Raw genomic sequence first — 144,179 nt, forward strand, 5'->3', positions numbered from 1 at the left:
GCTGTTCAGTTTAGTCTTTCCAGCCTTACCTCTTTGTCCTCCTAGAGTTGGTAGCTGTTTCCTGCAGTTTCTACCTCAGTGATAATTGTGTTTGCTTTTTCTTGTCTCTAAATATACCTTGTGAACAGTTTTAAACTTGTTTAACAGTTTTTCATATTGCATTCTTTAAAAATTACATATGATTCTTACCTCCTAACTGAACCCTAATTGACTCAGAAACTGAAACTGATTGTCCCCAGAAACAATCGCTCAAAGATAGAATTTTGAGATTGGTTTGGTCATGTCTTTGGGCTTGAACTCAGTGTTGAGCTTCTGACCATGATAAATGGAACGCTAGTGATTTATGGAATGCAATGATATCACACTTAAATTATTGCCTGTGATTGATTGGATTGATGCACCTACTGAGGCAAGTGCCTCAGGATACCAGATGTCTGCTACACATCTGAAAAGTCCCATGTAAAGCTACAGGTTCACAGGGAGTTGGGGTATGGACATCTTTGAGGGTACATTATTCAGACTACCACAAGAGCACAGCATTAATTCTATGGTTTTCCATAGCATTGACCATGTGAAAATATCAGATAGACTAAGTTTGAAAGGCATCTTATAGAATGAAAGAGCTGAACTCTTTAAGATTGTCAAATACATGAGAAGAGGAAAAGAGGAACTGTTGCAGATTAAAGGAAATCAATAAGACATGATTCAATTTGACACAAAGGATTCTGTAACAAAAAGAAAAAAGACATTGTTTAGATAATAAGTAAAATTTGAATAGGGTGTGTGGATTGGTTAATGGTGTTATGTTAAAATTGATTTCCTGATTAGGAGGGTGATGAAGTCGGTAAGTGTCCTTATTTTGGTTGGTCTCATACTGAAGTATTTATTTACATTGATGGGAAATCATTGCAGAGAAAAGTTGTGTGTGTGTGTGTGTGTGTGTGTGTGTGTGTGTGTGTGTGTGTAGAGGGAGAGAATGGAGGGCAAATGTGAAAAAAAATAACAATTAGGGAATCTGGATTAAGGAATATGGGAATTCTTTTATTATTATTGTAACTTTGTAGGCTTGAAACTGTTTTGAAATAAAACTATTTTAAGGTAAAAAAATTAACAATAACAGTAATAAAAAATGCAGTATTCCCATAGATCCTATGAACATCAAAAAGTTGAAAAGAGGATACTGTGAAGAACTTTATACAAATACATGTGAAAATTTTGATAAAATAACTTCCACAAAAAGGCAATTTATTAAAACAGACAAATAAAGAAGTAGAGGGGCTTCCCTGGTGGCGCAGTTGTTGAGAGTCCGCCTGCCAATTCAGGGGACGCGGGTTCGTGCCCCGGTCCAGGAGGATCCCACGTGCTGCGGAGCGGTTGGGCCCGTGGGCCATGGCCACTGGGCCTGCGCGTCCGGAGCCTGTGCTCCGCAATGGGAGAGGCCACAACAGTGAGAGGCCCGCATATCGCAAAAAAAAAAAAAAAATTGGACTGTTTGTTTTTTTGCTATTGAGTTGTATGAGTTCTTTATATATTTGGATATTAGCCCCTTATCAGATGTATGATTTGCAAATATTTTCAGATATTTTGTGATTTTCTTTATAGCAGGATCTTATTTTATTTTATTTATTTATTTTTAATTTTTTCTTTACTTTTTTGGCTGTGTCAGGTCTTTGTTGCACCACACGGGATCTTTCATTGCAGCACTTGGGCTTTTCTCTATTGTGGCACGTGAGGTTTCTCTCTCTAGTTGTGGTGCGCGGGCTCCAGGGCACGTGGGCTCTGTAGTTGTGGTGCGCAGGTTCCAGATCATGTGGGCTCTGTAGTTTGCGGCACATGGGCTCTCAATAATTATAGCACGTAGGTTTAGTTGCCCCACGGCATGGGGGATCTTAGATCCCTGACCAGGAATGGAACCCACGTGCCCTGCATTGGAAGGCAGATTGTTTACCACTGAACCACCAGAGAAGTCCCTATAGCAGGATTTTAAATGACAGATTTAATGTTTTAGTAGATATCAGTCTTCAGATTCTACTTCTTTTTTTTTTTTTTTGTGGTACGTGGGCCTCCCACTGTGACTCTCAACCAGTGGTGACTCTCAACCACTGTGCCACCAGGGAAGCCCCAAACAGTCCAATTTTTTTAAAAATGGGCAGAAGATCTGAATAGACATTTTTCCGAGAAAGACATACAGTTGGCCAACAGGTATATGAAAATGCACTCAACATCATTAATCATCTAGGAAATGCAAATCAAAATCACAATGAGATATTACCTCACACCTGTTAGAATGGCTATCATCAAAAAGACAAGATATAACAAGTGTTGGCCAGGACATGACGAAAAGGGTACCCTTGTGCCTGTTGGTGGAAATTTAAATTAGTATAGCCACTATGGGAAACAGTATAGAGATTCCTCAAAAAAATTAAAAATAAAACTAACATATGATCCAGCAATTCCATCCCCTGTATTTATCTGAAGAAAACAAAAATGCTAATTAGAAAAGATATATGCACCCCTATGTTCATTGCAGCATTATTTACAATAGCCAAGATATGGAAGCAACCTAAGTAGCTTAGGTTAGATGAATGGATAAAGAAAATGTGGTATATATATATATATACCACATATATATATATATATATGATGGAATATTATTCAGTCATAAAAAGAAGGAAATCCTGCCATTTTGGACAACATGGACGGACCCTGAAGGTATTATGCTAAGTGAAATAAGTCAGATAAAGAAAGAAAAATACTGTATACTCTCACTTATATGTGGAATCTAAAAACAGTGAACTCATAAAACAGAGAACAGATTGATGGTTGCCACAGGTGGTGATGGGTGAAGGTGGTCAAAGGGGACAAACTTCCAATTATATGATAAATAACTTCTGGGGAATGTAAAGTGCAACATAGTGATTGTAGTGAATAATACTGTATTGTATATTTGAAAGTTGCTAAGAGAGTAAATCTTAAAAGTTCTCATCACAAGGAAAAAAGATTGCAACTATGTGAGGTGATGGATGTTAACTAAACTTATTGTGGTGATCATTTCTATATATAATATACATATATATTCATTATACTGTACTTCTGAAACTAATAAAATGTTAACTTGTCAATTATATCTCAATAAAACTGGAGGGGGAGAGGAAAACCCCAAACCTGGATGATTTAATGGGTTAATTCTTTCTGATGTTTAAGGAAGAAATAACACCAATGTTGCACAACATTTTCCTGAGAATAAGAAAAGAAGGAACATTTTACAATCATTTTTAGAATCCAACCTAACCTTATTGAAAAGGACATTTCAAAACTGGAAAATTGTAGATGAAATTCTCTCATGAACATAGATGCAAAAGCCTTTTGAAAAATTAGCATATCAAATCCAGCAATATACAGAAATAGACATACATCATAACCAAGTAGAATTCACCCAATTTTTCAAGGGTAGTTTAATTTTAAAAAATTAATAAGTGTAATGTACATTGACAAAAAAAAAAAGGGACAGAGGAACATATGATTATTTCAATAGGTACAGAAAAAACATTTAAAATGTTAAGAATTCCTACAAATCAATAAGAAAAGACACACAACCCAGTAGCATAATTGAACAATTTACAAAACAATATTTAAATAGTCAACATACATATAAAGGTGCCTGACTTCATTTGTCATCAGAGAAATGCATGTTAAAACCTTGATATACTACCACCACATGACCAACAGAATAATTTAAATGATAAAGATAAACAGTACTTACTGCTGGTGAGAATATAGAATTGAAACTCATAAACTGGTGGTGGGAGTGGATATAGACATTCTGGAAAACTGATGGTATCTACTAGAAACTAAATATATACTCTATGTTCCAGCAATCCTACTCCCAGATATATATATCCAACAGAAATGAGTCCATATATTCACCAAAAGTCATGTTCATAGAAGCAATATTCATAACAGCTAAAAACAGGAAACAACCCAAATGCTCATCAACACTGAATGAAAAAATAAATTATGGTATAATCTCACAATTACAGTCATGGTTCTCAAGCTTTTTGGTCTCAGAACCTCTTTAAATTCTTAAAAATTACTGCAAAACCCAAGGAGTTTTTGTTTATGTGGGTTATATCTATCAGTCTTTACATTATTGGAAATTAAGACTGAGAAATTTTAAAAGATGGGAGTACGTAAGTACCTTTACATGTCATGTAGCCTCTAGGAAACTCCACAGTACACTCCTGAGAGAATGTGAGTGAAAAGGCAAATGATATTTTAGTTTTACTAAAAAAGTGATTGAGACTTTGTGGATGAAACTGAGCAGGACGCTGTGGGGCTCCTGAGCAAGGAAGCCTTTCTGTTCAGCCTCCAAGACCTTCCCTGAGTTCCAAAGGACAGGTTCAAATAGTTGCTAATCAAGGAAGGGAGGGAATGCACAGACAAGGGAGGAGCAGTCAAGAAACAATAGTGCAACCTTGGGGCAGGGTCCTGTTCCATCTCAAGGGATACACATAACAGTACCTTTGAGCTCTTTATGGAACTGAAATCTCCCAAATAGAAGATGTAGCATTCTTCATTCCAGAGAAGACCACCTGAGGCCAGATTAAAGTAACCAGATAAGCTCATCAAGACATTACCTGAGGCCAGATTAAAGGAATGCAGGCCCTGCATAACCCTAATCTTATCAGCAACCCCACCCTTGAACTATTGCTATAAAACTCCTCACCAAATCCTTCCAGGCTGGGACACACAGTTTTCGAGGGCAGGAGCCTGCTGTGTCCCCTTTTGCCTGGCAAAGCAATAAAGCTATTCTTTTCTACTTCACCCAAAATTCTGTCTCCGAGTTTTGATTCTGCACCGGTGCACAGAGGCTGAGCTTTTGGCATTATGGGAACCCTGAAGAGGTCCCAGAAACCCCCGGAATCCCTAGAAAACACTTTGAAAATCTCTGCTTACGCAACAATGCAATTTAACAAACATGCAAAAATGTGGATTAATTTCCCAAACTTAATGAAGAAGACTGACACAAGAGTACATACTGTATGATCCCATTTATATAGAAAGTACAGGAGCAGGCAAACTAAACTATGCTATTAAAAGTGACAATAGGAGAGTATGACTGGAAGGGAACTGAAGGGGGCACTGCTGGGGTGCTCTTAGCGCTTTGTTTCCTAATCTGGACGCTGGTTATATAGGTGTGTTCAGTTTGAAAATTTATAGATCTGTAGCCTTGTAACACTTTTCTTTATACTTATTACACTTCAATAAAGAACAAAACAAATAATCAAAAATATTATAAAAACTTATTAAGCTGCAAGTCTATTTACCACTCAGAGTCATAAAGTCTGTCCAGATAGAGTCTGAGAATTCCAGGCTCCCGGCAACAAGCTTTTGACTTCAGCCCATGACCTCTGGCCTTCGCATGAATGACCTCAGTCTGAGGGATTATAAACAATACTTTTGGGTGTGGAAGCACCGCCATAATCCACTTCTTGGTCCCCAGCTCTTTCCCAGATGCATCTTCACAATAAATACCTTTGTCCCTTTTGTAGGGTGGAGAACATTTATTAGGGAGTAGCCTGAGGCAATGTTTGTCTTTTACCACAATCCCATTCCTAAATTTCCTATTTCCCCATCTCCTCTCTCACTAATTTTACTGTGGGTAATTGTTCTTAACCTTTTTTATGCCACTAACTCCTTTGGAACTTCGGTGACACTTACAGACATGGAATAATGTGTTTGTGTTTAAGTTCATAAAATAAAATGCATAGGGTTACAAGAAAAATGAGATTGAAATATAGACATGAAAATATTAAAAACATATTTCTGATAAATATTTGTTTACTAATTCATGAAATTTAATACTTAGGATACTCAAAATTAATTTAATATCTAGCAGTGAGTCTACTGAAATTTCAAAGTAATTAACTAAATAATATTTTGAGACATCTGTAATAACTATAATATGATATGAAAGTATCTGTGAATTCTATGGATAACAAATGAAATCACACAGACCCACCTGTGAGTTGGTTTGTTTGTTTGGTCTACATTTATAATTAAAGGAAATGCTAAATTTCATTTAGAGGTTAGTGAAAAGAAAGATGTAATTTCTTTTCTCCATCCAAATACATATATGCTCTGAATTTTGTTAACAGAGCCTCAAAGCACCTAAGATATATGGAGATCAGATTAAGAACTAATGGGTCAGATTCAATTTTTCTAACCAGTTTTGCATAGCTCCAAATTACCAGACTTTAAGTCCACCTGGTCTGCAGACTATAGTTAAGTCACGTTTCCCACCTCACTCTTTAGATTGGACACTTTTAGAGTCAGCTTTTCTTAATCTTGTGCAGATCTACAATAAATGGTCAACACAAACCACCATTATAAATAGTGTGTTCCTCATTGCCCCATGTCCAACCTCTTACACTCGATTCTGCATTTTAGGATTTGTTATTCATAGCACCGTACTCTGAGTACCAATTTTTGTACCCGTTGATTTGCATTACAAATAACATAAGCCCTGATTCAAGCAGTTTTAAGCAATAAGAATTAATTAATCACACATGAGAAGTCTCAAACAATGGTAGAATTCAGGTTCAGAATTATTTCCATCAGTGGCTCCATGATGTCATCAAGGTTCCAGGTTCTCTGCACCTCTCGCACCTCTCCCAGCATTATTTCCCAAAGTGAATTGTATGGGGTGATATTAATCCGGGGAAGGAGATGTCTAGTAAAGCAAACATAGGAAAAAAAAAAAAAAAATCCCAGTAAACAAGAATGCTCAGGAAACATTTCATAGAGGATTCTCATTTTATAGATTCACAATGCTAATCAGCATATATATATATATGAATATTAGTCTTAAATAATGATTTTGTTTAATATTATAATTTATAGGAGAGAACATGTAGAAAGATATTGATTGTGCTCTTATCTAGGCCCCAAATTTCTTCCCTCTGCAGTGAAATAAGTGCCAAGTGATGATATCTTCCAGGGGACATCCTATAGCAACTGTGTTTCTTCATCCAAAAAAGGCATAAGTGTAAAGTCATGAGTGGTTTTGTTCTGTTCCACAGGGAAGATGGATTGAATAGTTGAGTCTTATCATGTGAAAGAGGCAGCAACTTGTCAATGTTACAAAAAATGGTGCATACAGATTTTTTTACAAAAAAGCTGTGTAGTAAAGATAACTGGCAAAACATTTTAAAAATACCATCCAAAAAATTAATTCCAGATGAACTAAAGATATAAATCTGTAAGAGTAAACTATATAAGGAACCAAAAGAAAATAGAGCATTACATCAAGACAGAAACTTTAATCAAAATACTGAAAACTGTCACTCATGTAATTATTCGTAGAAAAAAAAATACCATAAACAAGTTGAAAATCAAATAATAAAGGTAGAAATATAACTGAAATCCATGACAAAATGTTGAGTCATCATATTAAAGAATATCTAAAAGTCATTATAAATATGAATAACTAGACATAGTTTAAATTAACAAATGACAAATATAAGCTTGGTTTAATCAATGTTCTTTAGGCTTCACCTTGTACACTTGATAATTTATGAAGATTAATGGTGGTGTCAATAGAATAGGATCCAGCTGTTCAATTTATTCTTTAAATTTAAAACAAAGTATCACTAAGTTTTCTTTTTAAGGTAGGATTATCCGAGTGAACTTGATTCCCAAAGTGTAAGGATTATATTTGTTTTAATTAAAGTTTTACCTAGCAGGGTACCTTACACAGATGAGTGGTTTTTTGTGGGTTTTTTTTTAATCACCATATTTTTGTCTAATAATCTTACCTGGTATACCTATCCCAGATGAATGTTTAACGGATGAAGTGGTCTATGATAATGTTCACACAATATGTGAAATATTTTGTTATCACGTAGACTTCTTTATGACAGCAAACATGACATTTGATTTTTAAAAAATACCATTTTTTAAAAGCTGTATATATATTTTTAAAATTAATAGACTTTAGTTTATAGAGAAGTTTTAGGTTGGGAGCAAAAAGCAGAGTTTCCACATTTCTCCAGTGTGATACATTTGTTACAATCAATGTACCAACACTGAAACATTATCAACCAAAGTCCATAGTTTACATTAGGTTTATTTTTTGTGTTGTACATTCTATATGTCTTGACAAATGTATAATGACTGATATATATATACCAAATAGTTTCACTGCCCTAAAAGTCTTGTGTGCGCTGCCTATTAACCCCTCTCTTCCCAACCCTCTGGCAACCACCAATCCTTTTACTGTCTCTATAGTTCTGCATTTTCCCTTATGTCCTATAGTTGGAATCATACATTATGTAGTCTTTTCAGATTGGCTTCTTTTATTTAGTATTATGCATTTAAGATTTCTTCATGCCTTTTTTCTGGTTTGATAGCTCATTTCTTTTTAGCACTGAATAATATTTCACTGCCTGGATGTTTACCACAGTTTATGTATTTATCCATTCACCTACTGAAGGACATCTTGGTTCCTCCAAGTTTTGGCAATTATGAATAAAGTTGTATAAATATAAATATGCAGGTTTTTATGTGGAGAGATATTTTCAACTTAATTGGATAAATATTTAGGAGCATGATGGCTATATCATATGGTAAGAGTAGGTCTAGTTCTATAAGAAACTACCAAATTGTCTTCCAAAGTGGTTTTACCTTTGTGCATCTCCACCAACAATGAAATAGAGTTCTTGTTGCTCTGCACCTTCACCAGCATTGGTATTGTCAGTGTTTTGAATTTTGGCCATTTTAATAGGTGTGCAGTGATATCTCACTGTTTTGTATAATGTGGATTATCTTTTCTTATGCTTATTTCCCATCTATATATCCTCTTTGGTGAGGTGCCTGCTCATATCTTTTGCCCATTTTTAAATTGGGTTGTTTGTCTTCTTGTTGAGTTTTAAGCGTTTTTTGTTTGCATAGATTTTTGCGACTAAAAAAAAAATAATAAAAGGCCAGATGTGATGAGCTCCATTTTCTGTCTGTTCTGTTTTTATTCTGCAAGGAGTTTGTCTTTGATGTGGAACTCAAACACCTGTTGGTCAAGCAAGTAATGTCCATGTAGTTGGTAATGGATGCAGTGGCCAAAGCAGTTGCAAGAAATGGCATGCAAGCACTGAGCAATGTTTTCATCTGAAGACATTGTCTCTAGCTCTGGCATCTGATCTAGCTAGCCCATCTATCCCCATGTGAACTTGTGGACCCATCCCTGACTCCTACTCTAGCACAACTAAAGCTCTAAGATGTCTTGGTGAAAAGAATTGGTCAATTTAGTTTTAAACTTTGTTCCTAAAGTTATTTGATAAGAAGCCCACTGACATCCTACAAAACCAGTGCTCCACTGAACACACTTGGGAAACACTGGTGGAAAGCAGACAAACTCCACCTTCTGTTTGTTTTGCCAGTATTTTCTACCTTAGGTAGAAATCTTTAATTAACCTAACAGTGGCCTTTCCTCAGTAAACTGGGAGATTACATCCCCAAACCAAAACCTAACATTTAAAGTTCCACGTTTTTTTGTTTGTTTGTTTGCGGTACGCGGGCCTCTCACTGTTGTGGCCTCTCCCGTTGCGGAGCACGGGCTCCGGACGCGCAGGCTCAGCGGCCATGGCTCACGGGCCCAGCCGCTCCGCGGCATATGGGACCTTCCCGGACCAGGGCACGAACCCGTGTGCCCTGCATCGGCAGGCGTACTCTCAACTACTGCGCCACCAGGGAAGCCCCAAGTTCCACGTTTTTTTAAGGATTCCACCTGCGCAGAAATCATGCCATCCAGGTGACAGTTCCCTAATTTCCCAGCAACTCAAATGTTTTCCCTTTTTCCTGCTTGTTTTTCATCTTTCTCTTCCTTGTTCATTTACCCTAAAAACTTGCTGTTTTCTCTCCTGACTCACAGTTCTCTGGACTCTTGAGAACATAGACGGCCTGCTTCATGAAGTGTTAAGTAAAGTTTGTTTTGTCACGTAAATTTTTTCAACTTTTTTTACCACTTGTAAAACTTTAAGCAATTTGGGGAAGGGATAGGCATGCAGTAAGGACTCATTAAATCTTTACTGAATCTGAGAAAAAGAAAAGATCACCTGACCTTTGTATTCTTGGTCTTTTCAGAAAGAGAAAAGGAGCCAATGTCTTCTTTATTGTTAGCCAGTCCTGTCATAAATGCTGATTTCCTTTCATCTCCATGACAAGCCTGGCATTTACTGGATCATAAATTGTTTGTGACTGTTTTTTTCTCCAAAATGTGTAAGAAATATAAATAAATCTTCTTTGAAATTTTTTCAGAAAACCTAGAGAACCAAGTTCAATTAGCAGAAATCTGGAGTAAGAGATTTGGCAGTGGAAAAAGTAAGTGGGAAAAGAAAAAAGATGAACAGTCAAGCAGAAAAGGTAAACAGCTTGGCATTTCTGTCCTAATGATTCTTTCATTTTCTTAAATTTGTTTGTTGAATGAGACAGAGGTAAATAAAGAGCCAAATGCTTGTAAGGGTCCAACACTTTGGATATTTCCAAATTTTAGTGTATATATAAATGTGTGTAGATGCCTCTAAAATATTAAAACAAAGTGTTTTATGATATTTGGGTTTGATTAGAGACTACTGTAATTCCTTCTGTTTTTGTACAAAGTGAATAACAATGACTAACATTTAATGAGTCATTATTCTGTGCCTGGCATTATGTTATATTTAATATGCATTATTGTATTTAAGCCTCACAAGAACCCTGTGAAGTGGGAACTGTAAGTATCCTATTCTTACAGTTTTGGAGCCAGCAGTAGAACCTGTACTCCTTAGCCAACTGTGATATCCAGTCTCCTATGAAGAACACAGTTATTTCAGGAACTGCCCTGAATTAGATCTAAGCTTCCTGCCTTTCTGAGAATGAAGCTTCCTATACGGCTTGAATTATGTCATTTCTTACCTGAATTATGTGTGGCCATTGGAAGAATTGATTAGCTGCATGGAGATCTCTGGACAGGGTTCCACCTGGCATGATTTCAAGGACATATGATGAGAGCACAGTGTTTCCAACTGACTTACGAGAACTAAACCAGGTAAAATTATATTTATGATTTATTCCACCCACATTTAGTTTAGACTTTGAAATGCTCCTATGTTATAGTAAAACCAACTTGTTTCCTCAAAACAGCTGTGTCTTCTGAGCACAGTGGATTGCATAGGAGGCAGTGATATTGCTGAAGAACTGGGGGTGGAATCAAGGTCAAATCCACTGGTTTTTGTTAGAGAAATATTTTCCCTTCTGTTTTACTCCAGGTAGTGATAGTGAAGAATTTGCCTGACATCCATCAGTGATGAAATAGGTGACCCTACCTCATTTTCGTTTAATATCATCATCATAAATCTTCCTGTTTGTTCATTAATTCATGAATTATTTAGCAAAAAAAATTAATCCTTCACAAAGTAATTAGAGAGTGGTATTTATTCATGTTGAAAATTGTGTGGGGTTAGAATGGGGATTTAGGACTATTATGGACAGAAGACCCAGGATTGTCCAAAAAATACTCTGGCAAATACTTCTACCTTGGCCAGCCTTTTCAAAATCATTAGCAAAAAGGAAACCAGAAGTATTATTTTGCTAATAACTTTGCAAGCTCTTGGTTCCTCAATGAAAACTTTGTTAAAGAGCTGGTTAAGAACATTTTAAATATTGAATTTTACCAGTTTTTGGCTGGCCATACAGAGAATAAGTTAAGAAGAAAGAGTTGGATTTTTAAAACTCTTATCCACACAGATATATAGCAGAGAGGAAAGAACAGGAAGAGAAGCAGCTAGCAAGGTGTCCTGTGGACTTGATGTATAAGGGTAACACCACCTATCTTGAGGTCAGATAGAGATGGAGAGAGGAAGGGGAGGGGTGAGAGTGAAGAATGTAGGAGAGGAAGGAGTTTTCCTTGACACTCAGAGTCCTAGGCTGGATCTGAAAATTAAACTGACAAAAACAGATTAAGAGGAGAAAAACATACAAATTTATTTAATATAAGTTTTATGTAACATGGGATCTTTCATAAGGAAATGAAGATCTGGAGAAACAGTTAAACTGAGTGTTTTTATGCTAGATTCGATGAAAAGTAGAAAGTCATGGAGAAATATGATAGGGCAAAGAGTATGAGCTAAGTGTAGTAAACGGAGGGAAACTTTGCAAGGTCTCTTGCTTTGGGTTCTTCTTGGTGTCCCTCCATCTTGGATATAAGGATGCTCCATTCTTCCTGGTACAGGGAGGGCACTTCTCATACGAGGGTCTTATGACCAGCTTCAGGGGAGAAGGGCAGAGGGAAGGTCAAAGAGACTATCCTACTTCTGCAGGTTTCTCAAACTCCTTCAGATTAAAATAGTCAATATGCCAAGGGGCCGTATTTTGAAGTAGCATGTCCTGCATCCCATCAAGAGAAGGAGATATGAGAAAGACTATGAAGAGAAGAGGAGAAAAGCAGAGAGAAAAGAGACCAGAAAGAAGAGAACAAAACGAAGGATAGTGAAGGGAAAAACCTCAGCCCCACGAGAGGCCCTAATTCAGTAAACCCTGCATACAAGCCTGAGGTCAGAATGAGAGACGAGGGTTGAAGGCTGTCATTCACTGCAAAATCATGTCTTTCTTAAGTCAGCTTACCACATGGAGGCAGGGACCACATATGAGATCTCATGACCACTAGTACCCATACTAATCCATGGTTTGGAATCTAGCCAATCAGATTTATATCTGCTCCTCCATTGATGGAGGAGTGAAAGGAAAGAAGTGAAAGGAAAGTGAAAGGAAAGAAGAGGAAAAAGATGGACCTCCATGTGGGAAGAAGGGACCTTAAGACCTGTTCAAAGATTATTTATGCTTTCTTCAGTCTGATGATGCAACTTGTATAATCTATCAGGTTTTTTGTTTTTTTTTAAATTTGCCTACAAAGAATTTACAGTTGAAATGAATATAGGGGGTAAAGATGGCATTTTTGAGTATGCACTTTGAAGTATACTATCTTCTCCAAACACAGAGTGAAAATATCCAACTTGTCAAAGGCAGAGGCCAATGTTGATGCCCTGATATGGTCATTACCATAACTGTAGAAGGGAGAGAAGGCAACGCTTGGCCTCACAGAGATAGACCCATATTGTGGGTATGGGCTTACCTTTACTGCCTGCAGCATTTCTGCCAGCATTATCATTTAAAGTTTTACAAAGTGCCTGATTTATCACCTTAGAGTGCTGCTCCTCCATCAGAGATTACATTGTATGACAAATTAGTATGTGATAATGGCTCATACTCGTGCAATTCACTGGTTTTTACTGTAGGTCACAAGGCCCAGAAGTAGCTGGCTTGATAAAACAGCTAAATGGCATGGTGAGGGCATAGTTACAACATCAGCTGGAGGTTGATTACCTGAATATTGGGGTTCTGTGCTAATAGATACAATGCATACTTCAAACCAGCAGCCCATTTGTAAGCCAGCTTCACCACAAATAGAACGCATGAGTTCAGAAGCCAAGAAGTGAAGGTAGAAATGACCCCACCCACTGCTGTAGCTAACATCTCAGCTTATAATTTTGGTCTTATGTACTTTGACCTTAGGCTTGTTAGGTTTGGAAATCCTGGTACCAAAGAGTAGATTGCTTCTACTAGGAAATATCTCCATGCCTCCAAGAAATTGGAAGCTGAGACTGCCTGCTGGTCATTTGGGGCTTCTTATGATGCTAAACCAATTGGCAGAGCGGGAGTCACTTTACTGGACTTAGTGATTGGTCCTAATGATCAGGGGGAAAATGAATTGTTACAAAGGGGGAAGAAATGACTATAATTGGAATGCAGGGCACCAAAAAGATGGTCAGAGTATGAATAAATCGACCTCTCCCCATGATGGTATGGTAGCTGATAGGACTTTGTATCCTATGTTCAGCTCACAAACTTTTCTCCTAGATAAAGGATGAGAGTGAATGCAGACTTGAGGGGTGGACTTAAGACCTAAGATGGGTGGACAGTGCTTGATATCTTACATTCTCCCCTCCACACCCACTTTCCACCCTTCTCAAAAAGTACTGGATGTTGACTGGGAATGTCACATCAATATTGAGGCCATAATGAATGATGAAAAGAACCAGTTACAGAGTTCTTGAGGAAATTGTGAGGCAGGAGTTGAAAGGCTTCAGATTAAGAAGGAGATACCAGGTGGGTGAGGGTAAGGGTAGTTATTCCACTTAATTTCAAACAGTAACTTAAATAAATTAAGGGTTTTGTTTTTCTTAAATAACAGGAAGTTTGGGAGTAGGCTCTCCGGGCTGATACAAGGGCCATGTGATGCCAACAGTGACACAGACGCTTTTCCCTTCCACTAAACAATTTTTAGCTTGTGGCTTTTGTTCTCATGTTGGTTGCTTCAGGGTTGCAGGATGGCTGCTCTACTTCCAGTATCAGGTTGGCATTACAAACAGGAGGACAGGAAGAAAGGACAAATACAGTAAAAGCCATTTGCTTACTCTACTCACTTTCCAAAAGCAATCTGCCCTAGGAGATTAGCCCTTAAGAAGAGACTCCCTTGTACATATAGAAATACTTAAGGATGTTGGGGGTGCATAATTGCCCCTGGTTTAATGGGTATTGGGGCTGGATGACTGAAACATGAGGGCTCACTATACTATTTTATTTACTTTTGTATATATCCAAATATTTTGTAATAAAAAGTTAAAAAAAAAAAAAAAGAGATTCCCTTGCCCTCTGGTTTCTGGTTGCGTTTGGCCAATAGAGAACCCTGGAAAGAGATGGATGGAAAAGAAAAGAAAGAGGTCAGGGTATATAGTTCCCTCCCTTTGAAGGCATCCCAAGCTGTGTCCTTCACTGAAAGGACCCTGCTCCTCTTAAAGAAGACCTCTATTACACAACTCTACCCTAGGTTCTTGTAACTTCTTTCTTTGAAGAGGTTTAGGTATCTGCATCTGTGTGTATATAAAAGTTTAAAAATATAGTTTGGATACAAACCAGATGCCTATTAGCAGTTCCCTTGGAAAAGGGAAAGGAAAAAGACTGAGAAAGGGAGCAGAGCCAGATTCAATTCATTTGTAATGATTTATTTGTGTCTTAATGATGTATTTGTTTTTGTTCTGGCCTAGGAGTACTAACAGCTCGCTCTCTTTCCTGCTGCCATGGGTTACTAACCTGTTCCTTGTGGCATCCCTACTCTCTGCCTACACTTTTGTAATTAGTCCTTGTATAAGTAAGCCTTTGTCAAATTATCCAAATTTGAGTGTGCCATCGGTTTTCCTACTGTCACACCAGTATTGCATGCTTATTATAGGTCATGAAAGAACTAGGTGCTTCATGTAGGTTACTCATTTAATCCTCATTTGATCCAAAAAGGCAGCTACATGTACTGACTACATTTTATAGATGAAGTGACTGATGTCAGAGAGTTAAAATAACTTGCCTAAAGTCACACAGTTAGTATGGGATAGGTGCTTGGATTAAACCGAAGCAGCCTAGTTCCAGAGCCCCTGCTCTTAATCACCATACAATGCAGCCTCTCAAATAAATGATGTTGAACACACATGATGGAATACAATATTTACAGTGAATGATATAGATAAATATGAATCATCATGAGAGACCTCAAAGCCTAAACTTCAGGAAAAAAAGAAAGTTTCAGAATCATTCAATTTTATGTATGTTTTAAAATAAATACACAAAACTAGATTTAGATTATTTATGGTTATATATATATATATACATAAATATAGATAGATATTTCTTTTTATATAGTAAAGTATATAAAATAAAAATTAAAAGATATATATTTATATGTAGTAAAGTATAAAAAATGATTTGGATGTGAGCTAAATGTATCATAATAATTTTCTAGGTAACAAAAAGAATGTGCATAGGGAAGAGAGCAAAGGGGATTTCAACTTTACCTGTGATGATTTATTTATTTAAAACAACAAAACATGGAAGAATCTGAAAAAAAAAAAGGCAAAAATGTTAGCAATTTTTGATTCTAGGTCATGAGTATATGAGTGTTTGCTATATTATCTGCCGCACTAAAAAAAAAAATCCGATTTTCAAAAAACAAACGGCAAGAAAAAATATTTAAAGAAATACACATGCAAATAGAAAATAGGAGGTGAAGGTATGGAGATTGGATGTGAAGAAAATTCTTTAAAGAACTTTGACCCAAAAGGAGAGGAGAGAGATAGAGGTAGCTGTGGGCAGGGGTTGAGATCAGGGGTAGGTTTGTGAAGATGAGAGAGGTAGAGCATGGTTGTATGATAATGGAGAGTGAGCCAGGAGGGAGGAAGAGATTGTCAGTGAGGAGGACAGAGGGGAATTATTCGAAGGAGGTAGGCCCCTGGGAGCTGCCAGTGAGGAGGAAGTATTTGCTGATGGATATATGAAGGAGTTAGTTTTTGGAGGTTTGAAGTTCTTTTATTTTTCCCCCAGTGAAATAAGATCCAAGACCCTGAGGAGAAGATGTGAGACAGTTCTTCAGTTATTTCAAAAAATGGGAACTTAAACTTCTTACAACCTACTGGAATTTTGGGAGAGAGTTGAGTACACATTTGACGTTGTTGATCACAAAATTAACATGAAACCTATCTCTCCTGTGTGAAAACTTGTGAATTCTCATCTAGAATATTCAATTGCTTACTGAAGCTAGACATAGGTTTTTGCCTTGTGAATAAATTGGAGGGAGCAGGAGTGAATAGTGTTGAGAGTGTTTGAGGGATCACACTTCAGTTTCATGGAGTCTTGCCTGGGAAAGTAGGGAAGTAAATAGAGGAGGGATTTTAAGGCTAGTGATACAGTAGCAAGTTCAATAGCCTGGTGGTCCGACAAGATCAAAAGATTATTTTAATGGGATTACTTGATCAACTAACCTTGTAGAACAAGAAATGCTCTACAAGAAGTTTTGGATTTTAGATTTTGGAGGTGGTGCAGTTTCGGGTTATGACAAAATCCTGTGTGAGTCCTTGGTGGAGTGAGACAATGCTAATCAGAAATGAGTTTAAAAAAAAATCTTTAGGTGTAAATGTTGATTGGACACCCCCCCCCCCCCCCGCCAACTTGGATACTGATACCACAATGAATGATGGCAAGAATCAAGGAGCAGGGGACTTCTCTGGCGGTCCAGTGGTTAAGACTTTACCTTCCAGTGCAGGGGGTGCAGTTCGATCCCTGGTTGGGAAGCTAAGATCCCACATGCCTCATGGCCAAAAAACCAAAACACAAAACAGAAACAATATTGTAACAAATTCAATAAAGACTTTAAAAAATTGTCCATGTCCAAAAAAAAGAATCAAGGAATGGAGTGCTAAAGAAAAACTGTGATCTCGTGGTCAAAGTCCTCAGAGAGTAGGAGTAGCCAGAGAAGTTAGATGCTTATTTAGCTTCAAACTTGGGTCAAATAAATGAGAAGTTCTATTTCTGTTTCATAACAAGAAGTCTGGATATAGGCTCTCTAGGCTGATACCAACAGGCTTTTTTTATCTCTTTCCTTTAAACCATCGTTAGCTTGTGGCTTTTGCCCTCATGCTTGCTCCCCCATGCTTGCCAGGATGAAATGCCAACTTAATGCTACATACAGCATGAAGTTGTCACTACAGTCAGCAAGAAGGGAAAGGCGAGGGACAAAATTAGAGATCCAGCTGAGTCTACTTTATCAAGTGAGTTTCTGCAAATCCTATCCAGTGATTTCTCTTTCCACTACATTAGATAAAACCGTGTGACTTGGCTAATCTCAGCTGCAAGGAAAATCTTAATTAAAAAAAAAATCTCAGCATATTGCTATTCCATACAAAATCAGTTTTCTGTTTTGGAAAAAAAAGAGAATGTGTAGTGTATAGGCAATTAGTAGTATCGGCCATATGTTATATGCAGGGGATGTGAGTCTTAGAGGATAAGCTGATTTTGTGAGAGCATGGAGGCATGTGAATCTTGAAGGGACAATGTATAGAAAGGAAGAAAATGAAGATACCTCCGGATCCTGCAGTCAGGAACAGGAAATGAAACACGATATGAGGAAACAAAACAAAACAATAGCAAAAATAAAAATCCTCTTATTTGAGGACAAGTTCAATTTCAGTTAATGGTAAGAGAAAAGGCTTAAGTTAAGGAAAATAAGCCAATTTATAAAGACAGAGTTACAAAGCGTCCAGTGATAGGGCTGTAAGAGAAAAAGGGATTGGGTCAGACTAGTATGAGGTTAATAGTGATGAACGGCAAGGCTTTACTTCTGGAGGTGCCTGAGGTAAAGAGAGATAGGAGGCCTCATGATGTCGAGCCCTAATAGTAACTCTGAGGAGGGTGTGTATTTCTTTGTGGCTGCGGATTAGACGCCTAGGTTAGTAGCAAGATGGTTCTCAGGACAGCTGTCCCCTAAGGTTATATGCAGACCTACGAGGGAGCTATGAAGAAGCCAGCTCCTCTGGCTTCATGAGAGGTAGAATGATGTAAGGCAGTAGCAGGGCCATAGAGCCCTGTACAGTCATAGAGGTTATATTCTGACCAAGAAAGGAGGCTGGGGATGAGTCTCAGCCTATGGTCCACCAATTAAGCCATGCAGTTAGGTGTTTGGTCCACCCAGAATTGCCTCTTTTTTCTAATTCTCATGAAGATGATATCCCTGGGCAATGCTGTGCCATTTAGAGGTATTGTCATTTATTTAATTAACTCATTTATATTTTCAGTAACAGATTTACTGATACAAGCACTCCACCCTATGTGTTTTGGGGGACCCAAAGACAAAGTGTGTTCCCTATTTAGCCTCAAGAAACTTAGACTATAGTATGGATGTAAGACACAAATCGTTGTAATCACCCAGATTTAAAGAGCTCTAGCATGTTAGAAATGGAAGGGAACTTAGAGGTCATCTATCTAAATCCCTCATTCAGATGTGTGAACCAAAAACAAAAAACACTTGTGTGGAAGATGGATATCAAGGATTGAAAGATTAATCCTCCATCTAAAAGATGCTGCTTATTTTGTGGAAAGAGAATTAAGAATTAAGTCCAAGACATTTGGTTCAGAAAGATCAAAAAAGACTTTGTTTTTTAAATGTCCTCCAGTGCTAAGTTGGATATTTGTAATGAGAACATGGACTTACAGAATGTTCTTCCAGCAGAAATTATTTGTCAGGGGAGGATGCAGTTCTCCAGGGAAAGGGACAACCTTTTTAACAGTCACTACTGACCTTGAAGATAAATACTACCTAAGGGTAATTATACCAGAAAATCAGCTCTCACAGAACTATGCTGACTGTCTGTTCCCTTTATTAACAAAGTAGGACTCCTTGTTTTTAATGTCTTCTAAATGCGAAAAAACATGTAGTCTGGACCCGACTCCATTCTACTTCTAATTTAACTTATGTAGTGAGAGCCTCCTAGAATTTCCACAGGAATCATCTAGTGTTTAGATACATTGAAGCCATCCTTAAAAGACAATTCCATTTACCAAAATATATAATAATTTAACAAAACATGAACCTAATGGAAAGAGTGAGTGAGAATCTTTCCAAAGATTCTATGCTTTCACTTCATCCTAAATGGATAGACTGGGGCTATCAAAGAAGCCTCCGTATCTTCTGTTCCCTTGGCCATAAATATCCTTAGAAATATCATCATTTTATTTTCTTTCTACTTAGTCTCAGATGGATCTACATTCTTTCCAAACCTCAGCTGGCCCACTAGTCACCTTGTAGACATGCTTACATCTCATTCATGCTTTTAAAAGTAATTCTTACTTACTTATTGCTGCTCAAGTTACCATGTCATTTCTCTCCTTCCAAACACCCTCAAACGTCTTGAAAGAATAGTGTTTACTAATTGCTTCAATGTCTTCAACTCCCATTCACTAGCAAATTTCTTAAAATTCTGAACCCACAACTTCTCAGAAATGGTGAACTTCAAGTTATTCTCTCAGTCAGCTAGCTGGACTAAAACCTGAAACAAGCAAAGTATACGGCTTTCACTCCTGCTTCCTCCTGACTCATTCAGGAACACTACCGTTTGTTTCAGTGTGGGTCTTCCATACACATGATCCAGATTGAAACTGTTCTTGTCCCCAGCCCATCCTCCAGGTTTACCAATATAATAAGACAAGACCTGGTTCAAAACCAGTCCATCCAGCACAGCCTGGCAGACAATGTAGAAACCTGACCATAATGCGGTATCTAAACCCCAGGAAACTCTTGGGAGAAAACTCCCACAGGAGGTAATTTTACAAAAGGTAAAATCCCAGACAGGAATTAAAAACCATGAGGAGATTCAATGTCATGGAAAACAAATTAAAAACACAAGAGACAATTTTAATAGTGAGTACAGCACTATTATAAGTACTTAATAGGCACAGTCTCCTTTAAGTTTCACTTTATAGAAAACATCAAGCTGCCCAAATTTTACGTGATTAGTCCAGTGACACAGTAGGGGTAGAGCTATAGTTTGAACTGAGGCTCTCTCTCTCTCCAGTCTGTGCTTATCCATTATGTTATACTGCTCCCCTGAAAGGCCATTGAAATACTTTACAATAAGTGGTTTTTAAAATTGCAAGGCAATAAAACAGGACATTATATCCATAAAACTAGAACAAAGTTATTCAAATGGATCAAATAGAAATCTTAGAAATTAAATTTATTACCATTATAATTTTAAGGAAAAAAACACCTGATTTTAAGAGTAAATAGTAGAATCGTCATAGCTGAATTCAGATAACATTGATAAAGTACTTCAGAATGCCACTCAGAAATTTAAAGTGATGGAGAATATAAAAATGAAGTTAAAAAAAGGATAATAGGGACTTCCCTGGCGGCGCAGTGGTTGAGAATCCGCCCGTCAATGCAGGGGACACAGGTTCGAGCCCTGGTCCGGGAAGATCCCACATGCTGCAGAGCAACTAAGCCTGTGTGCCACAGCTACTGAGCCTGCGCTTTAGAGCCCACGAGCCACAACTACTGAGCCTGTGTGCTGCAACTACTGAAGCCCGTGTGCCTAGAGTTCATGCTCCACAAGAGAAGCCACCACACCGCAGCGAAGAGTAGCCCCTGGCCGCCGCAACTAGAGAAAGCCTGCACACAGCAACGAAGACCCAATGCAGCCAAAACTAAATAAATTTTTTTTTTTAAAAAAGGGATGATAGAATGTGATGCTCAGCATTGTTTACTGGAAGCTTCAAGACTTTAATAGAGACTATTGAAAAAAGAAGCAATGTGCAGAGAATGGCTGAGAATTTCTAAAATTGAAGAAAGACATGGAATTTCATTTTGAAAAGTCCTTGATATCAAGCAGAATTAAAAACAAAGACACAGTATTCCCTTTGTACTGAAAAATGGAGGAAAATCCTAAAGGCTCCTAGAGAGATTGCTCACAACAGAGCAAGCACATTGACAGGAGAGCTTGCATCAGCACGAAATAGGTTCCAGAAAACAGTAAATATCTTCAAAGTGCTCAGTGCAAAAGATTGTGAACTAAAATTCTACAACCAGCGTAACATTTTTTTCTAGAAATACAAGGATTCTTAAAGTATACTCCCACAGATCCTTGCTGAAAGAACTACGAAAAGAAGACGAATGAGAAAGAAAAAATGGGAGATGAAAAGCCACAGTAGAAAAAAAATCAGTATGACATGAGAATAAACTTATAGTATATAGTGACTATAAAATACTTTGAAAGAAACAATAGCTTACTGTTTTGTGTGTGTGTGTTTTCTTTTTCTTTTAGCAGGAAAATAATAACATGAGAGAAAGGTATTTTATGGAAGCTAAGGTTTTTATTTTTTTTCGGGGGAAGAGGGGAATACTAAGTAATGTTTACACTGTTAAAATGCATTTAATATGCATATGAAAAATCTGTTGGTGGCCATTAAAATAATAGAGTCTATAACTGCTAAGCAAGTAAAGCATAATAGAAAGAAAAAATGAAAAAAAAAACTTACTGTCTCAAAGTGAAGATTAACAAAGGGGGGAAATGTTAACACAAAATAGGATTGTAAAAATACATCCAAATATATTATTGATCACAATAAATGGAAAAAAACTATACTTACCAATTATTAAGAGGCATAAACTATTGTACTTGAAACACAGAGATATGTTTTTTAATTTAAAAGAAAGACCCAGAAATGATGGACATAAGCAATTACTAACCAAAACAAAGGTCAGATAGAAATGTTAGTATCAGATAATGTAGATTTTGGAGCAAAATTTATTGAGAGACAGTGACAGATATTACACACAGGTTTTTTTAAAAGCCATTCAATTAAAAGATATAACGATCATGACTTTGCAGGCATCTAAAAATATAGTTTCATAATATGCAAAGTAAATACTGTCTCAGTTACTAGAAGAAACTGAAAAATCCTTGCCATATTGAAAAGTATTAAAATATCTCCATGAGGAACTGATAAACAGAAATAATAAATAAGCATAGGAAAGATTTGAATACGATGAATAATTACAATAAAGAGATGTATAGAACCTTGCCTATAACCAACAAAAAGAAAATATACATTTTTGCAAGCAGATAAGGAATTTATCTTGACTGCAATACAATTAAATTACAAGTCCACAATAGAAAATTTTTCTTTAAAAATTATACATTTAGAAGGTAAAATACAGAAACTAAAACCCACATTTCTTAGTAATCATGGATTAAAAGAATACTATAATGAAAATTATAGGGAATTCCCTGGCAGTCCAGTGGTTAGGACTGCATGCTCTCACTGCAGAGGGCCCGGGTTCAATCCCTGGTGGGGGAACTAAAATCCCATGAGCTGAGTGGTGTGACTGGGAAAAAAAAAAAAAGAAAATTATAAACATTTAGACTAAATAACATATCAACACTTGTATAATGAAGATAATACAGGTATTTAGAAGGTAATTTATGGCTTCAAATGAAAGGAAAACTGAATATAAATTAGCCAAGTGTTTAAACTATAAACTAATTTTAAAAATACACACTATAGAATAAACATTAAAAAGTTGAAAATAGGAAACAATACAGATAAAAACACACAAAGTAATAAAATAGGAAACAAAAGAGATGGTCAACACTAATATAAATTAATTCTTTGTAAAGGCTAACAAGGGAGAGTAAGCTTCTTGTGAACAGCAAATATCAAATTATTAAGCAAAAATATAGGAGAATATCTTTGTGGGTTTGTTGTACTGAAAAGCTCTTTTGCATAAGACCAAAACCCTCACATGGTAAAGAAAAAACTAGGTAAACTTGACAAAATCAAAATGTACCATAGACAAGGTAAAATGATAAGCTACAAAATGGGAGAATATATTTACAAAACACTGAATTAAGATTAGAATATATAAATAATAATTTAATTTTTTTTAAATTTTGAAATACTCTCAGTCTTATGAAAAAATTGCAAAACTGTGGCATTCCTATATACTTTTGACCCAACTTTTCTTAATGTTAAAACTTACATAACCCAAGTACAGTGTTCAAAACCAGGGTTTTAACATTGATAAAATTCTATTAGCTAATCTACAGACTATTTGAATTTTGCCAGTTGTCCCACTAATGCCTTTTTCCTTATCTAGAAACTAAGCCAGGACCCCACATGGCCTGTCTCCTCCAGTCTGTGACAGTATCTCAGTTTTCTTTGCTTTTCATGACTTTAATGCTTTTGAAAAGCAAAGGCCAGTATGTCTTTTCCTCAATTTTTCTGTTTGATTTTGATCTTTTTGTCTTCAATTTTTTTAAGTTCATTATGGGGATTAGGGATATCAGCCTTTTGTCTGGGATTTGTGCTACAAGTTTTCTCTCAGTTTGCCAGTTTTCTTTTGATTTCAGTTTTGGGATTTTTGTTATGACTTTATTTTTAATATATCAAATTTACCAATTTTTTTCTTTATTGTCTTTGAATTTTGAGTGCTAGTTAGAAAGCCTTTCCCTACACTTAGGTTAAAGAGAAACCCACCCATGTTTTCTACTAGTGTTCAGGGTTTCATTTTGTACTTTTAGATCTTTAATCCATATGAAGTATATTCTTGAATATGAGGTATGGATCTAATTTTATCTTTTTCCGAATGGCAAACCAACTGTCTGGCACCATTTATTATGTCTATTTTGGTCCCAGTGTTTTGAGATATCTTTTTTATATACTAAATTTTCATACATAGTTGGGTCTATTTCTGAGCTATTTTGTTTTCCCCATATATTTATCTACTCATACTACATTGTTTTAATTATACAATATTTAATGTTCTGATATTCATGTATGTTTATTTTTCCAAGTTAAACTTTATTATCAAGTTAGCTAACTCCATAAAAAAGCTTGCTGGAATTCTTATGAGGATTGTGTTAATCTTAGAAGTTAATATAGCTAATATAGGTAGAACTGACATCTTTATAATGTTGAGTCATCCTAGTCAAAGAGAAGGATATCTTTTCACATGATTGACTCAAATTTTGTGTCTGCTAGAGTGTTTTAAAATTTTCCTTGTGTTAGTTTTATACATTTCTTAAGTTTGTTCCGAAGTATTTAATCTTCTGCCCATTTTTGGATTGGGTTGTTTGTTTTTTTTGTTATTGAGCTGCATGAGCTGCTTATAAATTTTGGAGATTAATCCTTTCTCAGTTGCTTCATTGGCGAATATTTTCTCCCATTCTGAGGGTTGTCTTTTGGTCTTGTTTATGGTTTCCTCTGCTGTGTAAAAGCTTTGAAGTTTCATTAGGTCCCATTTGTTTATTTTTGTTTTTATTTTCATTACTCTAGGAGGTGGGTCAAAAAGGATCTTGCTGTGATTTATGTCACAGAGTGTTCTGCCTCTCTTTTCCTCTAAGAGTTTGATAGTTTCTGGCCTTACATTTAGGTCTTTAATCCATTTTGAGCTTATTTTTGTGTATGGTGTTAGAGAGTGATCTAATCTCATACTTTTACATGTACCTGTCCAGTTTTCCCAGCACCACTTATCGAAGAAGCTGTCCTTTCTCCACTGTACATTCCTGCCACCTTTATCAAGATAAGGTGTCCATATGTGCGTGGGTTTATCTCTGGGCTTTCTAACCTCTTCCATTGATCTATCTTTCTGTTTTTGTGCCAGTACCATACTGTCTTGATTACTGTAGCTTTATAGTATACTCTGAAGTCAGGGAGCCTGATTCCTCCAGCTCCTTTTTTCGTTCTCAAGATTGCTTTGGCTATTCGGGGTCTTTTGTGTTTCCATACAAATTGCGAAATTTTTTGTTCTAGTTCTGTGAAAACTGCCAGTGGTAGTTGGATAGGGATTGCATTGAATCTGTAGATTGCTTTGGGTAGTAGAGTCATTTTCACAATGTTGATTCTTCCAATCCAAGAACATGGTATATCTCTCCATCTATTTGTATCATCTTTAATTTCCTTCATCAGTGTCCTATAATTTTCTGCATACAGGTCTTTTGTCTCCTTAGGTAGGTTTATTCCTAGATATTTTATTCTTTTTGTTGCAATGGTAAATGGGAGTGTTTTCTTGATTTCACTTTCAGATTTTTCATCATTAGTATATAGGAATGCCAGAGATTTCTGTGCATTAATTTTATATCCTGCTACTTTACCAAATTCATTGATTAGCTCTAGTAGTTTTCTGGTAGCATCTTTAGGATTCTCTATGTATAGTATCATGTCATCTGCAAACAGTGACAGCTTTACTTCTTTCTTCTTTTCTGATTTGGATTCCTTTTATTTCCTTTTCTTCTCTGATTGCTGTGGCTAAAACTTCCAAAACTATGTTGAATACGAGTGGTGAGAGTGGGCAAACTTGTCTTGTTCCTGATCTTAGTGGAAATGCTTTCAGTTTTTCACCATTGAGGATGATGTTGGCTGTGGGCTTGTCATATATGGCCTTTATTATGTTGAGGAAAGTTCCCTCTATGCCTACTTTCTGCAGGGTTTTTATCATAAATCGGTGTTGAATTTTGTCAAAAGCTTTTTCTGCATCTATTGAGATGATCATATGGTTTTTCTCCTTCAATTTGTTAATATGGTTTATCACATTGATTGATTTGCATATATTGAAGATGCCTTGCATTCCTCGGATAAACCCCACTTGATCATAGTGTATGATCCTTTTAAGGGGCTGTTGGATTCTGTTTGCCAGTAATTTGTTGAGGATTTTTGCATCTATGTTCATCAGTGATATTGGTCTGTAGTTTTCTTTTTTTGTAACATCTTTCTCTGGTTTAGGTATCAGGGCGATGGTGGCCTTGTAGAATGAGTTTGGGAATGTTCCTCCCTCTGCTATATTTTAGAAGAGTTTGAGAAGGATAGGTCTTAGCTCTTCTCTAAATGTTTGATAGACTTCGCCTGTGAAGCCATCTGGTCCTGGGTTTTTGTTTGTTGGAAGATTTTAAATCACAGTTTCAATTTCACTGCTTGTGGTTGGTCTGTCTATATGTTCTATTTCTTCCTGGTTCAGTTTCGGAAGGTTGTGCTTTTCTAAGAATTTGTCCATTTCTTCCAGGTTGTCTGTTTTACTGACATATAGTTGCTTGTAGTAATCTCTCGCAATTTTTGTATTTCTGCAGTGTCAGTTGTTACTTCTCCTTTTTCGTTTCTAATTCTGTTGATCTGAGTCTTCTCCCTTTTTTTCTTGATGAGTCTGGCTAATGGTTTGTCAATTTTGTTTGTCTTCTCAAAGAACCAGCTTCTAGTTTTATTGATCTTTGTTATTGTTTTCTTCATTTCTTTTTCATTTATTTCTGATCTGATTTTAATGATTTATTTCCTTGTGCTAACTTTGGGGATTTTTTGTTCTTCTTTCTCTACTTCTTTTAGGTGTAAGTTTAAATTGTTTATTTGAGATATTTCTTGTTTCTTAAGGTAGGATTTTATTGCTATAAACTTCCCTCTTAGAACTGCTTTTGCTGCATCCCATAGGTTTTGGGTCATCGTGTTTTCATTGTCATTTGTTTCTAGGTATTTTTTGATTTCCTCTTTGATTTCTTCAAAGTGATCCCTTGATTATTTAGTAGTATATTATTGAGCCTCCATGGGTTTGTATTTTTTACAGTTTTTTTCCTGTAATTGATATCTAGTCTCATAGCATTGTGGTCAGAAACGATACTTGATATGATTTCAATTTTCTTAAATTTACCAAGGCTTGATTTGTGACCCAAGATATGATCTATCCTGGAGAATGTTCCATGAGCACTTGAGAAGAAAGTGTATTTGTTATTTTTGGATGGAATATCCTATAAATATCAATTAAGTCCATCTTGTTTAATGTGTTATTTAAAGCTTGTGTTTCCTTATTTATTTTCATTTTGGATGATCTGTCCATTGGTGAAAGTGGGGTGTTAATGTCCCCTACTATGAATGTGTTACTGTTGATGTCCCCTTTTATGGTTGTTAGCATATTCCTTATGTATTGAGGTGATGCTTTGTTAGGTGCATAAATATTTACAATTGTTATATCTTCTTCTTGGATTGCTCTCTTGATCAGTATGTAGTGTCCTTCTTTGTCTCTTATAATTGTCTTTATTTTAAAGTCTATTCTGTCTGATTTGAGAATTGCTACTCCAGCTTTCCTTTGATTTATATTTGCATAGAATATCTTTTTCTATCCCCTCACTTTCAGTCAGTATGTGTCCCTTGGTCTGAAGTTGGTCTCTTGTAGACAGCATATATATGGGTCTTGTTTTTGTATCCAATTAGCCAGTCTGTGTTTTTTGGTTGGAGCATTTAATCCATTACATTTAAGGAAATTATCAATATGTATATTCCTATTAACATTTTCTTAATTGTTTTGAGTTTGTTATTGTGGGTCTTTTCCTTCTCTTTTGTTTCCTGCCTAGAGAAGTTCCTTTAGCATTTGTTGTAATACTGGTTTGGTGGTGCTGAATTCTCTTAACTTTTGCTTGTCTGTAAAGATTTTAATTTCTTCATCAAATCTGAATGAGATCCTTGCTGGTAGAGTAATCTTGGTTATGTTTTTCCCTTTCATCACTTTAAATATGTCCTGCCACTCCCTTGTGGCTTGCAGAGTTTCTGCTGAGAAATCAGCTTTAACCTTATGGGAATTTCCTTGTATGCTATTTGTTGCTTTTCCCTTGATGCTCTTAATATTTTTTCATTTTATTTAATTTTTGATAGTTTGATTAATATGTGTCTTGGCGAGTTTATTCTTGGATTTATCCTCTATGGGACTCTCTGCTTCCTGGACTTGATTGACTATTTCTTTTCCCATGTTAGGGAAGTTTTCAACTCTAATCTCTTCAAATATTTTCTCAGTCCCTTTCTTTTTCTCTTCTTCTTCTGGGACCCCTATAACTTGAATGTTGGTGCATTCAATATTGTCCCAGAGGTCTCTGAGACTGTCCTCAATTCTTTTCATTCTTTTTACTTTATTCTGCTCAGCAGTAGTTATTTCCACTATTTTATCTTCCAGGTCACTTACCCCTTATTCTGTCTCAGTTGTTCTGCTATTGATTCCTTCTAGAGAATTTTTAATTTCATTTATTGTGTTGTTCATCATTGTTTGTTTGCTCTTTAGTTCTTCTAGTTTCTTGTTAAATGTTTCTTGTGTTTTCTCCATTCTTTTTCCAAGATTTTGGATCATCTTTACTATCATTACTCTGAATTCTTTTTCAGGTAGACTGCCTATTTCCTCTTCATTTGTTTGGTCTTGGGTTTTTTACTTTGCTCCAACATCTGCTGTGTATCTGTCTGTCTTCTCATTTTGCTTAACTTACTGCATTTGGGGTCTCCTTTTTGCACACTGCAGGTTCATAGTTCCTGTTGTTTTTGATGTCTCCTCCAGTGGGTAAGGTTTGTTCAGTGGGTTGTGTAGGCTTCCTGGTAGAGGGGACAGGTGCCTGTGTTCTGGTGACTAGGGCTGGATCTTGTCTTTCTGGTGGGCAGGTCCACCTCCGGTGGTGTGTTTTGGGATGTCTGTGACCTTATTATGATTTTAGGCAGCCTCTCTGCTAATGGGTGGGGTTGTGTTCCTGTACTGCTAGTTGTTTGACATGGGGTGTCCAGCACTGGAGCTTGCTGGTCGTTGAGTGAAGCTGGGTCTTAGTGTTGAGATGAGATCTCTGGGAGAGCTTTTGCCATTTGATATTACATGGAGCCAGGAGGTCTCTGGTGGACCAATGTCCTGAACTCGGCTCTCCCACCTCAAGGGGTCAGGCCTGACACCCGGCTGGAGTACAAATTCCCTGTCAGCCACACAGCTCAGAAGAAAAGGGAGGAAAAAAGGAGAAAAAGAAAGAAAAGTAAAATAAAATAAAATAAAGTTATTAAAATAAATTTTTTAAAATATTATTTAAAAAATTAAAAAGTAATTTTAAAAAAGAAAGAAAGAAGAGATCAATGAAACCAAAAGGAAATCTACCAATGATAACAAGTGCTAAAAACTATATTAAAAAAAAATTGACAGACAGAACCCTAGGACAAATGGTGAAAGCAAAGCTATACAGACAAAATCACACAAAGAAGCATACACATACAAACTCACAAAAAGAGAAAAAGGAAAAAACAATATATATATGTATATAAAAGGAAGAGAGCAACCAAATCAATAAACAAATCTACCAGTGATAATAAGCTCTAAATACTAAACTAATATAAACCTAAAACCAGAAACAAATTAAATATAGAAAGCAAACCCAAAGTCTACAGGTGCTCTCAAAGTCCACCGCCTCAATTTAGGGATGATTTATTGTCTATTCAGGTATTTTAGAGATGCAGGGTACATCAAGTTGACTGTGGAGATTTAATCCACTGCTCCTGAGGCTGCTGGGAGAAATTTCCCTTTCTCTTCTTTGTTTGCACAGCTCCTGGGGTTCAGCTTTGGATTTGGCCCCACTCTGTGGGTCAGTTACCCTCTGCCTTCTGTTCCTTGCCCAGACAAGAGGGGATTAAAGGAGTCACTGATTAGGGGGTTTTGGATCACTCAGACCGGGGGGAGGGAGGGGCACAGAAAGCAGGGTGAGCCTGCAGTGGCAGAGGCCAGTGTAATGTTGCATCAGCCTGAAACATGTCATGTGTTCTCCCTGAGAAGTTGTCCCTGGATCACGGGACCCTGTCAGTGGCAGGCTGCACAGGTTCCTAGGAGGGGAGGTGTGGATAGTGACCTGTGCTTGTACACAGGATTCTTGGTGGCTGCAGCAGAAGCCTCAGCATTTCATGCCCGTCCCTGGGGTCCATGCTTATAGCCGTGGCTTGCGCCAGTCTCTGGAGCTCGTTTAGGTGGTGCTCTGAACCCCCTCTCCTCGTGCACCTCAAAACAATGGTTTCTTGCCTCTCAGGCAGTTCCAGACTTTTTTCCCAGACTCCCTCTCAGCTAGCTGTGGTGCACTAGCCCCCTTCAGGCTGTGTTCTCACAGCCAACCCCGGTCCTCTCACTGGGGTCTGACCTCCGAAGCCTGAGCCTCAGGTCCCAGACCCCGCCCGCCCCGGCGGGTGAGCAGACAAGCCTCTCGGGCTGGTGAGTGCTGGTCAGCACTGATCCTCTGTGCAGGAATCTCTCTGCTTTGCCCTCTGCACCCCTGTTGCTGCGCTCTCCTCTGTGGCTCTGAAGCTTCCCCACTGCCACCCCCATCTCTGTCAGTGAAGGGGCTTCCTCATGTGTGGAAACTTTTCCTCCTTCACACTCCCTCCCAGAGGTGCAGGTCCCATCCCTATTCTTTTGTCTCTGTTTTTTCTTTTGCCCTACCCAGGTACGTGGGGATTTTCTTGCCTTTTGGGAAGTCTGAGGTCTTCTTCCAGCATTCAGTAGGTGTTCTGTAGGAGTTGTTCCACATGTAGATGTATTTCTGATGTATTTGTGGGGAGGAAGGTGATCTCCACGTCTTACTCCTCTGTCATCTTGAAGGTCCCCCCCTCCTGTTTCTTATTTAACGTGTTGTTATCTGGCTTATCAGATTTTATTGGTCTCCTTTAACTCTAACCTATTGCCTATACAACAATCAATAATCTAATTCTACCTTTTTTCTTCCCCCTTATCCCATTTTTAGTTTTATTTTTTATATAAAGAATTATTGCACATCAATACTGAAAAGCCAAACAGCAAAATAGTAAGATTGTTTAATAAATGAGAATATACAACAAATGGAAGAAAAGAACAGCTATGGCCAATACAAATATGAACAGAAGCTCGAATTCATCAGTGATCAGAAAGTCAAAAATCAAAATGATATTTTTTTTGCCTGGCAGTGGCAAAAATTAAAGCCTGGAAAATGTTGTATATTGGTGAAAATGAGAAGAAAATGATGTAGTCATACATTTCTGTTGGGGGGACCTAAATTGGTCTAACTATTTTATAATTTTGTAGTATTATATCTCATGATCTAGCAATTGTGCTTTATGAAATACTTTGTAGATAAACTGCTCCAGAAGACATAAACAGTGACATTAATTGAAGTACTTTTGTGAGAAGTAAAAAATTGGGAATGACCTAAATGTTCAACAGCTGGTCTGTAGACAAATGCAATTATACATGTGTATGATAAATTCTCTCCATCAATTAAAAAAGATACACCAGAGGTAGAGTGTAGGCTCCATACTTGCAGTGTTAATATCAATGCTTTTTAACTCTCAACAAGTTCATCTTTATTTAAAAGATCAAAGTGCTCCCTCATTTTTAAAATGATGATAACTACACCACTTATTTCATGGTTTTATTGTGAATATTAAATATACAAATGTATGAAAAGTGTTTTTAAAAGTTCCTGGTTCATAGAAAATGTTCCATAAGTGTTAACTAACACTGCATGCTAAAAACAAAAACCAAGAATGCATAATTTTAAATAAAAAATTAAGATGGAGATTATATTACCATATATATAAATCAAAACATAAATTATTACTATATACTTTTTATGAATCCAATGTATGTGAAGGCATTAAAAAATGATCTGAAAGACAAACACACACCAAAGTATTAATAGGGATTATGTGTGTGAAAATGGGGAATAAATGGAAATAGGAATGGTCTTTTAAAAGTTTAGTTCTATCGCTGCTTAATTTAAAGAAAAAAAAAAAAAAGCCTGGAAGCAAATATCACAACTTGTTGACAGTGTTGACTTCTGGGTGGTGGAACTGAAAATTGACCTTGTATATAATTTTTAAAATTTATCAGAAAGAAAGAAAGAAATCAAGCAACATGTAAGGTGTGCTCCTAGCTTGCCTGAGGGTGGAACTCAGCAGCAATAAGGGAGATGAATCAGTGGGTGGGTGATGCCTCTTCATCGTCCACCACACATCCCGGAGGTCACCAGATTGGACGTTCTCCTTGTGGTGCCATCACTGGCTGTAAAATGTGTCTCCATAAACGTGTTGCTAATAATAGCTAAATAAATCAATACATGATTTAGCTAAGAAAATGAATTAGAAATGAATCAGAGCAGTTGTGTGTGGGGAGAGAGGTGTGTGGGCAGGAGACCCTTTCATCTGATGAAAACTTTCCATTACTTCCACCATTTCCATCTCCTCAGCTAATTACTGTCCCCTGTAGTATCTAGCATTTGGGTCTGAACCCCTGTGAGGTTATTCCTGCAAGGCAAATGGATACCTTTTTGGGGGGTGTTCTCTGAATTCTTTCCCTTGTTTCCTTAGTTACCACTCCTAACCATCTTTCCTCCTCTGATAAAGAGATTGAAACCACTCAGAATGTGATGGCCTGTTTCCCTTTCTCTATGTTATTATAGCTTTATACCTTTTTCATACATTTACTATCATTTTGAGAGGTGTTCAGGAGGGAAGAGGAGAAAAAAATGTTTGTTTTAAAAAGAACTACAAAGTTATTTTAGAGTGTGATGATTAATTTTTTTAACATCTTTATTGGAGTATAATTGCTTTACATTGTTTTGTTAGTTTCTGCTGTATAACAAAGTGAACAGCTATAAGTATACATATATCCCCATATCCCCTCCTTCTAGCGTCTCCCTCCTACTCTCTCTATCCCACCCCTCTAGGTGGTCACAAAGCACTGAGCTGATCTCCCTGGGCTATGCAGCTGCGTCCCACTAGCTCTCTATTTTACATTTGGTAGTATATATATGTCATTGTCACTCTCTCACTTCTTCCCAGCTTACCCTTCCCACTCTCTGTGTCCTCAAGTCCATTTTCTACATCTGCATCTTTATTGCTGTCCTGCCCCTAGGTTCCTCAGAACCATTTTTTTTTTTTGATTCCATATATATGTGTTAGGATACGGTATTTGTTTTTCTCTTTCTGACTTACTTCACTCTGTATGACAGACTCTAGGTCCATCCACTTCACTACAAATAACTCGACTTTGTTTTTTTATATGGCTGAGTAATATTCCATTGTATATATGTGACACTTTAACTTTTATTGGAGTATAGTTGATTTACAATATTGTTTTAGTTTCTACTATACAGAAAAGTGAATCAGTTATACATATACATATATCTACTCTTTTTTAGATTCTTTTCCCATATAGGTCCTTATAGGGTATTGAGTAGAGTTCCCTGTGATATACAATAGGTCCTTATTAGTTATCTATTTTATATGTAGTAGTGTATATATATCAATCCCAGTCTCCGAATTTATCCCTCCCCTCCCCTTTCTCCCCTGGTAGCCATAACTTTGTTTTCTACATCTGTGACTCTATTTCTGTTTTGTAAGTAAGTTCAGTTGTATGTGGTGGTTAATTTTATGTGTCAAGTTGATTGGACCACCAGGCACCCAGATATTTGGTCAAGCATTATTCTGGGTGTGTCTTTGAGGGTGTTTCTGGATGAGATTAACATTTGAATCAGAAGACTAAGTAAACCTGATTGCCCTCCCTAACATGGGCGAGCCTCATCCAATCCATTGAAGGTCTGAGTACAATATAAAGGCAGAGGAAGGGACAATTCATCCTTTCTTCCTGATTGTCTTTGCTGGGACATGGATCTTCTCCTGTCTTCCGACTGGAACTTATACCATCGGTTCCGCTTCTCAGGCCTTTGGACTAGGACCACAGACCATTGGCTCTCCTGAGTCTTCAGCTTGCTGACTGCATATCTTGGGACTTCTCAGCCTCCACAATCATGTGAGCCAGTTCCTTATAATAAATGTCTGCCAATTTCTCTGTAGAACCCTAATACAATGAGCAAGCTCTTTTATATCCCCTCTGGTTACCTCATCCTTATGATGTTTTTAAAACAAATATATGCTGGATTAATATTTATTTCTATTGAAGTTTGCTTTTTTTTTTCTTTTTCATTTTGGGTTCTAGCCCATCCTAGTCCATCATTTACTATGATTGATAGAATCTTGATTTTTGAATAGTCCACCCATCACATGAACTCTTCTGGGATAGTCAGAAACCTGCTTTGATCCCCAGCCTTGGGCAAGGCATCACTCTCCAATGTTTTACATTATTTTTTTTTTCCATATTATTCTCTCCTCAAGGCCCCTTGGGTATCAAACAGTAATTTAGGCTCTAGCTCCAAGGAGTCTCCTCTGCTTGTTTTACACATATTCCCACTATGAGACTCAATAGTCAACAACAGGGTTTACATCTCTATGAAAACTGAGTGTTCCATCACTCAGATTCATTGATTTTCTGGTTTTAAGTAGCCAGTAACAGCAGAACTTGGACCGCTGCATTTAGTTCAAGCAATCTTTATAAATGTCTATGTGCCTGATGTTGTATGAAGTGCTTGGGGTACAGAGGTGAATACAACAGGGTTCCTTACTTTAAAAAATGTATAGTATAGGGGGACCTTGAAGATGGTGGAAGAGTAAGACGCGGAGATCACCTTCCTCCCCACAGATACACCAGAAATACATCTACACGTGGAACAACTCCTACAGAACACCTACTGAATGCTGGAAGAAGAACTCAGACTTCCCAAAAGGCAAGAAAATCCCCACGTACGTGGGTAGGACAAAAGAAAAAACAGAGACAAAACAATAGGGAGGGCACCTGCACCAGTGGGAGGGAGCTGTGAAGGAGGAAAAGTTTCCACACACTAGGAAGCCCCTTCCCGGGCGGAGACTGCGAGAGGCGGAGGGGGGAGCTTCGAAACCGCGGAGGAGTGCACAGCAACAGGGGTGCGGAGGGCAAAGCGGGGAGATTCCCGCACAGAGGATCGGTGCCGACCGGCACTCACCAGACCGAGAGACTTGTCTGCTCACCTGCCGGGGCGGGCGGGGCTGCGAGCTGAGGCTCGGGTTTCGGGTTTCCGTCGGAGCAGCGCAGGGAGAGGACTGGGGTTGGCGGCTTGAACATAGCCTGAAGGGGTTAGTGCACCACGGCTAGCCGGGAGGGAGTCCGGAGAAAAGTCTGCACCTGCCGAAGAGGCAAGAGACTTTTTCTTCCCTCTTTGTTTCCTGGTGCGCGAGGAGAGGGGTTTAAGAGCGCTGCTTAAAGGAACTCCAGAGACGGGCGCGAGCCGCGGCTAAAAGCGCAGACCCCAGAGACGGGCATGAGATGCTAAGGCTGCTGCTGCAGCCACCAAGGGGCCTGTGTGCGAGCACAGGTCACTATCCACACCCCTCTTCCGCGGAGACTGTGCAGCCCGCCACTGCCAGGTTCCCAGGATCCAGGGACAACTTCCCCGGGAGAACGCAAGGCGGGCCTCAGGCTGGTGCAACGTCATGCCGGCCTCTGCCGCTGCAGGCCCGCCCCGCACGCAGTGCCTCTCCCTCCCCCCGGACTGAGTGCGCCAGAGCCCCCGAATCAGCGGCTCCTTTAACCCCGTCCTGTCTGAGCAAAAAACAGACGCCCTCCAACGACCTACACGCAGAGGCGGGGCCAAATCCAAAGCTGAGCCCCTGGGAGCTGTGAGAACAAAGAGGAGAAAGGAAAATCTCTCCCAGCAGCCTCAGGAGCAGCGGATTAAAGCTCCACAATCAACTTGATGTATCCTGCATCTGTGGACTACATGAATAGACAACGAGTCATCCCAAATTGAGGAGGTGGGCTTCGAGAGGAAGATCTATGATTTTTTCCCCTTTTCCTCTTTTTGTGAATGTGTATGTGTATGCTTCTGTGTGAGATCTTGTCTGTATAGTTTTGCTTCCACCATTTGTCCTAGGGTTCTATCCGTCCATGGTTTTTTTTTTTAATTTTTTTCTTAATAATTAATTTTAATTTTAATAACTTTATTATACTTTACCTTCTTTCTTTCTTTCTTTGTTTCTTTGTTTCTTTCTTTGTTTCTTTCTTTCTTTCCTTCCTTCCCTCCCTCCTTTAGACAACGAATCATCCCAAATTGAGGAGGTGGTCTCTGAGAGCAAGATTTATGATTTTTTCCCCTTTACCTCTTTTTGTGAGGGTGTATGTGTATGCTTCTGTGTAAGATTTTGTCTGTAAAGCTTTGCTTCCAACATGTGTCCTAAGGTTCTATCCGTCCCTTTTTTTTTCTAAATAATTATTTAATTCAATAACTTTATGATATTTTATTTTACTGTATCTTCTTTCTTTCTGTCCTTTTTCCTTCCTTCCCTCCTTCCTTCCTTCCTCCCTCCCTCCCTCCCTCCTTTCTTTCCTTCTTGCCTTCTTTCCTTTGCTTCTTTCTTTCTTTCTTCCTTCCTTCCTTCCTTCCTTCCTTCCTTCCTTCCTTCCCTCCTTTCTTCCTTTCTTTCTTCCTACTTCTACTAATTCTCTCTACTTTTTCTCCCTTTTATTCTGAGCTGTGTGGATGAAAGGCTCTTGGTTCTCCATCCAGGAGTCAGGGCTCTGACTCTGAGGTGGGAGAGCCAACTTCAGGACACTGGTCAACAAGAGACCTCCCAGCTCCACATAATATCAAATGGCGAAAATCTCCCAGAGACCTCCATCTTAACACCAGCACCCAGCTTCACTCAACGACCAGCAAGCTACAGTGCTGGACAACCTATGCCAAACAACTAGCAAAACAGGAACACAACCCCACCCATTAGCAGAGAGGCTGCCTAAAATCATAAGAAGGCCACAGACACCCCAAAACACACCACCAGATGTGGACCTGCCCACTAGAGAGACAAGATCTAGCCTCATCCACCACAGCACAGGCACTAGTCCCCTCCACCAGGAAGCCTACACAACCCACTGAACCAACCTTAGCCACTGGAGACAGACATCAAAAACAACGGGACTATGAACCTGCAGTTTGCAAAAAGGAGACCCCAAACACAGTAAGATAAGCAAAATGAGAAGACAGAAAAAAACACAGCAGATGAAAGAGCAAGATAAAAATGCACCAGACCTAACAAATGAAGAGGAAATAGGCAGTCTACCTGAAAAAATATTCAGAATAATGATAGTAAGGATGATCCAAAATCTTGGAAACAGAATGGACAAAATGCAAGAAACAGTTAACAAGGACCTAGAAGAAATAAAGATGAAACAAGCAACGATGAACAACACAATAAATGAAATTAAAAGTACTCTAGATGGAATCAATAGCAGAATAACTGAGGCAGAAGAACGGATAAGTAACCTGGAAGATAAAATAGTGGAAATAACTACTGCAGAGCAGAATAAAGAAAAAAGAATGAAAAGAACTGAGGACAGTCTCAGAGACCTCTGGGACAACATTAAACGCACCAACATTCAAATTATAGGGGTTCCAGAAGAAGAAGAGAAAAAGAAAGGGACTGAGAAAATATTTGAAGAGATTATATTTGAAAACTTCCCTAATATGGGAAAGGAAATATTTAATCAAGTCCAGGAAGCACAGAGAGTCCCATACAGGATAAATACAAGGAGAAATATGCCAAGACACATATTAATCAAACTGTCAAAAATTAAATACAAAGAAAGCATATTAAAAGCAGCAAGGGAAAAACAACAAATAACACACAAGGGAATCCCCATAAAGTTAACAGCTGATCTCTCAGCAGAAACCCTACAAGCCAGAAGGGAGTGGCAGGACATACTGAAAGTGATGAAGGAGAAAAACCTGCAGCCAAGACTACTCTACCCAGCAAGGATCTCATTCAGATTTGATGGAGAAATTAAAACCTTTACAGACAAGCAAAAGCTGAGAGAGTTCAGCACCACCAAACCAGCTTTACAACAAATGCTAAAGGAACTTCTGTAGGTAAGAAACACAAGAGAAGGAAAAGACCTATAATAACGAACCCAAAACAATTTAGAAAATGGGAATAGGAACATACATATCGATAATTACCTTAAATGTAAATGGACTAAATGCTCCCACCAAAAGACACAGATTGGCTGAATGGATACAAAAACAAGACCCTTATATATGCTGTCTACAAGAGACCCACTTCAGACCTAGAGACACATACAGACTGAAAGTAAGGGGATGGAAAAAGATATTCCATGCAAATGGAGACCAAAAGAAAGCTGGAGTAGCAATTCTCATATCAGACAAAATAGACTTTAAAATAAGGACTATTAGAAGAGACAAAGAAGGACACTACATAATGATCAAGGGATCGATCCAAGAAGAAGATATAACAATTGTAAATATTTATGCACCCAACATAGGAGCACCTCAATACATAAGGCAAAAACTAACAGCCATAAAAGGGGACATCGATAGTAACACATTCATAGTAGGGACTTTAACACCCCACTTTCACCAATGGACAGATCATCCAAAATGAAAATAAATAAGGAAACACAAGCTTTAAATGATACCTTAAACAAGATGGGCTTAATTGATATTTATAGGACACTCCATCCAAAAACAACAGAATACACATTTTTCTCAAGTGCTCATGGAACATTCTCCAGGATAGATCATATCTTGGGTCACAAATCAAGCCTTGGTAAATTTAAGAAAATTGAAATTGTATCAAGTATCTTTTCCGACCACAATGCCATGAGACTAGATATCAATTACAGGAAAAGATCTGTAAAAAATACAAACACATGGAGGCTAAACAATACACTACTTAATAATGAAGTGATCACTGAAGAAATCAAAGAGGAAATTAAAAAAATACCTAGAAACAAATGACAATGGAGACACAGCGACCCAAAACCTATGGGATGCAGCAAAAGCAGTTCTAAGGGGGAAGTTCATAGCAATACAAGCCCACCTTAAGAAGCAGGAAACATCTCGAATAAACAACCTAACCTTGCACCTCAAGCAATTAGAGAAAGAAGAACAAAAAAACCCCAAAGCTAGCAGAAGGAAAGAAATCATAAAAATCAGATCAGAAATAAATGAAAAAGAAATGAAGGAAACAATAGCAAAGAGCAATAAAACTAAAAGCTGGTTCTTTGAGAAGATAAACAAAATAGATAAACCACTAGCCAGACTCATCAAGAAAAAAGGGAGAAGACTCAAATCAATAGAATTAGAAATGAAAAAGGAGAAGTAACAACTGATACTGCAGAAATAAAAAAGATCATGAGAGATTACTACAAGCAACTCTATGCCAATAAAATGGACAATCTGGAAGAAATGGACAAATTCTTAGAAATGCACAACCTGCCAAGACTGAATCAGGAAGAAATAGAAAATATGAACAGACCAATCACAAGCACTGAAATTGAAACTGTGATTAAAAATCTTCCAACAAAGAAAAGCCCAGGACCAGATGGCTTCACAGGAGAATTCTATCAAACATTTAGAGAAGAGCTAACACCTATCCTTCTCAAACTCTTCCAAAATATAGCAGAGGGAGGAACACTCCCAAATTCCTCCTAAGAGGCCACCATCAGCTTGATACCAAAACCAGACACAGATGTCACAAAGAAAGAAAACTACAGACCAATATCACTGATGAACATAGATGCAAAAATCCTCAACAAAATACTAGCAAACAGAATCCAACAGCACATTAAAAGGATCATACACCATGATCAAGTGGGGTTTATTCCAGGAATGCAAGGATTCTTCAATATACGCAAACCTATCAATGTGATAAACCATATTAACAAATTGAAGGAGAAAAACCATATGATCATCTCAATAGATGCAGAGAAAGCTTTTGACAAAATTCAACACCGATTTATGATAAAAACCCTGCAGAAAGTAGGCATAGAGGGAACTTTCCTCAACATAATAAAGGCCATATGTGACAAGCCCACAGCCAACATCATCCTCAATGGTGAAAAACTGAAATCATTACCACTAAGATCAGGAACAAGACAAGGTTGCCCACTCTCACCACTCTTATTCAACATAGTTTTGGAAGTTTTAGCCACAGCAATCAGAGAAGAAAAGGAAATAAATGGAATCCAAATCGGAAAAGAAGAAGTAAAGCTGTCACTGTTTGCAGATGACATGATACTATACATAGAGAATCCTAAAGATGCTACCAGAAAACTACTAGAGCTAATCAATGAATTTGGTAAAGTAGCAGGATACAAAATTAATGCACAGAAATCTCTGGCATTCCTATATACTAATGATGAAAAATTGAAATCAAGAAAACACTCCCATTTACCATTGCAACAAAAAAAATAAAATATCTAGGAATAAACCTACCTAAGGAGAAAAAAGACCTGTATGCAGAAAATTATAAGACACTGATGAAGGAAATTAAAGATGATAGAAACAGATGGAAAGATATACCATGTTCTTGGATTGGAAGAATCAACATTGTGAAAATGACTCTACTACCCAAAGCAATCTATAGATTCAATGCAATCCCTATCAAACTACCATTGGCATTTTTCACAGAACTAGAACAAAAAATTTCACAATTTGTATGGAAACACAAAAGATCCTGAATAGCCAAAGCAATCTTGAGAACGAAAAAAGGAGCTGGAGGAATCAGGCTCCCTGACTTCAGAGTATACTATAAAGCTACAGTAATCAAGACAGTATGGTACTGGCACAAAAACAGAAAGATAGATCAATGGAACAGGTTAGAAAGCCCAGAGATAAACCCACGCACATATGGACACCTTATCTTTGATAAAGGTGGCAGGAATGTACAGTGGAGAAAGGACAGCCTCTTCAATAAGTGGTGCTGGGAAAACTGGACAGGTACATATAAAAGTATGAGATTAGATCACTCCCTAACACCATACACAAAAATAAGCTCAAAATGGATTAAAGACCTAAATGTAAGGCCAGAAACTATCAAACTCTTAGAGGAAAAGAGAGGCAGAACACTCTGTGACATAAATCACAGCAAGATCCTTTTTGACCCACCTCCTAGAGAAATGGAAATAAAAACAAAAATAAACAAATGGGACCTAATGAAACTTCAAAGCTTTTGCACAGCAAAGGAAACCATAAACAAGACCAAAAGACAACCCTCAGAATGGGAGAAAATATTTGCCAATGAAGCAACTGAGAAAGGATTAATTTCCAAAATTTACAAGCAGCTCATGCAGCTCAATAACAAAAAAACAAACAACCCAATCCAAAAATGGGCAGAAGACCTAAATAGACATTTCTCCAAAGAAGATATACAGACTTCCAACAAACACATGAAAGAATGCTCAACATCATTAATCATTAGAGAAATGCAAATCAAAACTACAATGAGGTATCACCTCACACCAGTCAGAATGACCATCATTAAAAAATCTAGAAACAATAAATGCTGGAGAGGGTGTGGAGAAAAGGGAACACTCTTGCACTGCTGGTGGGAATGTGAATTGGTTCAGCTGCTATGGAGAACAGTATGGAGGTTCCTTAAAAAACTACAAATAGAACTACCATATGACCCAGCAATCCCACTACTGGGCATATACCCTGAGAAAACCAAAATTCAAAAAGAGTCATGTACCAAAATGTTCATTGCAGCTCTATATACAATAGCCCGGAAATAGAAACAACCTAAGTGCCCATCATCGGATGAATGAATAAAGAAGATGTGGCACATGTATACAATGGAATATTACTCAGCCATAAAAAGAAACGAAATTGAGCTATTTGTAATGAGGTGGATAGACCTAGAGTCTTTCATACAGAGTGAAGTAAGTCAGAAAGAAAAAGACAAATACCGTATGCTAACACATATATATGGAATTTAAGAAAAAAAATGTCATGAAGAACCTAGGGGTAAGACAGGAATAAAGACACAGACCTACTGGAGAACAGACTTGAGGATATGGGGAGGGGGAAGGGTGAGCTGTGACAGGGCGAGAGAGAGTCATGGACATATACACACTAACAAACATAAGGTAGATAGCTAGTGGGAAGCAGCCGCATGGCACAGGGATATCGGCTTGGTGCTTTGTGACCGCCTGGAGGGGTGGGATAGGGAGGGTGGGAGGGAGGGAGACGCAATAGGGAAGAGATATGGGAACATATATATATGTATAACTGATTCACTTTGTTATAAAGCAGAAACTAACACACCATTGTAAAGCAATTATACCCCAATAAAGATGTTAAAAAAATGTATAGTATAGAGCTATAGCTTTCAAGTCTTTTTGATTATGATTTATAGTTAGAAATACAGTTTATCTAATGACCATGTTCACACACATATATATGGATAATTAAAGCAAAAATTTCGGAAAACAATGTCTAACTTTCTTCATGCAATGTAATTGGATATTTGCCTATTATCCAATATTTATTTAATTTAAAGCACGAGGTCATAATACACTATATTGACTTTACAGTTCCTGATCAACAGTTAAAACAGTTTAAAACAAATAATTTCAAATAACAAGGAACCTTATGAGCATCATATTTAATTCCAAATTTAGAGCTTTTCTTACAGCTTATGTGATGTTCTTTATTTTTAGCTAGGATTCATGCCTACCCCTTAGGCATTTGCATTTACATATTAATTTATCAGCCCCTTGGGTCCTGAGAGGATGAAACACAAATAAAATAAATTTTGGTGAAAATAATCCTTGAATGGTGGGACGCAGGAAAATGTTGAAGGAGAAAGCATGACAAATCTAGCCAAGGATGAGTGACTTGGTGGGGGTGGTGCTCTGAAGAATTACCTAACCTAGTCATCAAATAAAGATCAATCAGAATACCACTTATAGAATTAGGGGAACTTGGGGGCTAAAATCTAGTAGATAGAATCATGTAAGGTATTTTGTCTCTTTCATCACTCAGCTCAGGGGTTATTGCCTCCAAAAAACATCTTCCCTTGTGGTGCTTGAAAACACAATATCCTGGACCTGCCTCTATTGCTCACTTATATCGTACTGATATGATGTTTGGGGATCTTGAGAGCAGAGAGTACCTTCTTCTTTGAATTCCTAGCATCCACCTGAGTGCCTGGCACATCATAGGGACTCATGTACATGTCCCCTGAACTTCTCTAACACTGTTTCCTCCACTGTGAAACAACATTGGGCTATATGATCTGCAAAGGCCCTTACAGTCCTAACAATCTACGACTTTGACATATCTGAACTAGCCCAAGGCCCTCTGCCTCATAACAAAGCCCACATCTTTGCTGTGGTTGGTTCAAAATTATGAGCTAAAACGTGAATGATTTGTGCACAGTTTAGGGACTCTCCTTGCCCTGGCAGAGTAAGTGTTCTGATAAGAGCAGTTGGAAGCCTAATGCAGCAGCGCCTGCAGCAGAGAAAAGATTCCAGCCTCCAACTCCCACACAATTGCTGCTGTTCTCCAGCCTGCAATTTCCTCTTAGGCTCTGGATTGGTCCACAGAGTGACAGAGGGCTGGGAAAGAGCCTCTATATATTCCTCAGAGAAAAAGGCAGTCCCAGACGGATTTAAAGTTTTCAAAGACTTACTCTGCTGATAAGGACTTGTGCTCAAAGCTGAGGACCTAAGCCATTTGCCAAAATGTGTAAAGGACTTGCAGCCTTGCCCCACTCATGCCTGGAAAGGTGAGTTATTTTGACTTAAGAGGTGGAGATAAGGAGAATCTTCTCTCAGGGGAGGATACTCAGAGGCAATAGAGGGCCACTGTAGTTTGTGGCAAAACAGGTGGTTGATTATAGACTGGGAATTGCCTCCTCTCTGTTAATGGCAAGGTTTTGAAAGATCTGAGCTAGCAGACTGATGTAATATGAGATATATCATACACCATTTATATCCAGAACATCATTTCCTCTGAGGAGATGCCTAGTTTATAAGCACTTGTTCAGACTCAGAAGTGTATGGTTAAGAGCATGGATTCCAACATCAAACTGCCTGGGTTTGAATCCTGGCTACATTACTTACTATTTGTGTGGTGTTGGACATTTTATTTAAACTCTGTATCTCAGTTTCCTTACTGGTAAAAATGGATCTACTAAGTATCTTCCTCACTAGCTGGTTATGAGGATTGAATTACTGTATGTGAAATGCTCAGAACACTGTCTGGCACATATGAGAAATGTGTAAATGTTAACCTTTATTAATGTACATGGAATAAGAAAGGAAGACCGAGATTTGCAATGAGGCAGAGAGGACTTCTCATTGTTCTTTGTATCTGGATACCATCAGATGGAAGGGGCTGGATTGCTGGACGGAAGACAGCCCTTGGGACATAGAGATTATTTATTAGCTATCATTGTTCTTTAGATACAGAGGAGCATCTTTGAGGCTCTGTGGTTGTCTTCAGACTGGACAATGTTCTGGAGGGAATCCTAAGTATCTAGACTAAGTAAACAGGAGGAGAACAAATATCTGACTTGTTAGAAAATGTAACCCAGAAATCCTACCTGATGCAGAGAATTAGGGATATTTCTCCTCTTCTTAGTTCTTAAGAATGAATTTGATTAAATTTTGTTTGATCCTACGTTATTTAAAGGAAATAAAGGTGATCCTCGTACAGCCTAATTTCATCCCTAAAGGCACTGTCAATGTTTGCCTAAGAAGGTTGTGTTGTTCAATGGATCTGTACTTCTGTCTCTTACAAGTTCAGGTTTTCTTTTTGATGACTTCGACCCTAGAAATAATCTCAAAATAATTTTTAAAGAGATAACATCCTAGCAAAGGAATTTGTCTCCAACAATACTGTCTAGTGACCGGAAATAAAGACCTCTCTCACTTTGTGCTGTCAAAAGCACAGATTAAAAAAAAAAAAAAAAAAAGCACAGATTATTTTTGAAAGATGTGTATATTTTTTAAAAAAGTAAAGTAGGACTTAAGTAACTAGACTAGGACTAGATTGTAACTAGGTGGGCAATATTGGCCATTGGACCATCCTCAGGGGGGAAGACAGGTTTCAGTGCCGGGTACTGTTTATCAGCCTATCTTTCCCCCTAGAGAAAGCCTGAGAAACAGGGGGAATACAGGGGTGAAAGGCAATTCCTTGAACATGACGATGCATAATTTTTTCCATTTCCATTTTTACAACTCTGAGAATTGCAGATTTGACTTTTACAACAATTTTAACACATGTCTTTAGCCCACTTATTGTTTGAAATCATGTACTTTCATGTAATGGGTAAATCTTAACCTTGTTAATTAGTGAACTATTGCCTCAGAATGATTGTTAACGTCGGTCTGCCAGTCATTTTGTGATCCTATGACCCACTGCTTGGCATTTAGTGAAAAAGCAATAAATATTTGTTGAAAGTTTGGCATTGTTACTAATATTGCCCGATTTGTTTTTGTAAATATGCATAATGTTTACTGAGGCACATGGAGTGCACATTTCTTTCATTGATTCCTATAACTGTTTCATATCTGATTCACTAATTCACTACCAACATTGCTATTGATTCACTTTACAAATCTTTTAATTCACAGTAAATTCTTCTGCTCCAGGATATAACTAATGTTCACACAGTATATTATAGACTGACCAAGGAGCAAGCTTTTTTGCATAGATTGCCTGAAACTTTTAAGGCATATGGTAGAATCCTGTGATTATTGTGTCCTATTACATTTTTTTTCATGATCTGTTACCATTGCAAATATAGTCATATTTCCAATAACTGTAATGAGTGATTTGGAGAAGTGGAATTGTAGAGCTAGGGAGCTGTTAGCACACTCTCATGGAAAGAACCTAAAACTGTCCACTCTAAGGGAAAAATGATACTTGAATAAATCCTTCCAAACCTGCCTTCCTTGGCTCTATTCATAGTGGAAAGAATACTGGTTACAGAGTAAAGAACAGACTTAGTTTTCTCATTAACTAATTTGTGTCCATGAGCAAGTGATTTCACTGTCCTGGCATTTTATTTTCTTATTTAGTAAATGAATGTTGGATTAGCTGTTCTCTAACATCCTTTCTAATCACAACATAGTTTAAATAAAGTGAAATACACCTGGTTTCAGTGACTAGCGAGAGATGCAAGTAAAGGAAAATTTTTCCTAATTTATTTCTCTCTAAAAGTTTGGGAGCCAATTAATGAAAATCGTCAAGAATTCAACCCTGTGTTGAAATCATGGCTGTGGCAGAAGCAATCTACTCAGTGAGAATCTGACTTCCAAGAAAGCAACATTTACTTCATGTAAGAGGAGCTTTGGAAAATAGTCCTTTCTCAATGTTTACGGAAGCATTAAGCCAGAGTCAACTTTGACGTATTTGTAGAAACTATTGTTTTACTATTTATTTATATTTTTAAGACTATTTCTCATTAAAACTCAAAGTTGACCTCACATTTTTTATATATTTAAAGAGACCAATAATCCAAATATTTGGGCAATAAATGGCCCCCACCCCACAATTTTTACCTTCTAACCTATTGAAACCTGTGCTGTATGGGTGGGAATCTTAGAGTCAATGGAAAAGGAAAGAGTTGAGTCAATTGAAAGTCTTATTTTTACCAGTGATTTTCCGCTATGAATTTTAGGCTTCTTTTAAAAAATTCATTTTATTTTAAGTGTCTTGAATTTCTCTGAACAAGTTTAATTTTTAAAGTAAATATTGCTCTTTGGAAAAAGATGGAAGTCTTCTGAAACAAAGAGTGTTATCATTGTGATTCCCCTAAAGCTGTCACCATTATATAAAGCAACCAGTGTAATTTTTATTGTTTTTGTCCATCGGGGTTGACCACTCCTGATACCAAATTTACAGTCTCTAATAAACTAAAAAAGGGGAGTAAAGGAGTAATGAAGACAGCTACGGACAAAGAATTTTCCCTGGGCTGTTAATAAAGTGTCACAAACTCTTCTATAGATATCTGACCTACATCTGATTTCTGTTTAAGATTATAAAGGCTGATAGTTGTGGAATGCGTTTAATCCATAGTTCACACAGGGGCTTCTGGCCACCTCAAGTGTGTGGCAATGCTGGGAATTTCAGGAGCTACAGAAAGTAAATGGGGAAAGTGATGTTTTGTTTTGTTGTTTATTATCATTTTACTAAACATTCAATTTTTCCCCATCTTCTTCAATTTATGTGGGTCTAAGTATGGATAATTTAGAGTAGAAAAGTACATAATCAACTAATCTTGTAAGGTTGTCAAGCCACACAGAAGCAACAAACAGAGTGGGTCAAGGCTCCTGAGTCCACAGGATTAAGTAAATACAGCTTTTTCCAAAGGCATGAGCACAACCTTGGACCAATTATAGAGAAAAGATAAGCACCTAGTGAATTAAAGACTGTAGCAATGAACGTGAATAAGTGATAAATGAATCAGAACGGACACAGGATCATCAAAGAAGCCTAAAGAGATAGTAGAGTTTGGGATCATGCTTTCTGGGAACAAGTATGAATTTGAAGCTTGCTATTGCTGATAGAGAGTCTTGTGACATAATTGCAAATATTTCAGTGAAACCCTGCAATCTTAAGGAAGTGAATAAACTGTTTAATAAAATAGCAAGGGGATGTTCCTAAGAAAAACTTTGTTTCAATTCTTACTGACGAAACAATTTCTATTGTTCCTCTGGATTGCCTTTCCAACCTCCATACTTGCCTTAAGCATAAGGGTGAAAGAACTCTCAGGGAAATTTCAGTCCACGTAAGGAGATAAATAAGAAGAAAGTAGCCCTCTGTGTTGAGATCCACTGTAGAGGAATAAATGCACCAAGTGCCAAGAAGCACAAAAGTGGGGGGAATGGGTGGGGAGCTCATAGAGCTTTGGGTAGCTATGGAAAACTAAGAAGTCACAGGGGATGATGCCTAAGGTTTATGAACTAAGCCTGAAAGGACTGAGGAGTTGGTCAGGTCCAGAGAGGAAGAGGAAAGAGAAGGAAGTCATCCCAGGCCAAGGGGCACGTCTGCATGTGCAAAGGCTGGGAGGTGAGAGGGGATTGATGTTATGACATCTTTGTGCAGTCTGTATTGTCTCTCTCATGCAAGCAAGGAGGGAACTTTGGATTTCCAGCTACAGTTAACCTCCCATGCACCTCGTCCTGCATACTGTTTCCTTGGAACTTGTCCAGTGCCCATCCACACCAACTGTGAGGATTGAAAAGACCTGTTCATGAAGAAGATTTTCCCCCCTTTTGTCTAAAGACTTCAATTACTAAAAAGACAATCTGTACTTGACACGTAGTAGGCACTCAAATACTTTGTCAAAAGAATGCACAAATATTTATTATAGCAAGTGGAGACAGACCTGCTTCCAGGTTGTCCTGGTGCTTTCTCTGCTTCCAAAGGGATTGAGAAGGACAAGAGCAATGACTTTTTTATGCTACAATAGGATAAAGAGTGTATGTTGTAAAATAAAGAGGGCTTCCTGTTTGCGGGGGGGCAGAGTGGAAGAGACTGGGAGAGGAAGAAAGCTTTTCTATAATTTCATCAGGAAAACCTAGTTAAAGAGGTGAGTCTTTTTTTGCTTCTAATGCAAGATGAACCTCATGACATTATATCACTTTGGCTATTTCTCACGCAGTACTGTCCCAGCTTCTTTAATGAATTACATTCTGTATTCTGTTGCCTCTTCCTATTTTTTCTTTCATCTACTCTGAGCTACGTTGAAACACCAGATATCAATTCAAAACGCTTTTAGATCCCAGAATCTTAAGTTTGGAAAGCTAACCTGAAAGGTTATCTAATTTGTTTCTCCTTCTTTAACAAGGACTACACACTATTATGGGATAGATGCTATCTAGGGAGGGAGTTTATATTTCTGGGGTTGTGTGTTAATGGCTTTTGTCTGTCCTGCTGGCCAGAAAGCAAAGGAACTAAACTTTAATTAGTTCAGTCAGGATCAATCATTAGTAACAGGAACCAGAATATGGCTGGAGGCCAGAAGATAACAGGTTCCTATCTCTTTCTTCCTTTAAAGTTCATTCGAATGGAGTCTCAGATAACATTAAACCTGCCCCCTATTTTAAAGGCTGAGTCACCCAGAGGATAAAGACAGTGAAAGCCTGATTGTTTTTCACTGAGAAAGTAACTCCTAAGGTTACACATTTTAGGGATATTAAAGAAAACCCAGAGTAAGGAAGGATGTAAGTTCACAGTCTATCCCCTACCTTAACATCAGCAATGTGGTGGAGTGAAAAAAACATGGAGGTGGTAACTGCACCTCTATTACTTCCTTAGTTGTATAAACTCCAGAAACTAAACCTCTCTGGCTTTCCTTCCTTATCCATAAATGAGGATATTTATCTTGTTGGGGAGAGATGCTATAAAAAATAAATGAAATAATGTATATAAGGTAACTAGTTTTTAGTAGGCAGACCCTTATAAATACTTAATTTCCTTCCATCCTCCTTTCCATCTTTATAGGTAGTCAGAAAAACAACATTTAAATTTCAGTTATGTGCCACGGCTTTTTTTTTTTCCCAGAGTATCAAATGATTTAATTACAAAACTTAAGCCACTTACTAATTATTCACCTTCTAAAAAACACAAACATGAGAATAAAATAAACACACCCAAGACTCACTAGCCCTTGTAGGATAGGAAGAAGCCTTGGACAGAGAGCCTGCAAATGTTTTTTCCGTACACCTAAGTCTACATTTTCTCATGCATTCTAAGGTCCCATGTTTTGACACCTTATAGGGGAGAGGAAATGGAAGATACGAAGAGTCATGCACAAGAGGGTCACAAAGATCTTAAAGCTATTTGCTGCTAATGACTTGTACAACTCTGAGAAAGAGTATCAAATAAGCATTGTCCAGTGCTTACTCCTGGCGAACCTTTAGTGTCATTCTTTGAAATTGCATCTTTGGGACTGGTTATGTTCCTTGATTATAGCTTTTGCTTATCCCCACGCACAAACCCTAAAATTCACACACAGTTTCTAAGTTCAAGTACAAAGGTTCGTTTCAGGACAACCCCGAGTTGAGGCAGTGTTTCTTAATATATCTGTAGTGTCTACTGGGGGTCATCCCCTTGGACAGGCTGGCCAGATGGGAGCACAATATGAGGGCCCACATGGTCAACTTTCCTACTGGCCCACTTGCTCCCTAATTTATCTGGACACCGCCTCACAGTCAACGTTGCATCTTGAAGTCAGTGATGACCTTGGCCTGTCTTCGTTCTGAAGTTGTACTCTTATGTAACTGAATCCAATTCTTCACCATTAATTCAATGGAGCTTCCAAAATGTGTCAGGTCTATTCTTAGGAAGCATCCTGGGATGGGGCTGGAGGGTCCTGGCTTTCAGGCTCTGCAGGGGGTGCTGGCACAGCTTCTCTTCTCTGGGCTGCCAGGAACTCATGAATTGCTCGTTCTGTCTGTGGCCTGAAGATGTGGTTTCGCTTGGGATCCACCATCTGGTAAATAATTCTGTCCACTCCAGCTTCCAGCATCCCTGACTATACCACACTCTGCCTCAGACCATTTCGCAACTGGTTTTTGTTCATCGTAGGATTCCATTCCTGCTTCTCCAGATGTGTTGACACAAAATTATCCACATTCTGCCTCAGGTTTTGGTAAGCTGGCTTGGTGTCCACGTCGGCCAGGCAGTCCCGGCGAAATCTGTCAATCAGGCCCCGGCTCTTGAGCTGCTCCAGGATGAGCGCTATGAGCTGCGGGTCTCCAGGAGGCAGTGAGGCCGGGTGGGTGGGGCCGCCACCCACCATGCCGGTGCCTCCACCTCCCCCGCTGTCTGTCATGGCTGCGCCCCCGGGCCCGCGAGGGAGACCGAATACGGCTTCCTCTCAAGGACAGAGGGCCTGGGTCCTGTGGAGGTGGCGGAGAGGCCAGAGAAGGAGGCGGCGGCAGCAGCTGCAGCGGCGGCAGGTTCTGAGGCAGCAGAGGTGGTGGGAGAGGCGGTGGAAACCCTGAGCCACGGCTTTTCATAAAGCTTATTTCTTTTCCTCCTTCCTCATCATAGCCTCATTAAAAAAATAATAATGATGATGAGTTTGTATAATAATACAGTATTTTTACGATTTTGCCCATAATTCTTTCAGCAAGTATCCCGTTTAAAAGCTCTTTACAAAACATTAAAAGACATTAAAAACCACGATTATACTGAAAGATTAACAATTCTTTAATATCCTTAAATAGTCAGTAAGCATCCGAATATCCTCAATGACCTTTTTGCAGTTGGATTGTTTGACCCCTCAGGGTCCAAATGAGGGTCACACAGTTTTTTGTTTTTTTTTTTTGGACTACTGTTAAATTTTATTATTAGACTGATAAGAACATAACCAGTCCCAAAGATGCAATTTCTACTTCTTTCTACAATTAATTGGGCTCTAGTTATGGAAAAGCACTTATTGCAAAAGCATTTTAAGGTCCCAGAAAGACTGAGAGACCAGTGCCTTCTATCTGGTGGGGGCACTTTAGCCGTCTTAATTTGGAGCTGCTTGGTAGAGTGCGGTGAGGCATCCACGGTTCATAAACAAGATGACCTGAGGGGTTTGTCTCCAGTGCCCTTTCACCCACCTTTCACATCCCTTAAGTGATTGCAGAACCACCGGCTCCTCCACATCAAATCATGTTTAGTAAGATCCTACTGTGTGCAGCGCACACCATGCCTGGAGCTGGAAGCCGCTGGGGCACAGATCCTTTTTCTGCTTTTTTACTTCACAACAGTGAGGAGACTAAGCCGTCTTCCCTGAGGCACTGTTGAACAGATTCACATGCAACCACCCTACTCTTTTAAAACTGAAAGAGTAGGGCTTCCCTGGTGGCGCAGTGGTTGAGAGTCCGCCTGCCAATGCAGGGGACACGGGTTCGTGCCCTGGTCCGGGAAGATCCCACATGCCGCGGAGCGGCTGGGCCCGTGAGCCATGGCCGCTGAGCCTGCGCGTCCGGAGGCTGTGCTCCGCAACGGAAGAGGCCACAACAGTGAGAGGCCCGCGTATCGCAAAAAAAAAAAAAAACACAAAAAAACTGAAAGAGTAACCCCAACTCACCACCCCAGGCACCAATACCACATAAACCCCAGGGTCACACACTGCAATTGGTCCAGAGCCTCTTATATCTTTCCTAATCAATGGGCTTCCGGTCTTTTATATCTTTTTTCCTTGCAATTTATTTGTAGAACACAGAATTTTTAGATTTAAGTATAAAAGGCTATGTAACATGTGGGTGGGGAATCCAGGGTCCTGAGCTGTAAACTTGGCTTCCACTAAATAGCAGAGGGTGAGTTATGAGTCAGTTCCCTCCCCAGGCCTCATTACTGTATTTGTAAAAGGTGAGAAATCAATTATATGATCCTCTTCACTCCTTTTAGCTCCACTACTTCATTGTTCTCGATTTGGACACCATGTACTCTGAAGAAAGATTGTATTTTTATTTTAATTTTCCAGCTCTTCCCAAGTCCTACAGGAAGGCCCAGAAACTAACTTCTGGATGTAGCTTGTAAGCAGTGATTAAAAGTGTGAAATATTCTTCCAGTCACTTAGGATCTCAATGGACTAAATTCAGTACCCTATATGTCTTAAAAATGCTTGTATGAAATTCAGAATAAACTCCCAGTTTGTGAAAAACATATATTTATAAGTAGTGGAAGGTGACTCTTTTTATTTTGGCAAATTCCATGAAAGGAACAGATGGTTTCAGTTTCTTGTAAAATTCGAGGGTGAATTAGGTTCAAAGATCATGGATTATAACAGTCTATGATTCTTGTGCAATTGACCCTTGAACAACTCGGGGCGTTGGGGGACCAACCCTCCTTGGAATGGAAAATCCACTGGCTCCTTCGTATCCATGGTTCTGCATCTGCTGAATGGTGTAGTACTGTAGTATTTACTATTGAAAAAATCCACATAAAAGTGGACCTGTGCCGGTCAAACCCCTGTTGTTCAAGGGTCACTGTATTTTGTTTACAGTTAATTTAGTTCTCTCTTATCTCAAGAGTATAACTTCCTTGAGGGCAGGGAGGAAAAGTGAAATAAGGACACAGACACGCCTCACCTTGGGTGTGCAGTGCCCACCTTGACTGCTTTCACACTAGGTCCCGTGTTTCTTCAGTCAGTGGAAACTGTGGTCCGCTCATGCCCTTCTGAATGCTGCCCAGAAGGAGACTCATCCATCAACTTAACAGTGAAAGAGTTTCCATCCTTGAGGCTGGAATAAGAAGGGTGAATTGGGGTTTCTAGGCTTTTACATAATTAGCCAATTTTCATCTACCAGTTGAGTAGATACTGGAGTATAGACAATTCTTCAAGTGGCATGAAGACTGCCTCTGACTACATGAATCCATGTCAGACACAAATATGCACAGTGACTGCAATTTCCGACTAGAATGAGGACATATAGCTTGCCTCTAGACCAGGCATTAGAAATTGGGTCTTTCCTAGAAAATCTGTAGATGTGGCCAGCTTAAATCATAGGATAGATGCACCACCAACCCAACTAATGCACACGCGACTTCGAGCTTACTCACCCTGACCATCGTTCTCCTGGAAAGTCCAGGCAAGGTATTTCTTTGCAAAGCATTCTATTCAGTTGCCATGCTGAGATAAAATACCTTGCCCTGACATTTTTTTTCTCCTTCAAAAAGGAAATATTTCAGGGTTGAAAAGATTCAGCTAAGCAGTCTTTGAACACTTTGGACAGTAGGTACTTGATAATCAGCTGGCTTCACAAATAGCAAATAAGGCTAAGACCATTATTCTGTATTCTACATGCTTTCCTTTCTCTTTTCCAACTGCTTCCCCAGACACTTCTCAAGACAATTCCTAACCCATCTGGACAAAATGTCACTCAGATTCCTAAATTTTACATTCTAGAAAGTTGTGGGAACTATCATATTAGAGTCTGAGGAAGATATGAAGTAAAATACCTGAAAAACATGTGAAGTGCTCTTCTGTGTAAGTGCTCATTATTGGTACTGACGTGCATGGAGCTGTTTTTGTCAAGCTACTACTTTTTGATATTTTTTTGTGCAAACCATCTGTTTCTTGATGAGGCACTTGTCTGTGGGGATTCAGGAAGTTTAGAAAGAATCAAGATGTCTCATTAACAAGGTAGTTTGTTGTATTTTGGTAACATTTTAAGTAATAGTTTACAAGAGATACCTGGGTCTACAGGAACATGGGACTGAATGACCTGTGCACTTTAGGATAAGGTCAACAGTGCAGGTCACACTGAAGACTTTCCCAGGAGAGCCCCCTATCTAAGGTCTGGTGCTTTCTGAATAACAAGCCTTCAGAGTATTGGACTTTGTTTCTGAATCCCCCAAGTCTAAAACAGTATGTCACTTGAACACACACACACGCATGCATGTGCACATGTACACACACACACACACCTGACATTTTTTATGACTTGGAAAAAAGATGGACTGTTTGTTGAAATCAGAGATTCACACAGACAGCTTGAAAGTGTCTGAGCTGGCTAGGAGGAAGCAATTTTTTTTCATATAGATGAATGTAGGTCAGTGGGGATTTTTTTCCTCCCTTCACAGGTTGAATTTTACACTTTTCCTTTAGCAGGCAACAGTGAAGAAAATAACTTTCTGTAAGTTGAGATTTTCTCAAAATTGTAATTTGATAGTTCAAAAAGCCTTTAAAAAATTTTTAATTGCCCTCTAACATTTATCTTCCAGATCCTCTAAGAATAACTTAACCTTTGTCTCCCTTCCTGGTTCAGACAGGGCCTTGATGTTTGCAATTATGCGGAAATGTGAGTGCAGATGGCTGGACTGCAGCTGAGGGAAAGGAATATGTAACTCTCATTAGCTACTTATTTTAATATTTTATTAAATGGATACCAGTTTAAGAGCATGAAAAAGACAAGATTAGCAAAGACAATTGACAATTGTGACAGTGTAGAATTGAGTACCTATAGCACAATTCTGATCACACACATACACACGATAAAGGTCTGGTGACTCGAAATCATAGATTCTGCCCCTTGAGATGGGATGTGATTTTTTTTTCCCCTTCTCTAAGGTGACCAGCTTAGAATCACAGAATGAGAACAGGATCAGTGTCACAGACAAATTCCTTCTCTTATAGATGAGAAAATATGTCCAAACTGTTTGGTGACTTGTCCAAGACCACATAGCTGGTTAGAGTTGGAGATAATTCAAGGTCTCTGGATTTCCATATCACCTTCATTTTATTTTATCTGATGAACATTAATTTATGAATTTTGTGTCTTCACTTTTAAGATATTTATTCTTCCATAGACACCATCTTTCAAAAGGTTTTGATTAGGAAACAAACAGTAGTCTTTAAGAAAAAAAATGATTTGGAACAAAATTTCTATTTACCAGATGCCTACAACTGCCAATTACAACATCTGAACACATGAGAGAGGTGTTGCCTAGTAATTAAGAGCTCAGGAGCTGAAGTGAGATTGGGTGTGACTCCTACCACTGTCATTTACTGGATGATTTTTGGGCAAATCACCTAATTTCTCTGTGACTCAGTTTTCCCATCTGCAAGATGGGAATAACATTTATACCTCCCTCAGGGTTGTTATAAACACTAAATAGGGTTATGCATTATATGGGTTGAGTAAACCATTTAGTTAGCTGGGGAACATGTACTTTTTCTAAGTGTGTGATGTTTCTTAGTTATTTTCATGTTGGGATACCCTTGCAGCCACGTCTCAGAATCGGGCCAGAGCAGGGAACTGGAAAGCATCCTAAACTACCTTCATCTCCCTACAGAGCTAAACAGGACATATAGAAGTGGGACTCAAATGGAAGGGCCCATTGCGTGGAACATTAGAAAGCAAATGAGAAAAATAGGTGACAGGAAGCAGGAGAGAAGGGGGATCACAGATAACCCCTCTGAGCCTGGGTGTTGATGGAATAAATGGACTATTGACAGAATTTGGTAGCCTAGAGGGGATATTCTTTTTGGAGTAGGTAATGAGTTTTTCCCTCTGAACTCAGGTCTTCTCCTTTAGGAATTCTTAGATAATGTCAAGTCAGAACACCTTATCCTGACTTTCCTGATAGTTTTATAGTCACTAAATTAATTTGATTTCAAAAAAAAAAACCCAACTGGAACTGCAAAATGCAGGACTCTAGGGAATAACTCCTAGCTAGCTATACCATGAAACCGAAGCCTATAGAATGCTGTGTCTGGTTTGAGCTCCTGGGGCTAGGAGAGAAGGAGAAAGATTAGAAAAGAATAGCTGGTCTAGGGAGGAAATTCAGAAAGCTAAAGCTGAAATATAGACCATTCAGTAAAGGTGAAAAGAATTGAGATTAGCTGTTAACTGAAAATAGAAAAGTAGAATGGGGATGAGAAGACAGTCTGACTGCCTTAAGTCTATTTTCTGTAGTGAATCAAGTCTGAAAAACAGAAGCTAAGAGAGGATATATTTGGTTCCTGTTGCTGCTGTAACAACTGCCAGAAGCTTAATGGCTTAAAACAATGCATATTTATTCTCGTATAGTTCCGGAAAGTAGAAGTCTAAAATGGGTCCTAGGGCTACATTCTTTCTGGTGGGTCTAGGGAAGGAGTCATTTTCTTGCTTGGTCTGACATCTGGAAGACAGCTACATTCCTTGTCTCATGGTTCCATCCTTGACCTTCAAAGCCGGCAGTGTAGCTTCTTCCAATCTCTCTCAGTCTGCTTCCATGGACACATTGCTTTCAGACTCTGACCCTCTTGCCTTCCCCTTACAAGGACCCTTGTGATTACACTGGGCCCACCCAGATAATCCAGAATAATCTCTCTACCTAAAGATCCTTAACTTTATCACATCTGCAACATTCCTTTTGCCACATAAGGCAACATATCCACATGTCCCAGGGATTAGAATGCGGACATCTTGGGGAGTTATTATTTAGCCTACCACCGAGGGAGACATGAGAATGAAACTTCTGTCATGTGACTCGCTCCCCCTCTCCTTCTATGCCTGTTTCTATGCTCTGCAGACCATTCTTCTGTCATCTTAATTGAAAATTTCTCAGGTGCAGGCTACACCTCAAAGGGTTAACTAGATACTTGCCCTATAGAAGCCATTATTCTTTCCTTCTTTTTTCTGTGGGATGTCCCTAGCACACTCTCTGGGCCTGCTTCCCCAAACTCTCAGGTCTTTTTTCTCTTGTTCCATTTTATAGCTGACGGTCTCCTATCAGCTGTGATTTGCATCTGCAATACATAAAGTTACATTTGCATTTGTCTAAGATTGCTATGTGTTCAATCTAGAGGAGAGAGCTCAGTTCAAAGACAGCTGCTTTGCATCTTTCTTGCAGCACAGCAGCTAGGTGACCATCTGCTTGGTTCTTGGACCCTGTCCCACCCAGAACCCAGACTTCTAACTTAGTAACTCCTATCCCAATAAGCACACAATTGGAAGAATCCCTGTTCACCAAGCCTTGATGTGTGAGTGCCACAGGTCAGAATTCATTGCTCATTGGGAGAAACATGAGAGAATGCTATAAGAATGCTGGAGAGAAGTTTCCAGCATTGCATGGAATGCAATGACATATGCATTGACCTGTGACATATGCATGGACCTTGAAAGCATCTTTGGAATTTTTAGAAAACATATTAGGAAGATGGGGACTTCCATATTAAACTTTTGGAAGGATCCCTGGGGAGCTGGGAGAAAGACAGGAAGAGAGCAGCTGCTTTGGGATCCAACCAATACCCTCTCCTCCCTGCGCACACAGGATTCCAACCAAATCATACATCCCCAAATCTCAACCCTTCCGAGAAGCCTTCTCTTTTCTCCTTCATGGAGAAGCTAACAATGCATCCCTTGAACTCTCACAGAATTTTTTCATCGTCCCTGTATTTCTTATCACTTCTTAACCAACTTCCCTCAGATTCAACTTTGGTTAGGTATTTGACATTATCTAATTTAATTCTTAGTCTAACTCTGCAAGGTAGATGTTTTCAACATTACTATTTTACCGATAAAGAAGCACAGATAAGTTAAATATCCAGCCCAAGGTCAGACAATACACTCCACATGCCTGAGTTCTGGGGTGCCAATTTCAAACTTGGGACTCATTCTATCTGTCATAGCCGCATCCAAAGAAAACTATGTATGTAGTTGGCCCGTCATCCCTGGGGGTTCTGCAGATTCAACCAACCAGGGATCAAAGGCATGCGAAAAAAAATCAAGAAAGCTCCAAAATGCAAAACTTGGATCTGCTAAGCGCTGGCAACAATTTTGATAGCATTTACATTGTATTTACAACTATTTACATGGCATGCATATTGTATTAGGTAGTATACGTAATCTAGAGATGATTTAAAGTACATAGGAGGATGTGTGCAGGTTATATGCAAGTACTACACCATTTTATATGAAAATAAAATGTTTGAGCATTTGCAGATTTTTATATCTGTGGGGAGTAGGGGTCCCGGAACCAATCTTCTGAGTATACTGAGTGACAACTGTATATATATCTTCTTTATAAAATGGGAACTACTTGAGGTCTGGAACAATCTCTTATTAATTTTGTAAAGCACGCCCCATACTATCTGGTACAGTGCCTGACAAACAGTGGTTGCACTATTAGAGTCTGATAAGTGAATGGATAAGTGAATTTATGAAGCAATAAACAGATAATTATTGCAAATAGAAATCTTGAGAATAATAAGGTATTGTTACATTATGTTAAGGGAGGGAGAGAAGAAATGGTTTGAAATATTCTGTACTTCAGACAAGTAAAGGTCCTCTTATTCTTCATCGTTATGTCGTTATTTTGCTCAACACATAATAATTTGGCAAAGATAAATGTTGACCAAGTGTTCTGATTATTCAAGGCAACGAACTTGTATCTATTATATAAATTCATTGCCAGCGGACACGTTAAGTTTTGGGAACTGTAGTTTTATTAAGTGATGTAATATATGTTCACGTTGATTAAGGTTTAGGTAAATTTTACTTTACTACTCTTTCTTTCCCTCTTTTCCGATACCCTTTATTACCACCTTTATTTCCTGCTTTTATAAGATATAAAACAACTAGAGTCCATGTACAACTAGAAACTTCATTCTAGAAGGTCCTTCTTTATAATTTAACACAAATGAGATGGAGATGTTCAAAGGCTATGGGTCACACCAGTGTTCAGAGAGGCTCTCATGGGAATGCCTTCTGACCTCTCCACCTTTGGAGCTCAAAATAAACCACAAATTTCTGTCTTCCTCAACTTGAAGACCAGTTTCCCACTGTTCATTATCTGGCTTCCAAACTGAATTACAGAAAGTCCAGAAATCCTGCCAACAATATTTTGAATAAGACACAGAATTTAAGGTCAAAGGGAAAAAAAGACTTCTACCCTGTCTGTCTTGTTCCTCCACTGTCTCTTTCCTTACTCCTAATAACCTACTCTGAGTGATGACTGTGTAAGAGACAGGCCATAAAAGCATGGGAATTATCTCAATTTCCATGGGAATCCTTGAGTAGGGAGTAGCCAGTGCTTGGGAAAAACAATACTTTTTTTTTTTCATTTTAAAATAGCAGCACAAGGCTGGTGATATTATAATGTGACTCTGAGCTGAGCTAGGCAGCAGCAGAGGTCTCCAAATTTGCTTTCTTTGTCTCTCTGTAGGAGTGCTGTCCAGAAATGTATATCCTCTATGCTTTCAGAGTTAGTTGCATTATTTTAAAGTGGAGACTTTCTGAAAGGAGCTTATCTCGCATGTCAGTCAAAAAGATCTTTGTTGAGTTCTATTCTATTCTATTTATTCAATAAACATTACCCAACACCCATATGCAAGATGCTGTGATAGGATAGTAGGACAAATACAGTAGAACAGTAATAATAATAGGTAACTTTTAGGGAATATTTACTGTGTGCTAATTGCTCTTCTAAACACTTTAATGCCTTAACGTATTTAGCTCCATAATATATATGTGAGGTAGGAACTATATTGTCACTATTTTACATAGACAATTGGAAGCTTAGAATTTAAGTAACTTGCCCAAAGTCACTCCACTAGTAAGTAAGAGTTGGAATATAAACGAAAGCAGTATAGAACTGTACTTTTATCCTCTATACCATCCTAGGAGTTAAAGCAACTTTAAAGTTATTTTCTAGATTCTCTGGGAGATCAAAGAAGTAAAATATGGCACCCACCCTCAATGGGCTTGTTATCTCACTGGGAGTACATACACGTGGAACTCTTAGACACGCATTCACGAGAAAGTAGAGTAATTGGGTGAAAATGTGCTGTCCATAACTTCAGCAGAAGGAAAGCATTCTATCCCTTGCTCTGCAACTTACTAGAAATCTAAGAATAACATCGTATGAGATCTTCGAAAAATATTCTAATTTACACAAACCTCAATTTTTCTACTTTTAAAATAAGGGTAGGGCAAATTAAAAGCTCTGTAAGGTCCATTAAATATGATCACAAAACAGAGGATCTTATGTTAGAGGAGAGAGAAAGCACTCTAGGTTTTTGCAGTTACAGAGGTTTCAGGAAAAAAGTGAGATTTTTCTGGTCCTAGAGCATTAGAATAGTTTTAATTGTCATATGGGTGGCAGTCAGGAGGCAGGTTAAGGAGGAAGCCAATGGGACTAGGTATACAAGTAGTTATGGGGAGCCAAGGGAAATAAGCTTAGAAGTGGAGGACTTTGGAAGCAAGAAAGTGATGTTTGAAACTGAATCAGTTGATCAGCAGTTCTCAGAAGTGTGGTCCTGGGACCAGAGATATAAATTCTCCGGTCCCGCTTCTGACCTCTTGAATGAGAAACTCTGGGATGGGGCTGAGAAATCTGTGTTTTAACCAGACCTTCTGGTGATTGGGGTATATATTAAAGTTTGAGAAACTTCATGGTAAATAGAAAGCCATTACAAGCGAGTAGGAAAGTGTTTGTACTCTGGTAGTGAGTTCAGGATGTATTCAAGTAGGAAGAAGGAAATGTAAGGTGGGATGTCCTAGTAACTCAGGCCTGGAGAAAGATGCTAAATTTAGATATGGAGAGGAAAAGGCACATTTAAAAGAATTTTCTAGGAAGAAAGAACAACATTTGTGATAGAGTATCTACAGGGAATGAAGAAGACAAACAGTTTAATGTGAATCAGAGAGTTTATAAATTATGGGAAGGAGAATATTGTAATTACAGATAAACATGGGATGTTGGGAAGGGGGACGGAATAGAAAAGGAATCTGTGGTACTATTTACAAGTCGTTTCACAGCTCAGGTCCTCGCTTTCTCATTTATTTTCTCGAGATATGGACTGTGATGATCTTGAAGTCTTAGTTTATAATAGCTAGAGAAGATATTAGAGCTTTTCTCACTAAAGTTGTTTCCTTCCTTCCTCCCTCCCTTCCTTCCTTCCTTCCTTCCTCTCTCTCTTTTCTTATTTTTCACTGAAGACAAGAGAACTCAAAGAACTTTCTTAAGATCACCAAGCAAATTAGTGACTGAGCTGAAAATAGGGTTTAGTTAAGGGCAATGTTACCATGTTTACTGTTTCTTTCCTAAATTTCCTTCCTACTGTTACATAATATGTTATGGGCTTTTTTGTGTGTAAATGTTCCTTCATTGGCACAGGGTTTTCTGTAAGATCATAATAATTAATAATAATAATAATAGTAAATAATACACCCTGTCATTTATAGAGTGCATTGTCAATGTGCTAGGCATTACTGTAAGTGCTTCACATATAATAACTAATTTCATCATCATAAGAAACTTTTGAGGTAGGTACCATTATCATCTCCAATTTACAGATGAGAAAACTGAGGCTTAGAAATTTGCCAAAAGTCACACATGTAGTAAGATAAATCTGGTTACTTTGACTTCAACATTCATGCCCTTAACCACTGTGCTATACTGTCTATTGCCTTTTAGGAAAAATTGCTTAGTTTTGGCATTAGCTACATTCTCTGGGGAATACCTCAATGTTTCACTTCACGTTCTCTCTGGGAACAGCCTCTTTGACCCGAATCCTACTTGCTTTGCAAACTCTTCCAGTTATATAACCTGAGATGGGAGTTTTGCCACACTTAGGAGTTGGAATTTTCTCTGCCAAGGTCGGGGAGAGATTGAACACAATCCAGCATGCTGCTTGTGACTATAATAATGGACTCAAGATCTGGAAAGTATCTTAGGAAATCATCTGGACAGATCCAGATGTCATATGACTTAGCTGTTATTCAAAACAGCTGGTTTTGTCTTTTCTTGATGAATTTTCTTCAGCAATGGAAAGTTGGCCACATTTAGTTCACTATTTCCATGTTTTTATCACCATACGGTTAGTAAGTTCTCCTGAATCCTCCCGTTTTTTTGTGTGTGTGTGTGAGGGCTTTTTCACTCTTAGAGGTGGCTGGCTTTTGAACAATTTTTAAATGGATATATCATTATTTATATCTTTCTTGTTTGAAGCATCACAGTGCCTTAAAGTCATTCCAGGAACTCTTGCTTGGGTCTGGGTATCAGCTTGGGTGAAGCTGGGAGCTCTGGGGCTAAGGGCAAAGTCTCATTATGGGCAGCATATAACTATCCCCCTCTGTGATCCTCCCACCTCCCTGGAGTCCCACAAAGGTGTGTGTGACAGGGGAGAGTGGGGTGTCAATTAGTTAGAGAACCCTAAACCACAGTCTTCTGACCTTGTCGTAGGGATTCCCTATTTTCCCTCTCTGTTTTTTCTGCCTCTTCCTTTACCACTCACTCATCAAAAGCATTCCTTCTCTTTCGGATGAAGCCAGCATATCTCCCCAGTGAGTTTAGGGTCTTGGAAAACAAAGGCCAGAAATGGGATACCATCTTCCATCAATACCTGCTTTTGGCCTCACAACACAACTCCCTCAGAGGTAAGAAAGCACAAATGCCTAGCTACCTTCTTGAAAGTCAGAAGAAAAACTATAAGTAGAGGAAAACATGAATTAACACCTCAATACCTTAATATTTTATATGTTATTATTATTACTTTTTTTTTTTTTTTTTTGCGGTACGCGGGCCTCTCACCGTTGTGGCTTCTCCCGTTGCGGAGCACAGGCTCCAGACGCGCAGGCTCAGCGGCCATGGCTCACGGGCCCAGCCGCTCCGCATCATGTGGGATCTTCCCGGACCAGGGCACGAACCCGTGTCCCCTGCATTGGCAGGCGGACTCTCAACCACTGCGCCACCAGGGAATCCCTATTATTACTTTTAAGAGTTGCTACAGGCCACCTGTTTTCTGCCTGTGTGCCATGAGGAGTGAACTCTTGCCCACAGCTGGCATGCTTGCACCTAGATTCAGGGATCTTGTGATTAAAATGAAGGTCCAGTGACCTCACATGGTCTTCAACACTTGGAAATATCAGGGATGTGGGGAGACAGAGTGTGTTTCTCCCCCAGGTGATGGAGGAAGAGGATACATCATCAGGTAGGGACAGGCGCTATTAACCTGCCTACATCCAGCCTGCATTTGACTGACAGGGAGCAAATAAAGATGCTGCGAAGATAGAATTTTCCCCACTGCTTCTAAGTGAGTCAGGGCCTCGTTTTCTTTTTTCGTCATTGCTTTGCAGCCCAGTACCTTCCTGGCTTTTAACATGTAGTTTTCCTCCTATCTTCCCCCGTACAGAGTCACCAGAAATTGCTTCTGGCTTTTCGCCAGGCAAGTACTGTTTAAGGCATATAATTCACTCAACCAAGTGAGAGAAAATGAGCATAATACAATCAAATATTAATACACCAGATGTTAAGGGAAACTGCTACAAACTGTAACACCAAGTGGTATAAGATAGTATTAAATAAGTAAATATGATGATGATGGTGACCATGTATGACATGCTATTTACGTGCCAGACACTGGGCTAACTTTTACATGCATCATCTCATGCACTTCACCCAGAAACTTTTTACAGCAGGAACTAATTGTATCTTCATTTTACAAATGACAGAACTGAGACCAAGAGACGTTATATAGCTTGCATAAGGTCCCATAGATTGTAAGTGGCTATTGAAAACTAGCCTAAACCAATTTATTCATATCCAACTCTTAGGTTCTTTTTGGTAGATAACTGTAGTTATTAATGGTTAGTGGTGGGTGATGGTTAGTTATTTCTCCACAACTTCACTACCAGCTAGTGAAAGCAAGACCACCATATATATAATGAAACCCAATTGTTCCGTACTTACTTAGGCAGATAGTTACTAACAAGTTGGCGCAAAATATTTATACAACTGGCTCTGTAATCTCAATAAAGGCACAATTCTTTGTGCTCCGACTATAACGTGTAGGAAAATTTTACTCTGACGATAATATTCTGAGGTTGGATTCTAATACCTTTGTAGCTGGTATCAGGCTAAAAGAAATCTCTGTATCAAGGCCTAGATATAGGACTACTTAGGGATCGAGCCACAGGTGCCATCTCTGAGAGTAAAGAACTATTTACATTCTTACAACCTTTCTATGGAGTGGGTGTGAGTTTGCACAATAGTGTCTCTAGCACAAATGACTTGAATATCATTATTATGACTGGAGAGAGCCCATTCCCTATTGAACAAACCTACATGTAAAAACTCACTTCTAACGTGCTCTGCTAATTGACAAAGCAACTGGTATTGCTCTCTATAAAGACAGCTGAGGCACTTAACAGCAGCCACCTCTGGAGTGGGGCCTTTTTCACAAGCCTGCTGACTGCCACTGTGATTAGAGCAAGTAGCAGAAGCTAACGCTTACCCAGTGTCACACTGTAGCAATTACAAGCAGCTGAAATTTTTCATTTCATTGTTTGGATTCCTTATTTTGTGTTTGTCTTGCCCAACTGAAATATAAACTCCATGAGAGGATCTTGTCTTTTTGTTTCACTGGGGATTTCAAAACCTGTAATAGTCTACGGCACATGGCAAGCATTTAATAAACATACTTTTAATTTGTTGAAAAAATAAGTGAGCAAGAGGAGAAGCTATTGAGGCCAGTCTTTTCTATCTCAACTGTGATCCTATGAAACCAAGTCAGTAAACTTGTAGACGGAATCCTTAGTCTTACAGCAGGTTGCCTGTGAGGGGCCCTGGTGATGAATCAACCTGGGGTAGTTGATGTAAGAGCTTGAACATAATGAAAATAGCTATCATTAAGAGAACTTACTGAAAGAAGAGGTTAGAAAATACTGTGTTGGAAGGTTATAATAGACAAAAGTGACTTCTATGCACACATTTGACACAACTGACATTGTCAATTCCATTTTTTTAAAATGAATTTATTTTTATTTTTGGCTGCATTGGATCTTCATTGCTGTATGCAGTTTTCTCTAGTTGCAGCGAGTGGGGGCTACTCTTCGTTGCGGTATGCGGGCTTCTCATTGCGGTGGCTTCTCTTGTTGTGGAGCATGGGCTCTAGGCACGCGGGCTTCAGTAGTTGTGGCACGTGGGCTCAGTAGTTGTGGCTCACGGGCTCTAGAGCGCAGGCTCAGTAGTTGTGGCGCACGGGCTTAGTCACTCCGTGACATGTGCTATCTTCCTGGCCCGGGGATCGAACCTGTGTCCCCTGCACTGGCAGGTGGATTCTTAACCACTGCACCACCAGGGAAGTCCTCATCAATTCCATTTTTTTCAGCCATCTTACAGTTTGACATGGCTTGTTATTTAATTAATGATTAATATAAGTGAAAACCTAAAGCTCTACCAGGGAATGATTCAATTGTGTTTGGAAACAGAGCTGTCATTTCTGGCGTTATATCCTAATGCATGAATAATAATAATACCGTATATTCTTTAGCATTTTCTTCATCTTTCTATCATTTGGACCACTGAGGAGTATTTCATATTAACTAACCTAGAGTCATTTTCCATAATGTATCATATATTAATATGTGTCAGATAAAAAATACAGACTTTAACATGGTATCACATTGCATTAGTAAACTACTTTTTCATTTTCTGCTAAAACATAAGCAATGGGTGGACTTTCTTTAGTTCAAGTAGAAGAAGGTTAATTCAGGAAAATGGTAGATGCCAAACTCATACATTCTTTCTCCACCAAAATGACCCTGGAGGGGCTTCCCCCTGCACTTGAGAGTCAATCTTGATTTTAAGGGGCCATGCATGGAGGATCCTGGGGAGTTGAGAATTTCAGTTCTAGAATTGACCTGATTTTCCACAGATGTTTCCTTATACTCTACTAAGGGTTTTCAAGATCACCCCTGTGTCTCATGAGCCATCTATCAGTAACAAACTCCATTGATCTCAAGTTTTCAATGAGCAGTCAACAAGAAGGTTTTCCACTCTTGAACCAAATGAATCTCTCTAGATGGGTCCAGCACAGTGGACATAAGTCCTCTGGGCTCCCTTCTCTCCATGAGCATATGCTGGGGTTCTGTCTACGTGACTCAGATCTTGGCTGAAAGAACTTAGAAAGGTCATTTCTTCCTCTGCTTTTCAGATCCGGCTGTAGTACTCTCCAGCTGTGGAATCTTGTTGCTAACAAGTGTTTTAGGAACTTTTATTTATCTTTAATGGGTATTTATCACACTTTTGGGAGCCAAGAAAAGGCATGTCCTTTTTGCTCCTGTAGAAACAAGGTTTGTGGTATTTCTTCAGAAGGCAGCAGCCTGGAACAGATCTGCTCTTTCTCACTGATGCTCACAATTTACCATGTCCAGCAGGGGGCATCTGCAACACAGATTTAAGTTGGATTGGATTTAAATTGGATTGTCCTTGACAGGGGACAGGTTGGAACACCTCTTTCAGAAATGTGTCCTAAATACCCTGTCCTATACTTCCCAATTTTTCTCCTTCCTGTCTTCCTTCCTGGCTGTTCCCGACATATGTCCAATCTCAGAACTAGTCTGTGCCTCAGGAATAATTTTGTTTAAGTAAATCCTGATAAATTTTGGTCTCATGATGGATTCTGATTAGACTGAGTGATTGTAATTACCCTCCCTGCCTCCTCTCATCAGAGTGTGTCCTATCTGGTGTGAGGGACTGAAGAGCATACTCCGTTTCAGCCCCCATTCGTCTATTTCCAACTTCTCTAACAGACAGAAATCGAGTTCAGTCAGAGTCCTTGCAGTCATTTAATGACACTACCTCTCTGCAGTTAACCAAATCAGAGACATCTAAGTCCTCGATGGCTTATTTGGTGCTACACCCCAATATTTCACCCACCCGCCCCAAAATGCAGTTTTACTATAACCTAGCAATTCAATTCATTCATTCGTTTCCTGATTCATCAATTTATATAGTAAATATTTATTGCATGTCTGTTAAGTGCCAGGCCCTGGGCTAAGTGCTGAGACTGGAGCTGTGAACAAAACAGATATTGACCCTGCTCTTGGGGACCTGACATTCTAATGAGAGAGACAGACAGGACTCAAATAAATACACAGAGACATAATGCAAATTGATAAGGACCATGAAGGAAAAATACAGAGGCCTCTGCGAATATAGTAGGGGCAGCTCTTAAAGCATGTGTCTCCTATTACACTATCTTCGTGTTATCACGTTTGAGCTCCTTGAGGCTAGGGTCTATGTTCTTTTATTAATATATCCCCTCCACTTTTATCAATGAGTAGAAAAATATCTAGCATACAGTTTACATGTATATGTCCTACATTTCCTTAGTTCCACGTGTCGCTGAAGCAAGGAACATCTTTGTAATCCTTGAAACACCTAGCACAGGACTTTATATATAGCTGGTTACTGATAAATTTTACTTGAATATAATTGTATTTTGAAAAATTCTGCTATGTGTTTGTTTTAGTGATTGCTTGTACTGTTTTCCACACTTATTCACCCTAAGGTAATAATTTTCACTCAATTCACCAATTAGTTGGAAGGACAGAGGTGGTCCAGGGCCTTTTGAAAGCATACCCACGCAGGGCACAGATTTAAAATTGCACAACCCTACAATTATTCAAACTCTTTTCAGGTTGAAATCACTAATGTGAGCCATCTAGTGAAAGGATTATCTTCCTCTGAACCCTTAATTTAAATTTCACCCAGGCATTTCCAATGATTTTATTTCAAAACAAGTTTTTCTTTGTAAAACCAAAGGATAACAGGGTTGGGGGTATGATGAGAAGAGATACGAATCATTTCTTGTTAACAGGCATTAATGTAATATAGCCAGGAAAACTGCCTGGTGGGCGGTCAAACAGAGCCAAGGACTGAGTTGAAATCATAAACATATTAAAAAGTTTTCTTGGGCTTCCCTGGTGGCGCGGTGCTTGGGAGTCCGCCTGCCGATGCAGGGGACGCGGGTTCGTGCCCCGGTCCGGGAAGATCCCACATGCCGCGGAGCGGCTGGGCCCGTGAGCCATGGCCGCTGAGCCTGCGCGTCTGGAGCCTGTGCTCCGCAGCGGGAGAGGCCACAACAGTGAGAGGCCCGCGTACAGCAAAAAAAAAAAAAAAAGTTTTCTTCTCTGGATGGGTTTGTTTTTGATATTAAATGAATGTCAGATACATTCAAGCTTATTTTTAAAGGAGAAAATAAAATGGAAGCTTTGAGCTTTTGTTTTGCTTGATTTTCCATTTGTTGTTGTTTCTTTTTTCATTCCCATATTTGGATATGTCCGTATGGTGGTGAGGAAGGGGAGAAGGGGGAATGAAATATTATTCCAGGAATTCTTAAGGAGAAAAACAAACGTAGTAACACAGTTTATTCCTACAGAAAGAGTAAAATGTTTCAAGTAGTTTCAATCTCAGCACTGGTCAACTCTTCAGCTTTTAAACATTCACTGTTTTATAAGAGAGACAATAATGTTATTCACTCCCTATATGCTGTCAAACTCCTAATTCAACCGAATGGTCTTCCCGACTTATGTGCGTTAACATTTTAACGTCCTATGTTTGAGCCTATACTAAACCATAGAGAGAAGTATTTTCTGAAGCACTGCCTTTCCTTTCTCCCTTACATCCGCAGGGCAAGTATGAGGAAAAGAGTAATCTGGTGTTCTGGCATGTTTCTCTACTTTGAGGAAGTGAAATCTGATTTTCTATGGGCAGTGTTATAAATGGTTGATTTCTAGATTATCCCACAAAAAGACAATTTAAATAGTGATATAGATAAAATTATACGAGGATTCTGGTTCATTCTGGTTTTAAAAGTCTTTTGTGGGATGTCTTGGAGAATTTAACCACCCTGTATAGACAGTGTTTTCATGGGAAAACGCATCCTGAAAGAATTAGCAAAAGAAAAATTTGAAATAGATTTGTAAGACAGGCTGCCACTTCTTCATGTAGAGACAGTCTTTGAAGGCACCTTTCAATAGTTTTACCTTTTTTTGGTTTTCATACCAAATTTACTGAAGGCTGCATACTATACAGAGGTCCTCCATCATCCACCCTTCCATCAGGAAGGGGAGGCAGAGTGAGTAGCCTTCATCTAACATGGCATTCTTCTCTCTCCAGTCACACTTTACACTCAGGCAATGCAGAACCACTTTTGCATCCCTTCAAATGATATGCACATTATCCTCTTCCTACCCGGAAGTCCCAGCCTTTTCTTGTCTACCTGGCTAACTGCTATTCTACCCCTGCCTCTTCTGAGAAGCCCCACTGACTCACCCTTGTGGACATTGGGGTCCTCCCCCCGTGCTCTGCTGTTCACCTTTGTGGACACTGGATGCCCAGAGAGATGCTGCTTTCTGGGCATCTTCTTCTTTAATACCTGCTTGTGATTGCTCACAAGGTTGAGACTTCAATAGGCTATAAGTACCCTGCAGGCAAAGACAAAACCCTGTGAGTGTTTGTCTGTTTACTGTGTACTGATGACACAGTAACATGATCAAGGAGTAAAGTAGTATGAATAGATGAAATTTTAAAATGCTCAACCCCTTCATTCTAATAACCTGTTCATGTCCCACTTACTCTTTCACTAGGCAATCAAACACAAATATCTCTCCGCCTTTTACAAAAGCAAATGGCTCAAAGGGAGCAAAAGAGGAAAAGAAAAAAGAAACAGAAGTTGAGATGGGGAAAAAATATGCAAAACAAAAATCTAAAGAACCAACCAAAATACCAAGCACAGGAGAAACATTCATTAGACATTCATTAGATAATCTTTAGCTAAATATTGGTGAATGAACTATTGGGTCAAGTGAAACTCAAACAGTTGCTTCACGACTTCCCCTTATGGGCAGGAACTGAGGGGCATGTAGAGCAAGCAGAAGAGGTATTATGGATGGAGTTCTTCAAGTTCTGGGTGGGATAGCGTGTCTTGATGGAAAAGATGAACCTGCTGCTTCTGGCTGTAGTACTATACACTGGCCAGCAGAGGGTAGCCACATGTATTGCATGCATTTTCCCCCCCAAATACTGTTTTCTTCATCCTTCAGATAAATATAAAGTTGGCAGTTCTTGTCTCCAGAGGTAGAATATGGGAGGCAGTGGGTGTATTAATTCTTAGTAACATGTGGGAAATTTCTGAATGTTTTAATTTGGTAGTCAAAGCTAGGGAACATGGCTTGAGTTTGGCTGGAAAAAAATTATTATGCAGTTAGAACTAACTTGGAAGAAGCAGTATTATATGCCAACTGCTGCTTTAAGTGATTCACATGCATTAACATATTTAATCATCACAAAAATTGTATAAGTATGTACTATTTTATCAGTCCCACTTTCTAGGTGAGAAAACTTAACATTAGATAGTTTAAGCAAATTGCAGAGCCTGGAATCAAAGTACACTTATTCTTATTCTCATGTTTTATATAAGCTCCCTCAGCAGAACATTCTGTTTCAGCTGTAATGTGCTCAGCGGAGCTTGATCTGCTGTAATGTGGTACCTGAGTTGTCTTAAGCTGGAGAGCGGGCCCTCGGGAGAGAACAGAGGCAGGAAGAAACGAAAAGGAAAAGACATTGTGGAGGTTACTAATTCTAAATCAGAGTTTCAAAATAACTTTACTATACTAAAGGAACCTACGATATGATTGAATATTTATGTTTTTTTAAGTTATACAGTATATGTCCTTAACTTTTTCTCCCTAATATCCATAATTGCTAATGTCACACATTTTATTTATTTAAATTGTCTCATCACTGTCTCCGTGTGAATGGATGAGGAAAGTGTGTTTATAGTAACAAAACTCTATCTGGCAACAGCATGATATCCTAATCCCGACACAGCTCTGTAAGGCTTCGGTTATGATCAGCATTGACTGGGAAATAAATGTCAGCAGATTTGTGAGGAACAAAAATCAAGATATTTTTAGTTCACTTTGGCAAATATTTTTGAATATTGACTATGCTGCCAAGCTTTGTGCTATGCACAGGGTTGAAAAGGTATTTAAGACTCAATTCCCACCTGCAAAAAGTTCTTATATCCAGCTTGGAAAACAGACACATAAATCAGTAGCCATAATGCAGTATGATAAGCCCTATCTTAAAAGTATGTAGGAAGTGCCAAGGGGACAGTGAAAGGACAGCTTTTTGGGTCTCTCAGTATACAATGGCTTGTCTTATGGATTAATGCTTAAGATTTGCTTGGTGTTTTTGAATTCAGACTTGTGATAAAATGATGGGTAACTTAGGAGATTAGTTTTGAACTGGGCATGAAAACAGTTGCATTCTAGGGTGGAGAAGTGCCCAGAATTCTGACCATGTCTGTTCACTAAAATGTTGAAGATAGAAAGGAGTAATATGATTCTGTCAGTCTGTTGGTAATTAATACTCATCTATTGAAGGCTTACTGCGTGTAAGATACTACAATAGCCATTGTGGAACAATGGGCAAGGGGTTGGAAAAAAGTCAAATCCGTATAAAAGAAGAACAGTTTACAGAGAAGTAATCATCAATCAGAATAATTTAATTTTATAGGTGCAAATGACTGAAAAAAACATCTAGGTTAACTCTGTCATCTTACAGATGAGGCAACGGAGGTCTGGCAATAAAACGATTATTTTTTCAAACATTATATGTCTAATTAATGGCAGAGCTGGGACCAGAGCCCTCAGAAGACTGGTAGGCAATACAGTGAGTTCCACCTGTGAACTTAAAGTCAGACAGCTTGGGGTCAAGTCCATTTCCACCACATACTGGCTGGGTTACCTTAATTAAGTTATTTGGATTCTCTGTCATTAGTTTCTTCACCTGTAAAATAGGACTACTATAGTATCTGCCATATATAACATGAAAGAATACATATAAAACAATAATTAAGATTAAAATGAGATAATGCATATTAGCCAGGGACTTGTTAAGAGCATGATAAATGTTATTAGAACTCACGTGTCCCAATTTCTACATTAGTATTCTTTCTGCCACAACAGTGAAATAGGATTTTGCTCATTTTTGTTTCTTTGACACGGAATGAAATCCCTTTTTTAGATCTTTATGCTAATATGCTGTCCATTTCCCCCTCATACATCTCTTCTTTCAGGGCCAAGGAGATTAAGATCAAGTTGGGAATTCTCCTCCAGAAGCCGGAGTCTGCTGCTGACCTTGTCATTCCATACCCTGAGAAGGCGGAGAAACCAGCCAAGACCCAGAAGTGAGTCATGATTATGGATTCCACTCGTTTCCTCCAGAGGATGGCTATTCTTCAAGTGTATAGCACCATCCTTCCTCTGTAGAACTCCCCCCTTCAGTGACTCATTGAAGATCATAAGAGTACTCAGAGACTTGGTTTGTGAATAGGATTTTTTTTCACTCTCTCGTGTATGGAGCATAATATTGCTTACTGGCAGGATGCTTAAAAAATGGAGATAAGGCTACATATTGGGACATCATTGGAGAAACAGGCCGTGTCTTATAAAATGGCACCAGCCACCTCATCACACAGAAGTGTGGTTAAAGATACCTGCTCACTTGCTGTCCTTGGGTCAGATGAGCATCGCTGATCCAATTAATTATGATCCCTGGATGCTCACCTGCTCAGGAAATATCTTGAGGGCTACTTCCTCAGCAGGGAGATATAAGTGGTGACATTTCCCTCAAAAAGAGGCTAAGTTCAAGGCAGACTATTAAGCCTAAAGGTTTCTTCTCCAAGATATTGTCCCTTCAAGGTCTAAAAGAGGAGCAGAGGACTGTTCCCTGGTGGAGGAATGAATACTTGACCAGATACTCCTATTTAATGCACGTCAAGCAATTTTTCCCCAGTCCATAAATTAATAGTCCTGACAGGACTTCTGCAGTCCCTAACCACGCACCAACATACTTCTATCAATTTAGGCATGGAGGGAAGCTATAATTCTCAATATTCACGATGTTATGGCAGTGAACGTAGCCCACAATTTCATTGGCATTACTCTAACTTAATAACAATACTCACAGCATTCATGGTGTTTACTGTTGTTCCACTCGCTACACAGCCCGACACTGACTAGACAGATACACTCCATCTTCCCTTTAAAACAGAGACACCATTAAAATCAAGAAAGGAAAGTGGGAAGAAGAAAAGCCAAATGTATTCAAACCCCTTCACTCTACTACCTAAAAGCTTTGAAGAGATCACAGAAGTGTGGTAAAAATATAGGAATCCCTTTTAATCTCCATTTCTTTTAAAATTTAATATTTGTATAAATTGGCCAACCTTTTCTCCAAATGACCTTCAAATTAATATAGCTGGATTGGTTGGGGGATAGAGAGACAGGTTATTCCTTTTAAATTTTTTTCATCAATCTAAGTGGATGTTTCCACTCTCCTTATATTACTTCAAAGTGATCCCAAACCGGAAATGAGGCATAATTGAGTTTTCTGTGCTTAGAAAAGGGAAGTTAATTCAATGTGGAGTGGTGGACACCAGGTACTGGGAGAGAATAAGAACCACATTTCATAATAGCAAAAGATCAAAAAGTCTATTTTGAAATAAACATTGTGGTGGTTATTGATCTGTTGGAATTAACTTTTAAAAAATAAATACAGTGCTACATTTCCTCCTTTGATTCTCTGCTTTAATATCCCACACAGACACTTGAACTATTTGGCTTTAACAAGTATTTGGAGAGAAGCAGTTTTGGAAGATAACTTGAGGCTGACACTCATTGGATTATTTTCTTCTCTTGTCTTCTAGCCCCCTTTTTCGTCCAGAAGTTTGAATTGTTTTGGAAAAATCTTTCTTATCCCTAGAGAATATTTGTGCATCTCTACTGCATTTTTAACAGTGACCATTACAAATCTTTCCTATCCTCTTCCAAACTCGTAAACCCCATTTCACTCATATTTGGCAAATTTCCATGCTTTTTAACAAGCAGGAGAAGACTGTGTTCTGCAGGAACTCAGCTGATCTCGCTTCTCCTCACTTAAAAGTTTCTCTGTATTTTTTTTACCCACATTCTTCTCAAGGAGAAGAAAATAAATCTCAGAGGAGAAAATAGACCTTCTCCGGATGGAAGGTATTTTTAACTCCTCTCATCTTTTTAAAAAAAGCAATCCCTTTTTAAAAAAGCATTTTCTCTTTTTAAAATATATTTTTATTCTTCTCGTTAGGAAAAAAATTGAACCATTTAAAAAAATAGATAAAAGTTGCCTATATCCCTACCACCCAAGGCCAGCCTCTGTTACCATTTTAGTATTCTTAACTGTTCTTTTTCCCTCTAGACCCTCTTCCACTAGAACAAACAAGTACCATATTCCACTCTGAAAAACACCCTCCCAGCCCCTCACCCCTTCTACTCATATCTCTTCCTCTTGCTTATGCTGGAAAACTCTAGAACTGGAAAGTCACTGCTTTCAATTTCTTCTTTAACTCCTTTTGTTGGGTCTAAACCTTACTGCCTAACTGAAACCATCATCACCAAGGGCTAACTCCTGACTCGTGGACAGCATTTGACTCTGCTCACCAGTTGGCCACCTTAAACTCTCCATCTTAACTTCTAATTTTGAATTCTCCCACTGCCTTCTCTCTCTCTAAGGGCTCTCACTTTTGTCCACCTTCTATATGTGAGCATTCCCTAAGGCTCTGCTATAGGTCCTCATAATGAAAAATAAAGATGTTACAAGACCATGTAAATTTAGTTTACAGTAACTATTATCATGGCTCATAATATAATCAATTGCAAAATACTCAAGAGCTGGTGTAAATATTTTTATAGTTTATTTTATATTCTAGATGTTCATTTACTCTCTGTTGATGTCACTAATTTTAACTATCTTTTGTTGTTGCTGTTGTTTTGCCACTTTATAACTCTAGAATGACCTCCACACATAAACAGTCCCTAGCCTGTGCACGGGGGAGAACCACTACAAACTGTTGGCCTACATACACTCCGGCCTGGTAAACTGCAGAGTGAGCCTTACTGTGCGGATTAAAGATGGACGCACAATGTTTGGCCCATGGATAGACATCAAAAAGTGGCTGGTGGGAATGTGAATTGGTACAGCCACTATGGAGAACAGTATGGAGGTTCCTTAAAAAACTACAAATGGAACTACCATATGACCCAGCAATCCCACTACTGGGCATATACCCTGAGAAAACCAAAATTCAAAAAGAGTCATGTACCAAAATGTTCATTGCAGCTCTATTTACAATAGCCCGGAGATGGAAACAACCTAAGTGCCCATCATTGGTTGAATGGATAAAGAAGATGTGGCACATATATACAATGGAATATTACTCAGCCATAAAAAGAAACGAAATTGAGCTATTTGTAATGAGCTGGATAGACCTAGAGTCTGTCATACAGAGTGAAGTAAGTCAGAAAGAGAAAGACAAATACCGTATGCTAACACATATATATGGAATTTAAGAAAAAATATGTCATCAAGAACCTAGGGGTAAGACAGGAATAAAGATGCAGATCTACTAGAGAATGGACTTGAGGATATGGGGATGGGGAAGGGTAAGCTGTGACAAAGCGTGAGAGAGGCATGGACATATATACACTACCAAACGTAAGGTAGATAGCTAGTGGGAAGCAGCCGCATAGCACAGGGAGATCAGTTCAGTGCTTTGTGACCGCCTGGAGGGGTGGGATAGGGAGGGTGGGAGGGAGGGAGACGCAAGAGGGAAGAGATATGGGAACATATGTATAACTGATTCACTTTGTTATAAAGCAGAAACTAACACACCATTGTAAAGCAATTATACCCCAATAAAGATGTTAAAACAAAAACAGAAACAAAAAAAGTGGCAGGTATATTTATCTGCATTCCCATCCATGGTGCCCAAGTCACTGTTGGCCCTGGGGGGAGGGCTCAATAAATGTCCATGAACTTGAGACTGGACATGAGCAGACACGTTGCAGGAAGGAAGGGAGAACTGAACAGGCACTTAAGTGCCAATAAATAACTTGGATTTACTTTCCTTGTCAAGGGCAAGAGCACGTGAAAACATTATCAGGAGTGTTTGAATGTATGCCAGGGACTGTGTAGATATTTTTAAAAAGGAAGAAAACAAAAAAGAAAACCACCGGTGCTTAGAGAGGTTAAAATAATCTCCCAAGGTGAGAGCTAGTAAATGCCAGAGTTGCTTATAGCTGTAGTCATGGTTCATGGGGCTAAAACTTCTGTACTCTAAGTGTTGGGTTATTTGTGGCTTTCATCAACCAGACTAACTCTGAGCAAACTGAACCGTTATTAATTTACACATTAATCTGACATGCATATTGCTGGGTAGATGAACGCTGCAGGGAACGCACTGTAGGACAGGGTAAAATGGGAAAAGTTCTCCATGGCTGACAAGCTATACCTCCAGGCAGTGAGTGCATCATTGCCTTGTAGGAGATTCAAGATGTAAATGTGGTAAGAGTACAGTAAAGAGGGAGAGAACACTTCCAGCTGAGATCATCACTTCCTGGACCAAGTGACATTTACACTGGCCATTATAAAACAGTTAATCATCTCTATAAATGTTTATTTTGCCTTTCATTGGAACTGGGTTCCTCTTTCCCTCCACACCCACACACAGAAACTCCATGTCAACTCCCTGTGGGCAGCTACAACCTTGCAAACCAGGACACTTATTGGTCATTCAGATCTGCATCTATCTCATTTCAAAGAATTCAGACTTAATGGCAGATTCTGAGAATCACAACGGGATGAACCTGTGGCACCTCCTAGGCTGGGAATCAGAATACTGGGCTTCGAGGTGTGGAGGATGTGTTCTGCTCGATTGTGTCCTTGAAACAATTTGGACTAATATTACCCCCAAGCGGGTTCTGCACATATCCTTTTCAGGAATTTAATCTTGGCTGTGAGGCACTGCTGATTGTGACCATTAGTCTGGTTCTAACAAGACCATTTGGGACAGCTTGGATCTGGTAACATGCTTAAGTTCGGTGCACCTGCTCTTGCCATTTCTTCTTCTTGTGCCCCTCCATAATAGCCAGAGGAAATGGAAGGCAGGAAGGTGATTTCATTTTACGAGGGGTATTTACAAAATCAGAAGGCGATTCAGCCTTCCCCTTGCTCTGTTTCTTTTGTTCAATTATTTAATGTCTTGTTGTTTCTGTCAACAATAAAGACTTCGCGGGTGTCATATGTAAAACATGGAACCCACTGTAGTGAAGAAATTAAGATTCGTAAGACTGTGCCAAAAACGTTGGTACAAAATAATGTATACATAGGAAAAATTCTCAGCATGAAGTAATATAGAAGAGCCAAAAGGAGTTACTGACCTCTAGAAAATAGCTCTTTTTCTTGTTAGAAATAAAATGAGGCAGAAAAATATATGGGCATGCTTGAAATTCCTTCCTCATGTCATTTCTCCTCCCTGTGTTTCTTTACACTAACCAGAAGAAAACGGGAGGAGAGAAGGTAGTTCACTCATTAAAAATAAATTTCCAAGGAATTGGTGTTGAGTTTTTGATCTATGATACATATGTTTCTAGCCAGGAAAATGAAACCACTTAAGATTATTCCACCAGGTTTGTTACTCTCAGTATTGGCATGTTTTAACCTTCAAATAGTAAAAGCGTAAAACTTTATGGAAAGTCGTATAATTAAGACTCAAAATCTGCACATGCTCCACAGTGAGGAATAGAGAATGGAAGGAATTAGTCAGAGCATTTTAGCCAAAATATCTACTGCCATCCTGCACTCGTTACATAGATAAAGTAAGGCTGACTCTGAGCCTCAAAAGCAAAACGAAAAGGAGAATCAGCAACTCTTATCAATCTCACTGATAACCTAAAGAATTAAAGCCCTAAGATATTATTTTTTTAAAAGCCAGAAGCAGGAATTTTCCTGGGTTGTCTGAACAGCTGATCAACCAGTTAAGAGCTAAGGAAATTCCAATTTAGGAAAAACACCTTCATTGGCCTTAATGTTCTAATAAATGCCTCGTTAGTCTGTTTTGATTTGACAACGAAGAACTCACATTGTAACACAAGAGTGAGAGCGGGGGCTGAGGGGGGAGCCCTGGGAGAGCACAGTCAGCCATTTTTCCCAGACGATACCAGCCCACCTTGACACAATTCTGCTGTGAAAGAAAAATTGGTAGTTAAAACGAAAGAGCTGCAGGGTTTCTGCCTATATAAACGTTAAAATAAAAACAGCCTAAGGGGGAATTATGTGTCGACTCGTACCTTCAGCATCCTGAGCATTTGTGTACAACATTCCTTTGCACGGTGTCTAACAACTCTTCTCAGAAAGAATAAATCTTAAAAAAAAAATTATCCTGTTCTAATTAGGCAGGAAAATGCACCCAGAGTTTTTAAAATGTAGACTTCCTGTGAGCACATTCCCAACACGAGGCAGCTTCACACCTTGCATCTTCCATCAATCCCAATAAGGTGGCGAAGGGCTGTGGATGTGGAATCTGACGCCCTTTCCGGATTAAGTTGGTGTTTAAAGTGCAGCACTAGTGAAGCAGGGAACATGAGTTCAAGTCCTATAATGGGACAACTGGATTTTATTCAGTTACTTTTGGAAAAAAAGACCACAATTGGAGGCACTGTTATGGGATACACAAGAATATCAAGACGTGGCTTCATGACAAATAGACTCTGCTTCTGAAAAGGGAGAGGCCTAACCCAACTGTTCAACAAGAGATGAAAATATGCAAGATAGACGTAGGCAAGCAAACCCAGCTCATCATACCCACTTGTTCAGAATAAAACAGCTCTAACTCCCTTGTCCTGAGAATGGGTCATCAACTGTAACATTTCAAAGAAAAGCAAATCCAAGTCATTGTTGGTGTATGTGATTAACTCCCTTTTTATGGCTGTCTCCTTTTTCTTTCTTAATACTTGATTTAGACCCTCATTGGACAAGGCCCTGCAGTGGCGTGATTCCCTGGACAAGCTCTTGCAGAACAACTGTAAGTCTGAATTATCTTTATAAAGGTCAGGGGAAGGACAGAGGCAAAAAAAAGCGCTTTAGGCTGCCCATGTCCTTCTTCCCCAATTTTGACGTTTCTTCAATTTTGGAAGAATGCCAGGGGAGTGTAGTTATCTAGCTCATGGTGGGAGAATGTGTAAATAAGGTGTCCTGAGGACTCCTGAGTGCAGGTTGTATTCCCATCTGTCCTGCTTACTTGTGTGAGCGGAGCTAGTGGCTTGATCTGTGTAGTTCTTAAAATTTTCATCAGTAAAATAGAGATACTGCCTCTTCCAGCTTGGCCTCATAATGGCTTGCTGTGGATTCGGTGTAGCATGGTACATATCACTGTACTATGAGGAATGGATTGGGTGTATGTCCCAGTTCAAACTGCTATTCATTGCTTTTGTAACCCGCCATGGGTTGCTAACCTCCCCTAACCACAGTTTCCTCTTCTGGCAGCAGGCCTTTTATATCTCCATTCAAGACATGAAAAAAGAGCCAGTAAGAACTCCTCTCCAAGCTAATACCAATATACCTGAGCACCATTTGCCTTTCCCCAATACAAAATCCTTACTGATTCCCAGGCCTAAAGTACCAAGTTCAAATTTCCAATGTTTAGGATTCTCCATAATAATGATGATACGGCTGGTCTGCAGTCAAATTGAACTGTTCTCCCCTCCATATAGGATTTCTACATGTATTCCCTTTGGCTGGAATACTTTGTATTCATATCTCTGTCTGTTGAAATTCTCCTCTCCTATAAAAGCGAATCTAAATACTAAATGCCTAGTCTTCCTTGACCGTCCGGAATGATTTATCCTGTCTCTGAGGTTCCAGTGCAATTTGCCTGCACATTTTTATGCCGCTGTTACTTGCTACATTGTACTCTGATCATAGCCGTCTCCCTCCTATGACAGATTATAAACTCATTGACAGCCAGGATTTAGTCTTTTTCTTCTGTCTGGATAATTTCATAACAGGAAGTGCACGGTAATAGGAAAACAAATATTTGTTGAATCGTTCACTCTAAAAATAGGATTCAATGTAAGATATCTAACCCATATTTTTCCATTTTCATCACAAGATGGAATACGAAACTTTGTTAAATGCTTTGCAAAAATAAGAATTTAAAAAATATTTCCCACAGGACCATCAAGATTAATAGACACAGGCTACATAGCAAAGAATGTATGTCGAATTGTATACAAACGTTTTTTATTTCTTGTTTTTGGTGAGTTAATCTGCTTACCTGTGACAGAATCAATATCTTATATTTGGAGGCAGAACACCAAAGCCTCTGATTTGGAACTTTCTCAATATTATCCATTTTTTATTTTCTTTTTATTTCTTGTGTTAAACAGAGTACCCAGTCCTGATACATATAAAGTGTTCCACGAATGCTTATTGAATAACTGGGTTAATGAATGATTTCATTATTCTTCTAGGACACAGAAATTCCATGAAGACAACTAGGAGAAAAATATTTATGTTTATCAATTGACTTATTTATTGTGTTACACAGTGGTTTTAGGGCCAGTAGCAACCTGACAGATGACATATTATATATTATGAATTCTAAGTACCCTGGGTACAGGTATTTGTCAACAAACCTGAGAATTAGCAGAACCACTTCCATGTTTTTAAAACCATTAAAGAGAAGGATATATATTTATGTGGCCATATAAAATCCTTTTCAGTCATACTAATCCTTAGGGCCACATGTTCATATATTTCAGGCTTTCAGGAGAACTTAACTATAAGTTAAGCCAGAGGCAGTTGGTGTTAACACCTTAGCATTTGTTGAGGGACTGAAGTTCTTAGCTTGCAAATAGATGATTTTCATGATGTGAGCTTGAGGCCTGAGAGTCTCACAATAATATTTTCTGCTTCTTAGAGGGGAAGCATGTATATACATGTGTGTGTAAATATATATAAAATTCACAATGTTTTATTTAATTAGATATATTTTAAAATTATATATACTATATATGTTATATATATAGTATATGTCTGTGTATATATATATGTGTGTTCTTAAGTTCCACATCATTATCCTTTTAAGTAATTAACACTTTTAAGACTTGGGCGATTTCCCCAAGCAATAAATGGAAAAGCATTTGATAACTGTTCTAGTCAAAATTCTTTCCTTGAGAAGATATCTATCCATTCAAACTAGCATGAATGAAAAAGAGGGTTTCTGGTATGGATACAGAGATCTCACAGAAACAAAAGAGTGCCATGCTCTATGGGAGGTGATGCCATGAGCGAATAAGACAGCTTCTCCCTCCCTCTGCCTCTGTTTCTCTGCTCTGTGTCTCGTCTCTTCCTCTCTTTCCATTTTGCCCTCTATCTCTGCTTCTATGACTCTCCCTCTTGCTGTGTCTGTCTCTTGCCACTTTGTCTCTACTGCCCTCTGTCCAGCTATTTCTAGAAGAGGACTAGTGGAATGACAGGCATGCCCAAGTAATTCTACCCCAACACCGTCAACCTAAAGAAACAATTTTTTTTTTTTTTGCGGTACGCGGGCCTCTCACTGCTGTGGCCTCTCCCATTGCGGAGCACAGGCTCCGGACGCGCAGGCTCAGTGGCCATGGCTCACAGGCCCAGCCGCTCCGCGGCACGTGGGATTCTCCCGGACCCGGGCACGAACCTGTGTCCCCTGTATCGGCAGGTGGACTCTCAACCACTGCGCCACCAGCGAAGCCCTAAAGAAACAATTTTTGACCTTTTTCCCCAAACACCAGCTTTCGTGCACCGTGAATAACTTTTAAGCCAAACTTTGGCAACTCAGTTCTTATGAGATATTCTTATTTGAATCTGCAAATCTAACGGTCTATAACCAGAACCATGATAGTTCTGACATTAGCTGTGATTGATGCAGAATAGGTAATGAAGAAAGATACATTTGAAAAATGCGTATTTAAAACTTCACAATCCCTTCTTGCATGTTTGATTTGATAAATTAAATCATTTAACCTTAAGGAATGGCATATTTGCTGATTTATGAGGAACATTTGGCATTCTCTTGTGCTAATGTAAGATATTGATTCAGTTCCCCAAGCATTTCTTAAATCCACATTTTTCTTAAATTTTCTTGAGTGGAAATGAAATCAATTGGTACCAAACCTCTTTAAAAAAGGATGGTTAAGCTGCTTCTCAATCTCTTCTCTTTCACAAGATTCCTCTCTTTCTTTCCTCAGTTTTTAAAAATCTTTTTTTTATTGAAATATAGTTGATTTGCAATACTGCATTGTGTACAGAATGATTCATTTTTTTACAGATTATATTCTGTTATAGGTTATTACAAGATAATCACCTATTAAACCTATTAAAACCTAATAGGCATTACCTGATAACCTATGAAAACTAGTTTTTAATAGCCCAGTGTATTCGACTCTGTTCTGAAAGGACAGCAGTTGTCCTTACGTTCTTGTCTTCAGTTTTATATGTGGCACCATCTGTTTTCTTTTTGAAGGTCCATGGGGCACATACTGCTGTATTGCTTTTTAAACACAAAAACAGGTTGCACGTGGGAGTTTAAATAAGACAGTGACATTAAACTCTTCCACACGACTGTCTTTAAGAGCAGACGAAGAATGAAACACAACCCAGTAGTAGCAAAGTTTTTATGTGAATCTTTTTGCCCCAGGAGTTCCAAAATGTCAGAACATTTCCTTGAGACACGCTTGAGATTTGGACTCTTGCATGGGGAATTGAATAGCCTGGCTCCGGGCTCCTCTTTTTGTTTCCGTCTTTGCATTCTCCTTCTGCTTCTCTTCTTTTGCTTCCAATTTTCTCCCTTCTCTTTTCTGGCTCATATTTATCATCATCTTACTCACTGGTAGCCACAATTCCCTTTAAAGCAACAATTATAACAATAAAAGCAATAGCTTACATTTATTATTCACCATGTGCCAGGCACTGTCCTATGCACTTTGCATTTATTAGTTTATCTAACGATTTCAATAATTTTAGGACTTACAAAAACAGGTGCAAAAACAATCTGTATTTTTTCAGAAAAGGGAACTGAGACATAGAGAGCTTAGGTAACTTGCCCATGAAATAAAATACTACAGCAATAGCAAAATCAGTCATTTTATTTTTCCTTAATGTTTGTATTCTTCAGTTTTGAGACTTGAGAGGAAACTTTTGTCTCAATGGGTCTTATTTTATTCAGTTTGAACCTCTATTAAGTGTTAGGCCCACAGATTTAGACTAGGAGGTGGGATGCTTTCAAAAGAAGGGCAAAGATAAATGAAACTCAAACCTTGAACTCAAATCATCAACAGCCTCCTGGGAAAGATAGCCATAGAAGCAAATAATCCCAACCAAAACCGAGAAAGTGATCTCTCCTCTTATGATGCTAAAAATCCTCAACAGCAAGTTGGAGCTACTGGGTAAAGACTACCTTGTAAATGAGGCAACATTTGAGTTGGGTTTTGAATGGTGATAAAGATTACTTTTAAATTGGGCATGAATAATAGTGATGAAAGTCAGCATTTATTGAGCTATCATTATGTTCAACATCATGTAAGAGCTTTCCATGAATTATTTAACACTTATTACCACCCTGTCAGGTAGTTTCCATTAGTACCCCACTTACCAGATGTGGCAACTGAGGCTTGGAGAAGTTAGATTACTTGCCCAAGTTACTGTAGTAGTGTGGTGTGTAAGCATCAACCTCCAGGCAATCTTAACTCTAGAGTCCATGCTTTGAAAGTAAACTATGAAATGGTATTTATCAACTATCAGTAACGTTTCACTATTTTTCGTCTAGGAGAAGAGATTTGTGCTAATCTACTTTTCAGCATTTTTTTCCTTTATACCAGTTGGACTTGGATTTGTCTTATACTCTTTTTATTTTTAAAGTGGTTTTATAGGTGGTTTCATTTTGTTCTTTGGCAGGGTTGTTATTTTATTTTACAGGTATGTCAAAAGTGGCATCACTCATTAGGGCCAGCTCTGGGATTATAATGTGGGTCACAACCCAGAGTGTTGCCACCAGACCAGAAGATCAGGTGGGTTTCACCTACTTCTTAGGAAAAGGATGCCCGAAGATGTGTGTGGAATGGTATTTTGAGGCTCTGTGTGGGCTCAGCAAGGAATAATGTAGGGATTTTTCAGGACTGTGTACTGAGGACTCTACTGGGGTGTGGAGTGGGCAGGGGAATAATGTGAGGCAAAGAAGACATGTGTGTTCCTCGCAGAATAGAGACTTTGGCCTAGAGTAGATTTGACTCTGACCCAAGAGGACTTCCTCAGGGGTAATGGGAATTCCTCAGAGTCTCTGAGGAATGGACCAGTAGAAAACCAGAAGTTAAGGAGGAGAAATCATCTGGGGAGTGGCGTTAGAGGGTCCTAGGAAGGGACCCTCTAGAGAATCCTCAAAATCCAGATGAGAGAAAGAATAGCTTTAAACATCTCCCAGACCAATAATAAATCCACTTTATGAGTCTTGATTTTGAGGATTCAAGAGAATGATGAAACCAGTACCCAGGAAATGGACTCAATACACTGGAAAGTTATTTTCCAAGTGCATTTTCTGTATCGGACGACTTGGTAAATGTTAACATTGCTGTGGAATCCTGGAATGTATCCTCAGGTCATAAATAACAATGTTTCTGAGGACTAGAATTTTATCTCTACCTTTTTCAAAGATGTGGAGAGGGTGATTCAGAGTGCCTGAATCACCATGTTGTGGGGACATGGGGCTAATGAGAATAAATTGGCCCAGACTTATTCTGTGAAGTTATTGCTTTGTCTACAATCTTAGACCTGATTGTGTGGGCGCTCATAAGACTTCATTCCTATCGTCATTTCCCGGTAGCTAGAAAGTGCCTGGGAATTTTCTCATTTCAACAAAGACTACCTGACACCTTTTGTTTAAGAAACAATGAAAACTTTAAGAATGATAGAGAGAGAATTCGGGGGTTATTTCTTCTTTCAGCATGTACCATTGACTCCCGTGCCACTAAATGATAACAAATAGTGCCGGAAATATGGTGGGAAATACGGGCAGAGAGAGAGGGAAAATACATCTGATGTTAACCAGGTAAACATTATCAAGTGGTTTCAAAGTAATTCTTCTAGCTGGGTTTCTAGAGAAAATTGTTTATCATACCTACCATCACTTCCCAATGTATTTTTAGGTGTTGATCAATAAAAAATGGTTTTAGGTTAAGTACAGGGAGAGGGGATTAAAATGCAAAGTGTCTTGTTTGGATTCAGAATCACTGGTGACCCTAATCCAATTAATTATAACTTAGTCATTCTGTTTCTTTAGAACTGAACACAGTTTCAGGGAACTGTGAGGGGTATGAAAACAATAAAAATGCACAGAAGGAAAATTGAAAAAAGACAACCATATATTTCAGGCTTAATCATCACATTTTGTGCATATTGTATGAAATCGATGTATTAAGCAATGACTAATGAACGAAAATTTAGAGTCCATGAAAAGGAGTAGGGAGAAATACTCAAGGGGAAGGGAAATAGATAGAAATTAGGTCAAAGGAAATGAACTCAGTACATGAATATGTCTGCAAGTAAAACTAATGAATTGAAGAAGTGTCTCCTGATGGGGAACAAGTTAGAAAGGTGGACCCTGATGTACTGGTTATAGTCAGTCCAACCTTCTGCCCTGAGAGGCAAATGACATGCCAGGCATGTCTGTAATTGTGATACAGTCTGTGGAAAACTAGAATTTTCTCTCCTTCCTTTAGAAATCTACTTTCCCTACATAGTAAATGGACATGGATTCTCTCTCAGTACATATGCATTTGTTAGAATTTGGGTTTAAAAAAAAGCATATATATATATATATATATATATATATATATATATATATATATATATATATATATAGAAAGAGAGAGACAGCTTTAAAAGGAAGAAAATATTGAAGATAAAGAGTGATTTTTCCTTTGTTCCTCTCCAGTGCCTTCCTAAATCCTGACCTTGCCTTCTACTTATCTACCACTTTGGAGGTTAGAGCTGGAGGGGTAGGAAAGAAAAAGAAAACAAAAGGATCAGGCCCAAGAATCTCTAATAGATAGATAGATAGATAGATAGATAGATAGATAGATAGATAGATAGATATTCGTATATAGATATATATATATTTAAATTATAAGCTGAAATATATTCTACAGGAGCAACAGTGCACTGAAAACAGAATCACAGTAGTTATAATTATACTGAATTTAATATGTTTATAGACTGATGTATAATTGATGGGCATAGTAACTACTCTGCAAGTGGTGACTTCATTGGGCCCCTTCCCACTCCTCCTTCAGGTCTCAAATGGAATGTCACTTTCTCATGGAGGCTTTCCCTAAACCTAAAACGAGGTTAGGACCCCTTTTGTTACTCTTACTATCTTTCGTATGGTTTTCTTTTGTTGTATACATTTATTTGTGTGTGTTTCTTCATTTTCTTTTCTACCTCCCCCAGGATCTATAAACTTCATTAGGGCCGGAACCATGTCTATTTTACTTACCATAATTCCCAGAACATGATATTTGCTCAAAAATCATCTGTAGAAAAACAAAAAGACTGCAAGTAGTTCATACACGAGAATCAACATTAATGTTACTTACACTACCAAATCAAGTTTTAAATGTATTTTTTTCCTTTTGGTAATTGATAAGTATCCAGAATGGCATTAGTGTTCACAGTGTCCCTGGATGTTGTATACAGGTAAGCCTTCATCACCTAAGTATAGACTGTCTGGATCTGAATCTCAGCTCTGCCACTTACCAGCTGGTTAACTAAGGGCAAGTTACTTGATCTCTCTGACTTCATTTGTAAAATAGATTCGTAATGAGGAGCAAATGAGTTAACTTTTGTAAGGTTATGGCATAAATGACAGGAATATATAGTAAATAAACCTAGGCTACAACGTGGGATATAGTGTTAGATAGATAGATAGGGTGAATACATTTCCTCAAATAACCTTTTTCCTTGTTAGACGGACTTGCCAGTTTCAAAAGTTTCCTGAGGTCTGAATTTAGTGAGGAAAACCTTGAGTTCTGGATGGCCTGTGAGGATTACAAGAAGATCAAGTCCCCTGTCAAGATGGCTGAGAAGGCAAAGAAGATTTATGAAGAATTCATCCAAGCGGAGGCTCCTAAAGAGGTAGGTCCTGATGGGAAGGTGGGTGAGTGTGGTCAGCTCAACAACTTCCCAGGAAGGATTTCCAACGGCAGTACGCTTTGCAGCCACAGGCTGTTCCTATTTGAGAGTGGGCCACCTTTTGTAAGCGCCTACTGAGTGGAAAAGCAGAGAAATACAGTCGAGCAGGTATGAACTTGAACTCTGTTTAGGTCACTTTCTAAGCAATCATGGGTCTCTTTTCAGTAGTATGTGATCGCAAGTCAGAATGATACTAGTTGTATGATCTTGGATAAATGATTGAGTCTGTCTGAACTTAGTTTCTTTCTTTGGGAAAAATGAGGGTAATGAAGGCTATTTTGGCAGGATGGTTGTGAGGATGAAATTAAAGAGCGGACGTGAAAATGTATATCTCAGCATTTGAACTAATGAATGCTTACTGAATGTTTCTACCACTTAATTTCTTCTCTCTTCCTCTTGCCCTTCTCCTCCCTTCCCTTTCTTTTCTTATGAAAACTCTCTCTTTTCCCTTCTATTCTCCCCCATCCAGTTGTTTCCCCCCGGCCTTTTCCATTTACACTCTAGTCAGGGGAAACAGGGTTTCTACTTACAAAAATCAAATGATTACAAGATAATAGTGCTAGAGATGTCAGAAGACAATGTACCATTAACTGACTGCTAAAGACAAGATGTGTGTTGATTTCAAAAAGGATTTGGGGTAGTTTATCTGCCCTTTGCTGTTTATGAAACTGAATTGAAAAGGCTTTCTCTGGAATTCAGGATGGCCTCAGCAAGACCTGTTCATCATGTTTTGGTCAGGTCACTAATTTCACATTGCACACCATAATCCAATCTGGACATCAAACATTTCATCAAGATTTGGGGTCAATCACAGGAGTGATCTGAGCAAACCCTCTAGGTAGGCAGTAATTAACTTAAGATTATTTGAGAGGGGAAAACCCCAATACCCTTTTTCTCTCTCAGGTGCTCTAGACTCTTGAGGTCCCACCATTTGATATTTATTCCTTTGGTAATGCATTATTCATCACTGATCCTTTTTAAAAGATAAATATGTTTGAATGGATGGACAAATTATATACCTAATACCAACAGATGAGCTCCCTCCATGACACAGGAGGTAGAGGTCAGGAGCATGAGAGTATAGAGCACCATGGGTCAAGGTGGAGAAAGTGAGAGTCCTAAGATGGAACTGGGCTTAGTCTTGCTGTGGAATCTTATCCAGATCTCCTGTTCTACTCCTCAGGCTCCCACCCTATGCATATATGTTAACTTCCCCTACTTCTGATGCCTTTTGTGCTGGGACATTATTCTTCTATCCACGTGGAATCTCTATTTGTGATGTTACCAAGGAGATTGGTATTAAATTTGACACCCATTTTCTGACTACAACTGATCTCCCATTTCCAGCCTATCTTCCTACCAACATCATTCCTATTTATAGAAGTCTAGGACTTGTTGCAATATCTGCACATCGTGGAGACTCATCTGGACTATTGCTTTGAGCTCCAGGAAAATTTTGTTCTCAAGTTTCCTTACTAGAACATTGGTGTTTATCATGAAAATATGAGACATTAAAAATGAAGTTTCAAAGACTTCCCTGGTGGCGCAGTGGTTGAGAGTCCGCCTGCTGAGGCAGGGGTCACTGGTTCGTGCCCCGGTCCAGGAAGATCCCACATGTCGCGGAGCGGCTGGGCCCGTGAGCCGTGGCCGCTGAGCCTGCACGTCCGGAGTCTGTGCTCCACAACGGGAGAGGCCACAACAGTGAGAGGCCCACATACCAAAAAAAAAAAAAAAAAAAAAAAAAAAAAATGAAGTTTCAAAATAAACAAAACCCTGGCTGAGTTACTAGAACACACAAATGGTGGCCCTCATTATGAGGACCTGTGAGCTCAAAATAAAATAGCCTTGGCCTCCAGTCTCTGAGCTGGGCATCAGAGAGAATGTGGATCACTCCTGACACATAATAAACATTCAGTGAATATTTGTGAGATGAATGGGTGCAGATGTCCCAACCCAGACCTTTCTCAATGTGTACCTTTGGGCAAGTTTCTCACTAAAGCTCTCTAATTCTCTGTTCCCTTAACTGTAATCATCTCACATATATGTATGTGTACCTAGAGGATGTTTAATAAATTGTGGCTGTTATTTTTTAAATTCTCCAACTCTTGTATTTTGACCCCCAAATTTACTATTTCATTTTGGTGACCAGCAGATTGACCTATAAAACAAATCTACCCAGGCAAATAGTAATCTAAATTTTCTTTCTCTGAATATTCACCTCCGTTCTTTAAGATAAGGAACTGAAGGAGAGATACAGTTGTAAAAAAATTGGAACTAAGATTAAAAAAAGAGAAGTGACCCTGCGTAGTTCAATAAGTAGAAAACTCGTATACTGCATGTTGTCAACTGTCCATATTTTAAATTAATGAAAAATATTTTCTTGGCTCTCTAGTAAACGGACGAGTATATATCAAAATGATTCATTAGAGGAGCCCATGCACATAAAACTTATAAGATAAATAGCTGCTTTTGCTGGTGCATACAATGTGTTAGAAAGTTTTAAATACATCACTTCTTTAAAAAATAGGATTAGGAGATAATTCTATAATTTTTAGAAATGTAACTATTTGAGTAAGGCTGCCACCTAGCTCAGTATATATTTAAAAGAAGGAAGAAATATCGCTTTCGTGTGGTGAGAAGAATAACGGACTGAGAATAGAGAAATATACGTGATAGCCTCACCTCTGTCCCTCACTAGCTGTTTGTGGGCCTGTAACGACCTCTCTGGGTCTCGGAGTCTTCACCTGTGAAGGCAGGAGTCAGACTACCTCACCTCTGGGGCTGTTTCCAGTGCTGTCTGTGTAGTCTTCCGCCATTCCTGCATAAAGCACACAGGCCCCTCTCACCTGTGGAAAACATGTCATAGCCTCAACTCACTTCATCCTGGACCTTCAGTCACAGTCACTCCTGTGTGTTCTGGCCTGGTACTCCCCAATCATGTCTTTGTCCCTGACTCTGACCTAAAGCTGCTTCATAATTCTCTGAGCCCAAATAGCTTTTCTCAGTATCAAGAATTTCTAGCAGGCCAGGAGAGACCTAAAACATTTTCTCATGTTCCAATTCAAAATATTGGTTGATTTGTTTCTTTCTCTTTTACATGCAGACACCTTAAGAGTCATTGAAACATACTACGTGTTGTACAGTGATTTCTCTCAAATCATACTCAGACAAGCCCAGGCAGGTTGTACACTGTACAGCTCCAAGGGCCATTTACACGGACCCTAACATGAATGGTGTCCCTGGGAATGGCTCGATGTAGTAGCCCTGCATTCAGGACAAATACGCCATAATGCCTTCCAACACTGCGGTCTACTGGGTAAAAGCAACATTGCTGGGCTTTTGAGTTTTCTCTCTACCACTTATGATCTTGGGCAAGTCACTTAACATTTCTGTCCCTCAGGTGTCAAATGTAGGTGTCAGTATTGCCTCCTAGAGTTGTAAGATTCAATGAATTCATAGCACAGTGCCTGTAAAAGTTAAGCTCTCCGCACTCATTAAGTATTAGCTGCTATTGTTATTATTGTTGCACTAGAACCATTGTTTCCCACTTAGTTTCAGGAAAAGACCAAATTTCTTTATTCTTCGAGAACCATGCAAAAGTTCTTGGATTCCTGGCCAGAAGTTCTTTCTCTCTCTTCATTCTCCCCACTAGGTGTGAAACAAAATGCTGTGGTAGGAGGATTGTGGGATTAGGCATCAGGATACTTGGATTCAAATTCAGAGTCTCTGCATTCAAATACATTTATTAGTTCTGTGATCTTGAAGAAGTCTCTATCTATATCTATCTATCTATCTATCTATCTACCTATCTATCTATCTATCTATCTATCTTTCCCCTACAAAAGGAAAGACTCATTCTTAGGGTTATTGTGAGGATTATATGAGGTCTGCATGTGTTGACTGCTTGTTTCTAACAGTGGGTGTCTATCACTGGTTGATCTTAATCTGAGTCATGCATTTGTTGAAGCATTTGTTGAAGTTGCCTTACCCCACTGCGTATAAAGTAGAAATGATATTTCTCACTTGCTATGACTCTCTTCCCCTCGTGTGTTATACTGGTGAGAAATTCCACTTCTCTCCCAACCCCTCCTCAAATCCCATAACCTGGCTGACTCAGTGACCCTGTTTCCTGTCTCATAGGTGAATATTGATCATTTCACGAAGGACATCACAGTGAAGAACCTGGCGGAACCTTCCCCAAGCAGCTTTGATGTGGCCCAGAAAAGAATCCATGCCCTGATGGAAAAGGATTCACTGCCTCGCTTTGTGCGCTCTGGGTTTTATCAGGAGTTCATCAAGTAGCAATGTAGTTGGTCTGTGAGAATCATCCTGACAGTTATTTCCTCCACAATAACCCTGCACTTTCCAGCAACCCACATATTTTCCTATAGTAACTTTTGCTCAAAAACTCTCAAATGGAAAACCCCAGAGAGTGTTGCTTCCTCCTTTGCCCAAATGCCTTCCTTTTCCAATTTCCTCTTCCTGCCTCCATTCTTAATTAAGCTCTACTCTTATATGTTGTTGTGAAACTCAATCAGAATGACAGAAAAAAATCTGTCAAAGGAAATATAAGATAAGAATATGATATCATTGAATGTAGGTCCATTTGGTTTAGGTAATGGATCTCCCCCTAAATTGGTATGAAAAAGAATGTGGATGTGGAAAGACCAGTTTCAACTGAAACTAATTGATCTCATTTTTAAAAGAATTCTGATCCATGAGGGGGTCACCCCTCTCATTATTTCTGAACTTGGTTAGTAAAAGTTGCTAAGAATTTTATGAGGCAGAGCCACTATTGGATTTTTTAAGCAAATACGCTGTTAAAAAAATATTGATCTTCTGAGAGCATCTTTGTGTTAGCTAGAGATTATAAACAAGAGATATAGATACATAAATATGCTGTGTTTATATAAAATCGATCTGAACGCCATCCATATAACTTCTTTCCCTATACTTCCCTCATACCTTCCCATGCATAAAGTTACCAAATTCTGTATTAAATCAATGACCTGAGATTGACAAGGGACTACTTTATACAGGTATCTATGCCTCTAGTATGTAGGCACAAAGTTTCAGTTTTCAAATTATTTAAAATTCGTGTGAGTATAAAATTCCAAAATTTCTGACTCCAATCATATAAAACAGTTGCTACTCATTGCAGTGGTCTCCCACCTCAATATCAAGAGGGCTGTACACTAAGATGGGAAAATCTCGTCAAGCCTAAAATGGTTAGTTTTTCTATGATGCCATCAGTTTGTTTAGTAAAAGACGATTATCTTTAAAACACCAAATTATCTTTGGAAAACTTAATTTGACTAAAGGCAGAGACGTTCTAAGTGAGATAAAATTTTAAAGTACCCTGCATTTTGCAAAATAATCTGATCTTTTAGCAACCCCTCACTTCCCTCCCTATTTTGCTCCCTGCATTAATGAATTGTATTTATAGTCAAAATGCACATTTATACCCCTAACATGCCTTACACACAACCAATTGATAAGCCATGGTACTTTTAGTAGGTTTAAACTTTTAATTCTGTATTTCCTTACTATAAGTCTTGCTAGAATTTTTTTCTTATCTTTAGTAGATTTGATTAAACAATGATTTACATAATCTAGTAATAGAGTCAAACTATGTATGAATATAACCAAGGTGAGGACACAGAGTTAACTAAACAAGTAATTTTTAAAGGACTAATAAAAATCTGAAATGTTTAAATAGAAGACTACATTGTTTAGTCTTGTATTTACTCCTTTTGTTTCTTTTTTTCTTTCACACATTCCTAGTTTCACATGTTTGTAGCCCATTTATTCACTTAATTCCTAAGAGTATTGAAAGCGAAGCAACTATATGACTGTATTCTTTGAGTAAACACTGACTGTATTTGTTGGGTTTTCCTTTTTTTTTTTTTTTTTTTTTTTTGTATTTCAAAGGCTAATGTGCCCTTCCTGAATACTTGCCATTTCAAACTCTGAAAGTGGGTCGGAGTGACTGGGTCTACTGCCAACTCTTGCTAGTCTGGTATGAGTTCATTCATATTTGTCAGTATTGCTCACTTCAAAGAAACTCCGTCATCAAGCAGTCGACAGCTAGGCCAGACCAACATTGTGAGCATGAAAAAGAAGTTCTCACCATGTCTATTCGTGTAGGAGTGACAAGCAACTCACAACAAGAATTCCCAGCACAACCATCCTCAGCATCTGTCTATGCTGCCCCAAATCAGTATAAAATCACCAATCCTTTACTTGCTAATGCAGCTAGAAAATTTAAGAACTGAAGAATCTAGGTGAGTTATGTTTTTCTTGAATGCCAAAACACTTTTAAGAAAAATTTTGATGTCATTAATATTTCAAATATTTTATTCATATTATTTGAAACAACAAAATGTTTGAAAATACCCAGAGAATTAACTAGAGATTACAGAGTTCACCAAGATGGTTGATATGACAAAGACTCGGACTGACTGTATTCACAAACTGACTGCACATCCTATGTAAGTGGGTAGAATTGTCAGTGGAGGATAAGAAGGACATTCACCTTTTCATAAGCTGAACCCAGGAGGCAGAGGGCAGGAAAAGCACCAGGAGGACAATGCTGTAAAGGCTACAAGAAGCATGAATGCCTTTCAGTCAACCGGTGACATGTAATATATATGTAAATATGATTTTAAATTTAAAGCAGTACACACACACACACACGCACACATACACACACACTCTTCTAAATAATAAAATTAAAAGGAGTACAAATATCACAGCCCAAAATGAAAAAGCAAATGTATAAAAATTGCCCTAGAAAATTCTTTGAAATCTTTGGTGTTTTTAAACTTAGAAAAAAACCTGAGCTGCTAGAAGTTGCCATAGTAACACAAACAAAATAAACATTCTTTTAAATTTTGGGAAATTAGGAAAACTGGGATGATCTTTCCAGGAAAAAAGATGTGTAACATCTGTTTATCACTCCCTTTGCCTCCTCCCCTTCCTCCACACTCTCCCTTGAGTAAATTGCCTGGGAAAGTATGAAACTCAATGCAGGAGCGAGCCCTGTGGTGCTGACATTTTCCTCCCTTGTGAAAATGTAACAGTCATAAGTGAATCTGGAATGTAGAGAGGTAGTCAATGGGAATAGGAGTATATGCTTCTCATCCTTGAGAGAAACCTAAGATTGGTAGGTAGGTCAGGTAACCACCATAACCTGTTTTTCTGCCTGGGTTTGATATAGTTTGTGGTTGTGGTTGGTGTCTGATTAGGATCTAAACTTGACCAGAAGAAAGAGACAGACTCTCAGAGTACATTAGGAGGCTGTGTTCCATGTTCATCTGCTAAAGCAATGCTTGTTCATGTGAACAACTCCCTACACACACACGCACACATGCACACACATGCACATTTTCTTTCTCTCAGATAGACATCTTCTGAAATGCAGAACTGAGGTGTTTCAGTAACTTTGCTTTCAAATCAATAGAATCAAATTTATGAAAACATTTTGTGCCCCACTCCCCATACCACCTATGTACTCTAATTCTCTATGGTATAAATTATGCTTTAAGCAGATTTCAGTTTTTAGTGCATAAAGAGAAGAAGTTGTTAAAGAAATTGTTTTTACTTTTGTCCTCTACAAAGCCATGGATTATGCTTGGTTGATGTGCTCTCTGTATACACTCCCTTTCAACAGGGTGGACTTGTTATTATTTCCCAAAGAATAATAGATATCCAGAAGTTTCAATAAAAACTTGACCATTAGTAAATCAATTGGTAAACTAGTAAACATTCTCTGCCAGGGCTTTGTCAAGCTATCCGTCCCATCACAAATTTGATAATTTGAGAATCATTTCAAAGGCTATCATATTTCAGAGGAATCATTTTTATCCCTGAAATCATTCCCTCTAGCAGGGTATTTTCCTTGTTTCCTGGTAATTTAGCAAGTTTGTGAGAAATAGGGTCATGAGAAAAGAAAGGGGGGAAAGGAGAGATGGGAAGTGGTAAAGAAGTAAGTGCCCAGACCTACAAAGTGAGACCATTCACTAGGAGACATTTAAGAGCAGCTCCACTTGATTGAAAATCAAATAGTTTCTGCTGTCACCATCAAGACTTGCAGGAAGGCTTTTCTTGACTAACAATGCAGATTGATGTGAAAATCCATTTTAGTATCCTAGGGATTCTTGATTAGATAAAAGAAGAAACATGGAAGATTTTCTTTCCCCAGTGGGCTTGCATGTGCCAGAGAGCAGAGCATGGAGAACCCAGTTTCTAACATCCAAATGTCCAAACCCAAGGGCCAGGCAACTCTCTGTAGGTTCTGGACACGATGTCTTGATACATCTCAGTGTATGGGTTTTCCAGGCTCTCCATTCTATAAGAGTGTGTTCAATTCTTGCCTTGGATAAGGTTCTTTAGCAAGTTAGCAACTACTCATTGTGCTAAACATATTTTCATTCAAATAGGTTATATGGCCGACCAGAGCAATAGATATCCAAAGAAAGGCTCTCCCCAGCATACTGGAACTGAAAAGATCAAGACTTCCAACAGAGACATTTGTAGCTTTGAATGGAAACTCATAGCAGAGAGTAAAGGGAAAAAGACAGACAACCCGAACTTTGGAATATTATCCTCACCTCACAGTTTAATAATAATCATTTCTAGTAGAGAAGCTACAAAACCAACATTTATATCCAGTTTGATAAGCCTCTTGTTTTTTCACCTGAGACAATTTTCCTTTCTGTCTCACACCTACATCTCCATTTCTTTGCTCCCCCTGTATGAGGATACATTTTAAATAGTTGAGTCTAACCACTGTTATCTAATAATGAATACAATTAAAAGCATTTAACTCACTATCTAGGAAAATGTATAAACTAAGGCATAGACAAAACAATGAGAAATGCTGAAAACTTTTCCAATGGAGAGAAGTAATCTGGATAATTTTTGCCAAAAGTTCTTTTCATGTCATATGTTATTAGAATTTGGGGGGACTAAATTTTTTAAGAATGCTGCAACTCGCAACTCATCTTCAGGAGACCAGCCCAGAGAAAAGTGTAGAAATGAAAGGTTTGGAAATCCATTTGTCAGCATTTATCCTATAAGTTTTTCATTTAGAAACAATGTGTTTATCTTCTAATTTTGTAACCAATACGTTGTATACTATGTAACTCATACTTCTTGATAAAGCACCAAATATGTATCTGTAACCACAATCACATATATTCTATTAAATATATATCTATATAATAACCTCATATGAGTCCTTCTTGACTCCTGAACATTCTCGATATGAAACTCTATCTTAAGGTAGGCTTGTTATTCACTTCGCTCCTTATACCAGGTGAGCCCTTGATCAATTGGGAGGATCCCTCTCCTAATAAATATCAACTGTAATACAGCCTGACAAGCTAAACTCAGAAAGGGAGATACAAAGTGCCCGATATTCATACACTCTGTTTACTACTTTCCCTTGGATTCAGATGGCAACAACTTATTGATGCAGGTATTCACTGTTAGCACTGACTGAGCACATTATACCATTTGGACCCTGCAATATTCAGTGAGTATCGTTATTCCTTTCTCTTCCTGCACTGGTGAAAGATCTGAAAACCATGTGCCACTGCAAGCAACTCAATTCTATGACCTTAGATTTGGTGCTCAGATAGCTTAGGTAATGGCCTCAGATTATACAACTAGTGGGGTTGGGATTGGATGAAAGGGAAAGTTTGTATACAGAAAGAGGCATGAATAGAATCAGTTTACAGAGAGAAACAATGATGAGAATCCATGTGAAGGGAGAATGGGAGAGAGGAATTGAGAGATTAGAGAATGTCTGCTTGGCCTGTGACAGTTTCTAAGTTCTCATTCACAGTTCCCATGAAGCCTAGGTATATTTAATGTAGATGCAATCACCATGGATCATTTCAGTACCATCTATTCTATTCTCCTCTTTATTTGAATTATCTTGGATGATTTTCTGACAGTTTCCACCAAGAAGCATTATTAGATCAAAGATCACTAACACTTTTATCTCCCCCACAGAGAAGTGATGCCTCGAGGTCATTGTGTGAATCAGTGGCAGAATAAAGCTTACAGGTCAGATTGCCTCTCAGACTGCTGTTGATCCATTCAACCAAAGGAACCACACGCTAGGCTTCCCTGGTGGTGCATTGGTTGAGAGTCCGCCTGCAGATGCAGGGGACGCGGGTTCGTACCACGGTCCGGGAAGGTCCCACGTGCCGCGGAGCGGCTGGGCCCGTGAGCCATGGCCGCTGAGCCTGCGTTTCCGGAGCCTGTGCTCCGCAACGGGAGAGGCCACAGCAGTGAGAGGCCCGCGTACCGCCAAAAAAAAAAAAAAAAGGAACCACACGTGATCCCTCAAACATTAAGATTACTGGTTCTAATTTGAGTAAAACAGGCTAAATCCACCCCTGCCCTAGTGGGAGTCCATTCTATCATGTTAGTGATGTAAGCCATGTTCTCCAAGCTCTCCAACCTACAAAGTGTCTTTTGCCAATTTTACATTTTCTAAATCAGCTGTATCTTGAAAATTATTTTGTTCACAAACCACTTTCCAAATACCTTAACTCTTCAGATGGCTTCCCAATGCCTCAGTGTATTCTACATGTAAATTAGTGTCATCTAGCAAATTCCTGGTCCAAATTCCATGCTTTTCCACTTTTTAGTCTATTTCTACCTTCTCAATGTTTAAACTCATTAAAAACAATTTGAAATGTGGATGGAAATTGTACCAGAAAGCCAAGCTTATGAGGAGGCAGTCTTCACTCGATCCTTGGGAGCCAGGCCTCATGGCCAGGCCGCCGGGTCTCTTAGTTAATGTCACATTTCCAAAGTACTCCCGCCTTGGGAGGATGCAGAGTGTGTGACAGACAGGCAGGGGTGGGTATGCTCTCCCACAGGTGACTTTGGAAGTCTTAGTTATGTTTTGAAGAAGTGGTGCCTTGTCTGCCGCTAGAAGGACCTGTCTGTGACCTGTGACGAATAGATGCTTTGCCTCATATTGAGTCACTAAAAGCCCAAAGCCTCTTGGCTTCTAAGTAGAATCCTTATGGAACATCACAGATATTTAACTAGGAACTGGAGTCCAGGGTCATTAATGAATAAGGATGAATGAAGATGGATAGTCCTGTATTTCTTTTAACTGAATATTTATTTTGACTACTTTTTAATTTATCAGTGAAAGCCATAATATGTCTACTTGAGTTTCACTCACATTTCTACTGACAACGAGAACAGGGGTTGTTCCAGAATCAGGTCTGTTCGCCTGGCACTTAGTAAGCCAAATGCTGACATGCCAAGGTTTGTGGCAGAGAAACAGTTTATTCTCAAAGCAGCCAAGCGATGAAATGGGAGAACATGTCTCAGATCTATCTCCCTGAAAGTGAGGGGGTTGGGATATTTATGGGATAAGCAGGGTGGTCTTAGACATGGGGAAAGGTGGCTGGATGTAGAGAAAAGGTGAGGGAATCGGTGTTCTGCACAGGTGCATCTTGTTTACATGTGTCTGCATGTTCAAGATGGAGGTACTTAGCATGATCTGAAGCTGGAGCTTTCCAGCCCTCTGATGTCAAAATGCTATTCCTTAGACAGCTGTTCAGGCCCAGTTTTAGGATCGGTGGCCCCAACCAGCCTTAACTGGCTCACACTGGACAAGAGCTGACTCCTAGTTCCTGAAGTTATAGGAAGCTGGGAAGGTATACAATTAAAGGGGTGGGTGGAGAAAGAAGGAAAAATTAACCTAAAGTGAGCTTAATCAGGAAAGGTAGTTTACAGGCAGAGGGGTGTTAACAAGCTGTTCCCCTATCTGTTGTTCTGCAAGACGAGCTCAAGAATTCCTGTTATCCGCCGGCTTCTGTTATGTCTATGGGGCAGTAGGTGATAAGAAAAATCCAGATTCAGAAAATGTCAGAGCTGGAATACACATCACAAATGCTCTCATATGCCTAGGATGATAGTCCAGTCCTTCGCTCTCTGCAAAGGTTCTCTTCAGCTGAGATACCAGCATCTAGGGGGTATGGGGGTTGAAAACACCTGAGGCCGTGGGAGCAAAGGAGGCACCCACTTGCCTGGCCAGTCAGATCAGCGAACTGCCCTGATCAGTCCAGCAACACAGTCACACACAAAAACCCACTCTGCCATCCTTAGAAATTATTCTTCCCTGTCTTCATTTTAAAGATAAGGAAATTGGGACTCATTGAGCCGAAATGATATGTCCAAAGTTATATGTCTGGATAACAGCATGCTTCTTACCAGTGATCTGATTCCCATTCTGTGGTATTTTTTCTTTGGAACAATATTCAAGTTATGCCTTATTCACATATCTATAATAATAGGTGTTCTGAAAGTTGATATCAAAGAATGTAAGATACTAGAGAAATGGTAGGGTAGGGATGGCCAAGAAAAACTGTGCTTCTCAAAAGTGAACTCCTGTCCACTATCCCTCTAATAATTTTCCCAATTAGATATCCTTCATGTTTAACAAACTACACATTAAAAAGTAAAATATCCTGTTAGAAAGTTATTAGCTATTCATACTTTAATGTGACTAAATCAAGGAGGATGATACACATTGCTTAATTCTTAAGACTTTCCTGAAGACAGCCAGAGGGAAAGGGTGTTTCGACTGAGGGGACGATAGCATTGATTGAGGGAAATAGTGGTCTGTCTATTGTAACCTTATTTTTTGAAAACTGGTCATCTGTATATGTTATATATGGCCTCATGCCCTGACAGCACTGAATAATAAATAAAGATTTATGGACATAGAACAGTCTTTTATCCTACATATTATTCTAGCAACTATTAGGTATTGTTTTACTCTTTACTGGGATTTGAAGAACTTGAAAAGTTCTCATGTTAAATTCCTTAACTACCAACTGCAAACTACCATTTTCAACTTTCAATTTTTGTTAAGCATTGTCTATCATTGTTCTTTCTTAAATGTAAATTCGCCTAGGAGGAGTAACACAAAATCTTCAACAGCTTAGAGTGTTTATCTGATCGTGTTACTTCTCTCATGACTTATCTGATCATGCTATTCCCCTCTTTAAAACCCTTCGATGAGTTTCCATGGTCTTGATAGGTTCCTGTCCCAGGGTACAAAGGGAGTCTTGTAGATTTGTAAAGACACATAGACACTGTTCACTACCCATTGATTGAATAACACCTCCAAATCCATGTACTATTTTAAATATTCAAGTTTTAAAGCAAATACAAATTCACTTAAAAACATTCCTGAATTTTTATTAGCTTATCATTTCAAATATTTTATATTAATATGCAGTGATATTACATCTACTCTCATATGGATGACCTCAAAATTACTCTTACTCTTAAAAATTTGTTTTAACTCTAAAATTTGGTTTGCCACTGTCCTAGAGAATAGCACCCTGAATCCCTATATGCAAAATTCTCTATACCAGCCAGCCTTATGTGACATCTTGCAGAACTCCAATGTGCCATGCTTCCTCATGCTGTAGGCCTTGCATGAGGTAGTTCTTTTCACTACATTCCCTCTTTATCACCTAGCTAACACCTACACATTTTTAAAACATTAGGGCAGAGATATCATCTTCCCTGGGGGACTTCCTTTACACCCATCAGACTCCACCTAACTGACGTGGGTGACATTGCTCTCCTCTGGTATGTTTTCACTAAAGACATGTCCCTGCCCATTGGATAGGATAATTATGTGGAACAGTTAAGGAATTCACTTCTTTGACAAGTGTTAGAAAAACAAAGGTCTGGTATTTTAACTTCTGAAGAAGTCTGGACATGAAAAATTCCAGATACCCCTTTCTTCCCAAGTTCCTAGGACAGGCCATGAAAGGAAATTATTGTGGCTTTTAACTATGCCCTCAGGAAAAAATATTCTTCCCACAACCCACCACTTTTGCTGTCCAATGTGATAAATACCATTACTGAGAGAAGGGGAGAGAGAAGGGGAGTCTGGCACATTACTGAGAGAAGGGGAGTCTGGCACCAATCAGGAGGCTTGAGGGACCTCAGTCATCTCAGACCCCTCCAGGCAGGTAGCCACTTACTCACCTCCTTCAAAGTAGCTGTGCACTGAATTTCCTTGACTCTTTGGTTTTGCTCATTTTCTGTATAAGTAGGTCAGACAACTCTCAGGTTCTTTATCCCTGCACAATTCCAGACAACTTGCTAACCATTAAAAAAATAGAGAAAGGATATAATTATTGATTTTTTCCGGTGGGTAGTTATTGTGACTTTTCATTCTAATGGCATTTCTTTCACTTTAGGAGGTAAGCAGGAATAGGGAGCTAATCTTACCCCTTTAAAAGTACACTTTATTCCTCTAAAAAAGTTTAGTGGTATTTGGGGATTGCATGTTTCTTATCTTGACAAAATTTCCCAGGCAAGAATGAGAAATTTTCCTTCTAGAATGAATAAGAATAGGTAGAAGAAGCAAAAGAGTGTATATTTTTAGCTTGTGTGAGGGACCTTCCATTTTATTTATCGTCCACCTCTCGAGTGTCTGCATCATGAAGATAAAGGCGTTTGAAATCCAAATGAAAGTATTTACTCAGATCTTAGCTCCTCAAGACAGCCAACAGATTTGCAAGAGGTTTTAAAGATACAGGTGGCATATTTTGGTAAAAACTAAATCAATGTCTTTTTGAACTGTAAGTGCAGACTCCAGAAAATCATGTGTAGATAATATTAGGCTTTAGAGATGAAAAAATGGCTTTTCTAGTTACAACCATCACTTCTCTCCTATTGGCCCAATATATGTGGTTTCGAATCACAAAATCTGAGTAGTAGGCTAGATCTTCCTTTATACCATCTTGGGCAGCAGAAGTAACTCCCTGAGACTCTAGTCTGCAAAAGTAGGGCTACCTATATTTTCTGTAACACAAAGAGGTGATGAGGAATAAATAAAATAATATGTATGAAGAGATTTTGTAACCTGCAAAATAATGCTTTTTTCTCCCATCATTCAGGTCAGTTTGCTGCCTGTTATATCTTGCTAATGTCAATCATCAGAGGCATGAGCAGAGAAACTAAGCACTTCTTTAGGTATCACTGGAAGAAAGAGCAATAATATGTGCTAATCTCCATTGCATTGCTCCCTTCTTCCAGCCAGTTCCTAACTGTGAGCTGAATAAAGGCTGGAGCCATATCTTTTTTTTTTTTTTTTTGCGGTACGCGGGCCTCTCACTGTTGCGGCCTCCCGCATTGCGGAGCACAGGCTCCGGACGCGCAGGCTCGGTGGCCATGTCTCACGGGCCCAGCTGCTCCGCGGCATGTGGGATCTTCCCAGACCCAGGCATGAACCCATGTCCCCTGCATCGGCAGGCGGACTCTCAACCACTGCGCCACCAGGGAAGCCCTGGAGCCATATCTTATTCCTTAGTATCTGTGTCCCGAGAGTCTGGAATATAAATTAACCCAGTTGATACAGAATCATGAACAGTTAATTGGTCTACCAGATATCCACATGAGATATTTTGGGCTCTTTAGTATGGTAGTCTACTCAATGACCTAATAATAACTGCTGTTTGTACAGCTTTTCTCAACCTTATTTCACTTGACTGTCTTCATAACTCTGTGAAGTGGTCATAGTAGGTAGGATTAAAATGGTCACATTACATAGAACGACTTGGCAAGGTCACACAGTTAGCATCATCACAGCTGAGCCTAGAGTGGGGATCTTCTGGTTCTAGTCTTGGAGCTCATTTTCTTTTATGCCAGACTCTACAGTGTGCTGTTAACAAACTCTACATTAAAGCGTATTTTGGAGGTTGGTAATAGAGTGAAAATCTTGAATAATGTCTGTGTGTTCTTTATTGAAGATCCATGGATGAAAGTATATGCATATAAAAAATATAATTTTTCTTTTTAAATCCTTCTCTTTGGAGGTTAACACTAATAAAGTCATAGTTTATCTAAGTGAGTAAGAAAAAGAGAAGGATACAGGAGTGCACACACGAATATTTTCTTGTAGTCTGTGGTCAGGCTTGTTTATAAAGCGTCTGCCTGGTTCCTTTGTTTAAAAAGGTATTTGGCCTCAGATTTCAGCCAGCTGGGCCATCTGTCACATTCCGCCAAATCCGGAACTCTGGACTGATATCTGATGTTATACTTTTATGACCACTTGTGAAAGCCTGATATTGGCTCATGGTTACATTGCTTTAGTATTTAGTGACTCCTCACATCTGGATGTTTTCTTTAACTTTTCAAATCATTTCTACATATGAGATTATATTAGCTTCCCACTTCTAGTATCTCTTCCCTCGGAGTCTCTGGTGTTACAAAATTCTGTTTTGGGGTAAGATTATATCATCCATTCTTGGGATTAATTTCTTCCTATCTTTTTCTGAACTTGCTCTTTTTTTCTCATCTTTGACTCCTTTCTACTACTTCTTTTTAATTTCTACAATGCAGCTTTCCAACCTAAATGTCCATTGACAGATGAATGGATAAAGAAGATGTGGTATATATATCAATATATACGATATATACACAATGTATATATACACTGTGGAATATTACTCAGCTGTAAAAAAGTGAAATAATGCCTTTTGCAGCAACAAGGATGGACTTAGAGGTTATCATACTAAGTGAAGTAAGCCAGACAGAGAAAGACAAATATCATTTATTTGTGGAACCTAAAAAAAAAAAAAGGTACAAATGAACTTATTTACAAAACAGAAATAGATCCACAGACATAGAAAACAAACTTATGGTTACCAAAGGGGAAAGGGGTGGGGGAGGGATAAATTAGGAGGTTGGGATTAACACATACATGATACTATATATAAAATAGATAACCAACAGGGACCTACTGTATAGTACAGGGAACTATACAGTACTAAACTCAAACTAAACTCTACTCAGTTTTTTTCAATAACCTGTAATGGAAAAGAAAACTCTAAACTAAACTCTACTCAGTTTTTTGCAATAACATGTAATGGAAAAGAATATAACTAAATCACATTGCTGTGCACCTGAAACTTAACATTGTAAATCAACTATATTTCAATAAAAATATTTTAAAAATACAATATAATACAGCTTCCTTCTTACTCCAAATTTAATTTGCTTACATTCTTGGTGGATACACACATGATTTTATGATACCAGAACTTTTACTCCATTTTATTCTATGAGGAACTAACACTCAAAGGGAGTCAGTGATGAGCTCGTTGGCCACACAGCTAGAAAGGTGACACGTTGGAACACATGGTATCTATCAATACTGAGCTTGGTGTTTTCCTTTTCCTTCACTCTTTAGTTTTCTTTTCCCTCCTTTTAACTACAAACCAGGTTGTAGAAAGCCTGGATTTTCTGTTTGACTTCTTCAGAGGCATCTAATTCTAAGTGCAGAGTGCATCTTCCATTTCCTCTTCCTACCACGTCCACTTTTTGTGGATGCCCCACACTTCTGTAGAATCCCACTGAATTCTACTCACCTCTAGTTCTCTTTATCAACCACAGACCATCACCTATGGGTCCCTCAGTAGTTCACACATTCTTTATGCGCGAGGAAGTAACAGGCTATGCTAATAGCAACCAGAGATTACAGAGATTTTCCAAGACAGTTGTCATTTCAAATATCGTATTCTGTTTTTCCCAGAAGTATACTTGTCAGACTATGTGTTCTGGTTTGGGGGTTTGAAAATATATTTAGTCCAGATAAGCTGCAATTCAGCCCAGACACACCAGGTTTGTATAACCTTAGTAATGTTAATAAATCAGCAGCTGTAGAAACATTCATTCCTAAACTTCGAGGGACAAACAGTTAAAATTTCTAGATCCTGAGGGATCACTGAAACAAGTCACATACTGTCTAAGAAACTTTCTCTTTGAGAATGGTGATCTAGTAGCATAAACTCAAAAATCCTGGTAAAATGCTTATGGACATTCCTGTTTATGAAGCCTTTGGCAGCACTCTCAGCAGAGTCAGCGGCTCCCTGCCTCTCTGCACATTAACGTTGCTCTGAACTCAATTACAGCACTCACTACTGTTGTTTAATATACACTTATTTATTGAATCCTATGTGCCAGGTAATATGCTAGTTAGGAATACAGACTGCCAGATCACATGGCTACTCGAAGGCCCATGGCCAAACATTCGGTCTCTACCAGGTCCTAGAAGCAAGCTTGCAGCTAAATCAGAAGGAAAAGTCGTTCTCTGCAGAATACAGCATAGAATTCCTCCAAGAGCTTACGTGCATGTGCTGTGACTCTTTATCAGGGCTTCTATGGTTGGATCATAAAAGGCCCAAGTGATGGAGCCATTTGTACTGCAGCCTGAGCCCGCTGCAGAGCTGGCCCCTCCCTGGACCCCACTCAAAACTCAGGAAATGGGTCTGAGTTGTAGACTCAGAAAAAAAAAAAAGTGAATTAAACCCAGCCCCTGTCCTCCAAAGGGCCTGGGATCTAGTTGAGGGGATATATGCATACACAGAATTCCCAAAGGAGGTGACAAGTGACATGATATAGCTCATGAACGTAGAATCCTAGAGGAAGGAGCCTCCACCTTTGTATGGTAGAGCACAGTGGGTGGGTTTGAATTTGTATGGTAGAGCACAGTGGGTGAATATTCACACCACACTGTCAGCATCTTTTATCTCCTACCTGAATGAGGTAATCAAACCTCAGGTGCTACACCACAGACAACCACATCCATCCTCTTCACTACTAGTGGTATGTCTTCTCTTTACCCGCATGACCTTTCCCCATCTTTACCCAACTGAGCCATTTTTAAAAGACTCAGCTTGAGGGCCAATTATTAATGGAGATATTATGACCATACCCCTTACAAAGTAAGATAAATTCCTTTTGCTTAGCATTTCCTTTCAAAAATATTAATAATAATAAAATAATTATTTGCTAGACAGCTTTCTGTCCATTATCATAATAACCTCAAGAAATAAACATGAGATAGTTGTTAGCATTCATATATACATATATATATATCACATCTTCTTTATCCATCCATCTGTTGATGGACACTAAAAAATACAACCAACTAGTGAATATAACAAAAAAGACGCAGACTTACAGATATAGAGAAGAAACTAGTTGTTACCAGTGGGAAGAGGGGAAGGAGAAGGGACAATATAATGTTAGAGAATTAAGAGATACAAGCTATTAGGCATACAATAAGCTACAAGGATATATTGTACACCATGGGGAATATAGCAAATATTTTTTAATAACTATAAAAGGAGTATTCCCTTTAAAAATTGTGAATCACTGTATTGTACACCTGTAACATAATATTATATGTCAACTCTACTTCAATTAAAAATATTCCTTTTGGGCTTTTTAGGTCTTAACACTAGGTCACCACTAAAGGAAGGTTTAAAAACATTTTTTTTACCACTTTTAATGGGCTTTTGAAAGGTAATAATTAATTACAGTTTCTTTAAGAGAGAGAGAGCAAATTCTTCAAGCACGGGTGGAAGAGCTGTTTCTACTAGCAAGAAGGCTCAGGGAAATTTTGATGCTCAGCGTCTGTGGCTTCATCAGGATCTGCTCATGTTCCAATCCCAATTCTCAGAATCCCATTCCTTCCCAATAAATGCCTTAGCTTTAACAACAAAGACTTGTGAAGTTGAAAATTCAATTTGCATTGTAATTCAACCAGCTGCAGTGTTAGATTAGGTTTGATTTTCAGAATTTTGGGCCCTGTGACTATAGGAGGTAAAGGTCTCTTTCAGGGAAGTCATAATTTTTAGATCTTGCATATGAATATTTAACTAGGAATTGAAAACCCTGAGCTCATCATTTTCTTTTCCCGGGTTCTCTTGCACAGTAGTTAAAAGCAAAAATCTAACCCCATAATAATCCTTACTTTCACTAAATGTTCTAAGATGTGCATCAGAAATGTATGAGAGAATCCATTCCTCCAGATTCTCAGCAATAATTAGTATTATTATTTTTAAATTTTAGCCATTCTAATGGATGTATTGTGATTTTATGTATTTAGCTGATGACTAATAATGATGAGCATTTTTTTCATGTAGTTATTATCCATTTGCATATATTCCTTGGCACCATGTCTGTCCATCTTTTGCTTGTTTTTATTGAGTTGTTTGTTTTTTTATTATTGAAATGTAGGAGTTCTTTATATATTCTATATGTAAATCATTTGTCAGTTATATTTATTTCAAATATTTTCTCCTGGGGTATAGCTTGCACTTTTATTTCATTGACAATATATTTTTCTGAGAAGAATTTTTAATTGATAATATTGTCTAAACTTTCTAAACCTTTACAGACTTTTTTTCTACTTATTCTAATCACTGAGTGATGAGTATTAAACTATATTTGTCTACCTTTGGGTCTACCTTATTGTTGTTGTCTTATTGTTGTCTACCTTATTGTTCACTTCATGATTTGAATCTTTATTATTAGTTATGCACATATTTAGGATTGCTATGTCTTCTTGAAAACTTGACCTTTTTATCATTATAAAATGTCCCTCTTTATAGCTACTAATATTCTTTGTCTTGAAATATACTTTGTATCATATCCACTCCAGCTTTCTTATGATTAGGGTTTGCATTTTGTTTTCTATTTCCTCCTGTCACTTTTATATTTGCTCACATATTTATCATTTTTGGTGCTCTTTATTCCTTTATTTAGAAGAGTTATCCAAAGAACTCCTTTTACATTTCTTGTAGTAAGTATTTGCTAATAATAAGTCTGTCAGCTTTTGTTTTAAAATGTCTTTTTTTAAACTTTCTGTGTGTGTGTGTGTGTGTGTGTGTGTGTGTGTGTAGGAGAACAAAGATAAGGTTGACTGTTGTTTTCTTATAAGAAGTTAAGTAACCAAAAGTCAATGCAAAAAAAAATTTCAACCTAGAGTTCTCTTTCAAGAGAAAATACCTATCAAAAATAAAGGTTATAATAGCTGCCGGTCAAAATGGCTATTAAACCTTTATTTTTATTTATTTATTTTGCGGTACGCGAGCCTCTCACCGTTGTGGCCTCTCCCATTGCGGAGCACAGGCTCCGGACGCACAGACTCAGTGGCCATGGCTCATGGTCCCAGCCGCTCCAAGGCATGTGGGAACCCGTGTCCCCTGCATCGGCAGGTGGACTGTCAACCACTGCGCCACCAGGGAAGCCCTAAACCTTTATTTTTGATAGGTATTTTCTCTTGAAAGAGAACACTAGGTTGTAATTATTTTTTGCATTGACTTTTGGTTACTTAACTTCTTATAAGAAAACAACAGTCAACCTTATCTTTGTTCTCCTGTACATAAAGTATCTTTTCTTGAATACACACACATATGACACATATTCAAGAGAAAGAAATATATTGATACATTATGCTTTTATCATGAAACAAATGAAATTGGAAATAAATTACGAAAACCTTACCAACATAGTCTTACCTACTTAGAAATTAAGAAACAACAGTGCAGGATAACCCTTGGAACAAAATAGATGATGCACACCATTTGCCAAGGGATAGAAAAAAAGAACACAACATACAAAAATCTATCTAATCAAGCAAAACTGTAAATGGACAAATGGTATTGCTTTATCTTTTCTTTTTCCTTTTTATCATTAACTTGTAGCTTAGGTGTTTGCTTATCATTGTGAATACTACATTTTTGATACTCTGAATTATGTTGTCTTCTTTTCAAAAGTGTTGAGATTTTACTGGCAGGTAGCTAATTTGCTGGCAGATTGACTTTCTTTTGTTGAGGCTTGTTTAACACTTTGTTAAGGCCTAAGAAATAGTGTCCCTTTTGAGCTGGATTAGGCACATTCCTAAAGTGTGGCCCTTCTGTGGTCTTGCCTATGTATCTCACAGGTCCTGCTAGGATTTTTTTAAAGTGGTCAGAACTCTAGCAACCCCAGCACTGTGTGATCTCCACAATAGCTGTTCAAACCATAGCTCCCCAGTGGCTTTCCTCTATCAGTCTTGTACAGTGTCTCCTTGTATAAGACAGGCTTCAAATTTGAATAGAAATCAAGAAGACTCCTTTGCAGATTTCTTGAGCTCCTTCTTTGTGCAAGTCTCACCTCTTGAGCACCCTGACCTGCAGATTCTAGCCTCTGTAGACATCTCAAACTCTAGTTTCTCTTTCTTCCACCTAGCAAAATCACTGCATTCTGTTTTGATTCTACTTTTCTTAACTGCAGTTTAGAAAATTTCCTTGTTTTAATTTGGACTTACCACATCTTTTCATATGCTTATTTGCCTTGAATACTTATTTAACAAACTTGGATTAATCATCACGTATAGGAGCTATGCCTCCAAACTGCTGCATATATATATATATATATATATATATATATATATATATATATATATATATATATATATATATATATATATAAAAGTGTCCATGGAACATTTAGTAAAATTGAATATATGCTGGGACATAAATCAAAGCCTCAAAACTTCAAAATATTAAAATCATATAGTTATAAAGGATTAATTTAGCAGTCAGTAGGAATAACTAGGAAATACCCGATTGTTGGGAAGTTAAAGAATTCACTTCTAAATAACCCACATGTCAAAAAAGGAGTCAAGTGAAAATTAGAAAGAATTTTTAAATGAATAATTACAAAACTATGACATATAAAATTTGTGGAATGTAGCCAAGTCTGTGCTTACAGAATAATTGACCGCTTAAGATGCTTATATTAGAATGGAAGAATGAAAGAGTTTCTGAAAAACAAAAAACAAAAAAACAGTGGTCTAAGCAGATATCTTAAAAAGAAAGAAGTAGAAAAGCATAGCAAAACTAATGAAACTAGGGGCTTCCCTGGTGGTGCAGTGGTTGAGAGTCTGCCTGCTGATGCGGGGGACACAGGTTCGTGACCCGGTCTGGGAAGATCTCACATGCCATGGAGCGGTTGGGCCCGTGAGCCATGGCTGCTGAGCCTGCACATCCGGAGCCTGTGTTCCACAACTGGAGAGGCCACAACAGTGAGAGGCCTGTGAACCGCAAAAAAAAAAAAAAAAAAAAAAAAAAAAAAAAAAAAAACTAATGAAAGTAGATGGAAGTAAGTAAAATAAACTTTAGAACAGGAAATAATAGGAAACAAAGTAAAGTAGAAAGAATCAAGAATGCCAATAGGTTGTTTCTCATGAAGGAGGGGGTCACAGGTAAACCTTATTTAGTTTATAACATAACCCCATTACATACTAAGTTAAACTTACAGAAAATTTTTTCAAAACTGGAAATTGATCTGAAGGAACATAATAATTGGAACAGAAATAAGTCCCAAAGAAAACAATCATAACTCTAAATTTTGTGACTTACTCTTTTGCTTTTCTTTACAAGTTTATCACTTATGCATCCATAAATGAAATATTGTTTAGTTTTATCTGTTACTGAAATTTATATAAATGGAATAATATGTGTTTTGCTTTGCCATTGCTCAAATGTTACTTTAGAGATTATGCTGATGCATGTAGCATTAGTTTATTGATTTTCATTGCTATATATTACATTACATGGAAAGTACTGTAATTTTTTTACCCATTTGAATTTAAACATTTGAGTTTAAACATTTGAGTTTATCTATCTGTGCATTTACTTATTTTGATGCTATGAATAATGCTAGAGTAACATTTGTTTACATATCTTGGTGCACATGCACGGCAACTTGCCTAAGTTTGGACCTGGAAGTGTATAACCAGTGGCTTGGTTATGTGAATGTTAAAATTTAATAAATTATGCAAAATTATTTTCCAAAGTGGTTGTCCCAGTTAATACTCCCATAAGCAATGTATGTGTTCCTTTTCTCCTTGACAATCATTGCTAATGCTTGGTTAATCTTTAGGGTAGGAAATGCTACTTGTGGTTTTAATTTACATTTCCTTGAGTATTATTGAGTTTGAGGATATTTTAATATTCATATTAACACTTTATTAGAAGAAAAAGTTGCCTTTTCATTTTGTTGATGATTTCCTTTACTGTGTAGAAACATTTTAGTTTGATGTTTTTCTTTATTTTGCTTTTGTTGCTTGTGCATTTGGTATCATATCCAAAAAAATTATTGCCAAGACCATTGCCAAGGAGATTTTCCCCTACTTTCTTCTAGGAGTTTTATGGTTACAGGTCTTACATTTAAGATTTTAATTCATTTTGAGTTAATTTTTTGTGAGTGTTGTAAAATAGAAGTCCAGGTTCATTCTTTTGCTTGTGGCTATCCAGTTACTGAGCAGGGTTGTAGACTAAGTTACATGGCCCAGAAGTTCCATGAACTGAGCTCTCAGGCTGCCTGGGGTCACTGTTTGGGCTCCCTGGTCAAGCGGGTCCAGAAGTTATACTCCATGGTTGTAGTCGTCATAAAAATAATTCATTGAAATCTGTTTGGATTCATTTTATATCTTAGCACACAGTACATTTTTGCAATTTTCCAAGGTGGCTTAAAAAGAATATGTATTCTCTAAGTTTTGGTTTTAATATTCTAAGTTTATACGTGTTCAAATGTTTAAAGTGTGCTATTTAAATTATCGAAATCTTTACTTATTTGTTGTTTGTTTGATTAATTAATTCCTTAGAGACGGGCCATGCATGACAGAGTAACTTGTATTATACCAACCTTCATTCTGAAAATAATTATAAAATGTGGGAGGAATAAAAATAGTTGTATGAAATCATCAAACAGCACCCAAAACAGTCAGAAATTGAAGGGTAAAATTTGGAGTGAAAGAAAATGTATTGAGGTAAGTCCTACGTCCCCCCAATCCTTGCAGAGAATTTGGTTTTCTATCCCCCATAGAATTTTAGAAGTGCTTCCGCCTCCCCCGGCCCCCAATTCCCCACCCCCACCACCCAGCATAGAATTTGCTGATTTCTGGCATGAAGCATAAATCCTGAAAACAGAGTTGTAGGCTAGGGCTTTCAGTCATTATCACTGAGCTGAGGGATAAAAATTCGAGGTAGCAAGGACCTGAGGGGACCAATATCACTGAAGAGGGAAAAAGACTTCAGCAAAACGAGCCTAAAATTTTGAATGTAATTTTTCCCGTGTCAGTGATTGATTCCTATGCTGCACATGCATGGAATGGAGGCTAAGAAGACAAGTTGAATGCATCTGCTAAAGCAGAGATTTTGGCAGTGTTGGGAATTTAAAAATAAAATCTGTCACATTTAGAAAGAATTTTTTCTAACTTAAAATTATGATCTAATTGCCCAATCATTTCTTCTCACGCTTTTATGATTTCATTCTTTTTGCTTAAAACTCTGATTCATTTGGATTTTATCCTGGCATAAGCTCCAAGATAGACTTTATTTTTTGCCATATGGCTTGATTGTCCCCCAAGTAATTATTCAATAATCAATTTTCTTCTACAGATTGGAGATGCTGTTTTTACGTATACAAAACTGATGTCTTAAAATAAATAAAACCAAAATCATAGTCAGACATTTTGTTCTCAAAACCACCCTGCTTAAGTGTTTCCATTTTAATGAGTGATATCACTACTTACCCCTTTACTTACACCAAAACCTTAGACTCATCTTTCATATCTCTTTTCTCTCTTTTCTCTACAAGAGCACTCCCTGTGGCTATACTCCTGATAACAGAGGGAGCAGGCGAAAACATTCATCTCCCAGTTTTTTCATGGAAGGGGCTTAACTGCATACTTTCCCAGCTGCTGCCTGAAAACCTGGCTTCTAATTAGCCTACATCTAGGTGCTGACTATGATCCTCCCTTTTGTGATACTGACAGGTCACAGCCACCTTCAACCTCTGGGAGCCACTAAGAAGAAGGATAATGGCTTGGACAATCTCTAAGTTTTGAGAGGCAGCCAGGAGCTTGGGCCAGGCTGATTGCCAAGTTTCATCTCCTAAACAAGACCAGTCTGTCAAGTCTGGGAGAGGTGGCTTTTTATTTAATGCTCAGAAACCAGCACCAAGAGTCAAGGAAAATGAAGAAACAGAGGGATGTGTTTCAAACAAAAGAACAAGATAAACCTTAAAAACTGATCTTAATAACATGGAGATAATTGATTAACCCAATAGAGAGTTCAAAATAATAGTCATAAAGATGCTCACTGAGGTCAGGAGAACAATGCACATACAAAGAGATAGAAAATATTTTTAAAGTAGCAAACAAAAATCACAGAGCTGAAGAATACAATAACTGAACTGAAAAATTCAATAGAAGGGCTTCAACAGCAGACTAGAAGAATCAAAGAATGGATCAGTGAATTCCATGACAGGGCAGGGGGATTCATTCAGTCAGAGAAACAAAAAGAGAAAGGAATGAAAAAAAAGAGTGAAGATCACTTCAAGGAATTATGGGACATCATCAAATGGATCAATATACACATTATAGAGATCCCAGAGGGAGAAAAGAGAGATAAAGGGGCAGAAAGCTTATTAAGTAACATAATGGCTGAAAACTTCCCTAACCTTGGGAAAGAAACAGACATCCAGGTCCAGGAATCCAAAAAGTACCAAACAAGATGAATTTAAAGAGACCCACACAGAGACACATTATAATTAAACTGTCAAAAGCTCAAGACAAAGAGAGAATCTTAAAAGCAGCAAGAAAAAAGCAACTTGTTGCTTATAAGGGAACCCCCATAAGACAACTGGCAGATTTTTCAGCAGAAACCTTGCAAGTCAGAAGGGTGTGGAAAGATATATTCAAAGTATTGAAAGAAAGAAAAAAAGAACTGCCAACCAAGAATACTCTACCTGTTAAAGTTGTCCATCCAACCACAGATGAATGGATAAAGAAGATGTGGCACATATATACAATGGAATATTACTCAGCCATTAAAAGAAATGAAATTGAGTTGTTTGTAGTGAGGTGGATAGACCTAGAGTCTGTCATACAGAGTGAAGTAAGTCAGAAAGAGAAAACCAAATACCATATGCTAACACATATATATGGAATCTAAGGAAAAAAAAAAGATTCTGAAGAACCTAGTGGCAGGACAGGAATAAAGACGCAGACATAGAAAATGTACTTGACACAGGGAGGGGGAAGGGTAAGCTGGGACGAAGTGAGAGAGTGGCATGTACATATATACACTACCAAATGTAAAACAGATAGCTAGTGGGAAGCAGCCACATAGCACAGGAAGATCAGCTTGGTGCTTTGTGACCACCTAGAGGGGTGGGATAAGGAGGGTGGGAGGGAGACGCAAGAGGGAGGAGATACGGGGATATATGTATATGTATAGCTGATTCACTTTGTTATAAAGCACAAACTAACACACCTAACACACCATTGTAAAGCAATTATACTCCAATAAAAATGTTAAAAAAAAAAAAGAATTGAAGGAGAAATAGAGTTCGCCAGACAAACAAATGTTAAGACTTTTGTCTTCATCACCACTAGTCTGGCCCTACAAGAAAAGTTAAAGGGAGTTCTTCAAGCTGAAATGAAAGGATGTTAATTAGTAATATGAAGACCTATGAAAGGATAAAACTCACTGGCAAAGAAGAAAAAAGTATGCACATTTTTAAAAAAGAAACAGAAAATGATTTGGGGTGTGGGTATTTTTATTGCTAATGTTCTGTGTTGTGGTTTTTAAGGATGAACATATTAGTGTATAATCTGTATAATTAAAAATTAATAAAGATTAACATTAACAAAAACAAAGGACTAAAATTTAATTACTGGGGAAGTCAGGGAAGAGAGGACAGTAGAGGAGAGTGATTATTGGGTAGTTTAGCAGAGTGGCCAAAGGACTTTTCAGAACAGGGATACCTAACAGAATTTTAAATTTTATGTATTCTTGAATTGAAAACCCCATCTGCCTCCTCAAGCCTTCAAAAAATCTCAAACACACATTTATGTCCTTTAGACTTATTTATGTTTTTGTTTCACTTTGATTTTGTAGAATTCAGGAACAAGAGATTGTGTTCCCTTCTGGCTGGGGTGTCCCGGAGAATGCTGCAAAAGTAGTATGTAATTAACTATTGAAAGAATAAACTATGAGACAGAACTGACTATAAGCTATAAGCCCCTTAGAATACACAGAAAAGTGTAGGTGAGGGTAACAGAAGATTTGAGCTGCTATTTGGGTTTCATGATATTTTTATTTTTCTTGTCTTTGAGAGGAGAATGCTCCAAGCAGGCAAGCATAAATGCCTTATTCTAATAAGCATTGTAAACCTTAGTAGGCGTTCAATTTATAAACGTAAACCTCATGTTAATTCTATTAATGTGAGTTACCTTTTTTTGACTTGAACTCTCTGAGGTCATTGACAGTCTTCTCAGAATTTATTGTATATAAAACTGAGGTTCATCTCCTGAATCTTATTGAATTCACCATGGAACCTCTTATTGTTCAGTCATTCTTTCCTAGAGAACCCTCTCATATGCCTTATGGTATTAAACTTCTACACTGCTATCTTTCGTTTGCTTCCTTTCTCTTTTGAGTCATTTTCCATGAAAAAAAATGGGGTTATCAAATCATACCAACTTTTCCTTTGGAGTATATTTAATGATCTCTCCTCAAGTATACACTACATATCTGGCTATGCCCAGGGTTGCCCCCTTTCCTGTGACCTCAGTCAAGTTATTCAGTCTTTCTGAACCTCAGTTTGAATTTCTATAAAGTGGAGAAAATAATAATAACCTCATTAAGACATCAATAGTTAAACCATATCATACTTGCCAAAGTGCTTAGCACTTCTGTAGGTACATAATAACTGCTTAAAGTCATTCCAGCTCATCTTATCACTTAGGGACTTATCACCACCAACTCTTTCTTAGCTTCCGGATAGCATTTTTCTCTGCAGTGGGATTGCTACCAAGGCAAAATGAGAAATTACTATCCCTGCTGCTCACTGAATGACACCTCTCTGCCAATTTCTCCTCTGCCTTTATGACTCTTGGTTCAAATAACAGGTTAGTTCTCCACAAAAATCTCATAGTCCATTAATTACATTAGTGAGAGTCATAAGTATCCTAAATGGAAAAATTGTATCCTTCCATTTAGCAATTTGTAAAGGATGAGGATATAGAAAATGGTTGACCAACATTTACACTTGGCTATGTGTATCAGCAAGCCAGAAGGGGCTGGAAAAAGTAGAGCTGTTAGTTTTATAGTGACATCGTATTGATTTCTAGATATTATACAGGGTTTAAGCTACTTAAATTATGTTGAATTTGCCATGACAAATGCCACCATATGGAACCTTTTAGATTTTAGTCACATGAAACTTTTTAGAATTTAGTCATTCTTTCTTAGAAAACTCTGTCATGTGTCTGATATTGTTAAACTTCCACATTGTTAGCACCCATTTTTAGAACTTCCCATCTCTTTTGAGTCATTTCTATTTTCAAAAAGTTGGGCTGCCTGACTGTACCTATCTTTTCCTTCACTCTTATGCAGTCTTTTTTCTTAAAGACTGTCACCAGAGTTCCCCTCTTGCCAGCTTAAACTGTACCTAATATCCAGACATCAATAAAATGTGTTGCTAAATATAATATGTTTAAAATGAGGGATGTATTACTATAAAATTAACAGTTAAAAGTCAATGGAAAATTTTAAAAAGTCAATGAAAATTTTAGGTACATAGTGATGATCTACAAATGCATAACTGCAGAGTTCTAGAATAGAATTATTCTATATAATTTAGACAAGTAAAATAATCTTTCTGAACCAGGTTCCTCTTTTCAAAAAATGGCAGGATAATACTATCTGATCTACTAATCTTCCAGAAAGAAGTCTGTATAAATGTGAGCTCTGTTATTATTAGCAATGTTCTGGCTCTCTTCAGATCTTTGGTTCAGTTTAGTTGAAATAAAGCTCAGAGCAGACAAAACAAACTTGAAAAAAGAAAACTGTACTTCAGTGGAAATTGTTTCTATTACCTTTGCCAGTATATCAAATGATTAGATAAACCAGGACTCAGTTTCTCAATAGGCAAATCAGATCCCTCAAATCAATGTTTTGTTTGAATAAGGATAAGTAAAAAATTCCTTCTTGTCATAAAGAAAACATGCAGATCTGCTATTCACTTCCATCTTAGGGAATTTAGCATAAGGTCAGGTGGAGTGAATTAAAAATGTTAAGGTTTTCCAAAATAAATATTACTTCTTATAAATATGTGATTCATATTTAGAATTTTCTAAGTCTCCAACATTTCATCATCATCAAAATGCCCACTTATGTTTATAGTTTTCTGAGCATTTTGTGTTGTATTAAAGTTTTATATATTCTGCCTCTTTCAAAAATGTTGGAGAAGCATGCAACAAAAATATAATATTTTGTCTTTCTTTCCTTCCTTTCTTCCTTCCTTCCTTCCTTCCTTCCTTCCTTCCTTCCTTCCATCTGTCAACAAACGTATTTGTCAAGCACTGGGCTAAATGACAGGGAAATACATAAGAATGAGACATAAACATGTCATGAGGAGCTCACAACCTCATGTGAGAGACAGGAAAGACTATTAAGTGTTTAAATAAAGATATGAAGGAAATGCTATGAGCACAGATAGAAGGATTAATCAACTCTTCCCTGGGGAATCAGAAGAGGCTTCACAGAGGAGCCACTGAAGCTAGATCATAATAATTTAAAAAATAAAAGGTAAAGACTTTGTCAGATAAAAAGGCTTTGTTCAGTCCAGACAGAAGGAAGAGCATGGGCTACAGAAAGGTTTCACAGAGAGGTCCAGCAGGAAAGGGAAGGCAGGGAGACAGCTGGGTCTGCTCTATGTCAGAGATGCAGTTCAGAGAAGTTTGTTGATTTTAGCTGAGAGGCTGATTTAAATCACTTTTCTCTCATGCTACAAATATTCGTCAAGGCTCTTCTTTTATGAAGTGTCAGCATGCTTGTTGTAAGCCCAGAGCATGACATCAACTTCTTTTAATTTTTTGCAAGTTGATTTCCTCTACTTTTCTTTCTCTTTAAATGAACTCATATTCATTAAGTTATTAAAGAATGGTCTGTTCTAACAACAAAGGATTGGTAGTCTATGAAGACGAATAACTTTTTAAATAGCTTCTGAGAGAGAGGAGAAGAATACAGAGAAAGAAAAAAAAATCCTGCCATCAAACCTGGAAACCCTACTAGGTTGGCCTTACATCATAGAGATTTAACTAACCTACTTTGTGGAGGAAAGGAAAAGGAACTCTAATGTGCCAGGCCAGGGGATGTATGTATTATATCTGATTCAATGCCAGTAAAATAAAAGCCTTTCAATGGCCTGGGAACTGTGATCTGGCCCCCTGCTACCAATCTGGTAGCCAACCATTGCCTCTACTTCATTGCCGACCATTCTTCCCATCATTCATTACACTCCAGTCAGATTGGCCTTCTAGCTGGTCCTTAAATTTGCAAAGCATGTTTCTCTCTGCCAGAACACTCTTACTTCAGCTAACCTTATTCTCTCTTCTTCACACCCTTCAGGTCTTAGCTCAAAGAAGCCTTCCCTGATCACACTCTATAAAACAAGGTCCACCTGCTCTTCCCCCGTCATACGCCAAACCCTTCTCTGACTTATTTTTCTTCTCTAAGCACTTATTTCCACTTATTGTATATTTTTATTTGCTAAGGTTTTTAATTGTATCTATCTTTCCACTAGAGTCTAAACAACTATAAGAGAAGGCATTAGCCTATTTTGTTCAAATAATGTGTATAAAACAGTTGATATTTAATAAATGGTTAATAATATATCTTGAAAAATGGAAAACCTTTTATATTGACATTATTAGAAACGTTTTACAGATGAGTAGCCTGAATTTCAGACACATAAAATAATTTGTTGGCTATTCCATGACTCATAAGTCATCCGGATTTGAGTATACAATGTCTCCTAAATCCATGATTTTTCCATTATACCAAACTTCATTCCCTAAAAGGATGCTTTCCATGAGAACATATCTTCAGATATAACTAACATTATTATGTGCAGTATGTTTATCAGGGTTCCAAAATGTAGGAACAAAATCCACTGTAACTGGTTTAAGTAAAAATGGACTTGCAAATGGTCACGAATAGTTTACAGAATCACTGGCAGAGCTGAAGAGACAAACTTGAGCTGAGCTTCCAAAAATGACTACCAATCCCACACCAAAGAACTGGCCTGCCAAGGAGCAGCTGCTACCACTCCCACTTTCAAGGAACTGCAGAAGCATGAAATTAGTTGCCATGGCTTCTAGATTCAAGGCAAGACTACCTTTGCTATGAACAGAAAGCTGCTGAATCAGGAAAGTCACACCAGGGGTCCTAGATCCAGAATTTTACCACCACTACCATGATCTTTGCCAGCAACGTAACTGCTCTATATCCTGTCTCTCTATGTAACTCCATTCTGTATCAAAGACTCATATAAATCCATCTCACTGGTGGAGCCCAAATCACCTTCAGAAACTTTACTGCAAAAGGAATTGAGAAATGTAGTTCTTTAGCTTTCCAAGCTATCAAGACTGGAAGGTAAGTTGCAAGGGGATCAGAACTGTTGCTGACAGTTATGCATCCTATGTTAGGCACGTGTTAGTGCATAACCTTATTCAATCTTTGCAAAAGCACTGTAAGGTAGCTACCATTATGCCCACTGAATTGATGAAGAAACAAAGGCTCAGAAAGTGATTTGACTCAAGTCATTAATGAGTCTCTAACGAGAGACTCTTGTGCCTTCTTTCTGGAGTCTATCAGCATCCTCTTTTCAGTTGCACGAATCGGCAATCATTGTTTTGTTCAGGGTCGAATACTTTAGAGTTAAATGGCAGATAATGATGCTATTCTCAAAATGTAAAACCAGAGAGGGTACAAAGATGTAAACTTATGAAACTCCTCCATAAATGTCTTGCTGACTTTTAACAGTGTTGTAAAGTATGAGAAAGGTAGTTTGGAACGTTCCTCCTGTAAAGGTGGCATCTTGGTGCACTTCTGTAATAGTGGCCTAGTTCTCAGCTCTGCAGATATAAAATTTTCATTTTTATTGATTCTCTTTGGATGACTAGACAGTAAGCAAATTTCTACTTGGGGCATGCCTGTTAACATTAAAGCAAATTCAAGATATGGACTTAAAAACCATATGAAATAAGAATGGACTTCTAAATAATATTTATGGAGCATGTACTGTGTGGCATGCACTGTGGTAGATATTTTCTTGTGGAGTCTTTTATTGCCCCTAAAAATCTAGAAATTAGGATTCTATCATTGAAAAAAATGGGTGATAGAAAGCTTAATGACATGGTACCACAGCAGTTTGATGTGCCTAAAGTAGCAGTAATTTGGCCTAGCGATGGGGCATATCTAAAAAGTAGTAGTGGGTAGGCTTTTGGCATCATGGAGTTGTCTGGAAACAAATACATAGAAAACCCATAAAGTTTTTTGTTTTCTGGGTTTTTTTTTTGAATTTAATTTAATTTATTTTTTTTATACAACAGGTTATTATTAGTCATCCATTTTATACACATCAGTGTATGCATGTCAATCCCAACCTCCCAATTCATCACACCCGCACCCCCACCACGCTGCCACTTTCCCCACTTTGGTGTCCATACGTTTGTTCTCTACATCTATGTCTCAATTTCTGCCCTGCAAACTGGTTCATCTGTACCATTGTTCTAGATTTCACATATATGCATTAATATATGATATCTGTTTTTCTCTTTCTGAGTTACTTCACTCTGTATGACAGTCTCTAGATCCATCCACGTCTCCACAAATGACCCAATTTCGTCCCTTTTTATGGCTGAGTAATATTCCACTGTATATATGTACCAATTCTTCGTTATCCATTCATCTGTCAATGGGCATTTAGGTTGCTTCCATGACCTGCCTATTGTAAATAGTGCTGCAATGAACATTGGGGTGCATGTGTCTTTTTGAATTATGGTTTCCTCTGGGTATATGCCCAGCAGTGGGATTGCTGGGTCATATGGTAATTCTATTTTTAGTTTTTTAAGGAACCTCCATACTGTTCTCCATAGTGGCTGTATCAATCTACATTCCCACCAACAGTGCAAGAGGGTTCCCTTTTCTCCACACCCTCTCCAGCATTTGTTGTTTGTAGATTTTCTGTTGATGCCCATTCTGACTGGTATGAGGTGATACCTAATTTTAGTATTGATTTGCATTTCTCTAATAGTTAATGATGTTGAGCAGCTTTTCACATGCTTCTTGGCCATCTGTAGAGAAAAGTTTATTTAAGTCTTCGGCACATTTTTGGATTGGGTTGTTTGTTTTATTAATATTGAGCTGCATGAGCTGTTTATATACTTTAGAGATTAATTCTTTGTCCATTGATTCGTTTGCAAATATTTTCTCCCATTCTGAGGGTTGTCTTTTCATCTTGTTTATGGTTTCCTTTGCTGTGCAAAAGCTTTCAAGTTTCATTAGGTCCCATTTGTTTATTTTTGTTCTTATTTCCATTACTCTAGGAGGTGGATCAAAAAAGATCATGTTGTGATTTATGTCAAAGAGTGTTCTTCCTATGTTTTCCTCTAAGAGTTTTATAGTGTCTGGTCTTACATTTAGGTCTCTAATCCATTTTGAGTTTATTTTGGTGTATGGTGTTAGGGAGTATTCTAATTTCATTCTTTTATATGCAGCTGTCCAGTTTTCCCAGCACCACTTATTGAAGAAACTGTCTTTTCTCCATTTTATACCCTTGCCTTCTTTGTCGTAGATCAAGGTGCATCATGTCATTGACCATACGTGCGTGGGTTTATCTCTGGGCTTTCTATCCTGTTCCATTGATTTATATTTCTGTTTTTGTGCCAGTACCATGATGTCTTGATTACTGTAGCTTTGTAGTATAGTCTGAAGTCAGAGAGTCTGATTCCTCCAGCTCCATTTTTTTCCCTCAAGACTACTTTGGCTATTAGGGGTCTTTTGTGTCTCCATACAGATTTTAAGATTTTTTGTTCTAGTTCCATAAAAAATGCCATTGGTAATTTGATAGGGATTGTATTGAATCTGTAGATTGTTTGGGGTAGTATATTCATTTTCACCATATTGATTCTTCCAGTCCAAGAACATGGTATATCTCTCCACCTGTTGGTATCATCTTTAATTTCTTTCATCAGTGTCTTATAGTTTTCTGCATACAGGTCTTTTGTCTCCCTAAGTAGGTTTATTCCTAGGTATTTTATTCTTTGTGTTGCAATGGTAAGTGGCAGTGTTTCCTTAATTTCTCTTTCAGATTTTTATCATTAGTGTATAGGAATGCAAGAGATTTCTGTGCATTAATATTGTATCCTGCTGCTCTATCAAATTCATTGATTAGCTCTAGTAGTTTTCTGGTGGCATCTTTAGGATTCTCTGTGTATGGTGTCATGTCATCTGCAAACAGTGACAGTTTTACTTCTTCTTTCCAATTTGTATTCCTTTTATTTCTTTTTCTTGTCTGATTGCCATGGCTAAGACTTCCAAAACTATGTTGAATAATAGTGGTGGGAGTGGGCAACTTTGTCTTCTTCCTGATCTTAGAGGAAATGCTTTCAGTTTTTCACCATTGAGAATGATGTTTGCTTTGGGTTTGTCATATATGGCTTTTATTATGTTGAGGTATGTTCCCTCTATGCCCATTTTCTGGAGAGTCTTTATTATAAATGGCTGTTGAATTTTGTCAGAAGATTTTTCTGCACCTATTGAGAAGACCATATGATTTTTCTTTTTCTATTGGTTAATATGGTGTATCACATTGATTGATTTGCATGTATTGAAGAATCCTTGCATCCCTGGGATAAATCCCACTTGATCATGGTGTATGATCCTTTTAATGTGTTGTTGGATTCTGTCTGCTAGTATTTTGTTGAGGATTTTGGCATCTATATTCATCAGTGATATTGGTCTGTAATTTTCTTTTTTTGTAGTATCTTTGTCTGGTTTTGGTATCAGGATGATGGTGGCCTCACAGAATGTGTTTCGGAGTGTTCCTTTCTCTGCAATTTTTTGGAAGACTTTGAGAAGGATGGATGTTAGCTCTTCTCTAAATGTTTGATAGAACTCACTTGTGAAGCCACCTGGTCCTGGACTTTTGTTTTTTGGAAGAGTTTTAATCACAGATTCAATTTCATTACTTGTGATTGGTCTGTTCATATTTTCTATTTCTTCCTGGTTCAGTCTTGGAAAGTTATACCTTTCTAAGAATTTGTCCATTTCTTCCAGGTTGTCCATTTTATTGGCATAAAATTGATTGTAGTAGTCTCTTAAGATGCTTTGTATTTCTGTGGTGTATTTCTGTTGTAAATTCTCCTTTTTCATTTCTAATTTTATTGATTTGAGTCATCTCCCTCTGTTTCTTGATCAGTCTGGTTAATGGTTTATCAATTTTGTTTATCTTCCCAAGGAACCAGCTTTTAGTTTTACTGATTTTTTCTATTGTTTTCTTTGTTTCAATTTCATTTATTTCTGCTCTGATCTTTATGATTTCTTTCCTTCTGCTAACTTTGGGTTTTTTTATTCTTCTTTCTCTAGTTCCTTTAGGTGTAAGGTCAGATTGTTTATTTGAGATTTTTCTTGTTTCCTGAGGTAGTCTTGTATGGCTATAAACTTCTCTCTTAAAACTGCTTTTGCTGCATCCCATAGGTTTTGGATCATTGTGTTTTCATTGTCATTTGTCTCTAGGTATTTTTTGATTTCCTCTTTGATTTCTTCAGTGATTTCTTGTTTATTTAGTAACGTATTGTTTAGCCTCCATGTGATTCTGTTTTTTACGTTTTTTTCCCTGTAATTGATTTCTAATCTCATAGCGTTGTGGTCGGAAGAGATGCTTGATATGATTTCAATTTTCTTAAATTTACTGAGGCTGGATTTGTGACCCAAGATGTGATCTTTCCTGGAGAATGTTCCGTGTGCACTTGAGAAGAAAGTGTAATCTGCTGTTATTGGATTGAATGTATATAAATATCAATTAAATCTATCTGGTCTATTGTGTCATTTAAAGCTTGTGTTTCCTTATTAATTTTCTATTTGGATGATCTGTCCATTGGTGTAAGTGAGGTGCTAAAGTCCCCCACTATTATTGTGTTACTGTCAATTTCCTCTTTTAGAGCTGTTAGCAGTTGCCTTATGTATTGAGGTGCTCCTATGTCCAGTGCATATATATTTATAATTGCTATATTCTTCTTGGATTGATCCCTTGATCATTATGTAGTGTCCTTCCTTGTATCTTATAACGTTCTTTATTTTAAAGTTTATTTCACCTGATATGAATATTGCTACTCCAGCTTTCTTTTGATTTCCATTTGCATGGAATATCTTTTTCCATCCCCTTACTTTCTGTCTGCATGTGTCCCTAGGTCTGAAGTGGGTCTCTTGTAGACAGCATATATATGGGTCTTGTATCTATTCAGCAAGCCTGTGTCTTTTGGTTGGTGCATTTAATCCATTCACATTTAAGGTAATTATCGATATGTATGTTCCTATTACCATTTTCTTAATTGTTTTGGGTTTGGTTTTGTAGGTCCTTTTGTCTCTTGTGTTTCCCACTTAGAGAAGTTCCTTTAGCATTTGTTGTAGAGCTGGTTTGGTGGTGCTGAATTCTCTTAGCTTTTGCTTGTCTGTAAAGCTTTTGATTTCTCCATCGAATCTGGATGAGATTCTTGCCAGCTAGAGTAATCTTAGTTGTAGTTCTTTCCTTTCATCACTTTAAGTATATCATGCCACTCCCTTCTGGCTTGTAGAGTTTCTGATGAGAAATCAGCTGTTAACCTTATGGGAGTTCCCCTGTATGTTATTTGTCATTTTTCCCTTGCTGCTTTCAATAATTTTTCTTTGTCTTTAATTTTTGCCAATTTGATTACAATATGTCTTGGCGTGTTTCTCCTTGTTTATCCTGTATGGGACTCTCTGTAGTTCCTGGACTTGGGTGGCTATTTCCTTTCCCATGTTAGGGAACTTTTTGACTATAATCTCTTCAAATATTTTCTCATGTCCTTTCTCTCTCTCTTCTCCTTCTGGGACCTCTATAATGCGAATGTTGTTGTGTTTAATGTTGTCCCAGAGGTCTCTTAGGCTGTCTTCATATCTTTCATTCTTTTTTCTTTATTCTGTTCTGCAGCAGTGAATTCCACATTTCTGTTTTCCAGGTCACTTAGCCATTCTTCTGCCTCAGTTATTCTGCTATTGATTCCTTCTGGTGTATTTTTCAGTTCAGTTACTATATTGTTCATCTCTGTTTGTTCTTTAATTCTTCTAGAACTTTGTTAAATATTTCTTGCATCTTCTTGATCTTTGCCTCCATTGTTTTTCTGAGGTCCTGGATCATCTTCTCTATCATTTTTCTGAATTCTTTTTCTGGAAGGTTGCCTATCTCCACTTCATTTAGTTGTTTTTCTGGGGTTTTATCTTGTTCCTTCATCTGGTACTTAGCCCTCCGCCTTTTCATCTTGTCTATCTTTCTGTGAATGTGGTTTTTGTTCCACAGGCTGCAGGGTTGTAGTTATTCTTGCTTCTGCTGTCTGCCCTCTGGTGGATGAGGCTATCTAAGAGGCTTGTGCAAGTTTCCTGATGGGAGGGACTGGTGGTGGGTAGAGCTGGCTATTGCTCTGGTGGGCAGAGCTCAGTAAAACTTTAATCCACTTGTCTGCTGATGGGTGGGCCTGGGTTTTCTCCCTGTTGATTGTTTGGCCTGATGTGACCCAACACTGGAGCCTTCCCGGGTTCTTTGGTGGGGCTAATGGTGGACTGTGGTAGGGCTCATACCAAGAGGTACTTCTCAGAACTTCTGCTGCCAGTGTCCTTGTCCTCACGGTGTGACACAGCCACCCCCTACCTCTGCAGGAGACCCTCGAACACTAGCAGGTAGGTCTGGTTCAGTCTCCTATGGAGTCACTGCTCCTTCCCCTTGGTCCTGATGTGCACACTACTTTGTGTGTGCCCTCCAAGAGTGGAGTCTCTGTTTCCCCCAGTCCTTTTGAAGTCCTGCAATCAAATCCCGCTAGCCTTCAAAGTCTGATTCTCTAGGAATTCTTCCTCCTGTTGCCAGACCCCCAGGTTGGGAAGCTTGACATGGGGCTCAGAAACTTCACTCCAGTGGGTGGACTTCTGTGGTATAAGTGTTCTCCAGTTTGTGGGTCACCCACCCAGCAGTTATGGGATTTGATTTTATTGTGATTGCCCCCCTCCTACCATCTCCTTGTGGCTTCTCCTCTGTCTTTTGATGTGGGGTATCTTTTTTGGTGAGTTCCAGTGTGTTGCTGTCAGTGACTGTCCAGCAGTTAGTTGTGATTCTGGTGTTCTCGCAAGAAGGAGTGAGAGCACATCCTTCTACTCCACTACCAAATCAGAATTTGCATTTTAACAAGATCCCCTGGTGATTGGGGTTATTCATATAAACATGAAAGTTTGAGAAGTCCTGCTTACAACTGCCATCCATAAAACAAGCAGTTCTTTGTTGGTCAGTTGAGAGCACTGTCCAAGTGATGACAGAATCTGGTGGCTCTTCATACAGTTTCAAAATCAGTCCAGATGCCAAATCTGCTGACACCTTGATCTTTCTTGGACTTCCCAGGCTTCTGAAATTCACTTATTGTTTAACGCAGATTCCTGCTGACAGTTCTTGGCCACAGCCCCGTCTTCACAGCCAACACCCCCAGGCAGCCTCTGTCCCACCCCTTCATCGCAACCAGTCCCTCAGTGCCAAACCCATAAAGTTTTAATAGAGTTGTACTGGTAAAAGTGCTGCTAACTTAGATGATATACATGTTGATACTGTTTAATAAGTAAAAAGACCTCCATATTCCCAACTTTCTACAGGTGGAAAGCAGGCAGAGAAAGCTGCAAAGTGACAAAGAGGGTAATAGATTTACTGATACCTTCTTTAGAAATAGTCTGTATCCTATTTTGTATTGATGTGTGTGGAGGGCAGATCTTCTTGTAAATTTATAGACCTATGGAATAAGATGAACCATATCTGAACATGAAGTAGATCAAGAGATTCTGAACTTCAAGCTTGAGGCTAGAATTGCATAAGACTTTTAAGTGTCTTACAATGGAGTGAGCATGTTTTATGTGTGGAAGGCATATTAAAATATGAATAAAAGGTGTAATGTGATAATTTAGATTGTTTCACAACAAATATTCATTTCCTTCTCTCTTCTACATGGGCAAAGTATAGTTCCCAGAATGGCTTCCTGACATGGTTTTGGCCATGTGACTTTTTGGCCAATGTGATGTTAGTGGATAAGATGTTAGGAAAGACTTGAAATATATTTATAAAGTGGGTCTTGCCATTTTGCATTTCTGCCATCTCCATGAGTAGAACATCACATGGATTGCCTACTGGCCAAGGATAGGAGGAAAGTATGTGGAGAAGACCTAGACACAACATACAAGCTAAGGACAAGTCTAACTGTGCCTGGTTTAGACTAGAGGACCCTCAGCATTTCCACAGGCACCCAGGTTAGAATAAGTACAGGCAGACCACGGAGGTATTGTGGGTTTGTTTCCAGACCACTGCAGTAAAGCAAATATTATGATAAAGGAGTCACACAAATTTTTGGTTTCCCAGTGCATTATAAAAGTTATGTTTACACTACCCTATAGTCTACCAAGTGTGCAATAGCATTATGTCTAAAAGATGTATACACCTTAATTAAAATATTTTTCTTTGCTAAAAAGGCTAACCATCATCTCAGCCTTCAGAAAGTTGTAGTAGTAACATTAAAGATCACTGATCACAAATCACCATAACAAATATATTAATAATGAAAAAGTTTGAAATATTGTGAGAACTACTAAAATGTGACATGAAGTGAGCAAAAGTTGTTGGAAAAATGGCTCTGATAGACTTTCTTGATGCAGGGTTGCTACAAACCTCCAGTTTGTAAAAAAACTCAATATCTGTGAAACGCAGTAAAGAACAATAGAGCAAGGTATGCCTGTAATTGTTGTTTTAAGTCATTGAGTTTCAAATATTGAAGTGGTTTGTTATACAGCAAATGTTAACTGATGTAGAAATAAATGAGCATTCTAAACATTCTGGAGAACTGCCTCCCTGGTTCAAGAAACAAGGAAACTAAATTGGTAATCAGAGTTTGCTTGAAGTACACATACAAAAATCTAAACAAAGAGAGTCTGCAAATTTTATATAAGATTTCCACCTGCCAGAACACATTTCTGATAGTGACAATATTATCACCAGTAGTGGCCTTTGGTTTTAAAGATTAGAAAACAGCTTTGGCAAACTTAAGGAGGCTCAAAGAGAATGTATCAAAAGTGCTATATGGTTTACAGAATCAAAAGAAGAGCTGAATAATCAAGCTTTGAAAAGTTCAGGACCAGGGAAGATTCACAGATCCTAGCAGCAGGAACTCATGGACAATTTCATGTTCAGATTTCAGGTGACAGAGCCTGATTAGCCCTGTTTATTTCATGTGTCCAATTGCATGGAGGGCAGAAGGGGTCATGTTATTATGACTGATAGCCCCATTAGGAACACATGGAATAGAGGAAGGATAATTGATCGTTAGCAATCTTCTCACAACTGAATGGCCTTGATAAATTCTTATTGTCAATATTTTCCATCAGCAAGTTACCCAAGGATCTCAATATTAAGACATAGCAGCATGTTCCAACTTGCATCAGAGTTGCATCAAATCAGGAGTTGCCTGATTTTTTTTGGGGGGGGGGGACAATTTTTTAATCATAGTGAAAGATGACCTATGACTACATAAATTCATTATGCTTTGCATGTTTTTAGTGTCTAGTCCAGAAGTAACACGGGATTTTATACTTAGACTCCATAGCATCTTTACTTGAGGTCATCCAGTACTGTATCCATTCCTTATAGGCTTATCGATAGCACCTTACGTAAATATATAACCCAATACTTTTCAAGGGTTTCATGGCCAATAAATATTTTAGTTCTCAGGGAATCCCACTGAGTTCCAGCTTGCCTTCTTTGATTCCAGTATAGATGGCTATTTTTGAAAAATTCCTTAAAATTATTTTCCCTGCTCATCTCTAATATATATATATATATATATATATATATATTTTATGTTTGCATTGGTTGTTCATTGCTGCATGTGGTCTTTCTCTAGTTGCAGCAAGTGGGGACTACTCTTCATTGCGGGGTGCAGGCTACTCATTGTGGTGGATTCTCTTGTTGTGGAGCATGGGCTCTAGGCACATGGGTTTCGGTAGTTGTGGCACACGGGCTCAGTAGTTGTGGCTCGCAGACTCTAGAGCACAGGCTCAGTATTTGTAGCACATGTGCTTAGGTGCTCTGCGGCATGTGGGATCTTCTCGGACCAGGGCTCGAACCAGTGTCCCCTGCATTGGCAAGCAGATTCTTAACCACTGCACCACCAGGGAAACCCCTCTAATCTTTTTCTTAATAAATTGTGACTAGTATCTGGAAAGTATGGATTGTGTTATCTATTATCTTTTCTTCCTGTTTTCTCAGGCTGCAGGTAAGGAGTTCTTTATATTCTTAGGACAAGGATATAAATATCCACCTTGGGCCTCTATAACATTGTCTTCACTTTAATTTGTGGATATGAATTTCAAAGAACTTTCTGTGCCTAGGAAGCAAAGATTTTTCATACACATGACTCATTGGAGATTAAACAAGTTCTGCTTATCTTTATTCCATCACTTGCCCCATTCCATTCCAAATTAAAACTGATGAACTATAAACAATAAAATGGATTTATTATAGTTACAATTTCAGCTTGTAAAGGTAATAAGCTCCATTTCTCTCTTCATTTTGTTTCTCTGGCTCTCATTTCATTTTGAACACTGATGGATAGGGAGGAAAACTTCATTTTAATGTCTCAAGGTCTTAAAGAGAACCATCTTGAGTAATAGATATACCTAGGTCTTTAAGGTAGCAATACTGGCTTCATCATTGCCATCTGCTGATGGATGGTGAAAAACCATCAGAATGAATTTCGTAGGTTTTTTTGCTGACAAAGACAATGTTCCTGTGTGGGTTTTTCCCCACTTTGAAGTCAGCAGACCTCAGTGAGAAAAAGAACTGATTAAAGGACAATCTGTCACCTAAAATAATCAATGTAACTGCCCAATGTGCCTTAAAATTATTTGGAATAATCCAGTTCCTGGAATAAGTTAATTCAGGTAAAGACTAACTAAATGCAAGAGAGAATCTTGTACACAAAGGAGCAGCTGTTTGATTGGAACTATTGGAACAACTTTTTTTTCCAGTGATCTGAGAAAGTGAAATTCAGATGACCAATACACCTTTCCAGTAAGCAGGCTATCTGACAGCATCTCTTAATGAACATCTTTAATGTTCATTTAACCAATAGGGCAATCAGAATGTTCATTTGAGTACCAAATGATTAAGAAGCACATAATGTTTCTGACTCGAACATATCCTCCTTATTTTTCCTCTTTTTTAATATTAGCTTTCTTATTCCCTAATTTGCCTTTTTTCTCTGAAATTCTATTTTCACAAATCTATAAGGGATTAAACCAATTGACCTTCCTTTCTTTCTTGCTTGCTTTCTTTCTTTCTTTCTTTCTTTCTCTCTCTCTTTTTCTTTATATCTCTTTTTCTTTCTCTCTCTCTTCCTCTCTTTGGTTATTTTATTTATTTTTTTTTGCATTCCATTTCCCTTTGTTTGGCAAGCAAACATTTATTGAGCACCTACTCTGATCCTGTGTTAGGTTTTCCAGAGAAGACTATAACTGAGCTCCAAGACTTTAAAGAGTCCTGCAGTGCAGGGAATATGTCTCAGATGTGTTCTGGTGCTTGCATGAAATACACCTTAACTAACGTCATATTTTAAAGTTATCTATTTGTGAAAAATGTCACTATAAATATCACCAAAGCATTTCTGAACACTAGTCTATATGCCTACCACTGTTCTAGAGCTCTGGGATATATAGAAGAAATCTTCATGTGGGATATGCTCTCAAAAGCCTTACTCATTTTTTTGTTTTGTTTTGTTTTGTTTGTTTGTTTCAGAGAAGATGAACAAGAATTTAGGAAAACATCAAAGACTGACAAGGTAACATAAAATTGACTTTTATTCAAGCTGTGCATGTTGTGCATAAAGAAGTGAATCACTGAGAACATGGGGGTCATTAATATTTTCCTTGAAGGGTGAGACCTCACTTGGCTTAGAAAATACAGATAGGAATTTAGGAATTTGAAAAAGGAAGATGAAAGAGGGTGTAACCAGGTTGAGAAGGGGGAACAGGATAACAAGAAAACAATGATTTTTCTTCCAGTTTGTTATCTCTTTCTACATCTGGGTCTTTCTGGATTTAAAAGTTTAGAGTAGTTTTTCAACACTTTCACTATAATAAGTAACATTTACTAATCTTTATTCATATCAAAGACTCATTTATATATTCTTAACATGTATTTATAGCTTTACTCATTGATACGCTGAGCATATTCAACTGATGTTGATTAACTCAAACTCTACAGCCACCTTTATCTTAATCTTTGTCCTAGTAGATAAATTACACGAACGTTTAATAAAGAAAAACCTCTACAGTTCCTCCTGCATGAGTGCTCTTTGCTGCAAAAACACTGCTTTATGTCAGTTTCTTTAACTGTTGTTGCATCACACATTCTTAATACCACGAGCCCGCATAAAAAGCCATGGGTGTATTCTCCTATGGCGGACCGGATATACTAAACAAATATTCCATAGGAACAATAACAAGTGCTGAATAATATGGAAAATAAATCCTACAAAATGCATCAGAAGGTTGGCATAAAAAAAAAGAAATCTTATGGTGCTTTGTGACCACCTAGAGGGGTGGAATAGGGAGGGTGGGAAGGAGGGAGACACAAGAGGGAAGAGATATGGGAACATATGTATATGTATAACTGATACACTTTGTTATAAAGCAGAAACTAACACACCATTGTAAAGCAATTATACTCCAATAAAGATGTAAAAAAAAAAAACAAACAAAAAAGCCCCAGAAATTTATTGCCACGATTCTAGAGGCCAGGAGTCTGAAATCTGGTGGGGCCATGTTCCCTCCAGAGACACTAGTGGAGAATCTGTCCTTGCCTCTTCCACCTTCTGGTGGCTGCTGGCATTTCTTGGCTTGTGGCTGCATCACTCCAATCCCTATCTCCATGGTCACATTGCTTTCTGTCTGTGTGTCCACCTCTGCTTCTCTCTCATAAGGACACGTGATGGAATTCAGGGCTCACCCAGACAATGCAGAACAATCTCCTCATCCTGAGTCCTTAATTTGACCACATCCGAAAAAAAACAGTTTTAAATAACAAGGTCACAGGACTTCCCTGGTGGTGCAGTGGTTAAGAATCCGCCTGCCAATGCAGGGGCATAGGTTCAAGCCCTGCTCCAGCTCCACATGCTGTGGAGCAACTAAGCCCGTGCACCACAACTATTGAGCCTGCGCTCTTAGCCTGCAAGCCAGAACTACTGAGCCCACGTGCCACAGCTACTGAAGCCAGTGCACCTAGAGCCCGTGCTCCACAACAAGAGAAGCCACAGCAATGAGAAGCCTGCGCACCGCAACGAAGAGTAACCCCCGCTTTCAGCAAGTAGAAAGCCCACGTGCAGCAACGAAGACCCAAATGCAGCCAAAAATAAATAAATGAGTAAAATGAAATAAAAGAAAAAGAAATCTTAAAAGCCAATAAACAAAGTGAAAGTGTGAATTCAGAGAAATATCACCAAGTATTGAAACTGACTTTTTTTTGGAGAACATTTTTAAACCCTGGTGTTTTCATTTTGACTGTAATATGAATTGCAGAATAAGTAGCCAGTTGTAAATCCACCACTTATTAAAATATAGATAGATAGGTGATAGATACATAATATATGCTTTTCCAGATTCTTTTCCATTATAGGTTATTACAAGATATTGAGTATAGTTCCCTGTGATATACAGTAGGTCATTGTTGTTTATTTTATATACAGTAGTGTATATATGTTAATCCCAAACTCCTAATTTATCTCTCCCCTGCCCCTTCTATCCCCTTTGGTAACCATACATTTGTTTTCTATGTCTGTGAGTCTGTTTCTGTTTTATAAATAAGTTCATTTGTATCATTTTTTAAGATTCTACATATAAGTGATATCATATGATATTTGTCTTTCTCTGTCTGACTTCACTTAATATGATAATCTCTAGGTCCATCCATGTTGCTGAAAATGACATTATTTCATTCTTTTTTATGGCTGAGTAATATTCCATTGTATGTGTATACCACATCTTCTTTATCCATTCATCAGCCCTGAGTAAGTGAAAATTATTATTACTTTTAAAATATGGACTTAAACATTTACATTTATTTCCCCATTTGCTTTAATTATTCCATTTGCTTTGCATTGGTCTTTCTGTTTATACTTAAGGTTATTCATCTGACTCAAATTTTCTCTAAGTTTTCATCCTAAGAAATTAATAATGCTGAGAGCCTATTTTGAGCATTTATTTTTAGTGCTGCGGTCACAGAATGCTCAATTATTTCTTAATTATCAGTGTGCTGAAGAGCCATCAATCAGGGAATAGAATCAGAGGCAGGTGTGGAGGCTGCCCCACCAGCAGGGGGGGATGTCTGTAATTATTCAGTCTATAATTATTCCACAGACTGAGTCCAAATGTCAATGGGGATGTAGAAATTAAGGAGGCAGCTGAGTGAGCTGGTTATGTTGGGCATGCCAGGACAGCACTGGTCTAGATTTAGTTTGGTTTTAGCAGTCTTGACTATCACTCCAAGGACAGGAATATCTTGTATAGGTCATGGGAGAAGGATTTGAAGGGAACATTGGGTAGAGTGTTAGAAGACACAGTCAGAAGCAAGCTGTTAAAATTTTTTTACAAGAAACAGGGGAGACAAACAGAAACAGGGGCATACCAAGAAATGAGTGTGATACAAGATTAGCAGAAGAAACTTTCAAAGAAACAATTTTTGAGGGCAGAGTGGTCAATTAAGCTAGGTTTTTTGAGTGATCACCAAGTAGACAGAACTCCAGGATTATGTGAGAGACAGTGTAGCAGAGAGCATGGGTTCCGGACCCCAGGCCCTGAGGCCAACTCCTGGCTCCTCTTCTTCTGAGCTGCACGATCTTGGGTGAAATACCTGCCTTTCTGTGACTTCATTTATCATCTATAAAAGGAAGGTGATAAATTTTAGTGTCTCTTCATGATAAGGTTGTTACATGCATTAAATAAATTAATACACATAGGTATTAGCAGAGAGTAAACAATAAATGTTAGCTATTTTATGCCATGGATATAAACAAGAAAGTTGTGCATATAAAGGAGCACGCCGATTTTAATTATATATAAAATTACATAAAGTATATGTAAGCTTTAATTGTATGTACAAAATAGGTATAGGAACACACTGCTTGCACTCTTGTAACTTCTTTGTTTAAATCTTCTTTTCTCTGTAAAGTGGCTCCAACCAACTCTTCCTTACTCTGGTTATTTCACCCCCAGCCCCCAGCACAAGCCTGGGAGAAATATCCTTGCATTCTCCAAGAGGAAAATGGCAAGAGTACAGTAGTCTCTGAGAGTATTAGGTCATGTAAGTACTTCGTACACAGTAAGCACTCAAGAAATAGGAAGAGCTGGATGGATCCAGGAGTATGTAAAACAGAAGTCAATCACTCAGTCATCAAACAGTCACCTTCTATGTATTAGGCTCCTTACTGGTGCAGGAGTTATAAAAGCAAACAAGACATGGTTGGCAACCTCGAGGAACAGGCAGTATAGTTTGGAAGACACACTTATAAATCAATGGTTACAGGACAATGTGCTAGTAATAATAAAAACATGAAAGAATATGAAGGGAACATTTGAATCATTCCAGAAATTAAGAGAAGACTTCTCAATGTGGGTAGGTCTTGAGCTGAGTTTAAAAATAAAGAGTTGGAGTTTAGCTAGATAAAGGACAGGAATGGAAGACTGACTTGAATGATAACAGAGGCAGTTAGCAACATGCCACATTAGGAACTATGAATCGTTATAGCTGGATCAAAGGAGGAGTTGTAAGGGTTGAGGCCAGAAAGATAGAAAGAATTCAAAACTATAAAGAATCTTGAGTACTAGCCTAGAGTTGGGAGCTTTGCAAATTTTAAGCAGGAGGGTGAGAGAGCAAATATGCATTTTAAAGCAGACTGGCAGTCATTTAGAGTGAAGTAGAGGGTATCAGACTAGAGGTAGAGGGACTAAGAGTAAGGCCAAGGCAATAAACCGGGCCACAAGTGACGAGGGCCTGCTATGGCCATGCCAATGGAGATGGAGGAATGGGCTTTGAGAGACCTCACCCAGAGGAATTCTGCAGAGCTGGGTAACTATTGGGTGTTTGGAGTGAGTAAGAAAGAATTGCAGAGGGATGATTCTGCAGTTTCTAGTTTAAGGGACTCCATGTAAGTAAGGTAAGGCCATCTCCAATAGAGGAATTGGAAGAGAAATTGATCTGGAATTTGCAAACTGCTCTCACAGGTGGCCTTTCTAACACCTCAGAGGTATGTAATTATTAGCAACAAGGCAAGGATAGCAAAAATAACATGTCCTACAGAGAAGAAATGAGAAGAGGAGGAGGAAGGTAGAGCTTACAGGCACGGTGGTGAGAAAAAAATGAGCAGGATTTGTTGTTGCGACTGAAAAGATATCTCAGGGTTATACTGTCCTAGGAGAAGACAGCTACAGAAAGTCCAGATGGATTGGTGGAATATTCTGGGAATTTTACAACTAGTACTTTTATAAATCAACAAGACTCTTATTTTACTTTCTTTAGAAGCAATGCCCCTAAAGTCGACCCTGGAAGGTCACTCTCAAGAGTTCACAGCTCACTAATTCCCACAGTCTAACTCTGCTGATTTGCACAGGCTGTTGCCTTGATCAGACTCCTGTGAGGGTTGGTTCCCTTTAACCCAGATTCTGTGGTCATCACTGGCTTCCCTCACAACAAGATCTTTTTGGGGGTGGGGGTGGGGTGCAGGAGCAATGTGACCAGGACCTCACGTCAAATGCCTGTTTCTATCTGGGGTCCTGGCTCTGTGTGACTCCAACAGGGGCTGAATGATTGGGATTTCCTGTGCAATGTCACCCCAAAGCAGAGGTGAGCTGAAACCAAAGGAGAGTCGAGCTGTTCTTGTATCTTCTTTTCTTCTTCCTTCAGGTATTTAAAAAACAAACAAAGACTTGCTCTGGAGAATGGTTCAGGATTTGGCAAATTTAGAGAAAGAAATAAAAGGAAATGGAGAAATGATTCTTAATGAGAAACCTCGGCTAGTATTTATCGCTTGCTTCCCAAACTCACTTTTTACTCGTCCCAGAGAGATATTCCACCTGCCTAGCTCAGGCAGGGTATGAGACAACCCAGTAGCAGCACAATGCTGCAGGGCGAGGGTAGAAAACCAAATATGAGGACTGGTGAGTGTCTGAGATTTTGTCCTTCACAATGTGTATCTTTTGTTTTCGGTACGCGGGCCTCTCACTGTTGTGGCCTCTCCCGCTGCAGAGCACAGGCTCCGGACGCACAGGCTCAGCGGCCATGGCTCACGGGCCCAGCCGCTCCGCGGCACGTGGGATCCTCCCGGACCGGGGCACGAACCCGTGTCCCCTGCATCGGCAGGCGGACTCGCAACCACTGCACCACCAGGGAAGTCCCACAATGTGTATCTTTATTTCCTTTTCTTCTACTATACCTTTCATATTCATTTCTTTCACATTTCTTTCCCATCTTTCCCTTCTCTCCTTCCTTTCCTTTCTCCACTCTTAATCTTTTTACCTCTTCTCTCCATTTATATTTCTTCCTGTCGTTCTTCCCTTGCTTGCTTTGATTCCTCCTTCCTTATCTTCCCTCTTTTCTCTTTCTTCTTGACTAGACTGATTAAACGTGTGGATTTCAAACAGATTTCTGGGTTTGACTGAAGTCTACCACTTTTTTAAAAAAATTTATTTTATTTATTTTTATATACAGCAGGTTCTTATTAGTTATCCATCTTATAAATATTAGTGTATATATGTCAATCCCAATTTCCTAATCCATCCCACCACCATCCCACCTGCCACTTTCCCTGCTTGGTGTCCATACATTTGTTCTCTACTTCTGTGTCTCAATTTCTGTCCTGCAAACCAGTTCGTCTGTACCATTTTTCTAGGTTCCACACATATGCATTAATCTAAAATTTGTTTTTGTCTTTCTGACTTACTTTATTCTGTATGACGGTCTCTAGATTCATCCATGTCTCTACAAATGACCCAATTTCATTCCTTTATATGGCTGAATAATATTCCATTGTATATATGTACCAAATCTTCTTTATCCATTCACCTGTTGATGGGCATTTAGGTTGCTTCCATGACCTGGCCATTGTAAATAGTGCTGCAAAGAACATTGGGGTGCATGTGTCTTTTTGAATTATGGTACCCTCTGGGTATATGCCCAGTAGTGGGATTGCTGGGTCATATGGTAATTCTATTTTTCGTTTTTTAAGGAACCTTCATACTGTTCTCCATAGTGGCTGTATCAATTTACATTCCCACCAACAGTGCAAGAGGGTTCCCTTTTCTCCACACCCTCTCCAGCATTTGTTGTTTGTAGATTTTCTGATGATGCCCATTCTAACCGGTGTGAAGTGATACCTCATTGTAGTTTTGATTTGCATTTCTCTAATAATTAGTGATGTTGAGCAGCTTTTCATGTGCTTCTTGGCCATCTGTATGTCTTCTTTGAAGAAATGTCTATTTAGGTCTTCTGCCCATTTTTGGATTGGGTTGTTTTGCATGAGCTGTTTATATATTTTGGAAATTAATCCTTTGTCCGTTGATTCATTTGCAAATATTTTCTTCCATTCTGAGGGTTGTCTTTTCGTCATGTTTATGGTTTCCTTTGCTGTGCAAAAGCTTTGAAGTTTCATTAGGTCCCATTTGTTTATTTTTGTTTTTATTTCCATTACTCTAGGAGGTGGATCAAAAAAGGTCATGTTGTGATTTATGTCAGAGTGTTCTTCCTATGTTTTCCTCTAAGAGTTTTATAGTGTCTGGTCTTACATTTAGGTCTCTAATCCATTTTGAGTTTATTTTTGTGCATGGTGTTAGGGAGTGTTCTAATTTCATTCTTTTACATGTAGCTGTCCAGTTTTCCCAGCACCACTTATTGAAGAAACTGTCTTTTCTCCATTGTATATCCTTGCCTCCTTTGTCATAGATTAAGGTGCATCATGTCATTGACCATAGGTGTGTGGGTTTATGTCTGGGCTTTCTATCCTGTTCCATTGATCTATATTTCTGTTTTTGTGCCAGTACCATATTGTCTTGATTACTGTAGCTTTGTAGTATAGTCTGAAGTCAAGGAGTCTGATTCCTCCAGCTCCATTTTTTTCCCTCAAGACTCCTTTGGCTATTCAGGGTCTTTTGTGTCTCCATACGAATTTTAAGATTTTTTTGTTCTAGTTCTGTTAAAAATGCCATTGGTAATTTGATAGGGGTTTCATTGAATCTGTAGATTGCTTTGGGTAGTATAGTCATTTTCACAATATTGATTCTTCCAATCCAAGAACATGGTATATCTCTCCATCTGTTGGTATCATCTTTAATTTCTTTCATCAGTGTCTTATAGTTTTCTGCATACAGGTCTTTTGTCTCCCTAGGTAGGTTTATTCCTAGGTGTTTTATTCTTTTTGTTGCAATGGTAAATGGGAGTGTTTCCTTAATTTCTCTTTCAGATTTTTCATCATTAATTTATAGGAATGCAAGAGATTTCTGTGCATTAATTTTGTGTCCTGCAACTTTACCAAATTCATTGATTAGCTCTAGTAGTTTTCTGGTGGCATCTTTAGGATTCTCTATGTATAGTATCATGTCATCTGCAAACAGTGTGAAGTCTACCACTTCTTTGGTATATGATCATGTGTAAATTTCTGGACTTTCCTATATCACATTTTCCCCATCCATAATGGAAAGATACTAAGCACATCTACTTCAGAGTTTTGTTCTAAGGGTTAAATGAGATCATGTGAAACACTCAGCATAGACTTGGCAATTAATAAGCATGCCATAATGTAAGATGCTACTATTAAATTTTAGGTTTCTTTTGGAAACCCAGTTCTTTCTCCAGGCATTGTTTACCTCCACTGATGTGACTAAGAAGTCCCTGGCCCCAGCTCTTATTATAATTTTGCATACCAACTCTAAAACACTGGACTCTTTTTCTAGGTGAACACTTCCTTAGTCATCTCCCTCAAATTTTCCTCTTTTCTATATTACAAAAAGGACAAAACCCAGTATTTTCTTTTCTCATGCCATATTTTTATGTAACATCTAGACATCAGAGAAGCAAAGCAATACATATCACAACAATAGGTTTTGATGATGAACAATTTAGTTGGTCATCACGTAGTTTAAAGGCCTCTTTAATGGCCTATATGGGAAATATAAATCTAAAAAAGAGTGGATATAGTGTATGTACAACTGATTCACTTTGCTGTACACCTGAAACTAACTCAACATTGTAAATCAACTATACTTCAATAAATTTTTAAAAAAATTCCAAATATATTAACATACATAAAACTAAAAACAATCTAATTTAAAAATATTAGGATAAAACATAGAAGAATATTAGTAAAATACCCTGATGAATTGGTCTTTGTAATCTTGGTAAGCAACTTTTATACATAAAACAAAGATTGACAGATTGTTTTATAAAAAGTAAAATATTCTCATGTGCAAAAGACACCATAAACAGAAGCAAAAAAATATTTTCAAAAATATGGTAGACAGAAAACTAATATAAATTTCATGTAAAGTGCTTTAGCATATTAATAAAAAGAAAACCCAAACAATTTGGAAAGGATATGAACAGCAGGCAAAATGGAGATATGGCCAGTGAAAATTTATAAATATGCTCAACTTCATGGCTGGTCAGGATAACACAAGTGAAAACATTAAGATGTCATCTTTACCCCATCACGTTGGTAAATCTGAAAGGAATTATCTAAAGCTAGTAAGGATACGGGGTAATTGACATTCTTTTATACTGTTCATAAGAATGTGAATTTTTAGCACCTAAAATGTACTTACTCGTTATCTCAGTGATCCTACCCTTCTTCTGGGAATCCATCCCAGAACATACCAATACATAAGGATAGAGTACAAGGATGTCTACTATTGATAACATATATTGTTAATGTAAGTTAATTGTTAAAAATGTATTTTTATCAATTACAAGTCAGTAAAAACTTCTTGAATCAAATATGGTACATTTAAACTATGGAATGTAATGAATCTATATTAAAAATAATTGGTAGATAGCTATACCCTTGGGAAAATGTTCATGATATTTTTTAAGTGAACAATGGAAATTATCGCTATTTACATACATATACATATATGATTATGTATTTTTTTCTTCCAGTTTTATTGAGATATAAATGACATACAGCACTTTTTTTTTAAGTTTAAGGTGTACAGCATAAGGATTAACTTACATACATCATGAAATGATTACCACAATAAGTTTAGTGAATATCCATCATCTTATATAGATACCAAATAAAAAAAAATTTTCTTGTGATGAGAACTCAGGATTTACTCTCACCAACTTTCATATGTAACATACAGCAGTGTTCCTTATATTAATCATGTTGTACATTATGTCTCTGGTACTTATTTATCTTATAAAGGAAAGTTTGTACCTTTTGACCACCTTTGTCACCATACAAAAATGTTACATTATTCTAGACTATATTCCCCCCACTATACATTTCATCCCCATGACTGACTCATGACTCATTTATTTTGTAACTAGAAGTTGGTACCTCTTAATTTCCCTCACCTATTTCACTCATTTCCCCACAACCCTCTCCTCTGACAACCACCTGTTTGTTCTCTGCAACTATGGCTCTGTTTCTGTTTTGTTATGTTTGTTCATTTGTTTTGTTTTTTAGATTCTACATATAAGTGAAATTGTATTTTTCTGTCTGACGTATTTCACTTAACGTAGCACCCTCTAGGTCCATCCATGTTGTTGTAAATGCCAAGATGTCATTCTTTTTTATGGCTGAGTAACATTCCATTTTATATTTATATACCACATCTTCTTTATCCATCCATTTATTAATGGGCACTTAGGTTGCTTCCATATTTGGCTACTGTTAATAATGCTACAATGAACATAGGGGTTCATACATGTTTTTGAATTAATGGGGTTTTTTTTTCTTTAGAAAAATACCCGGAAGTGGAATTGCTGGATTGTATGATAATTCTATTTTTAATTCTTTGAGGAACCTCCATACTGTTTTCCATTTTGGCTGCACCAATTTGCATTCCCACCAACAGTGCACGAGGGTTCCCTTTTCTCCACATCCTCACTAACATTTGTTATTTGTTATCTTTTTGTTAATAGCCATTTTGACAGGTGAGAGGTGATATCTCATGGTTTTGATTTGCATCTCCATGATCATGAGTGATGTTGAGCATCTTTTCATGGGTCTGTTGGCCATCTGTATGTCTTCTTTGGAAAAACGTCTGTTCAGATCCTCTGCCCATTATTTAACTGGGTTGTCTGTTTTTTGGATGTTGAGTTGTATGAGCTGCAACAGCACACTCTCTGTGAGAGTCTGACACACGTCTAGTGTGTGAGAGAGATGACAGTTTTGTGCATTTTGAGGTGGAGTTGTAAGAGTTTCTTTTAAATATCTGTGAAGAATTTGGATTTCTTTGTGTATTTTTCTCAGGAAACGGTCCACAGTTTCCATCAGATCCTTAAGAGGATCTGTTCCTCAAAATAGTTTAAGACACTCTGTTCCTAACACCTTGTAAACATGACAGAAGTGGGCGTCTCATGACATAATAGACATAGTACCCATGACTGTGAATGTGAATGTTTTATGACATCTTTTCTAGGGAAAAGAATTTGTAAAAGGAAAAAGGATTCTGAGAAGCTTTGGCAGGGATCCGTCTCTCAGCCATCTGTATCTCCCTTCCTCCTCCTCAGTCTCCTACTGTTCCCATCTTCTCTCAGTCAGGCAGGTAATTGGAAGTAGAGGAAGCGCTGCTCTGGAAGGTGAACCCTATCCCTTGAAAACTTACTAAGGACCTGCCAGTAACCCACCAAATCTGTTCAGCAAAGTCTCCGAAGACTGCCTTGGTTCTGTGACTCAAGGCAGGCAGAGCAGTGGCAGGAACCAAAGAATATACAATATTCTTTTGCTGATTTCTTTCCCAGAGCTGGCATGGGAGAGATAAAAACTGGGTCTGAGTCATTTTCTATAATCACTCCACACCCTGCTATTTCTCATAACATGCCTCTGTGGATGATTAATGTGTTTACAAGCAGATAGTTTTTTATGAAGCATTTATTGACCCTTATTATTAAGATGCGTGTGTTTCACTGGAAGCATCTGCTCTGAGGCCTCTAAAGCACATGATGATAAAAATAGGCATGCATATGGAAGGAGTATTCTGTCCATGGACCACAAGCAGGTAAGCTCAGCATGCCAAAGAGTGACGAAATAAGGGGGAAATACAATGGAAAAACACACTTGAGAAAAGTATTACATAAAATAATTTACTTCTCATTCAGAATGACTTTCCAGACCTATTGGTGAGACAGAAGTCTGTGAGTACAGATACAATCTGAAAGTCATAACAGTTCTAATAGGGCAAGACCAATAGAGTTACCACGTTTGGATCCTGGAGTTAACTAGAGACAAAGTGTGGAACTGCATATAACAGAAAGGGGCGCTGATGAGGAACTCTGGGGACACTGAAAGCAAGACTGCCAGAGAGACAAAAAGTGTACAACTGAGGAAACCTATACATTTAATACATTGAGATTTGTATACACACACTCCGGTGTCTTCATTTTGCAGCCTATTACATCTATTGGCTTAAAAGCCACAGAGGTGCCCATGCATGTAATTTATACTGGAAAAATCCTTTCAGTGTTCAGGTATGCATGTGTGTGCACTTCAAAGGCAGTAGTTTTAAAAGAATGAGAAGAAAATTACTTCCTGGCCATTCATTAATAATTCAGGTGATATCCTGCACCTCCATTTATAAAACGATACAGTAATAAAAACACTGTACAAAACATCATAAATAACATAAAGGAGACATTTTCAAGTATTTCATCCGCCTTGAGAAAAGTTCTAAACAGTAGTTCTAAAAATTAGTATCCGTTTTTCCTTTTTTTTTTTCTTTTCTCTCTCATTTCATCTCAGAGCCTAGAAAGAAATGCCTTCAGTCTGTGAGTCCTGATGTTTGGGATGGAATGAACCAGATTCTACCTTCAAAAAAGAAACTTATGAGGGCTTTTCAGTTTGTGAAAACATGTTCCCCCCTTAAAAAATAGAATCTCTCCCCTGATGCTGGTTTATAAGGAATAGGCAAATAGCCTAGAGCCATTATGGGGAAACAAACAACCACAGTGAACTAAGGAGCCTCATCTGATGGCTAAAGTTCTCAGGGAAAATCAAAATGAGAAGAGCACCTTAATCAAGAGAGGAAAAAAGAGTAGGGGATAAGAATATTAATCTTTAAATCCTGTGCCCTTACTCAGCCGGCATCTTATAGTAGGTAGAGCTGGCGAGGCCCTGCCTAAGTTTCTTCATTCTGTTCAAGCACCTCATCTCCAACTCCATACCAATCTGGCTCCCACTATTACGCACCAAGCATCCAAGCAAGGAAGGGGAGGCCAGCAGCTTGGGGACTCAAAAGTGCCATTAGTGATAACCAGCTAAAGACAGCCCTATGTCAGGCAGGCATAAGATTCTTTACGTTTGCGCCTTAGAATACTGTCCAACTTGGAGGCTGTCGGTGGTCAAACTAAGCATGAAATCCCTGGGATGTTTCTCTAGCAAAACTCATGGAGTTTTACAGAATCAACTTTGCACAGGTTAGCATTCCTTTCTTAGCCTGCAGGGCAGCTGGTTTAGTTTGCCCTGTTCAGTTGCAGAGTGAAAGACTGGGGATCAGAACACGCATGTATGTATGTACACACACTCTAGTTATGAGCACCTAGGGTCTTTCCTGCCATTCTTGCAAAAATATATATGTATGTATATATACATACATATATACAGAATGTGTGTATGTACATATGTACATGTGTATATATATATATATATAT

The 144,179-nt window shown here is 38.3% G+C and overlaps 2 protein-coding genes across 2 annotated transcripts in view; one reads left to right on the forward strand and one right to left on the reverse strand.

Annotated features, from left to right (window-relative positions):
* Positions 1 to 43,493: 43,493 nt before the first annotated feature.
* Positions 43,494 to 96,479, forward strand: RGS5 (regulator of G protein signaling 5). Its single transcript, XM_004327494.4, has 5 exons — positions 43,494 to 43,650; positions 72,235 to 72,345; positions 78,995 to 79,056; positions 87,028 to 87,194; positions 91,392 to 96,479. The coding sequence occupies exons 1-5, from the start codon at positions 43,607 to 43,609 to the stop codon at positions 91,551 to 91,553; spliced, it is 546 nt and encodes a 181-aa protein (XP_004327542.1). The 5' UTR covers positions 43,494 to 43,606; the 3' UTR covers positions 91,554 to 96,479.
* Positions 96,480 to 142,602: 46,123 nt separating this feature from the next.
* RGS4 (regulator of G protein signaling 4) overlaps positions 142,603 to 144,179 on the reverse strand; it is a 7,477-nt gene continuing 5,900 nt past the window's right edge. The window contains 1 exon segment of the mRNA XM_033855779.2: positions 142,603 to 144,179. This exon segment is cut by the window's right edge and continues 701 nt beyond it. The gene's annotated coding sequence lies outside the window, so the exon portion shown is untranslated.

This window comes from Tursiops truncatus, chromosome 1 (genome assembly GCF_011762595.2).
Source record: "Tursiops truncatus isolate mTurTru1 chromosome 1, mTurTru1.mat.Y, whole genome shotgun sequence".
Taxonomy (NCBI): domain Eukaryota; kingdom Metazoa; phylum Chordata; class Mammalia; order Artiodactyla; family Delphinidae; genus Tursiops; species Tursiops truncatus.

Coding starts and splice junctions, on each gene's coding strand:
- RGS5 (XM_004327494.4), top strand. CDS start 43,607: ATGTGTAAAGGACTTGCAGCCTTGCCCCACTCATGCCTGGAAAG. Junction 43,651..72,234: donor CCCCACTCATGCCTGGAAAG/GTGAGTTATTTT, acceptor CTCTTCTTTCAG/GGCCAAGGAGATTAAGATCA. Junction 72,346..78,994: donor AAACCAGCCAAGACCCAGAA/GTGAGTCATGAT, acceptor TACTTGATTTAG/ACCCTCATTGGACAAGGCCC.